General features: G+C 44.5%; 1 protein-coding gene, 1 long non-coding RNA gene and 2 other non-coding genes across 12 annotated transcripts; 2 read left to right on the top strand and 2 right to left on the bottom strand.

Moving 5' to 3' along the window:
* Positions 1–27920: 27920 nt before the first annotated feature.
* LOC141575029 (uncharacterized) lies at positions 27921–33939 on the bottom strand. The gene is made up of 2 exons (XR_012502252.1): positions 32830–33939; positions 27921–32721 (listed from the first exon to the last, which is right to left on the bottom strand). It is a non-coding gene; the product is annotated as an uncharacterized LOC141575029 (long non-coding RNA).
* Positions 33940–42417: 8478 nt separating this feature from the next.
* B3GALT5 (beta-1,3-galactosyltransferase 5) lies at positions 42418–129219 on the top strand. Of its 9 annotated transcripts, XM_074352639.1 has the most exons (6): positions 42635–43194; positions 44526–44581; positions 56479–56570; positions 61762–61964; positions 70601–70771; positions 71429–83065. In XM_074352639.1, the coding sequence occupies exon 6, from the start codon at positions 71429–71431 to the stop codon at positions 72362–72364; it is 936 nt and encodes a 311-aa protein (XP_074208740.1). In that variant the 5' UTR covers positions 42635–43194; positions 44526–44581; positions 56479–56570; positions 61762–61964; positions 70601–70771; the 3' UTR covers positions 72365–83065. The 9 variants fall into 9 exon arrangements, 7 of the variants coding, with proteins under 7 accessions (XP_074209099.1, XP_074209051.1, XP_074208740.1 ...); XR_012502210.1 differs by lacking the exons at positions 56479–56570; positions 70601–70771; positions 71429–83065 and adding exons at positions 108321–108420; positions 121901–129219 and having other exon boundaries at positions 42418–43194; XR_006720147.2 differs by lacking the exons at positions 44526–44581; positions 56479–56570 and having other exon boundaries at positions 71429–73539; positions 73667–83065.
* On the top strand, positions 46654–46727 carry TRNAV-AAC (transfer RNA valine (anticodon AAC)). The gene has a single exon. It is a non-coding gene; the product is annotated as a tRNA-Val (tRNA).
* TRNAA-CGC (transfer RNA alanine (anticodon CGC)) lies at positions 99086–99158 on the bottom strand. The gene has a single exon. It is a non-coding gene; the product is annotated as a tRNA-Ala (tRNA).
* Positions 129220–131356: the final 2137 nt, after the last annotated feature.

Below are 131356 nucleotides of genomic sequence, written 5' to 3'. Positions count from 1 at the left end.
AGAAGTTACAGTGGTAAATCCTAGGCTTTGTGGTTTGATCTTGTTTTTTTTTTTTATTTTAGATGTTTTTTTTTTATTTTTCAGGTGTAAGATTTTGGGTGAATTACTTAATCTCTTTTTAGGTGAGTCTTTTTTTTTTTTTTAATTGAGGCAAACTTGGTATATAATATTATACGTTTCAGGCGTACAACATCATAATGTGACAGAGTGGTCACCAACAAGTCTAGTTACCACCCATTCCCACACAATTTACCCCCTTCACCCATTTTGCCCACCTCAACCTCCTTTCCCTCTGGTAACCACCAATCCATTCTCTGTATCTATGAGCTTGTTTTTGTTTTTCTTGTTCATTTGTTTTGTTTTAGATTCCACATATGAGTGAAATCATATGGTATTTGTCCTCTGCCTGACTTATTTCACTTCACGTAATATCCTCAAGGTTCCTGTATGCCGTCACAAACAGCAAGATTTCATTCTTTTTCATGGCTGAGTAGTTTTCCATTGTGTGTATGGAACCACAAATTCTTTATCCACTCATTCATTAATGGACCATCAGATTGTTTCCATATCTTGGCTATTGTAAATGATACTGCAATGAACATAGACGGTGTGTATATCTTTTCAAATTAGTGTTTTCATTTTCTTTGGATAAACACTCAGAAGTGGAATAGCTGGATTGTGTGGTAGCTCTATTTTTAATTTTTTGAGGAGTCTCCATACTCCAACTTACATTCTTACCATCAGTGCACAAAACTTTCCTTTCTTCTGCATCCTCACCAACACTTGTTATTTGTTGTCTTTTTGATAATAGCTGTTCTGACAGGTGATATCTCATTGTGGTTTTGATTAACATCTCCTTGATGATGAATGATGTTGAGCATCTTTTCATGTGCCTGTTGGCCATCTGTATGTCTTCTTTGGAAAAATGTCTATTCAAATCCTCTGCCTACTTTTTAATGTTTTTTTTTTTTTGCTGTTATTGAGTTGTATGAGCTTTTTATATATTTTGGATTCTTTTAAAGGGGAAATAAAAATAATGTCACCCTTCAGAATGTTGTGAGCATTTAAATGACATAATCCACATGATGTGCTTAGCTCTGTGACAGGGTTCAGCACTGCTCTATAACATCAGTATACGTTAATGGAGCAATTATGGCTAAGTTAATCAGATCACGTGTGTGTATCTTTGGAAACTATTATGCAGTATAGAATGTGTTGATGGAATGGTATAGTAAAAGTTAGCCTAACTCTCGGCTTGGGTTTGAAGATATTCAAGATGGTAGCTTCAATTTCTGGACTTGACAGCTCACCATAGGATTCACTATGGGATGGGAAAACCATTCTGCTTCATACTCAGCATCTTGCCCTGGAAATGGGAAGAAATTTTTTTTCCAACAGAGGAGAATTAGAAATGCACGTCTTAGTGAGTGGTATTCCTTGGGCAGCTGCCAGCCTGGGGTCTAGAACAGGGAAAAGGGGACACTAAGGGGAATTCCAAGGACAGGGAATCATAGACTATGGTCCAGGCCCATCTCCAACCTCTGGAAGCTTGAATTATGGCTAAGAGCCCAGCCCCATCCTCCCGTATCTTAGAGCCATGTCATCCTGTGTTTCACCTTCCCTTTATTTAGAGCCCCAAATTAGTCATCATTATTCTTGTTATTTTATACAGTCTGTGCTTTTCACTGACAGTAGAGTATTCTGTGAGTCTTAAACTTAAGAATGAAAACTGTTGGAAGTCTGACTGTGTCTTCCAGTAGATGGCTTGGGTGTTGGTTCCTCAAGTCATAAGGTCATAAGAACAAGATCTGCCACTCTTGTGTGAGGCGATAAGTCTAGGGCTCTGGGGGAGAAAGGACAGGCCTCCTGGCTCTTCTGCTTTTTGGTTGCATGGCCTGGAGTAGCCTTGGTTCATTAGGAAAGCCACGAAGAATACTAGCACCTAACCCACTGGGGTGACAGGAAGATTATATTAAAATATACCCCAAGTGCCCAGCATAACTCATGGTGCCTCCAATGTCCTCAGCTCAAATTAGCAAAAGTGCTTCCTAATACAGTGAGGGGGCTTCTAACTGTCCCGTAGCATCAAATTAGGTGAATGAATGAATGAACGAGCAAATGAATGAATGAGTGTAGGATGGGCTGAGATCCAGAGCAGAAAGTGTTAAAAAAAAATAGGTAAAATTTTATTGAAATCTTTTATTACTAACTAACGTCATATGAAGATTAACCATGGTGTGTAGAGTTAAAACCCAAAGGAGTATGTGTTTTTCTGGCAGGAAGGCAGTGAGGTCTCCACAGCCCTGAGAGTGGGGTCAATGCGGGGGTGGAAGGCGCCCCTTAGGGTGCAGGGCACTGAGGTCTTCGAGGGTCTTGGGTGGAAAGCCAAGTTCAAGGATTCCCACATATTGGGTAAGAGGACTGCTTGCTTTTTTTTTTTTTTTTCATTATATAAAACATATATCCTTGTTCCCTCCACCTGATGACATCTGTTGCCTGAGAAGGTAAACACTGTTGAAAGGGCCTCATAAATTTTAAATAATGTTAAATGATTTTTGTACCTTCTGTTTCACGACAGCCTCTATGCATATTGGAATGACAGAGTGCACGGAAGAACAAGACTCTTTTTCTGGGATGTGCACAACGTGGGGGGTGGGGGGCACACGGGGCAAAAACGCCTTTATAAAGCTCTCCACCCCTCAGCAGTTTGGAAACCCTGGGGAACTGAACATATCCTGGCTTCTGAGTCAGAGTTTCATATTTAAAGTTACATCCTGCCTCACAAAAGCTGTGTGATCGTGAGCAGGTCACGAGGAAAACTCTCTGAGGGAGCCTTGCTTTCTGGATCTGTAAATGGGGGGTAATGCTCATTCCCTTGTATGCTTCCTGTGAAGATGAACGCAGACAATGCAAGCCAAACAGCTGGCATACAGCAGGTGCTCAATAAAGGTAAGTGTCCTCTCTCTCGGCATGGGAGTTCCATTAAAATTCATATCCAATCATCAAAAGGCAAAAATCCTCCTTTGAGAAGAGGATCAATATGATTTTGAATATTTGATATCGAAATAGTTACTAGATAAATCAAGCTTTCTCTGCATGAGTTTGGAAGTGATGGTTTCTTTTTCTATTCTTTGGGTGGCTGTCCTTAAAACTGGACGAGGCACTCGTGACGGGAGCCCGAGGGTAATCCACCCTCTCACCTGCTGTGCGATGCAGACCTCACAGCGCGGAGCCCAGCCCCGTCCTCCCGCGTCGTAGGGCCATGCCACCCCGTGTTTCTCCTTCCCTTTATTTACAGCCCCAAGTTAGTCATCATTATTCTTGTTATTTTATACAGTCTGTGCTTTTCTTTTTCTTTCTTTCTTTTTTTAAGCTGTCCTTTTCCGTGAAAGTCTACTACTTTCTCTGTGGGGCGGGCATGGGATGGGCAGGGAGCTGTGGGATTCAGGGCTGTAGACACAAGGGTGCTCCCGCCCCCGCCCCGGTGGGCCACGAAAGTTGGTGGAGCCTCCCTGAACAACACATCTGGGAGAAGAAGGCAGCTTGCTAAGGGTTGTTACGCTCTTAGTGCTTCCAGAGGCCCCTGGGAAAGAACCGAGCCCTCCGCACTGGCTTAGAAGAGAGGGCTGGTAGCAGTTCTCTCCGTGTCCACCTGTCTCTTCCCCTGGGCCTCTCTTCCCCTCCTGCTGTTTCTGTCTGTGCCTCTCTCAGTAATGCAGCAATAGAAGCCGCAGGGCCGGGGCAGATCCTACCACACTCCACCCAACTCCGTATGTGTGTGTAATGACGACCCAAAGAAGGTCAAGAACATTCTCGAAGGGGTAAAGGCTCCAAAGTGTGGGTATGAACCATGTTGAGCATCAAAATGCATGCGTCTGCACCAAGTGCCCTTGACCTACACAGCGAGCCCGCCGCCATTCCCATCCCCCAACATCTGCATCATTTAAAAAAATTATGAATATAATACACGTTCATGATAAAAAAAAATTCCAACAGAAGGGAAAGTCAAAATTCACTTTCTCTTGCTGATCCTTTTCCTGGTCTTTAGAAGTAATAATAGTTTTTAATAATGGTTAATATTAGTAATGTATTCATAATTAATAAATACTAGTAACAGTTTTTGTGTATTTTTTTGAAATTCAAATATAAAGTTTTTGTAAGTGAAAAACCAAGTTGTAGAGTGGCAAGAAGACCACATGTAGTATAGGGTGGGATTATACATTCTGTTCTGACTTTTTTTCCTAATTGAAGTATCCAGGCAATCTTTCCAAATCAGCACATACAGATTTTTCTCTGTCTTTTAAAAAACCACGTAGTATTACTGTACTGACCTCCCCAGGCTTACCCTGTAGACTTTGGGGACAGTTTCTACTCATTTGCTGTAGTGAATAATGCTTCCACAAACACTTCTGTGCAGTCATTATTGTATATTTATGCAAATATCCATAGGCTAAACTCTTAAGCAGCATTTCAATAATTTAAACTGCGTGAGTTTGTACATTTTAAATACATGTTGCCAAATTCCTCCCCAGATATTGTACTGACGCTCCAGCCCACGCTGTATGGGAATGCTTGCTTCCCAAACTGAAACTTCAAACTTTTGCCAACATCGAGGGTAAATCATTTTCACTATTTTTGTCTTAGTTTCTGTAATCATGGCCAGTCTGGGACTGTTTTTCTGTGCTTTCATGTGAACTACCTATTCAAATCCTGGTTTTTTTTTTTCTCCTCTCTATTGGGTGGCTCCTTACTGATTTGTAAGAGCTCTTTGTACAATGAAGAAATGGTTTCTTGTGCTCACAGACCATGTTTATTGAGACTAGTTTAATCATTTGTCATTTGTCTTCTGACTTCAGCTATGCTGTGTTTTTTTTCCCTCACGTAAAAACTGGGAAGGACTGTGGAGTTGAACTCCCAGCCTCTTTTATGGCTGCTGGGTCGGTAGTCTTTCGCCAGGGAGGACCTTTGCATGAGGTTGACCTTGTGCGTGAGTGGTGGGAGGAGAAGCAGCTGTGTCTTGCAGAGCAATAGCTGCCGTCCTCACTTTACAGCCCCGAGGAAGTTGCTGGAAACCTAACCAAAACACCTCCGCCCTGCTGCTCCCAGGAGGGCTTCTGGCTCTGTGGTTATCCCCTCATGACAGGGGCACGCCTCTGCAGGTGTCTCCTTCGGGAATGACAGCTTGCTCTGCCTGATTTATTGAACGTCTTGGGATGTGGGCCTTTGGGGAAGCTCTGCTTGATCTGTGTGTTCCGCTGAGACAATTATTTGGGTGAAAACCCCAAAGAATTGGTGCAGAGGGAGTAGCATCTAAAATGCCTTCCTTTTCCCCTGTAAGCTCTGGGGAAACTCAAGGGATGCCAGTTAAGTCAGATCCAGAGCCGTTGGGCCTGTTAGTGACTCGGTCATACTGTCTCTTGTCAGACATGGAATGACAGCTTAACAAACCATAATTATCAAAGTTTTCCAGTTTGGTGTTGTTTTATATGATTCTTTCAGATTATTTGCTTAGGAAGTATTTCCATGATGGTTCAAATAAGGTTCAGTTCTCCATGTTTAATTTAAATACATTAGTTTCCTAAGTAACAAATTACCATCAGCTTGGTGATTTAAAACAGCAGGAATCTATTGTCTCACAGACCTGGGGAAAAGAAGTCCAAAATCTAGGCGCCAGCAGGGCTGTGCTCCCTCTGAAGGCTCCAGGAAAGATCCTTTTTTGCTTCCGGTGACTCCAGGAATTCGCTGGTTTGTGGCTGCGTCATCCCAATCTCTGTGTCCCTATTCACGTGGCCTTTCCCTCTACATCTCTGTGTGTCCTCTCCTCTAATAAGGACACACTGGATTTAGGGTCCACTCTAAATCTAGAATGATCTCATCTTAAGATCTTCAACTTAATTGTATCTGCAAAGACTCAATTTCCATATAAAACAACATTCTGAGGCTGTGGCGGACATGAATTTTGGGGATTTGGTCCATTTAGTCCATCACATCACTATTCAGTTCATCACATCACTATTCAGTTCATTACATCAACTGAGGCAAACAATCTGAACACTTTGGGTGAATGCAGACTTATTTGCAATACTCTGATAACCTGAAAGCTGCAAATAGCTGTTGCAGAATTGACATTGTTGAGAGTGAAATTTAAACTAGTGCAACAAGCTCCTGGAACCATTTTGAGAAGAAACTTATTGTCAACAAATTTCCCCCCCAAATGATAATGCCAAAGCAATAAAAGTCTTGAAGAGTCTTGGTAACTTCCCACAGGCAGGCACAATCTTTATCATGATCTTGGCAAGAGCCTTAGAGCCCCCATCTATAAAATGAGGGTAGCAGCGTGCTTTATTTACTGGAGTTGTCTGAGTTAAATAAGAAAAATGCGTTTGAAGTGTTTTGGTGCATATCTTGGAATATTGTAAATGTCCGGCAGAAGACAGCGTTCAAACTCTTAAGAACTGAGAAAAGACCCCCAGCACAGCATACACAATGAAAACGACGGGGATATAGGCGTTTCTTAAAAGCAAGTCATAAAATAAACACACCTAAGGGCCCAGGCATAGAGTTATAGATAGTTGGGTCTTATCAGTCAAGGTCCCCACAGAAAGTAAATCGCACAAGGGAAAGCCAAGAAGGGCTTGATAACAGTACTGGGTACAGAGGTGCACAGGCAGGTATAGGGAAACCATCAGGGTGAGTGCACTGATGAGGGCGGGTGGGAGGGAGTTGTACTGACTGTCACCATCCTAGGAGCAAGGAATGAGAAAGACGAAGTGGTCCAAGGGTTCTGGAAGGAGAAAACCTCTCTGTAGAAGGATTCGTTCTACCTTAATGAGAGCAGTGACTAAGTCACTCTGCAGGAGGCAGTTGAGGGAATAAACGCCGTGAACGTACTGTTCTTCCTCCTTCCAGTCTCCTGCCAGGGATCCCCTTTGCTGAATCAATTTTGAAGCCAGAGAGCAAGGGGTGGGGGTGGGGGGCTTGGGGATCACCAGGGTGATGTGTGTGCTCAACCCAGCTCCCATAAAAGCCAACTCCCTGGGGCTGGGGACAGGGTGGAGAAGGCTGGGGACTAGGTCTTGGGGAGGCACACTGAAAGGCATCTGTCTGACTCACTCTCTTTATTGCTTGAGTTCTTGGTCAGATTGTGGCACGTCCTTTTTGTAGAATAATATTCGAGAATATTCTCTTGAATAACAGTCAGTTGGTGACTCAGCATTCTCTGCAATGACCGCATGCTGGCGTAGCTTCTGGTGACACCACTGGACAGGCTTCCCCGACAGGCTTATGGCATCAGCTAGCTTTGGCAAATGATGGAAGACTGTTGTGGGCAACATCGTGGTCTATGGCACCTTCAGGGATGGCTGTAGACACGTCCGTACCCCGAGGCAGCTCCTCCTGAGTCCTCTGGGAAGATACAATTCTGGGCTTACTCTCATGTGAATAATCAAAATTGCCTGGAGTACAGCAATTCACAGACTAAAGGGTTGGATCCTGGCTCCTGGAGAAGCACCCATCTCACTGGGTGGCACCTGGGTCGTACTGCTTCATTTCGGCTCCCTGCATCCCATCCCCTGCCCCACCCCTATGTACTTACAGCATGGGCTGACCTGGGACTGGATTCAACATCACTTGATTGTTTTCTGTGTAAGTTTAGTGCCCATATTCCCACCCATTTGTATACCCAAGGCTTTCCAAAAGATAGGTTCCAGGTGTGGTGGCTCAGCAGAAACTCTCTCCAAAGCAGGGTAGCTAGTGAGCGATTCGAATTCCACTTTCCAAGTCTGGGAAGTTTGGGGTGTCACCACTCAGCACACCTCAACCCAAGTGTCCCAAGTTGCTTCTAGGGCCAGAGTGAGCTCTTCCTGGGTCCATCTGCTTGAAGGTAAACCTCATCACCAATGTGTCCACCTCAGACTCGAGGGGGAGCTGGAAGGCTGCTTGGATCTGGGGTTCGGTAAGGGACAGAGCATCAGGGAGAAAAGAAGGGTTCAGGCTGTGATTCTGGTGTCTCACCGGCTCCCTTGATCTGGTCCACAATGTTAGGGGCCATCTGCCTTGATGGAATCTTGTTTCCTCCAGCCCCCTCTACACACTTCTGCCAACATCCTATCCTAGGGTGTTGTTCTAAAACCTTACTGACCTGGCATTCAGAGATCAAGTTCAAGCTCTCAGTCTGGCCCCAACCTGTGTCCCCTGATTTACCTCCCACTGTGGCCCAACATAGACTCTCTACTTAAGCCTGGATGTTCAAGTAACACACCTCCTGTCACACCTGCACCCCACACACTTATTCACCATCATCTATCTCCCCAAGTGAAACCCTGTACCCACTGAACACTCATTCCCCATCCCTCCCCCCAGCCCCCGGCAGCCATCAGTCTCCTTCCTGCCGTGATGAGTCTGACCACTGCAGGCATCACATATAAGTGGGACCATGCAGTGTTTAGCCTTTTGTCATCTGTTTATTGCGGTAAATATTTTAAAACACGTCTCCACCATGAACTGTGTAAGAATTTCTACACCTGGGGTCAGAGTTGCTGGGTCATAAGGGTCATAAGGCTTAATTTCGCTAAGCTGGGCCAGACTGTGCTCCAGAAAGCACCCCCTGAGCCTTGACTCCCAGCAGCAGAGCCAGCAGAGCGGTCCCAGTATCCTTACATCCCTGCCAGTTCTTGGCATGAGCCAGCTTTTGAATTTGTGCCGGGCTAATGGGTGTAAAGTCAGTTTCCATAGGATAAATCTGCATTTCTCTGACTACAAATGCTTTTGAGCGCGCCTTCCCATGCAGGCCCCCATTCCCCGTCCCTCCTCTGTAAATGGCTTTTAACCATTCTTCTCTCACGGTTGTTGAAATGTTTGTGTTGCTTGCAGACATTTCTTGTTCCACACGTTTTGATAGCTTGTTGGTTTTCTTTGTCACAACATCTTCTCCCCCTCTGTCATCCATCATCTTAGTCTGTGGTGATCTTTTCTGGAGCAAAAGTCCTTCATTTTCATGTAATCAAGCTTACTAGCTTTTCTGTGCACCTGAAGTTCTGTCCAAGAAGCCCTCCCCCACTTGTTAATCATAAAGACATTCTCTTCTGTCTCTTTCTATCATCTTCATAGTTTTACCTCTCTCGGGGGTCTTAAGTCCATCTAGAGCACACCATTATTTAGGTACAGACTCAATTCTGTGTTGTTTGATTTACTTACAATTTCCTCAGTACCATCTGTGGAACAATTTACTCCTTGCTGACTAGTTTTTGCTACCACCATTACCATACATGAGATTTCCATGTAGACCCAGGTTTTACTCTGCCCTCTCTATTCTGTCCTCTGAACACACTGTCTACTTTCCTGCCTTTTTTTTTTATTACTATAACTTTGAGGTATGTCTTGGTACCCAGGTGGAGAAGCCCACTCCTTCACTTGGCTTTTGAAAAGCTGACTCAGCATTTACAGACCTTTCTTCCTCAGTGGTTCTTGATTTCCTCAAAACACCCACGTGAAATTTCCATTGTGATTGCACTGCATTCATGGGTTAATGTGGGAAGAATGATGTCTTTGTCTAGGGTTTTCCACCTAGGAGTTATACTTCATGGCCCTTGGCTCCTTCACACCCAGTGACGAGGGTCAAGAGCGACACCTGAGGGCTTGAAATGGGGCACTCCCGCCCCGGAAGGGGCGCATGTCTCTCCTGGTCCCTGCAATCCACCAGAATGGGTTTCAACAAGCCCAAGAGAGGGCCGCGAATGCTGTCTTCTCCCCAGGCCCCTCCTCCATCTGCGGGGGGCAGAGGGAGGGAACCGGATCATCTAATTCTTTCACCTCCAACACCCACAGACTCAGCACGCCCATGTGCCCGGTGACTCGTCTCCATGTGCCTTTTAGTCCATTTGTGTAGGTCACTGCCAGGCCCCCCAGAGTCCCAGGTCCTTCCTGCTCCCCTCACTCCGAGCACCCTGCGATGACAAGTAAGATTCTGGACCAAGACACAAACGCAAACAACCAAAAACACTTCCAGGCTCAGGAGAATGAAGAGAAGCAAGTGATTTAGGGTTGACCCTTGAAGGATGAGAAGGGAAGGGGACAAGTCACCCATTTTCATGGGGTTCAGCCTGGCAGCGTGGAGAAGACAAAAACTCCAATAAAAATCCCTGTTCGTTCTGGCCTGAAGAATCAGAGCAGAGTTTGGTGAAGCCACAGGCACTGAAGAGCCAGGGGAAACCCTGGGAAGGAGAGAGTCAGAGAGGGCTGTCCCCAGTTCTGGGCCTGAGTGTCACCTTCCTGTCTGACCCCTGAACCAAGCAGAGATGGGACAGAGCCCAGCTAAGGAAAAAGGAAGTCAACTGAGAAATGAGTTCCTGCTGGAGAGACAGTTTGCAGTTTGAGTCCAGGGAAATTAACTGTTTACTCAATAAACAAACATCCACATCCTTCGTAAGACGTGGTCTCCAAAGCACCAGGCTCATCACGTTCAGGGTTTGATACACAATTCTTCGGCGTATTTTTATTTCCCAGCCTCTGTTCTCACACATTCCTCCTCATAACAGCTGAGTTTTTCAGAGTGTAGTTTAAAATTTGTGATTTCTCAATTTTGACAACTTATCCTTCATAGAAGTGGTTCTCATCATTTGCAGCATGTTAAATTCACTGGGATTCTGATTCAGTTGATCTTGGAGGCAGCCCTGGCATCTCAGAGTATTAGCAGCGGCCCCAGCCCTCCTAATGGGCAGCTAAGGTTGACTGCCAGGGTCTGCCCTTCTCCCTGCTCCTCGGGGGCCCGCCCGCTCCCCACCCAGCTCACACTCACCGCTCCACCCAGCAAGGATCACCACTGGGACTGAGGGCAGGACGGCAGTGGAGTAAGAGGGGTCCAGCTGCCTGGCTGCTCCAAACCCCTGCTCAGGCACCGCCCCCCAGCCCCCCTGGGAAGTAGGCTGGGGCGTGAAGGGCCCTGAGAGCCATGACCCTCTTTGTGGATATCTGGGCGTTCCCAAACCAGCCCTTAACTTTCCGTCTTCCAAGGACCCTCCCCTAGTTTTCGGTCCTCAGATGACCCCTGGTTTTCCTGCTCAGTCCTGGGACCAGGGGCTGGAGGCGGGGCTGTAGCATCATCTTGGGCCAGAAGGTCGTCCACTCTCCCTTTAGTTATGAGTTCTCTTCTACCCGGTCTTTCGCTCTCTCTGGAACTCCTCGTGTTCACATCCCAGGTCTCCTGCACCTGGCTTCCGGACTCTGGCTTTCCCTCCTGGCTTCTGTTTCTTTGTGCTTTGTTTCGTGTTTGAGGTATTTCCTCCGTTTGACCTTCCTGAACCACAGTGTGGACCTCAGCTGTGGCCAGTCTCTCTGCTGCTCATCTTGCAGTTTTCAGTTAGGAAATTTCAGAATGTCTGTTTCTGCTCCGTCTCCCTCTGTGTCTTCCTTTTTCATTTGAAGGCACCTGAACCATCTGTTCAGCCTGGTCTTCCTCCTTCAAGTGGCTGGGAGATGCTGCATTTTAAAAATACTTTTGCCATCTTGCCAAACTGCTTTCAACAGGAGCTCGCTAATCACACCAGAAAATGAGTGTTGAAACATTTGATAAAAAATCCCATTATCCAGACATATTATCTGTGCCTTATTTGCCAGGCTTGGATGTGTCCTAAGGGTGAATTCATCTTCCACAAGAGAATATGACCATGACCCCAGTAGAGGGATTTGGACCCTCTTTTGAGCATTGTCAGTATGACTGTTGGGAATGTTAGAATGTCCTGCAGTGGCTGCCATGAGGACAGTCCTCACTGGGGTGTTCAGACTCGGACACCAAGCAGTCACACCTCAGCAGCATCCTGTAAACGGCACGCTCTGACATTGTGACGACTGTCCCTGTCTCTGCCAGTTACAGGAAAATCTAAGTACATATTCAACCAGATATTTTCCATTAGGATTTTAATAATTCCAAAAACAAAGACATATGAAAAAACACAGCCCCAGCTGTTAACACAGTGTTCACAGCTCCTTAGAGTCCCTTCTCCTGACTGTTACCTCATTATGTAATCACACGAACAGAAGTCAGTTACTTACATTAAAAGTAATCTAATCCAGCCTCCCAAATCATAGCTGAATCCACTTTACAGAATTTTATTTGGCTCAAAAGATTCTCTTTAGAGTAATTTAGACATTTAGAATGTCTCATTTAGACAAATGAGCCACTTGCCAAGATTTCAGAACTAAAAATGAATCTGGGTCACTAAACGTGTCCACCAAGCCAGGCAGCACCCTGCAACAAGGTGAAGTGATACTCCTTTTTTACTAAAACAGGCGTCATTTTGCTTGCCCCATCCCAGCCCTTGCTGAGAGAGTCTTCCGCCCCGCCACTCCCGCCACCACGAAGGAAAGGCGGTGCGCCAACCCGCTGCCTGCCAGCATCCAGTCAGCGCCTCTCTTGAGACTGTTTGAAAAAAGGATGCACTGGGTCAGACAGAGGTGAGGTCAGATCTGTAAGGCCTAGTAGCCCAGGGGCCGGTAGCCACTGGCCATCAGTCTGTGTGTGCTGATGAACCAACACCCAAAGCTGGAAGGTGAGTGAAGCGGACGTGCAGCAAAGAGCGTAGACATCTATGCGGCTGCGAGAAGGGAGTGTCTCCTGATGACTCCCCATTCCTGGGAGGCTCAGTCATACTTACAAGTCACCTTTTCACTGGATGTGATACTCCTGACAACCAAACCGGCCCTGCCCGGGATGAGAAAAAAAATTTAAAAGCAGTAATGCTGCTTAGAATCATATTACAAATATAAATTTTCTGTTCCTTTTAAAAATGGACTTCTTTTAGGTTAAATAAATATTTTTAAACATCTAAGTTCCTGCTGATTAAAAGAATTATATCTTTTTTGAGTTTTTCCCTTAGTGGTTGAGCTAGGTGTTACAATCTGACTGCAATTTCTTATAACGCACTTCAGACTAACACTCACTTAATTCTGGTAAAATACAGACTTTGCTCTAATATAGTTCTATTCCCTCCTCCAATTGTCCTGTTGCTATTATATATATTAAATCTATAAATGTTAGAAAACCAACAATACAGTGTTAGAGTTACTGCTTTGTAGCATCCAGTCTACTGAAGAAGTTAAGAGAGTAAGAGAGAAAAAATATATTTAGAGACATCAGCCTCCATGTTTACCATTTCCGGTGTTATTAATTTCTTTCTCTGGTTTTGTTACCAGCTGGGGTCATTTTCTTTCAGCCGGAAGGGCTTCTTTATTGTTTCTTGTAAGGCAGCTCTGCTGGCAACGAGTTCTTTCACTCTTTGTCCGGGAATATCTTTATTTTGCTTTCATTTTCGAAGAACAGATTTGCTGGATGTGGAATTCTTTCTACCCCCCCAACAGTTTTATTGAAGTATAGTTGACATCTAACATTGTGTTAGTTTTAGGTGTACATGGTGATTTGATATATGTGTATATTGCAAAATGGTTACCACAACAAGTAGAATTCTTGATTGATAGTTTTTTTTTAAAAAATTTTAAGCATATTGAATATGTCATTCTCCTACTTTCTGGCTTTCACTTGTCAGATAAAAAGACACCTATTAATCATTCATACTGATGCTCTTTGTGCCTGAATTGTTTTTCCCCAGATCTTTTCAATATTTCCTTAGTCTTTGTCATTCTACAATTTGCTATGCAGTGTATAGGTCTGGCTAGCTTTGAATTTATCCTATTCAATGTTCATTGGGCTTCTTGGATATGTAGATGTTAATGATTGAATATTTGGGTTCCTCCCCAGATTTATATAATGAAATCTAATTTCCATTGTGGTGGTATTGGAGGTGGGCTTTTGGGAGGTAATTAGGTGACTAGTGTCCGTATAAGGAGAGGCCAGAGAGCAAGCTTGCTCTTTTTCTGCCCTGTGCGGCCACAACAGGAAGTTGTATCTCATCGGAACCCAGCCGTGCTGGCACCCTGATTTGGATGCCACGTGAGAAGTAAATGCTTGATATTTACATTACCCGGCCTATGGTGATTGCTTTAGCAGACTGAATTAAGATGGTAGAGCAATGCCTTTTTGTAAATTTTGGAAAAACTTGGCCATTATTCCTTCAGTTTTTTTTCTGCTTCTTTTTCTCTCTTCACCCTTTCTGGAATTTTCACTGCATGTAGATGTTACGTTTAATGATTTCTCACAGGTCTCTGAGGCCCTGTTTACTATTATTCAATCTTTCTTCTCTCTTATCTTCAGATTAGCAATTTCTATTGATCTGTCTTCAAGTCCATAGAAACGTTCTTCTGTCGTCTTAAATGTGTTGCTGGGCCCTTCTGGTGAAAGCTTCATTTCAGTTACTGGACTTTTCACCTCCAGAATTTCTGTGTTCCTTTTTATTTAGAATTTCTATCTCCTTATTGAAAGTCTCCATTTATTGATTCATTGTTGTATAATTTCTTTTAAATTTTGTACATGTGGTTTTCTTTAGTTCCTTGAATGTATTTATAATAACTGCTTTGGAGCTTTTGTCAGCTAAACCCAACCTTTGGGGACACTCAGTGACAGTGTTTATTGAATTTTTTCCCCTGGTGTTATGGGTCATTGTTTTATTTACATGTCTTGTAACTTTTTTTAAAACTTGGTATCTTAGACTGTATTTTGCATCAACTCTGAGTTCTGATTTTCCCCTAGATGTTTTTATTGGTCTTTTTTCCTTTGTTCCTTTGTTTAATGACTTATTTAGGCTAAATCTGTGAATTGGCTTTTTTTCCCTGTGGTATATAGCTGCTGTTGAATATGCTTTCTATAACTTTTGTTGTTGTTGTTTTGTTTAAAAGCCTGGTTTCTTAGGGTTCACTTCCCTATCTGTGCAGCTTAGCAGTCAGCCAGTGAGGCTGCACAAATATTGAACTCTGTTCATGGTAGAGTGGGTCTTGTCTAAGTACACAGATTCTGTCTCTGAAACTCTGTGTTGAAATTCAAAGTTGAGGAAAAAAAAGCGTTAGTGAGGGTCAAACTAGGAAATGGACTGATGAAAGCACACACTTAAAAAATTATTGATATATAATATATATTCAAAAAAGGGCATGTATCCTAAATATTCAGCTCAATGAATTTTCATAGGCAGAGCACACTTGTGAACTGGAACTCGGATTAAGACTCAGAACATAACCAGAACTCCAGATGTTCCCCTCAAACACACTTCTGCTCACTCTCATGCCACCAGGGTTGGCTGCTTTTCTGACTTCTAAAACTGGAGGTTAATATTGCCTGTTTTTGAATTGTGTCAATGGAAACTTACAGTAGGTCAGCTTTGCTGTCTGGCTTTTCTCCATGTTACGTCTGTGAGATTTCATCTACATTTCTGCGTGTTGTTGTAGATGGTGCATTCCTCTTTCTGTACGGACTTTCACTGCTTGAATCTGTGGTCTGCAAAGTACCCAATTTCCTAAGCACTCCCAGGTTTTACAACAGCAGAATATACAAATTTGCTCTTTGGGACCAAATGATATGCAGACTTTGATATCAGGCACATGAAAATATGCTCATCATTACTAATCGTCAGGGAAATGCAAATCAAAACCACAGTGAGGTCTCACCACACACCTGTCAGCATGGCTTTTATCAAAAAGACAAGAAATAACAAATGGTGGCAAGGATGTGGGGAAAAGGGAATCCTTGTACGCGGTGGCAGGAATGTAAATTGGTGCAACCACTATGGAAAACAGTATGGAAGTTCTTCAAAAAATTGAAAATAAAACTACCATATGGTCCAGCAATTCCACTCTTGGGTATTTATCCAGAAAGACAAAAATGAAAACATGAATTCAAAAAGGTATATGCAGTCCTATATTCATTGCAGCATTATTCACAATAGGCAAGATATGGAAGCAACCTAAGGGCCCATCAGTAAATGAATGGATAGAGATGTACTATATGTGATATATGATATATAAATATATATGTGTTTATATACATAAGACATAAAAAGAATGAAATCTTACCATTTACAACAACACGAATGGATTTAGAGGACATTATGCTAAGTGAAATAAGTCAGACAGAGGAGGACAAATATTGTATGATTTTACTTACATGTGGAATCTGAAAGACAAAACAAATAAACAAACACAACAAAACAGAAACAGAGTCATAGAAACAGAGGACAAATGGGTGGTTGCTAGAGATGGGGGAGGAGAGAAATAGGTAAGGGAGATTACGAGGTACAAGTGTGAAATTTACAATGTGGGGACTATAGTTAATTATGTAATATCTTCATATGGAAATGTCAAATCACTATGTTTTGTTACAGGAACTAACACAGTGTTGTAGGTCAATTATACTTTGAAAACAAACAACAGATGCATAGAAAAAGAGATCAGATTTGTGATGATCAGAGGCTGAGGGGGAGGACTGGATGAAGGTGAAAGGTACTAGCTTTCAGTTATAAGATCAGTAAGTATTAGGGATGTGATGTCCAACACGATAAATATAAGTAATGCTGCTGTCCATTATACATGCAAGTTGTTGAGAGTAAATCCTAAGTGTTCTCACTCAAGGAAAAAAAAATTTTTTCTGTTTCTTTTATTTTGTATGTATGTGAGTTGATGGATGTTTACCAAAGTTAGTGTGGTGATCATTTCATGATGTGTATAAGTCAAATCATTACACTGTCCACCTCAAACTTATTCCGTGCTGCATGTCAATTACATCTCCTAAAAATGGGAAGAGAGAAAAGAACTAAGGAAGCCCCAGAAAAGAATGAATGTGTTCTCCTTACAGAAAGCATCTCACAGCTCCAATCAGGGATTCAGAGAAGAAGAGGGCACTTGAAATTTACAGGAGATGAAGATGAGTTGGGGAAGCGGCTCTCTCAGCACATGGCTCTCATTTCCCTTTCAAACAATTTAGTTCCTTCAAAGTCCCTTGCAAGCTGACTGTTGTAGGTGCACGTCTTGTGGAGAGAGGAGGGAAAGCGGGTAACTCATTTCTCTTTCAGCATCAGTTCTTTGCTCTCCATTTCTCTCCCAGAAATGCTACAGACCAGGAGGAGAGGACACAGTGTTGTGGGGTGGAGTGAGGGAGAAGGAGATGGGAAAAGAAATATAAATACTGGTGAGAAATGAAAGAATGATGATTTTGACTAAATTTAGAATTTTTTGAAATATGGTTTATTTATTGTTTATAAATACATCCTGAAAAAAAATAGGGACAGACTTTAAAACCAGTGGATGGCTGTGTTTATTTTAATTTTGGGTGAAAGGTCAGAAGAAGTCTCCAGGGAATAGCTGGAAACAGATAGAAGCCAGTCCTTGGGTGAGTGGTTGGCCTGTCTGCAGAGAGAGCATCTGAGCACTAACAAAGAAAACCTTGAGTTGAGATGATAGGAAATTGAATTATGAACTCTTCTGGACCCCAATAAATGGATTATAAAATGACTGCTTTATGCCCTGAGCCAAACTTCTGTGTTTGGGCAGCTCCACTGATCTGCTGCCTGAGGATAGGTGGGTGTCTGTCACACTCAGGTAGGTTTCCACAAATGCATGGGAACACCTGCATTTTGCACATTGATATAATTCACATGGCAAGTTTTATACAAATAATAACAGAAGCTTTTATACACTGGCGGAAGAAAGACAGCCATAAACTGCTGCTTGAGAAATTACATTTTAGGAAATAGCGTTTTCCTTGGAGAAAACATCAAAATTAATGGCTTAGTAACTTTATCAAAATAATGCACTGAAGACAATATGGTGTCCTTAAGCCTAAAAAACCCATGCAGGTTGCAAACCCAGAGTCGATCATGGCTATTTAAATGGTATAGAAGTGGATTTTTAAAATGTGGAGAGGCAAATTTTACAATGTTACTGTGAATATTCATACCAAGCCAAGAATTTAATATGCTTTCTTTTATAATGTTGCAGCTCCTTCCTAAAGGGATGTGATTTTATGCTCTCAAAAGGCATTGTTGAAAAACTCCCCCAGGGGCCAGACGCGACCCGGACACACTTCTCTTGTGATGGCTACCTAAGTAATTTACAAATTGATGTGATTCAATCATTCACAATGTATTCAATCAAAACATTTGCAGTTATTGACGAATCTCAAAACTTTGTTATCAGAAACAAAATAATTTGGGGCTATGAAAGAAAAGCTGGTTCAGGAAAAAACCTGCAAAATAAATTGGCCCAAGTCTGGGAAAGTTGGTAAATAAGATCCTAAGGGAAGGGCAAGGCTGCTCTGCTGACCTTCATAGGCCCCCACCAGAGTGGGGGGGGATAGCTCCGTAATAGAGCCTGTGCTCAGCATGCACAAGGTCCTGGGTTCAATCCCCAGTACCTCCATCAAAACAAACAAACAAACAAACAAACAAACAAACACAAAACCTTTAGGCACAGATCCCTTTTGGATACAGCTACATGGTCCACACAGGAATGGGGAGAAACTCGTCTCTGAGCCCCCAAATTACAAAGTCTTGATCAAAACCCATTCCGTTTGCTTTTTAAAAAAAATTTTTTTTATTGAATTGTAGTTGATTTACAGTATTAGTTTCAGGTGTATAGCAAAGTGATTCAGTTATACATATACATACATATATATTTTTTCAGATTCTTTTCCATTATAGGTTAATACAAGATACTGAATGTTGTTCCTTGTGCTATATAGTAGGTCTTTGTTGTTTATCTATTTTGAATATAGTAATGTGTGTCTGTTAATCCCCAACCCCTAATTTGCCCCCTCCCTACCCTTTCCACTCTGGTAACCACTGTTTGTTTTCTATGTCCATGAGTGTTTTTGGTTTGTAAATTGAATCTGTATCTTTTTTTTTTTTTTGGTTCCACATATAAGTGATATCATGACATTTGTCTTTGTCTGACTTACTTCACTCAATATGATAATCTCTAGGTCCATCCATATTGCTGCAAATGGCATTACTTCATTCTTTTTTATGGCTGAATAATATTCCAGTGTGTATATATACATATACACACATCTTCTTTATCCAGTCATCTTGTTGATGGACACTAAGTTTGCTTCCATGTCTAGGCTATTGTAAATAGTGCTGCCATGAACACTGGGGTGTATGTGCCTTTTCAAATTAGTTTTCTCTGAAAATGTCCCTTTTGCTTTTGACTTAGAACTCTACTTTCTGAAGGAGACCTCAGGGAGGGGCTGGGCTCCCCACATCCTCCCAGACTGTTCTCCTGGTTCCTTCCAAGCTTCTTCCCCAGGCCCCAAGCACCATCTCTTCCTTTCTCCTTTAACTCCAATGCCACCCTTTACAACTGTCTTATGAAAATGAATGCCTGGGTGGGGTGGAAGGAACCCCAGTCCCCCACCTCATCTGCACATGAGCTCCATTTGGACTCCAAGCTACAGTGAAGTGAAATATTTAGCACAATTCTTGGTATGGAGTAGCAGCTCAAAAAATAAATGAGGGCACACAGTGGACCAACGCTTGGGTTCCTTGCAAATTCACTCCCATGCCCTGCAATGCCTCACCCACATCTACAGCATAGGAGAGAACACGGCCCTCAGCGACAGGGAATGGTCTACATAACAATCTAGTTGGTAGGCTATGTCTGTCACCCTGCAGGTGTGAAATATGGCAGCTAAGACCCTGGGGTGCCTGTACAGGTCTGGATGGCCCGTGTGCGGAGTTCCTCTTGTCTGCTGTCAGGGTGCCTGGGCTCCCAGCCACGGGCACTGCTGACTCCTTCCCCAGAGTGGAGCTGCCTGGATGGGCTGAACGGACAGACCCTCAGCTGCTCCCTCTGCAGCTTTCCCCCTGCCGGGGAGACTTCTCCCTGTGCTTTTCTTTTCTTTTCTACTTTCTTCCTCCTTATACCTTCTGTGTTTCTTACTCTCCTGAGAAGGGCTGGTTTTCCACAGGTACTCAACCAGCTAGACCACAGATTTCTACAAGAACTGAGCGTAATCTTTGGAGCCTTGGTTCTTCTCTGATTTTGTCTTTTGATGCTGAAGACCTGCTTCTTCCAGATTAAAATGACTTTTGGGGTGGAAGCTGGAGGTGGGGGTGTGTTATAGGTTGAATTATGTAACCCCAATTCATAGACTGGAGTCCCGACCCCCTAGTACCTCAGAGAGAGGCTGTTTTGGAGACAGGTTTTTACCAAGTTAAAATGAGGTCATTATGGCAGCCCTTCATTCAATATGACGAGTCCTTATAAAAAGGGGAAATTCGGAGACAGACTTGCTGATGGGGAGACATCCCGTGACCATGAAAAGAGCCATAGACAAGCCAAGGAGAGAGGCTGGACCAGATCTTTTCCTCGCAGCCCTCACAGGGAATCAACCCTGCCAACACCCTGATTTCAGATCGTAGTCTCCAGAAAGATGAGACAACGCGTTTCTGCTAGTTAAGCTGCCCAGTCTGGGCTACTCTGTTATGGCAGCCCAAGAACAATAAAACGGGGTGACTAACAGACTCAGAGCTATTTAGGAAACCTCGTGTTCAAGGTACGTGTGATGGCAAGAAAGAGGGATGTCTATGTATATATGTATACATACGTATGTATATTTGCAGATACATACATTTGTATAGTCTCATTTTATTTATGTATTATGAATGGGGTATCCTTTAAAACAGGAAAATATGCAAACCCCTCAGTAGGTGTATTTGGCTGGGGGCTCACCCACCAGCATCTGTCCTTCAGGAAGGGTGGGTTCGACAGCAACATTCTGAGCAACTTCTTCAGAATTTCAGCTTGGATAGCTGCCCAGAAGACCGAATAACTCATTAAAAATGATTTTTGTAAATTTTGATTGAGAACATCCTGTTTGCCAAACATGACTACGTCTGAGGCTTCTGATACTTCTGCCATAAAAGCTCATTTGACCCTTCAGATTCAGTAAAGACTGTCTCAAAGAAATCCTCACATCTTAAGAAGATACATACAGAATTGTTCACCGTGGTTGTCTCTGGGTAGCGATCATGGCATTTGGGGAACTTGGCGCAGCTCCAGAATCTTTGGATTATTCCACAGCGAGCGTGTGTACTTTTGATGTTTTTAGTGCAAGTGTGGGAAAAACCCTGTGCCGTTTTGCTTTCATTCCCAAATACCCCTTTTACATTCCAATGAAAATAGAAGTGGCTTCCTGCTTTTGATGTGCTTGTATTAGAAATTCTGAATATGCTCGCTCTTCGTGGCCACAAACTTCTCAACTTATTTTCTTGGCATCCCCTCGACTTGATCTCTTGCTAGTATACAACTTTCCCTCCTTCCTGGATTTTTTCCTTCTCTTTATTTTAAAGAAATGTTAACATTCAGCAATCTAACTCCAGACTCTGAAAAGGGATATTTACCTATAAGGAATAGAAACTTTGAAAAAATAAAATGATGAATTAGAACTCACGAGTAATACTAAAGGGAAAGGCACCTAGAGAAGACAGAAGGCTGCACAGGACGGTCTTTGAGCTCAGCTTTATGAAATAATGTACGAAGGATGAGGGGAGGTGCTCTGTATAAATGGAATAAAACTCTTTGGCAGGGACCTGTAAGGAGAAGGTCAGGTGACTGAGAAGTGTAAGACCTCGGTGAGGAAGATGTTCTCGTGCCCTAGGTAGAGGAAAGCCAATGGAATCACTCAATCTGTGGTCTTCCAAAGAAGGTCTTCTGGCTGGAAAGAGTGGGACAATATATAAAGGGAGGGAGACACAGGAGAGATGAAAAGATAGTCAGAAAATTAATCCAGCATTTCAATGACAAGTGGACGCTTCAGCTCCAGACCAGTCACATCCCAGAGTATTTCTCAGAGCTCCTACTGGGCACCTGTGAGAAGCCGCAGTCGTGGGCAGTGACGGGGTCCAGACGAGGGGAAAAACAGAGAGTCTCTGTGCTGTTGAACTTAAAGTCAGTTCCTGGGAAACAGGTGGCATCTGAACATTTACAAGAGGAAATAGCGACCACCCTGGATAAAGAGTTTTGCTCCTCCCTGTCTTCTGTTGTTCAAATATGCATAAAAGCTGCCATGAAACAGAAGGTGCAGAATCATTTAACATTTATGAGGCCCTTTCAACAGTGTTTATCTTCTCAGGCAACAGATGCCATCAGGTGGGGGGAACAGAGGATATTTGTTTTATTTAAAAAAAAAAAAAGCAAACATTTCTCTTACCTACTATGTGGGAATCCTTGAACTTGGCTTTCCACGTAAGACCCTGGAAGACCTCAGCACCTTCACCTCAAGGGGTGCCTTCCACCCTCACGTTGACCCTGCTCTCAGGTGTGGAGACCTCACTGCCTTCCTGCCAGAAAGACACATGCTCCTTTTGTCAGAGCGGGCAGACAGCTAGATATGAGCAGAGAAAGGGGGACACAGACCAAATGGCAGGAATTGGGCAGAAAGGAGGGGCACAAGCCAAATGCAGGAAACCATACATCATGTAAGCACCTGGGGTCCCTGGGCAGAGAAAGAAGAGCGGGAGCCTTTGGGCTGATAAGTGGTCACCACTTTTGGGATGATGAATGGCCTGGAGATCGATAAAGAAAGGTGAGAAAAGGTAGGAATTCCCAGTGTCCGAATGTAACCTTTTGCTCATTATGCCCGCATTTCAATAAAATTAGCCTTGCGGATTAGAATTACCCATCATGCACCGTTGTCATGACACTTCCAATTGAGACTAAATAAGGACAGAAATCCCTCCTCCCTTTGGGAAGGTGGAGTTGGGATGATAATCTGGGAATGTGACCCCAAAACCTCCCCTCCCCAGTGAATATTCCACCCATTCATTTTTATACCATATGTAACTAACTTGCCAAAGAAACACAGGGCGGCCACTTACCTGAGCCTGCCCACTCTCCCCTTGAGCGTGTACTGTCCATCCCTTAATAAATCCTCACTTTACTTTTTTTGATCACTATGTCTTGCCCCTGAATTCTTTCTGGGATGGGTCAAGAACCTGGAACACCTGTTACATCCACCGGCAACACTTTGGGTTTTAACTCTACACGCCATGGTTAATCTTCGTATGATGTTAGCTAGCAATAAAACATTTCAATAAAATTTTACCTTTTTTTTTTTTTTTTTTAATACTTTTTGCTCTGGATCTCAGCCCATCCTACACTCATTCATTCATTCACTGGCTCACTTGCTCACCTAGCACTTGCTGAAGGCCACTGTGGGCCAGGCCCCGTTCTGATTGAGTCCACAGACAGCCCTGAGGTCTGACACCATCACAGTGGCTTGCCCAAGGTTAGGAGCTGGTACACGGAAGGGCCTTGCCTTAGATTCCTGGCATAAGGCTCTCTCATTTTATTGTACATATTTCTATTTAACTTCCTTTCTTTACTTGACAAATCTTTATCTAAATGGTTACTTGTTCCATATTTCCTGTACTTTATCAAAGGAGTTTTGCCTTTCTGTAACTCTTTTTTTGCTGGAGGCAATCTGGTCTGCTGTGAAGTCAGTCCAGGGACGAGGCAGATGGTGTCCCTGACAGTGTGGGGGACAGAAAGCTCAGGGTGGCTTCTAGCCCTGCCAGGGACACAGCTTAGGGTTGTCTCCAAGGACAGGGGCTCGAGTCTGAGCTGGAAGGATAAGTAGGCTTGGCCGCTGGGCAGCCTGGGTCTGTGTCTGAGAGAAGCGATTGGCTGAACACACTTGAAGCAGAATAGAGCTTCTGGCCCTCAGACCTGAGGGCCGTCCAGGGGGAGATGAGATTTGAGGGAAAATGGGTTCCAGAGGCTTTGCCAGCTCAGTCCAAGTTTATGCCTGGGGTCTCAGTGTCCTGCCCAATGAGCATTTGTGCTCTCTGTAAAGCAGCAGAATCTGAAAGATGACAGGTCAGTCTTCCTGACCTTTCTTGCCAATAAACGCAACCAGGCAGCTGGGCTGAGGGGCTGGGACTCACCTCCTGGGAGGTGCTGGCCGAGCTGTTGGCTGCTGCTGTCCCTGCTGGCCACTTCATGTACTAGCCAGTTGGCCAAGGTCCAGGCCAAGACCCGTGAACAGATGAACGGGACCCCTGCGCAAAAGCTGGAGAGACTCCGGGAATGTGGGATGTTTGTAAGTCAGATCCGAATGAGGGTGACAGTTTCTCTTGTCTACAGTTTTTATGAGAGTTAAATGGGAAAATGTACAAATTAGAGAATAAATAAATACCTAAACAAATAAACCACCAAAAACAGAGTTTATTATTTGCAGGTGGGAAAAGTGAGGGTTTTTTAGCTGCCAGAAAGGAGGCGTTCAGGTGGTTGGGTGATTAGGCACTGAGAGCTGCCCTCTAGGTAGAGTGGGTCAAAAGAAGACCCATCGTTCATGGGGTAGGAAATAACAGTCAGTTTTGATAACTCCTAGACAAGCGAGGCTGTAAGTAGGTTGGATTCTTTATAATTTCTCCTCTTGGGCCCACTTCCTGAGTCGATGGGGTGACCACATAAAAGGAAGGCAAATGGTCACACTTTCAAATCTCCTCTGTCATCTTGGTTTTGGTCTGTCATAGATTTAGGATGGTCAGAAAAGTTGGAAATAGAAACTTCATAACTAAACAATAGTGAACAAGTTAGATGTAAGTCTTATCTATTTGGAGTTATAATAATAATATCAGAATGAAAGAAAATTGTTTTCTTTAAGGCATAATGTATATAAATTTATAAGAATATTGTCAGTAATTACCTTAAAGTAGGAACATTATTATAGACAGCAAGGGTATTGACAGATTCCCAGCACTTTATCTTAAAATATAAAATGTGTTATAATTGTCCTTAACTGAAAGGTACTTAAATGTAGAAACAAAATCTTTCTTAAAAAAAAAAAAAAAAGCAGTGGGTAGGCGGTTAACATGTCAGCTTTTCTACATGAACATGACTATCCTTCTCAGCCTGAAAATTATGTAATCACTGACATAGCTTAATTAGCAACAAATTAATCCTATAAAATTAAGCTCAGGAAAATTAAATTTCTCTTTTAATTCGTTAGGTTTTTCTTATACACCAGGTTTGATAAACGAAAGAGCTCTCATGATAGTTTTGAATTAATTAAAGTCTGGAGAACACCAAACAAACTCAATTATTTTTGTTATTTCTTGTTTTATAAAGTGAAGGAGCCAATATTTATGTTTACTTAGAGGCTGTCCAGGAAACCCCAAAGATATTTTAGGTGTCAGAGACATCTTAACAGCTTCACGATTCTAAAATTGGTCTGAATTTGGGAGAATAATATTAAAATGACATGTTAGAAGAGATTGGTCACAGAACAAGAAACAGTCGTTGTCTTGGCATCCTCAGGAAGAGTGAAAAGACAGCATTTAAAATGAATACGACGGAAGCTAACATGACAGTAATTAAGAAGTAATATTAATATTAACCCTTACTAAGGAAGAATCTGTACCTGCTTCATCTAAAATGGCCTGACACCACCTTCTGGGGCTGGACCATGGGGTAAGCTTTTCTCCACCGCAGATTGCAGCGGTGAACTCCTGACAAAAGGCAAAGCAGTTACCTAACGCCTCTGGAAAGTGAAACCAGCCAGCGGGTTCAGCAGAGGGGTCAAAGCTTGAAGAAGTGACCCACATGGGGTGAATTTTCTGTTCTGTTTAGTTTTTTTAGTTTGTGTGTGTGCTGGGGGGGAGTAATGGGGTTTATTTATTTACATTTTTTTAGAGGAGGGACTGGGGGGTGAGCCCAGGACCTCGCACGTGCTAACTAAGCATGTGCTCTACCACTTTGCATTATACCATCCCCACTGTTTTTTTGTTTTTCTTTTATCTCTTCACCATTCAGCTCTGGCCTGTGGGTTGTCCTAGGTGTGGAACCGTGCACTGAGTGTCGGCAGCAAAAACTTGAAGAAAAGCCCCCCCCCCTTTTTTTCCTGGCCAGAGTGCTGGGAAAAGAGGCCTCTGTAAACCTGACAGTGTGGTTGCAGAGACCTCCCCATATGGTTTCCCCTTTGACCATGTCCCACGTGGTGGTCCTAGTGTAGAGCTGTCTGAAGGTAACGCTGGTAGCTAACACTGTGGAAGAAACCCCATCTTCCTGGCAGACAGGAAAAGTTGGAGAAAGGGGCTCCTGTGTTCCAGAAAGTTATTTTTTCTCTCTCCTTTCTCTCACTGCTTTGCCCTAATAGAACTCCAGTTGCATAGAACTGCATGACAGCAATGCAGGCATCTAAAACTCTTATAGAAATGTATTTTTTTTTTGAACAAAAAAACCAGGAAAGGGTTCACTGGAAGCTGGAGAATGTAGAGATAATTCTGACTTTGAAAACTGAACCAACATTGAGACCATTGCCATAGGTTGTGAGACAAAACTTGTAGTCTGAAATTAACCAGGCTGATTGACTGCTAAAATGATAGCAGCAGCAGCAACAACAACAACAACAACAACAACAACAACAACAACAACAACAACGTCAATCTTCTCCAGAAGATTTTAACATAACCCAGAGTCTCCACATAATATTCAAACTGTCTGGGAAGTAATGCATGTTTACTTAACATATAAAGAACCAGGAAAATGTGACCAATTCTCAAGGGAAAACGCAATCAACAGATGCCAGCCCCACGATGACCCAAATGTTGGAATTACTGGCAAAGATGTGAAAGCAGCTGTTGTAATCATACTCCATGAAGTAAAGGTAAACAATCTTGAAATGAATGAGAAGTTAGAAATTCTCGTCAGAGAAATAGAAAGTATAAAAAGTAATCTGAAAAGTTCAGAACTGAAAAATGTGACTATCTGAAATTAAAAAAAAATTACTGATGAACTCAATAAAGATGACATAAAAAAAGAGTGAGGGAACTTGAAGAAGGATATAAATAGTGGCCAAAAACTCATCAAATTTGGTAAGACATAACTGAATAGACTCAAAACACTCAGCAAACTTCAAATAGGATAAAATGAACAAAAAACATATCCAGACATGGAATAACAAAATTGCTAAGAACCAAAGAAAAAGAAAAAAAAATTTAAAGCAGACACAGAACAATGAAAATTTACATATAGGGGAGTAACTGTTCAAATGACTTTAGATTTCTTATTTGAAACCTTGGAGGCCAGAAGACAGTGGAATAACATCTTTAACGTGTTGAAAGAAAAGAACTGTCAACTCAGACCTTCCCCCCATCCAAGTACTACCCAGGCCCAACCCTGCTTAGCTCTGGAGATCAGATGAGCTCAGGCACATTCAGGGTGGTTAGATTCCTACACCCAGTGAAAACATTCTTCAAGATTGATGGCAAACAGAAGATATTCTCAAATGACTGGAAACTGAGAGAGTTTGTCATCATCAGACCTGCTCTAGAAGAATTGCTAAAGGAAGTTCTTCAGGCCAAGGGAAAATGATACCAGAGGGATACTTAGAACAGGAGCAAAGGAAGGGTAATAAAAAAGGTAAATATCTGGGTAAATGCAGTAGACTTTTCTTCTCTTCTTAGGTATTTAAAAATATGCATTGCTATTGAAATACAAGGTAATAAGATTGATTATACTGAGTAAGATTGAAGAGATAATCCATATGACAACTACAAAATAAAGTAAGTTTATAATATAGACCATTTATAACTGTACGGTTATAAATAATATACATTTTACTTAAAGCAGTAAAATATTAACTCTAGGTAGACTGTGAAATCTTTATATACATATATATATAAATTTATATTATAATACCTAGAGAAATCACTAAAACATACTATGCATATAAAATATAGCCCAAAAGCCTACAGATAAGTAAAATGGAAATGAAAAACCACTGGAATAATCCAAGAGAAGACTGAAAGGAGGAAAATTGGATCAATAAACAAAAGGATAAAAATAGTCAATAAAATGGCACTTAGCCATATTAATAATTATGTGAGATGTAAATGATCTAAAAAATCAATTAAAAGTCAGAGATTGTCAGATTGGCTAATAAAACAAAACCTAACTGTATGATGACTGCAAGAAACCAATTGTTAAATATAATGACATAGTTAGGTTAAAGAGATGTAAAAGATATATCATGAAAATCCGAATCAATAGAAATGCAGAGTGGCTTTATTAATATCACACAAAGTAGACTGCAGAGCAAAGAAACTTACTGACATTTTGCATTGATAATGGCCAATCACCAAGAAGAATAACAATCCCAATACGTATACACTTAAACTTGAAAATACATGAAGCAAAACTGGACAGAATTAAAAGTAGAAGTAGTTAAATCCATACACTTGGGCACTTCAATACTCCTTTCTCAGCAGTTGAGAGAACAAATGACTCAGCAAGGACACAGAGGTTCTGAATAGCACTATGAACCAATTTGACATAAGTGACATTTATAGAACACTCCACGCACATATACATTGATTGCAAATGCACACAGAACACTGACCACGATAGACCATATTTTGGGTCACAGAACAAACATGAGCACGTTTAAAAGAATTAAAACCATTGGAAGTGTATTCTCTAATCATAATCGAATTATACTAGAAATCAATAGCAGAAAGTTACCTAGAAAACCCCCAAATACTTGGGAATTGCAAGTAATTACTTGAAGTTACTGACGTGACAAGGGAAATTAGAGTGTATTTTGAACTGAGTGAAAAGGAAAATATGGCTCATCAAAATTGGTGGAATTCAGCCAAAGCTCTGCATAGAAGGGATTTTTCTGGAATGAAATAGTCTAGTACTAAGTGCTTTTGATAGGAAGAAAGAGCTCTTATATCAACATTTTAAGCTTCCACCTTAAAAAACTAAACAAAGCTAAAAGTACATATAAAGGAAAAATAGATTATTCTAAAATTTATATAAAAAGGCAAAAGAACTAGAATAGCTATGACAATTCTGAAAAAGAATAAAATGGGAAGAGACAGTCTACTTGATTTCAAGATTTATTATATAGCCACAGTAATCAAAACAGTGTGGTACTGGCAGAGGGATGGACCCACAGATCAATAAAACAGAAGAGAAATCTAGAAATAGACCTGCGTAAGTAGGCTCAACTGGTTTTTGACAAAAGTGGAGCAATTCAGTGAGGAAAGGCAGACTTTTCAGGAAACGGTTCTGGAACAATTGGACATTCATAGGAAATTAAGCATAAATTAAGCACAAAAGTAAGCCTTGACATAAGTCTCACACTTTGTACAAAAATTAAGTCCAAATGGATCCTGAATGTAAATGTAAAACTACAAAAAATTTAAGAAAGAAATACAGAAGAAAAGCTTTGGGATCTAGGACTAGGCAAAGGGTTCTTAGACTTTGCATCAAAAGCAGAATCCATAAAAGGAAAGGCTGACAGACTGGACTTCACTGAAATGCAAAACTTTTGCTCCTTGAAAGACCCCATTAAGAGGATAAAACTACAGACAGAGAGAAAATATTTTCAAACCACACATCTGACAAAGGACTAATGTATATAAAGTAAAAATACTAGCAAATTATACACATATACATAGATGTACACATGTATAAAGAACTCTCAAAACTCAACTGTAATGTGAATGTTTTTAGACGTGATTAACATTTAAATCAGAAGGCTGTGAGTAAAGCAGATTTCCCTCAATACGTGGGTGGGCTTCGTCTAATCAGTTAGTGGACTGCCAGCCTACCTTGCAGATTTTGGATTTCCAGCCTTCACAATTGCATGAACCAATTCCTTAAAATCTCTGTCTCTTTCTTTTTCTGTTCACATCCTACTGGTCCTGTTTCTCTAGAAAACCCTGGCCAATACAAGTAGCTGCTTGAGGGGAAAATTCAGGGAGTTTTAAATTCCAGAAAGGGGAAGTTCATGAAAATCACGCTAATGAAGCACTGAATCTTGTCTTCTGGATAGGATGAGATGTTAGGTCTGTACACAGTTGGTCAAAAGAAGTCCCATTGTTCCTTGTTCAGGGAAGTGTCTTCAATTAAGTCCAGTGGGTTCTGACCCCCAGGTCCCTTCAGCTGGTCGAAGCCACTTGAGATGAAACATAACGTCTATTTTGATAAGTACTTGACAAGTGCTGCTGTGAAGTGGGGAGATTTTCTTTCTGTATGTTTGAAGCCCAGTGTCCAGCACACATTAGTTCTCAATAAAAGTTACGTTCAACTTTTCCCTTAAGATTCAAGCCATAAAATTGCCACATCAGGAAAAGAAGACTAGATCAAAAGGAAGGTAAGAAATAAACATGAAAGAAATTGAATAGGACCTTCCACTCTTTCCTCTTGATATGCTGATGTTAACCTTGGTCAGAAACCCTCGGAGTAGGAAGAGTTCAGATGACCTTTGGGCTTCATACTGTCGGAACCCTCAGCTCAGAAACCTGCGTGTTATGGTCTGAATTATGCCCCCCGCCCATTCTTATGTTGAAGCCCTACCCCGCAATGTGACTGTATTTGGGCCCACCAGGAGGTAATAAAGGTTAAATGAGTCCATAAGGGTGGGGCCCTAATCTAATGGGATTGATGTCCTTATCAGGAGAGGAAGAGAAACCAGAGAGCGCTCTCTCCAAGCATCCACGAGAAAAGGCCACGTGAGGACTTAGCAAGAAGGTGGCCTGGCTACAAGCTAGGAAGAGAGGCCTCTCCAGGAACTGACCCTGCTGGCACCTTGATCATGGACTTCTAACCTCCAGTTCCATCAGAAAATGAAGACCTGTTGTTAAGCCACCATTCTGTAGTACTCTGTATGGCAGCCCTAGCAGATGAGTATACTGAGATGACTTCCCCTTTGGACCAAGATCAGGGGAGCTAGACCTCTCCGGCCGGCCCACTAGTTAGGCTCCCGTGCACACAAGGCCAAAGATACATCTAATCCATCCTTCCACCATGTTTTACTTGAAAAATTCAAAGGTCCACCACTCCCTTGATTTAAGTCTTTCAGTGCTTTCTCAAAGGCTGCAAGATCACATGTTAAAAAAAGTTTCCTTAGTAAAAGATGTCATTTGCAGCAACATGGATGGCCCTGGAGATCGTCATACTAAGTGAAGTCAGCCAGAAAGAGAAAGAAAAATACCATATGATATAACTTATGTGTGGAATCTTAAAAAAACAAAAAGACACAAATGAACTTATTTACAAAACAGAAACAGACTCACAGACATAGAAAACAAACTTACAGTTACCAGGGGAAGCGGGTGGGAAGGGATAAATTGGGAGTTCGAGATTTGCAGACACTACTATATCTAAAACAAATGAACAAGTGTCTTCTGTACAGCACAGGGAACTATATTCAACACCTGGTAGGAACCTATAAGGAAAAGGCATATGAGAAGGAATATATGTCTGTACATGCATGACTGAAACATGAAGCTGTGCACCAGAAACTGACACCACATTGTAAACTGTCTATACTTCAATAATAATAAAAAATTTCCTTAGAAATCCTTTCAAAGGCCTCCACATGGTACCAGGTGCAGACCTTGGCCTGCACCCCTTCCACTCCATATACTCAGTCCCCCTGTGGGCGGATGCTGGGTGTGGTCAGCAGAGTCATGGTCCCCAAAGATGCCCACGCCCTCATCCCCCACACCAGTCGATACGCCACCTTTCATGGCAAGAGGGGCTTTGCAGGTACAATTCAGTCCACAGACCTTACGGTAGGGAGATTATTCTGGATCCTCAGGGTGGGAGCAGTCTAATCACACGGGCCCTTAAACGTGAAGGAGGAGGCAGAAAGGCCAGAGGGATGCTGAGAGAAGAGGCAGGAGAGGCTCAGAGAGGGACGGAGGCCTGACTGACTGATGCTGGCTGTGAAGACGAGGTGGGCCGCGAGCCGGGGAGGGAGGCAGCCTTCAGAAGCTGGGAACGTCCCTGGCCCCCAGCCAGCAAGCAAACAAGGCCTTCATTCCTATCACTCGATTCTGCCCACAGCCTGAGTGAGCCTGAGACTGGATTCTCCCCTAGAGCTCAGTCATGGCCACACCTTGATTTTTGCCTTGAGAGACTCCAACCAGCAGAGCCCACTGGCCTTCTCCCCTCCAGAGCTGCAGGGAAAGAAATCTGTGTTATTCGAAACCACTAGGTTTGTGGGGGTTTGTTTCAGCCGCAGTAGAAAACCGCACCCTGTACATTTGGGTATCTGTGGGCCTTTGCTCTTGTTACATGACTGCCAGGAACACCTTTTATGTTTCTCCACTTCCTGTGACGTTCCACCTGCCCTGCAAGGTCCCCTGAGCAGCCCTTCCCTCGTCCCAGGGCCGGGCAGAATCAGTCACGCCCTGCTTTTTATGTCAGAAGTGCTCCTAGGTCTGCACGCGATCACTCATTTGCACAATGGCCGCTCCTTGCCCTCTCTGACCTTCAGTGGCTGGTGTCCTTACCCCCAGCCTAGTGCCTGACAATCTGTCAATCAAGTATTTATCGAGGGACTGTGTTGTGCAGGGCAGATGCATCTTGGGGGGCGGGGGGGGGCGTGACACAGTGACCCTGGAATCAGACCTGAGTCCCGTCCCCGTGGACCTTACAGGCTACACAAGGCCAGTGCCCAGAAACATTTGCTGAGTTAATGGGAGCAGTATGTTCCGGGTCAGCAGGAAGCAGGCTGGCCAGGTGTGCCTGTCGGGCAGCCTTCCCCCGGGCGGCGCAGCGTCTGCGGGCTGTGGGACCGGGTGCTGACTGGCGGGCTTTGTAGAAGCTGCCCACCACGATTTGCCTGGCGCGTAGTGATCGGCGCGCTGCTTTCTTTCTTTTTTTGTTAAACTTCCTTTTTCATATGATGGCTGAAATGAGAATATTTAGTTTCCAAACGGCTTTTCCACATTAACCTTACCATTGAATTTTCACAGGGTTATACACATACAGCTGAGAAATCTGATCCTGGAGGAGAATTTCTGAATAGACCTGAAGGGTATTGTGCTACGGGAAATAAGTCAGAGAAAGACAGATATGGCATGTTATTACTTGTATGTGGAATCTAAAAAATAAAACAAACAAATGAACATAACAAAACAGAAACAGACTCACCAATGCAGAGAACACGCTAGGCTGCTTCCATGTCTTGGCTATTGTACATAGTGCTGCTGTGAACACGGGAGTGCATGTGTCTTTTCGAACTAGAGTTTGTCTTTTCCAGATATATGGCCAGAAGTGGGATTGCTGGATCATACGGTGAGTCTGTTTTTAGTTTTTTAAGGAATCTCCATAATGTTCCCCATAGTGGCTGTGCCAAATTACATTCCCAGTTGTCTTTACTTCTTCACTTGCGTTTGTTTTTGTTATTTTAATGGGCAACGGGAAGTTCTGACTTGAGTCCCGAGAAGTTCTGCCTCAGACATGGAGTCTGGCGGCCTTGCTGGGCACACGGCCTCTCCATCCCAGAAGCTCTGCTCCTTTCTGTTCGCGGTGAAGCCGGGGGAAGGGTTGAACACGCCATATCCAAGATAACAGCTTCTGACAACGTGGGAGCGTAGCTGGGAAAGTGTTTCCCTTCAGAGAGCAGCAAGCCAGCCCCACAGACAGTTCAGGAGGGTGAGGCCAGGGCCTCTCGTCTTTGTAGGGGTACACAGTTAGCCCTAGAGAGGCCGTGCCTCTCCTCAGCCATTGGTAACCTCCCAGGAGGAAAGATGTGGAAATCTGTACCCGAGGAAGGGCGTTCTGAGGTTATATTACATGGCTCTGTTTGTGGGAGCTGAGGGGGATTGCAGAGGATGCTCAACAAAGCCACGCTTGGCTCCAATGCTTTCAGGCCCTCTTGAGGCAGCTCCGGTGCAAAGACGGTGAGAACGTGGTTCCGCCCTTGCTTGTTCGGAGGAGCCCCATGGGGAGGAACCAGGCTGTGTAAGTAATTGAACAGCAACTTCTCTCACCGATGGGGAGCTCTGACCAATTTCAGAACGGCAATTATCATCACTAAAAACACAGAGGCAGTGAAATTTATAGTGCTTCCTTTAGAGACTGGATCATTTAGGCGTTAAGCACTGACGCCATTTTCTGACACTATAAATGAGATTAATGATGTATCCTTTTTATGATCTTTTTTCTAAGATCAAAACCTTTGATGTGTCCCTGTTTTAAGACTGGCTGAATTACTTTAACCTCTCTGTCCACCACAGACGCCCACGTCCACTGTGAACTCTACCCTTCTTTTGTTTAAGTAAATAAAACTGATTATTCAGTTTTTGAGGTTTTCTAACTTATTAACTCCAGTGGTTCGATTCATTCCAGAATTTTATTCACTAACAGCATGACACTGCACTTTCTTGCTTGAGGAAGTTCTTTCATTGTTGGCAATGATTCTATCACCAGGAATACATGAAAATATCTTATTTATAGTTTTATAGGTGGAACTTGGTTAACCTAAGGCGTCCTGATTTGTTTGTCTGTGGCTTCCCATAAGGTACACAGCTAAAATAAAAAGGTACACAATTTTACTGCTTTTGAGCAGATAAATAAAAACTGATAGTTCACAGGGTCAAATAACTGCACTATGACCAAGGCTTGAAGTACGTGGCAACATGAACAAAAGCATCATTCCTCAAATATTGACCATGATGAAGCAAGACATCCCTCCCAGGCCCCTGTCACTGGCATTCCCTCCCCTCCTGCTGTCCCAGCCAGCAGCCCCTGGCACCGCAGGGGCTTCACCAAGGCCAAGGCTGCCGTCTCTGGTGCAGCTCGGCACGGCCCAAGCCACCGCTTCCCACTGAAATGTACCTGCCTTGAGTCTCAACACACACCCTAATGTGCCACTCCTTCTGCAAATAACACTCTATTTTTCAACATAGCTCTTCCACATTTTAGCCTAAATGACTGACAGCTGGCTGTGTCCAGTGATGAAGGTGAGAAACCCAGAACACAAAGAAACGTTGCTGCCTCTTCCTCCTCTTCCGTCTGCATGATGCAGCGGCTGGGCTTCTGGGGGGTCACAGCAAGGCAGGCAGCCATTTCCACGTGACAACACCATGCGTGGTTCGGGGGCATGAAAACAAAGGACATGAGGTCTCTGTTCCCAAGTGATGAAGTGACGAACGTGTGAGCCAGCAGCCAGCAGCCCCAGCAGGGCAATGTGGGGAGTGCTGCCGCACAGGCAGCGACCGATGTGGCAGGAGGCTGAAATCACTAACTCTGAGCTGGGGAGAGAAGGGGGGCATTTGATGTGGGTTCTGATGGCTGAATAGGAGTTTTCTAGGGACCTAAGGAAGGAAAGACTGGGCATGAGAGCAATAAATAATGCCAGAGTGTTATGTCATCAACATGGTTGGGAAGAGGGGCTGGGCAGGGCCTGGTTGGTACTGAGGCTGAGTGAGCAACTGAGGCCAAATCATGGTCTGTCAGTGTGGGCATGCATCTGGTTAGAAGCAACCACGGTTTTCAAGCAAGGGCCTGATTTAATTAGGTCAGCTTCTTCTAACAGTGGAGCTCAGGGGGAGGCCAATCATGGGTCACTTGCAAAGCACCAGCTACAGATGGTGAGGCCTGGACTGGGGTGGAATCAAAACATATGTTTAGAGAGAACTGACTGGATTTTGTGAGCGAGAGAGAGGAGGGACCCCAGGCTTCCGACCCGAGTGTCAGGATGGACGATAACATTGTCGGTCCAGGAAGGGGGTCGTAGGTCCATCTGGCTGGTGGAGAAGCTTGTGAGCCCAGTGATGGCGGCCGCTCCACTGGGGTCTCCCTCTGGGGCGGGAAGGCTCGCTAATGCATCTGTCAGCCCTCTCTGTCTCTCACCCCTTGCCCTGCCTACTTCACAGCCCTGTGCGCCTTGGCAATGTTAAAGAACAAAGAGATGATGGAAACTTGTGCAGAGGCAGAGCTGGGGTCCAAGCCCTCCCCAGCATGCCCGGGCTCCAAAGAGATGCAGCGGGAGGAGGTGTGACATGGCCGGGAGAAGCCCACCCACAGACGTCTGTTCTGGCATGGATTTGGGCTTGGGCTGGCGTTTCCATGCCTGGGCATTCTATAACGGGAGCCAGTCCATTGGCTAGGACTGAGGCTCTTCCAAACAAATAGATCTGGCGTGTCCTGGTTTTCCACTTGCTTTTTCTAGGACAAAGCACATAAGAGCGCTATCCTTGCTTGGCTGAGTTAGAGGCGTGGAAAGGCAGAAAAGGCCGAGAAAACATGTGCTCCTGGTTGCAGGAAGAGAAGAATCCAGTACTGTGCACAATGTGCATAACCACTTGGCTTTTATAATATTTAACTTTGTTTCCAAGTGTGGCCATTATTTTCTGCCCTGTGGACTTTGGTGACAGTGTCGTCCACCTGTGAATGTCAAAAACCAGGTTCACATCTCCGAGAGCCTCAACAAGTTTCCTTTTGTCTGTGCTTATGAACTTAAATGTCATGCTGTCAGACACAGTGGAAATGACAGGCATATCACACTATGATTCATTTCCCTTTGAGTGATTTTGCTTTAGAACACCATTCCCCAAAGCGAGGGCTTCAGAACATCCATCCTGCAACTGGTTCTTTGAACAATGAGTTGCATTATTAGATAGGTCTGGAAAAGCTGCATTCCTTATGCCCCACTTGAACATTCACAACTTACAATAAAGGCTCTGAGAAGTCCTGCACTGAAAAACTGCATAGACCGGCTCTCCCAGAGTTGTCAGTACACAAGACCTTAGACCTTGTTTTTAAATTTTTTTAAATACAATTTTAATGCCGAGGGGACAGACTTTTGTAAATGCTGCCCTTACACACAAACCAGACAAACCTTAAGAGTCGTGTTCTTAAGTCCATCAAAGAGGAAGACAAGAGGCAAAACCATGGGCAAGGGACACCAGGGCTGTCCCCAGACTTCTAGAGAGCACCTTACCCTTTTCTGCATGGCTCTTCTTTTCCTATTTTTACCCTGACTCTAATCAGCTGTTCTTACTGCTCTTCCACCTATTCCTCAATATTCCTTTCCTGAATGTTTTGTCTCAGAGGAAAATAGGGTAACTGGTTTCTTATCTCTTTGTCAAAGGCATCTTAGCCAGCCTCCAGCCCGGAGGCCAACTATGGCGCTAGGGATTTCTTCCTGGAACAAATCTCAGCTAACTTCTGCCAGCTTCCCATTCACTTCAGGCTAAAATGTGAGAAGTCATGTACATACATTACGACTTTAGGTTCTTTCTGGTTGGCCAGAGACTGCTTTCCAGGGGCCGACTGTTTGATTTCTCTGTAGCTTAGTTTCCTCAGCTGTAAAATGGGAATGGAACAGCATCTGCCTCACACAACTGTAGTGAACAGAAACGAGTTAAGGCTTGTAAAACATTTAGAGTCATGACTGACCCAGAGATGTAATAATAATAAATAATAATTTTACTCCTAGAAAAGAAAAGTGAGTGATGAGTTAGCCAGTCAATACCTACATTGACAATGAGTAATTCTTTGCCCAGGATTTACTCAATAAAACCAATAATGCAAAGTCCTGGATCATAGAGCCTTCCCATTACAGTGTCCTTCAATTACCCGGCAATAAAGGAATGTTAGCAGTTTTCACTTGATTTTGAAGATCAGAAGCGCTTCTCTGGGGACTCAAACAACCACACAAAGGACCCTGGAATAGCAGAGCTAGGGAAGGGGCACAAGGGGGGACTCAGAGGTCTGGGTCCCAGTCCTCAGCCCCCCACTTCCTAGAGACGTGCTGCCGGGTCAGGTACCCAGCCATCGGAGCAGCCGTGTGCGGAGGGCTCACGAGGTGCCGGGCAGAGTTCAGAACACGTCTCCTGCATCTCCTTTATGGGCACAGGACACGGAGGTGACAAGAGGCCACGGGGCTGGAAAGCGGCCTTGGGGCCCGTGACCTCAGCCACCACCGGGTCTCAGCTGCACCTGAAAAGCAGAAACATGTCCCGTGCACTCCAGCGGGTGGGATTATCCGCGGCCCGAACAAGACGCCTCACAGGCACGGCGCGTAGGAGGCGGGAGGGGCGCGGGAGCGTGAGAGACCCTCCCAGCCGAACGGAGCTGTTGGTTTTAGTGCGATTCCACCCCGCGGAAGGGAGCTGACAAGAGGTGCCCTGCCGATTAGTATTCCATTTCCTTGCCTTGCCCCGGCAGCCTCACCCAGGCGCTAAAGGGAAGGAATTGTCTAAAAAGTCGAAAACGGAGGGGAACTGGAGGGCCCCGCATATATTTTCGGAAGCAGCCGGTGCTCCGATTTCCCTTAGCCTCCTCCTCGTTCCGTACTTCGGTCCCTTAACCAGCGTGATAGAACCGGAAGGAGACGCCCTTGTCCTCGGATCTAGAGGTGCTGAGGCTCGTAGGCCGTAGTCCCAGGGGCATTAACCTGGTGTCTCTGGCATGATGGAAGGAAGAGGGGTGTTGAGTGGGCTGGGGTCACCCCCAACCCTCCAGCAGAACAACTCTGACCTAGCTTGTTTTGGGAAATTTGAAAAAGGAGTTTCTTTTTAAAAAAATTTTTTAATTGAAGTAGTCAGTCACACTGTGTCAATTTCTGGTGTACAGCACAGTGTCTCAGTCATGTATGTACATACTTGTATTTGTTTTCATGTTCTTTTTCATTAAAGGTTGTTACAGGGTATTGAACATAGTTCCCTGCACTATACAGAAGAAAATTTTAAAAAATCTATTTTTATATATAGTGGCTAACATTTGCAAATCTCAAACTCCCAAATTTATCCCTTCCCAACCCTTTTCCCCGGTAGCCATAAGATTGTTTACTATGTCTGTGAGTTTGTTCCTGTTTGAAAAAGGAGTTTCTAATGCTTAAAAAAAAAAAAAAAAAAAAAGGGAAAACACCTACTGTATAGTACAGAGAATTATATTCAATTTCTTATAATAACATATGATGGAAAAGAATCTGAAAAGAAAAATATATGTGTGTATGTTTATGCATCGCTGAATCACTTTGCTATACTCCTGAAACTAACATTGTAAATCTACTACACTTCAATAAAAATTTTTTTAAAGATGGAAAACAACGATGAAGTCCAACCCCCATTTATAACCAAATGGCTCTTCCTCGTTCTCCCACCCCATTTTGTTAAGCTTCTGTTAACATTCACGTCCAGATCCAGCTCCTAAAATCATCAGTTATTGATAAGTTGATCTCTCTTCTGCCACTGGGTGTCCCTGAAGGAGAAAGATGCTCACTTTTATCTTTTACTATGTCCTCCTCAAAGGACGATCGATGTATCAAGCCAATATTCCAGAATTTATACGCTTGGAATGAGTGTCCTCTCTTGCAAAGGGTCCCTGAGACTTGACCCTTTCTTCGGTGCCTCTCTGGTAGCTGTGAGCAGAGCGCAGGGTACGTGAAACTCTCCTCAATCGTAAAAGAATCTTTGAGTGTGAAGTCGATTTCGACACCTCAGAAAAATCATTTCGTACTAGGTAGTTAGCTTTTCTGACCAGGATGGTGGGTACCTCTAAAGATGGGGGCGGTAAATGCTTCTGAGGACAATGTTGAGGTAAGTGTCGGTTGTACTATCTTATGTAACCCTTGTGACGACTGTTCAGATGCCCACTGTTCAGATGAGGAAGCTGCAGGAGCCACCTTCCAGAGCCAGAAGCTAGGAGGACCAGGACAGCTACGTGCTTTGTGGCCCCACCTCTCTGTCGCCTCCCTGGCCTGGAACCTCTGTCCTTAAGATACAGGATAAACACAATTTTTTTAGACTTTAGAATCTGGCGAGGTTTAGATGCTCCGGCCGTAACTGGAGGTGTCCATGAAAGCATATCCCCGCATGAATGATGGTGCACTATGCTAAGAATTTCGCACAAATAACCATCCCAACAGCTGAAAATCGTGGTCATTCTCTAAGAGTCCTTGGGTTTTCCATGTGTCATACAATTGCTTTATTCTGGAATAATCCTGAAATGAAATAAAATACTTATATTAAAGTACGAAATACAGAACTTCCTGATGCAAGCTTATATGCTGTTTACTACACTTGGGTGGTGGCCTGACGGCTGAAGGGCTCTGTTTTTTCAGAGGTGGCTGGGGTCATCTGAACTCAGCCTTCCTCCCTAACCTGACCCTCTTTAAATCAGTGTAGACCACCCTTTCTGGTCCCACTGAGTGTGATCCTTTCATGGCCTGGGAAGGTGTGGTCCCATTGACTTATAGGAATGAGGGACCACGCTCATCCTAACCTGCGGGCGTGACTGGCCACAGTCTTGTGTTATGACCATCCTGGCTCCGGCCAGTATTCTCTCCATGGGGCACATATTCTGGACCCTGAGCCACTTCTCTGAGCTCGGAATCTCAGTTTTCACAGTCCTTCATCTTGGACCGTGAGAGCTTTGTTTAATGCTTTAGAAAGCTGCTGTGGGCCCAAAAAACCTCTCTGGCACAGCGATTCTAATTAGGAGAGTGGCTACCCTGGGAGCACCATTTCCCAGGCCTGGAACCTCTGATGGGTTTTCTAAATTTGCGTGAGGGTCCCTGGGGCTGTCTCAGCCACGGATGATGGTTCCACCAGGTTCTTTAATCAGAAGCGCAGGATTTCTGCTGGCCGCAGCTCTAAGCTCTCTGAGATGAGTGCGAAGTATGGAAACCTCCACCTCCTGTGATCATCAGATGAGACAAGGAGGGAAAAGTTCTTCCCCCACCCCCCACAATACCCGAGACACAACCCAACAGCATAAATGGGGCTGGCTCCACTCCTTCCGGCTCCTACACGCATCCCTGCCGTTTGTCCATCCTCCCACTGCTCTATCCAACAAGTACTGTTCAAGCATGCACTCTGTGCCAGGCTGAGCTTCTGCCGAGTCCCTCACTCGGCGGCGTCAGGGGGCAGAGCAGGGTCAAGTAGGGGGACACAATAGGGGTGGTGAGAGTAGGAGGATGTGGGCATCAGACTCGGTTCAGGGAAGGCCTGTCTGGGAGGCAGCATCTGAGCAGAGATCTGAGTGAAGCCGGGGAGAGCCCAGTGGTTATCTGGGAGAATAACATTCCAGACAGAGAGGAGGTGCATAGCCTGATGAGCTCAACCAGTTTAAGGAGCACAGGAGGCAAGTGTGACTGGAAGGAGTGGACTTCAGCCAGGGGCCCTGTTATGGAGGGAAGCCTTCCAATCTGAGAAACAGCCCTTTTTCATGGGGCCATCACTGTAGCTATTGGCAGGCTGCTGGGGCCCAATCCTCCCTTTTAGAGCAGTGCTTCTCAATTGGGGGCAACTTTGCTCCCTGTGGGACATGTGGCCACGTCAGGAGACAGTCACTTGTGTGTGTGCGCTCCTGACGTCTAGTGGGAAGAGGCCAGGATCCTGCTAAACATCCTACAACACACGGGAGTCCCCACAACAAAGAGTTTGCTGATCCGAAACGTCAATTGTGTCTGGGCTGGGAACCCCTGGTCTGGGTCTCAGCAGCCTGGGAAGCCTGTCTGTTTAGACTGGCAGTCACGTGTGCCCTGCTCCAGAAAGGGAATGGGTGGGGGTGGGGGATGTATGGGCAGAGGTGCCTCTGCTTGTGCAAAAACCCTTTGCTCAGGGGGAGCAGTTTGCAAGATTCCCGGGTGAGACCCACCCTGAGCTGGAGGGGCGACAGCAGCCACTGCCTGGGCTTTTCCGGAAACTTAGCAGCACCAGCCAGCGGCCGAGCCTTAGACGGAGAGCTCTGGGTTGGGAGACTGTGCTTGCATTTTCCTACCTAACAGTGGTGCCCACGCTACACGATTTGTGCACACTGACCTCAGGGTCACCACCCAGTAATACTGAGTCCCGGGCAGGCAAATTGCAGCCTCAGGCTTCACTCTGCCAAGACGGCTTTTCATCTTTCCAGTCTCAGGGGACACTGGCTCCCCCACCCCTTGGTCCCCTTGTCCCCGGGTCCTCTTCTCTAGAACCTGCACCTTCCTTACTCCTCTCATAGCGATTAAAAGACACCTGGCCTGTGTCCCAGTCCCTGGGGAAGCCAGAAGCAGGCCGGTGAGCCCTCTGTGCTAAGGTGCCTGTGGCTGACAGAGGCTCGGCTCCGTACCACCGCGGAACAGAGGCGGCGCTAGGAAAAAAAGGCGGGATTGGGAGGGGCTTGAGGAGGGCTAGGGCTGGGGTGGGAGGCGAGGCTGGGCTTCAGCTCCCTCACCCTCTGGACACGGCCAGCCCCACCTAAGGGCTGCGGTGGCTGCATGCATCTGGCTATGCTGGCTAAAAAACGCTCAGCTGGGAGGCCCTTTCGGTGACTCCAGGAAACGTGCTGTACAAACCGAGTGCAGTGCAGAAGCGCGGGGGAGGCCGATCACCCCAGGCTCGGGATGGTGCTGCCCTGCCATTAGTGCTGATGACGTTCTGATCAGCCTCTTCCCGGGGCGGGTGCCCACCCTGCCACCCACAGCTCCGCACACTTGATCTCCTACCCGGCCTCTTCCTTCCTCTCCAACGCTGCAATGGTTCTGCACCTTTCAGGCGCTGGTGCGGCGGTGCACTAAATCTTTGGGGGGTCTCCTTCCTCCCTCTCCCCCACAATAGCTCACTTCATCTTCGCGCAGGAAGGATCACATGTTTTCCCAGGCAATTTTACTGTGCAGCCAGGATTGACAACCATTGAATTAGATAATTAACGCTATGTCAACTCCTAAAAAAATACATGTACATATTTGTACACGAATCTCCCTCCCTCCCTCTTTCCCCCTTTTTCCCTGCCAGACAGAGCTGAGGTCTCATTGGCACTTTCTCGTCCGACTCACTGCTCATCCTCCACCCCTTTAAAGCTCCTTAACTTCCCTGTGCCTCAGTTTGCTCATCTGTGAAGTAGGGAGAGGAATAGTGCATACGTCATCAGGCGGTCCTAAGGATTAAACAGCCCCTATAACTCCTCATTCCGTTATCTGACCTTGACTTTGCTCAGAACCAAACTGTTTGCTATGAAAACAGCATCTCTCAGCTGACAGGGGGAAGGGCCTTCATTCTAGGGGCATCTGGGGTTTGGGAAGCTCGGGACCGCGCGCCTTCCTGCACCGAGAGCGTTTTCAATGTTAACTTTGGGACCGTTTCCCAGGAGGGCAGGACGGTCAACTCAAAGCCTCGGCCTAAGGGGACCTGAGCAGACTCCACCATCGTGAACGTCTGGTGCTCCGTGAAAGATGCTCTTCCCTCGCGGGCGATGAAAGCGGAACACGGCAGACAGCGTCTGTCGCCTTCCCCCACCACCCGCGCGCGCTCCCGGCGATCGGCGCGTGGGTCCTGCCACTTTCCCGAGCCCTGCGTGGGGCGCTGACGCGGATTCGGGGCGCCCCGCCACCCCCAGCCGCTGCGCCCCGCGTCCCCGCCCGCCCGCCGCCTCGTCACCTATCAGATTTCCTGTGCGCACCGCGCACCGCTCCTCCCACCTCCTAAATGCTGTGCGGAGGGGACCGCAGTGCTCCGCCGGGACCCAGCTCCTCCGGGGACGGCGGGGATGCGGCTCTGAGGTCGCCGGAGTGCCGGGCTCACGGTGAGGGCCGGCGGGGCCGGGGGGTGCGAGGGCGCGGGAGGCGCGGCCCGGGGGACCCGGACCCGGACCCGGACCCGGGCGCGGGGGCCCGCCAGCGCACGCCGGAGGACCGCGGACTGCGGGCTTGACGTCTTTTCTTTCTGTTTTAAATTAAGGAAAAGGAAATGGTTACAGACAAAATTACAGGTCTAACGGTGTATATTCGTATTTAAAATGTATCTTTTGTCATTGTTGTTGAGAACATTTAAGTTAGACTCTCTTTGGCAAGTTTCAGTTACACAACAGTGTTACCAACTCTAGTCACCTTGTTATATGTTAGATTCAGAACCTCCCCCTACTTCCCCCACCCCTCTAGCCTCTGGCAACCATTTTTTCTACTCTGTTTCTATGATTTCCACTTTTTAGAAAAGACTCCAGGTATGATTGATGCCGTTCAGTACTTGTTTTTCTCCCTATGGCTTATTTCACTAGGCGTAATGCCCCCGAGGGTTTGCATTTCCCAGACGGTTGGTGATGTTGAGCACATTTTTCATGTACCTGTTGGCCATTTTATGCCTTCTTCGGGAAAAAAAAAAAGTCTGTTCAAGTTTCTTGCCCGTTTTTGAATTGGTTGATTTGCTTATTTCTTGCTATTGATAACAGTGTGTTTGTTTTGGAAGTGTTATCCCTAGCGACACTGCGCACCCAGGACGTTGTGTTCCTGGGTGGGCACGGTGTGCTCGTAAGACTAGGGAATTAACTTGGATAGGGACGTCTCACAGTTAAAATGAATAACCCAATCTGAAAAAAAAAAACAAAACACCCCAAAACCCACTCCTTAGCACTCTGCACAGACAGCTCCCGGCAGCGTGGGCGTTTTGGAGGGTCTGACAGGCAATATGGTGAAAAGAGGCCTTTACACTGAATGTCTGTGGAGCTTTGACTTTGCGGAGGGGGCAAGGGACTCTCTTTGGGTCATTCCTAAATGCAGGGAGGTGCCTTACAATTTTATAACTGACATTTTTGCAATATCTCTGCCAGCTGTGTATGTGTGTGTGTGAGAGAGAGAGATATGAATGGAAAATAGTGCATCTAAAATTTAAAAAAAAATCCTGTTTCTGTTTCACTTTGTTTGTTTAGTTTTCTGACTTGTTAGGGATAAATACAGCTTCCAAGAATAGAAGACCCTTTCCAAATCAGCAGCAATCAGATATGGTGAAGTTACTTTCCATTCTTCCTTTATATTAGTATGACAAACTTCAAAATAATTTTATGTATTTACCTTGTGTAAATATTAACATCACCTCTTATCTCCGTGTCTCTGTCGTTTACTGTTTCTGCTTTTGATGCAGGAGATGGAGGAGTAGAATTTAATGAAGATGAAGATCTGAGAAAGTGTCACATTCCAGTGAGCGCTGGGTTGGGGGTGGGGAGGGGTGGGGAATGGCTGCTGTGGATTTAATAGACAGGAAGTTCCTAGAGTCACATTTGTGGGTACAATGCATGCTGATTCTGCCCATCCTTACATGTCATAAAATGTTTCAGTTTAAGTTATACAGTCTTGTAGCTGCCTCATCTTTTATGGCGTTGCCTTTTAAACCCCTACATGTAATAGGCAGTTTGTTTCAATTTAGAGACAGCATTGAATATCTTCCTTTGAGAGAAAGAAATCAGAGAAAAATACTGTATGATCTCACTTATATGTGGAATCTAAAACAAACAAAAAACCAAAAAAAATCAACTCATAGAGAACAGACTGGTGGTTGGCAGAGGCTTGGGGTGGGGGTGGGGAGTGGGGGTGGGGCAGAGTCAGGGTGGGCAAAATGGGTGAAAGGGCTCAAAAGGTATAGATTTCCAGTTACGAGAAGTAAATCCTGGGGATGTAATGTACAACATGGTTAAAAAAAAATCTATCTACCTCTCTCTCTTCTTTTAAAGGAATAGCTGCATATCTATTAAAGTCCTATTTTCTCCATCCTTTCATTTTTTTCCTTCTCAAATCAGTTCATCTTATATAGTTCCTTTGTTAGGTAAATTTAAAAATAATTAAGCTCTGATATGTGCAGAGAGGGTTTCAGTGTGAGGTCCACTGCTGTTTACCTTCTGGAAATGCAACTCAGAGTGTAAAGATATTTCACAACCTGTTACCTCAAAAAATTGACAGGGACAGGGCCATCTTTGCAAAGTTTCTTCCAGACACGGGCACGCTTTCTTTTGTAGGGTTTCTAAGTAGGTGTTATGAATAAACAAAGACCACAATTCATGTCTGGTTTCATGACCAGGTACATGCCTGGCCAGGCGTCCTTGCATGGGTGACAGTCTCCATCCTTTCACTGGGGACACCAGTGCACAGCCCTCCTTCCTCAGACTCAGACTCAGGTCAGTTCAGACCAGTCCTGGAAGAGGGTCAGGGGCTCCATCGCGTCCTACCTGGGCAGCCAGGCACTGGTGTCCCAGGGACCCCCCTCCTCCCCTACCATGCTTGTCCCTTTGATCAGGCTTCTGATCACATTTTTACTTGGTTCTCTGCCAGAACTAGATCCTCATCCAGGAACCTGGTTCCGGTGGTCAAAAATGCTGCTTGGCCCTGGTCAGCCTCTCCCCAGCTGCCTGGGATGCTAAGATGAACCTGGCAGTCTTTGAACCACCACAGCCCTCTCCCCCTGAATATAACTGTCAACAGTTCGTTGCTCACAGCTTTATTCCTGTCCACCCTCTCACTGGTGGTCTTGGGTGACCCAAGTTTGTAACTTCCTGTGGTGTCCTGTTGACCTTTCTCCTCTGCTGCCCCTCCCTGCCCCCCAGGAAAGTCCCTTGAATGGGCGAGGACTCCTTCCAACCCTCTCAATTCCAGACTTTTCTCCTTTGCCCTTGGCCTGAGGCTCCTTCCAGCTTGGTGGCTGGCCTCCTGTGGGTTTTGACAAGACTTCTCCTTGCTTACAGAGGGAGTGAGGGTTAACCTGAACCTGGGTTGGAAAAGGTGAGGTGAAGCAGTGGGTGAGGTGATGCATAGAGATTTTGACAACTAACGTGGCCTTCACTGAAAACCAGAATTAAGAGATAGGGGTATCATGGAGTGAGACTCATTCAATTAGAATTTTCATATCTAGTTTTGAACATTTTCCCTGGAGCCTCAATAGAAGAAAAAGAGCCATAAATCGTTTGAAATCAAGTTGTGCAAAGGAAGTAGCTGATGGTCTGTTCATGCGTTCATGGAGAGAGAGAGTTTGGGCTCTGAAGCCAGACATCTGGGTTCCCATCCCAGCTCCGTCGGGTACTTTTATGTGACCTTGGGCAAGTTACTTAATTTCTCTATGCCCCAATTTCCTCAATTGAAATCAAAGATAGTAATAGTATTTATTTCATCAGGGGTGTTACGAGGATTAAATGGTTACATTTATATTTCATTTGCTTATTATATGTCAAGCACTTAACCCTGTGGTATAAAATTGTTTTGGATCAAGAAAGAGGTGTGGGAGGGGAGGGTGTAGCTCAATTGGTAGAGTGCATGTTTAACATGCATGAGGTCCTGGGTTCAATTCCCAGTACCTCCATTAAGTAAGTAAATAAATAAATCAAATTACCTCCCTTCTCAAAAAAAAAAAATAAATAAAAAAGAATGAGGTGTGAAAATAAAGTAACAAAACTAGTTTTCTTTCACTGAATTAAAAACCAAACCAAACCAAAAAAAACCCTTGTTTTAAAAGCAATTGCAAAAAAAAAAAAAAAAAAAAGAAAAAAAAAAGTGCCCAAACTGTTTGAGCAACAGCAGAATTCCTGGAATAAAATTATTAATGTCAGGGGGCACCATGTTTAATTTGTTGTCTCAGTTTTGGTCCCTTTTATTTAACTTCTGACTGGGTAACTATTTGAAGCCATTCCTGAGTGTTACTGTTTAAGTTTTCAGCCCTGTCTTTTCTGTTTCTTCCTATTTCTAGTTCATCTATGGGTTTTGTGGAGGTGTTCCGCTCTCAGAGTGTTTCCTGAACTCTGGAGGTTACTTTTTAATCTCATTCCTTCCCCTTATCATCTCATGTTTCCTTACTTGTTTTGCTGATTTTATGTTTTTAGTTTCTTGGAGCAGCAGATCATTTACCATAAAAAAAAATTTTTTTTGTAGCTTAAGGTGTGGTCAATATTTTTAAAGCCTTAAGTGCGTGGTATTCCACAGACAGCTTTAAAAGTCATTGTTTTGAAGTAGTAATCCAGCTTCTAATGAAATATTCCAAGTTCATCTCAAAGCAAAAAATGATCCATCTAGAAGTGGGAGCAGGGATGATGAAATATCCATCCAGAGATACTTCTCTTGTGTTCGCTGAGCATCGCCAGGACCTGGGTGAGAACTCCCCACCCACTGCTGGGAGTGTATTTCCTTCCGCCCTGGCTCCTGCACTCTGCTTTCCCCTTTTCTTCTGTTGTTAGTACGTGTATACTCTCTACCAGCTCTTTTTATGCCAAGTATACTTAACAAGGGCAGGTTCACCTGCGCCTTCAGACATAATTTGAGTGGTGTGTCCTTGATTGCTTCTGTCCTTCTGTGAAATGTGCTTTCTTCCCAGGGCTTCCATTTGTGGGTATCAGGTTTTTCGCTGCCTTTTCGTTGCCTGATGAGTTGAAGGAGGAGCTGGAGATGGAATTGTGGATAATTACGATTTTATGGCTGGTGGACTTAGTCTCTTTGTTTTTCCTGTAATTTTATTCAAAGTTGCTCGGAAAGTTCTTGGAAATTCACAACATGACAGCAGCATTCTTGTATGCTTGTGTCACTTTTTGCACACATGTGTGAGTTTCCTTTAGAGTGCATTTCTAGAAAAGAATACTTGGGTGAAAGGCCGTGTTATTTCCATTCCTGGATACCAAAGAATGCTTTCCAAGGTGGTTGTAATACTTTAAACCCCCACCTACTGTATAACTCATAGCTTAGTTTCTGTTTCTCATCAAAACTTAGAATTATTGGGCTTTGAATTTTTTGTTCATTTGACGGGTTTGAAATAGTATCTGTTTTAATGTGCACTTGCCTGATTCTAGTAAAGCATCTGTTCATACATATGTATATATAATAATAAAAATACACATATTTATATCAAATAATCATTCTTCTGTAAACTGTCTATTTCCCCCCTTTAAGGTTTTAATTTTTTACTTTATTTATTGAGGTACAGTCAGTTTACAATGTTGTGTCAATTTCTGGTGTATAGCTCAATACTTCGGTCATTCATGAATATACATATATCCTCATTTTCATATTCTTTTTCACCATAAGCTACTACAAGATATTGAATATATTTCCCTGTGCTATAGGGTATAAACTTGTTTATATATTTTATATATACCAGTCAGTATCTGCAAATCTTGAACTCCCAGTTTATCCCTTCCCACTCGCCTCCCCTCGACAAGCACAAGTCTGAATTCTCTGTCTGTGAGTCTGTTTCTGTTTTATATATAAATTCATCCTTTCAAATTTTAAAGATAGTCTTGTCTATTTTGTTCTAAAAGCTTTCAAGTCCTGCTATTTATGTTTAGATTTTTGATCCTCCTTGGATTTATTTTTGATATGTAGTGAGCTAGGGATTCAAATTTAGTTTTTCCTTATGAATAGTCAGCAGTCCCAGCTCATTCATTCACAGGCAGTCCTTTCCCTGGTGACGTGTGATACCATTTCTGTGCACAGACGTGTGGATTTCTGGGCTATCTATTCTGTTTTATTGGTTGTCTTGACCTGCTCAGGCTGCCTTAGCAAAATGCTATGGACTGGGTGGTTTAAACCACAGAAATTAATTTTCTTACAGCTTCTGGAGGCTGGAAGTGGGAGAGCAGGGTGTCAGCAGGGCTGGGTTCTCATGAGATTTCTCTTGCTGGCTTGCGGATGGCAGCCTTCTGGCTGTGTCCTCATGTGAAAGAGTGAGGTCCTTCTCTCTTCCTATTCTTATAAGGCCATCATGTTGGGTTAGAACCCCATCCTTGATCTCACTTATCTTTAATTACCTCCCAAAAGCCCTGTGTTCAAATACAGTCACACTGGGCTTAGAGCTTTTTTGGGGGGGGAAATGCCATCCATAACTTTGGTCTATTTCTCTATAGCTCACAAATACCTCACTAACTTCATTAGGTTAGACTTACACTAAGTCACAATATATTAAGCAAAATTTCCCACTTGGTTTATCTTTATAGCGTATTTAGTTATTTTAGGTCTTTTATTCCACATATGGATTTTAGGTTCATTTGTCCTAAGTTTAAAAATTTGTGGGTCAGTTTCTGAGACTTCTATTCTGTTTGTCATGGTTTTGTGGTTTGCCTTGTCTCTGCGCCAGTACCACAGTGCTTTCTTTGTATGTCTTGCTCAGATAGGGTAAGTTTCCCCTGCTTGTTCTGGATTCTTTAGCTGTGGGGAGAAGTGACAGCATAGTTATGACGTTGCATCTTCCATCTATACCTATGGTATGCCTACACATACTTCAAGTCTTTTTGTTATGTTTGTTATTTATTGTATCGCTACTTGTTACATTGTTCATTGAGTGTCCCTTAATAACATTTTATAAGAGAGCAGTCTTGCACATCTTTAGTTAGATTTAGTCCTTGATACCTTTCTTATAGTTTCTGATGCCCTTGTGAGTGAGATTTTTGTTGATAATGTATGCTGCTTTGAAAACTCTTTATTTTGAAATAATTCTGGACTTACAGGAAAGTTGCAAAACTTGCACAGAGAGTTCCTATGTATCTTTTGTCCAGCTTCCCCCTTACATGGTTATGCAAGATATTAACATTAATAGTTCAGTTATTGAGATCTGGAAATTAACATTGACACTGTACTCTTAATTAATCTTCCGACATTTCAATTTTGCCATTTTCCTTGCTAATGTCATTTTTCTGTTCTGGGATCCCAGCCAAAATCCCGTATTGCATTTGGTTGGCATGCCTTCTTAACCATCTTCAATCTGTAATAGTCCCTTAGTCCTTTTTCATCTTTCATAAACTTGACATTTTGGAAGAGTTCAGGGCAGTGACTTTGTAGCATGTTCCTCAGTTTGGATTTGCCTGACATTTTCTTAGGATTAGATTGAAGTTTCGTGTTTTTAATAATAATAACATAGAGGTTTGATAAATTTGATAAATTTTCTTATTGGTTATAATAATTTATATGTAGTCTTTATACCTGAGATTTTGGGGTGGTTTGTTAATGCGGCATAACCTAGACTATTGGGTTTGATACAGTATTTTCTGTAAATAATAGCTTAGTGTCTTTTCTTCTGATTCTTGTATCTCATTTCTTTTTCTGGTCTTATTGCATTGGCTAGGACCTTGAGTACAATATTTAATAAAAGCAGTGATAGTAGACATTCTTGTCTTGATCTTGACCTTAATGTGAATTCTCTCAAGTTTCACTACTAAGTATGACGTTCATGTTAGGAGTTTGATAAATACCCTTTTGTCAAATTAAGAAATTTCCCTCCTTTACTATGAATTAGTGTTGAATTTTATTGATTGTATGTATTTTTGGTTGCATCCTTAAAGACAATCATGTATTTTTTCCTTCTTTTAATTTACTTATATAGTATATTAATAAAAATCTAATATATTATTTAGGAACTTTCCTAATTATCTTTGAAGGAGATATTGATCATAATTTTCGTTTCCTTTACTTTCCCTATCTGAAGTTGAGATTTTTTCCCCCCTATTTCTCTGATGGAGCTTATACAAAAGAAGGATTTTTTTTGGGTTCCATTAAAATTTAGTAAAGTTTACCTCTGAGTCTTTTTGGATTTTGTCTTTCTTTTTGTCTAAGTCTTTCAGGGTGGGGTGAGGTAGAATTTTGATTACAGGTACAATATCTTTAATTGTTATTTATTGATTCAGGTTCTATTTCTTCTTCGAGTGAAAGTGCTGAAATTTATTACGTAAAGCTGTTCATAACATTCCATTATGATTTTTTAAATGTTTCTTTCTTTGTGGTTGTGACTTTTCCCATTTTCAGTCTGATTTATTTGTGCCCCCTTTCTCTTTTCTGGTTAAATATTTCTAGAACTTTACTTATTAGTGTTTCTAATAAACAGTTTTTGAATATGTAGATATCTTCTCTGTTTGTTTTATTCTGTATTTCATTCCTTGCTACTTATTTCCTCATTTCCCCTAGTTTTTGCCTTTTTTATGTTTATTGTCTTTTCTCTACCTTCTGGAATTATATGCTTAATTTATTTTATTTTTTATTTTTAAAATTTATTTTAAATCTTTCTTTTTCAACCTATAAATTTATTCCTAAGTGATTTTTAGTTGCATTCCATGGATTTTCATACTTTATTCTTTCATTGTTATTTGGTTTAAAATATCCATTGTGAAGTCCTCTTTAAGCCATAAATTATTTCATGTATACACTGAAAGGTTTCAAAACATACATTTTTTTCCATTATGCTTTTGTGTAGATTTTTAGTTCCTATAAATGGTACAAGTACAATTAAAAAGAATGTTTATTGTTTATTTCTCTATATAACTATTAAATGAAGTTTGTTTTCTTCATTAAATCATTATTATTACTGTCTGGTTTGCCTGTCATACTTTCTAAGAGGAATGTGTACAAATACAATTTATCCTTGTAATAGTGTCAGTTTTGGAGTTATATATTTTGAGGCTATGTTGTGAAAGGCTTACAGGTTTAGCCAGGATCCGTCTTATAAGATTAAATGGCGTACTGCTGTGTTGAGTTGCTGCTTTTGACTTGAATTCTCTACTGTGTCAAATAGCTTCGCTGGGCATCTCCCCCATCCCATCTCGCTGCCTGGTACTGCAGCTATCTGCCCCATCTCTTTTTGTACCTTTACTTTGGATGTGTTGTTTAGACCTACATATAGATGTGTTTCCCCCCAATCTAATAAATTCTGTTTTTGGATAAGTGCGTTTAATCCATTTATAATATGTATGATTTGTGAGGTTCTGGAATTTAATTCTATTATCTCATGTGTTTTTTCTTTACCAGCTTTTTTCCTTAGTTCTCTTTTCTTCATTTTTATACCTCCCATTGAATTGATAAAGTTGCCTATGTTTCCGTTTTTCTCCCTTTGCTGGTTTGCAAGCCACAGACTGTACTTGCATTATTTTAGTGATTAGCTATAATTTTGAGTCATGCTTTTTTAACCATATGTAGTTTAAAGTTTTTCAGTCTTTCTATCATTTTCCCTTTCATGACAAGGACCTTAGTACACTTTTAATTATCAAACAACCTCTTTCTTTTATTTTGTAACTGTTTCTGGAGTTTGGCTTTAACTTTCTGAACACGAAAAATTTGTTCTTTATATGGGACATAAATTGATTCAATCACATATTTGGTTAATTTCTATGCCATTGTGTTCTGTATCCCGTGACATAGGTCTGAGTTTGTACATCTTGCTGAAGCGTATCCATTAATAACTATTTTAGTGATGCTACATGGGTCATAAATTTTCTTACTATTTGTGTGTTTGAAAAATGCCTGCATGTTAGTTTAAGTATAAAACTCTAGATTGGCAATTATTTCCTTCCAGCATTTTGAAATTAAGACTCTGTTATTATATTATCAGTCATGAGAAATTTCTGTCAATCTAATCATCAGGATTTTGTGGACACTTTGCCTTTCTCTCTGATAGCTTTTGAGACTTTCTCCCTATCCTCCTTGTTCTGCAGTTCCCCGTGATGTGCTGTGGTGCAGATTTATCTTTATTTATCATGCGGGGTACTTAGGGTGCAGTTTTGATTTGAGGACTTGTATCTTCAATTCTGGAAAAGTTTCAGCTCATGTTTCTTCTCTGCTATTCCCTCAGTTCTTTCCTTCTGGAACTCTTGCAAGATTGCGCCGACCCTCTCAGCTTCTCTGGAACATCTCCTCTGGTTTTCTGAGAAGTTCTGATTGTTGCTAGAGGTATCCCTGGGGGAAGATGCTGCTTCTCCTTGCAGTGGGGATCTCCCTTTCCCTGTGGAAAGCGAGAAGGCAAGTCTGGAGGCTTAATCTCATTTTACTCTAGAGGACCGTTTCCCGCAGGTTTCCCACTTCCACCTCTGTTCACTGTTCTACAGCCTGGCGAGGGAGGCAAGTAAGACTTTGATGAATTTCAGTTCCTGACCTTTTCTCATGTTCACCTCCCCGTTAAAGGTACACATAAAATTCTGGTGTTTTCAGCATTTTTCCCTGACCACTGCTTTCGAAGGTTATGCTGAGGGTTGTGTTCCTTCATTTGAGTGTTGCTTATATATTTTAGGCCCATTTGAACTTACTGTTTGCTTCATTTCAGTAGGTATAAAGTGCGGAAAGAAGTATCTCGCTGCCCTATCACGCAGTTAAGCAATAAGAGTTGCTAATATTATTCCACCCATCAGCAGTGGGTCAGAGTGGGTGTTCAAAGCCTGCTTTGTATGCAGTCTGGCACCATACCAAGGTGATTGGAATCTTTGGAAAGACACAATGACCCATTATAATTGGACGTGAATTAAGGAATTGAGAAATTCGAATGAGGCAAATAAATCGTAGAGAGATGGCTTTACTAAGGGGGAGGTGAGTACGGAAGGATGGTGTTTGACATTCCGTAGATACAGCCTGCCACAAATGCTCCACAGCTAACTCTCAGAGTTTTCTGGAGAACCCATACATAACTGAAACTGGATTTTTTGATACCCTTATTTGGCTTTCTCAAGAACAAAATGCCCAGATGCCCTCTTCACTAGTTAGTAACTAAGCAAGTTATCCCCTGAAAAAGTACAAGGAAGATTCATTATTCCAAGACTGAAGTTTTTTCTCTCTATCCTCACTCTCTTATAGATATTGTTCTTGCTCCTGCTCTAAAAGTCAGTTTACCAGCTGACTCCTGTGTGAGAAAATCATTTATAAGAAAGATAACTAAACTGCAAGGAAAATACGCAGTGTTCTCTGAGCTGCTCTTTGACAGACCTACACCTGCCATTTTAGACACGGTGTTGCACTTAGGTCCATCATCGCACACGCACTTTTTCAGTGTCTTGTTTTGCTGACTTCTAATGTACTCTTACCACTTGCCTTCAACTGAAGCTCCGTCTTGGATCATCTGTACAGTGGCCGAGCATTCTGCACTTGCTGTTCCATCAGGTTAAGCAGAGGAGCTTTTTCAGGCCGGCAAAAATCTACAGCGCCCAACACCATGTGGGAGATTTGAATAGTTAGAGAAGAAGACTGCTGAGGTTGGAAAGGCATTTTTCACGTGGTTGGCTACTCAGATTCATAGGGCCTGGCGGCTCTCACTCTCGCTGACCCCGGTCAGTCAGTCTTTTCTTTATCTGTTTGATTTCTTCATTAGTCTGTGGGATATGTTTCTCACACACTGTTTGAAGATCAAAGAAACTTGGGCAACCCTGCCTCTGAATCCTCTTTTGAGATTCACTCTGCATGTGAATTTTGTTAAGTTTCCAAGAAGTTTTGCAGTAAAGAAACCTGTTTAATTTTGTTCAATCTAGTGGTTCCCCAACTTGAAGTTCCACCTCCCTCCCACCCCCCACCCCACTGCCCTCAAACACACCCAGGTTGGCATGATGTCTAGGGGTGCCCAGTGTGGGAAAACCTGCCTTACTCTGTCAGAAAGGACTCTGTATTCCTTCTTACTCTAATTTTGGGCTTCTTTTCAATCTTTGATTCTTTCCTTTCTTTTTTATGAATAGTTTTATTGGAGTATAATATCCATAGCGTATATTTTATCCATGGAGTTTACAATTCCACAACAGTTGGTACATTCACAGTGTTTTGCAACCATCCCCACTGTCCAGTTGCAGAACATTTTCATCACCCCAAAGGAAACACTGGAACCACTGTCAGTCACTTCTTCACATAGTCCCCACCTTCTGGCAACCACCATTCTGCCTTCTGTCTTTATGGATTTGACCATTCCAGGGACCTCATATAAGTGGAATCACACAGTATTTGTCCTTCTGTGACTGGCTTATTTCACTCAGCATAATGTCTTCAAGTTTCATCCATGTTGTAGCGTGTGTCAGAATTTCTTTCCTTTTCAAGGCTGAATACTATTCCATTGTATGTATATGTTGTTTATCCATTCATCCATCAATGGAGACCTAGATTTCTTTCATGTTTTGGTTATTGTGAATAACCCTGTTATGAACGTGGGTGTTCAAATATTTGTTTCAGTCTCTGCTTTCATTTATTTTGGGTATATACTCAGAATTGGAATTACTGGATCATATGGTAATTTTATGTTTTGTTTTGTTTTGTTTTAGAAATTGCTACCCTGTTTTTTACAGTGCTGCACCATTTTACATTCCCACCAGCAGTGCACAGGGTGGGGTCCAGTTTCTTTACATATTTGCCAAAACTTGTTAATTTTAAAGAAGATGTATTTGTTTTTGTAATAACCATCCTGGTGAGTGCAAAGTAGTATCTCACTGCGGCTTTGATTTGCATTTCCCTAATGATTAGTGATGTTAAGCACTTTTTCATCAGTTTATTGGACGCCTGATATCTTCTGTGGAGAAATGTCTATTCAAGTCTTTTGCCCATTTTTTTAACACTTTTTATTGATTTATAATCATTTTACAATGTTGTGTCAAATTCCAGTGTAGAGCACAATTTTTCAGTTATACATGAACATATATATATTCATTGTCACATTTTTTTTCTCTGTGAGCTACCATAAGATCTTGTATCTATTTCCCTGTGCTATACAGTATAATCTTGTTTATCTATTCAACAATTTTGAAATCCCAGTCTATCTCTTCCCACCCCCTGCCCCCTTTTGCCCATTTTTAGATCAAGTTGTTTGTTTTTTTGTTGTTGTGGATGAGCCCCTGCTATTAACAGGTAAGATACTCTTACTGTCATGAATTTTATTTCTGGGAAAGATGTTTATTGGCATTTATTTCTTTTCTGCTTTTATCTCTCCATCATAGTTCCCCATCAGTTATCATGTTTTACTGTCCTAGTTTGTCCTGTCCTTAGGCTTGACCAGCAGATCTGTTCCTTCTCTCCCTTTTCCACACCCCATGTTTTGAATCTTTGTCTTTTAAACTGTTGGTTCTTTGTGTGGAAAGTTTTATTTAAGCCAACTTCTCCCTACCACCTTCTTTTTCTTCCTTAGGATTGTCATCTGCTGTCTGATTTTAGCCACAGTTCCTCCACTGAAGCTGCAATAGCTCTGGCTCCACAATTTTTTGTGCATTGATGATGACTCCTTCCTTCTTTAGTCTCCTTTGGTCCCTGGAACACTTCTCAGTGATGCCGAGGTGGGGAGTGAGCAGTGGGGTTTAGGACTGTGGACCTCTGCCTGGCTGTAGATGCTAATTTTGACCATTAATTCACTCTAGGACCCCGGCTGGTGACTTCACTCTGTGGAATTCCCCTTGGTGAAGGAGGACATTAGTGCCCACCTTGTAGGTGTGTGGCGAAGACTGAATGAGTAAGCACATGAAATGTGCTTAGCACAGTAGCTTGTACACGGGAAGTGTTATGGTCAGACTTACAGTTACAGTTACGTTACAGCTTGCCCTCTGTATCTGTGGGTTTTGCATCCTTGAATTCAACTGACCATGGAGAGAAGACATTTGGGGGGAGAAGTTACAGAAAATATCAAAAAGCAAAACTTGGAGTTTACATAGCATTTACATTGTATTTACAACTATTGACATAGCACTTAAAGTGTGTTAAGTATTATAAGTTATCTAGAGATGATTTAAAGTAAACCAGAGGATGTGCCCAGGTTATGTGCAAATACTATGCCATTTTATATAAGAGACTTGAGCATCCTTGGATTCTGGTAGTCACGGGGATCCTGGACCCAATCCCTGGGGGACACCAAGGGACAACTCTAATCTGGCTTTTCTCATATGTGTCCAGTTGATCCCTTTCCACCTCCATTTGTCTTCCCACCCGACTCTTGTTCTAAATTCTGTTCTTTGCTCTTCATTATTTTCTTCCTAGATATTATCTTACTCTTGACATTTCAATGTCTGCCTTTATGCCTGCAGATTTTAACCAGGTCAGCTCTCTACATTTTAGTCGGAAGCTTCTTGTAGCATGAAACCGTGCTGTATGGACATAGTTTTTGGAGGACATTTTGACTTTAGTCAGATCAGTCCATGTTGGCTGCACCCTCACCAGCTTATGCACAGCCATGTCAGTTCCATTTCAGACTTGGAAGAATCTGACCTTTCACTAATTTCTATGAATTGCATTATCTTGAAGATGAAATTACAAGTGTCACCCTGCACAGTGGACCTAGCAGGGCCACACTAAGTGAGTATATCCTGAGCAGACGCAAGAAGGGATGGTAGGGCTTTACAGATCAAATGAACTAACGTCATGGGAGTCTTAGAATGATCTAGAATAATGCCTGAGAGCTTACTGGTTCCTGGATACTGTGAAGTACTGATCTGACTTTCACAAAAACCTTAGGAGGTAATCAGTATTATTTTCCATTTTACAAGTTTTCCATTTCTCATTTATAGAGAAACCTGAGTCTTAAGAAAGTAAATATGCTCAAGTCTCATAACCAGCAGGTGGCCGACTTAAGATTTGACTCAGTTCCCTTGGGTCCCAAACACAGAACTCTTAACATCTAGATTGTCTTCTCTATGTTATCATTTCCCATTTTTCCATTTCTCATTTTGTTTTTTCCTGTCCCTTCTTCTATACTGGATACGCTAGAGCTTAGTCCATTTCAAAGAGAGACTATATATGTACTTATCAATAATATCTTGTTTTAATGTTTAGATTAATTCAATCCTGCTTTTAGTTTTCTTATTCTTGCTCTTTTCTGTAATTTTTGTCTATTTTCTAAATTCTTTGAGAGCTTAGTCCTCTTCTTTCTTTTCTTTAATAATGGAAATACTTAAGGCTATGCATTGGCCTCTGAAAGCAACTTTGAACACATTCTAAAGAATCTTATCTAGTGTTCTTTTTTGTTTTGTTTTATTTTATAAGTGATCTGTTATTGTGCGTTTAATTTCCCCCCTTCCCTTATTTGTAAGTGGATGGGATTTTTGATGATCTTGTTAAACTTAATGTTAATCCGTGGCTTTCTTGCTCTATTGCCAGGACGATGGCCTGTTGTTTTCCTCTTGAGTCTACATACAGCGACCATATACAGTTGCTATTCAGGAGTACATGTAGTTATAATAATGGAAATGCAGGTTTAAAGTGAAAATGACTCAGATTTGAAAATGATGCTTATAACTCACTTATTTTAGTATACATTTGAGTTCTTGTTTCTCCAACTGGTATGTTTTGCTTCTTTTATTATTGAAATAAAAATACATATTCTCTGTAAAATCCTTAGGGCACATTTCCAGCTTTGGTTTTTATAGGAAAATGGTCCCAGCCTGTTCTGTAACAACCAGCACTCAGTGCCAGAGACCAGTGAAAAAATGAAGGGGTGTCATTAAGTGGAACAGTAGGTCTTGCTAACAAACCCATCAATGTTCAACAATTTTAATGAGCTTTTAAAAAGTGTCATATTTTCACTGTGAATCATTTCACATTAAAATCTGTGGCTTTCCTGCCAAAGTTATCTTTAATGAAATCTGTGTGCTTTCACGCAGATTTGGAGTGAAGTGAATGTGAGTGAGCAGGAAGCAGAATCCATAAGAAACCCACGTGTCTGAGGGGAAATTTCCTGAGCATCTGGGCCTTAGTTCTGTTCACTCCCTCTGGCAACCTCAGCCCCATTCTCCCGACACCCCATGTCAGGAACTCATTCAGGACTTCTTGAGAATTGGTGACTTAGGTCAGTGAACTGTCTCTCTCACACATTTCTGGCTCCTTCTGCTGCAGGAAAATGAGGGGCACGAGAGGACAGTCATGTCCCAGGTCTTGGGAGAGTCCCTGGGATGTGCCTTGTCAAGTGAGGGTCCTTGGCTTCTCATAGGAAAGAATTCGAGAGTAAGTCATAGTAAAGTGAAAGCAAGTTTGTTTAGAGAGATACACATTCCAAAGACAGAGTGCGGGCTGTCTCAGGAGACAAGAGAGGCGGCCTCAGGGCATGGGGTCATCTCAGGAAGTGAGAACAGCTTAGAAGATACACGTTCCATGGGCAGAATGCAGGCCATCTCAAGTGGCAATAGGCCTTGGGGTGCAGGGGTGATTAGTTTTATGAGCTTAGTACAGGTGGGAGGATTTTTCCAACTATTTCGGGCGTGGGACAGGGATTTCCCAGAACTGGTCCACTGCCCACATTTTGATCTTTTATAGTCAGCCTCAGAACCGTCATGGAACCTGTGGGTGTGTCATTTAGCAGCTAATGTGTTACAGTGGGCATATAAGGAGACTCAAGGTCCACTGGAAGTCAAATCCTCCGCCATCTTGGGCTGAGTTGGTTTTAACCAGTTTATGTTGCATCCTCAATTGCTGAGTCATTCCTTCCATGCTTGTGACCTACCTCCTCCCCTCCTGTCTCACAACCATCAGTGGATTCTGTGCTGGGTTTTCTGTGCAGTGAAAGGCACAGGAGGTGACTGGCATCTGACTAGGAGATGATGTTTGTAGGTTAGTACTCTTTTTTTTTTTTTTCCATTTCAGGAAAAGTGGTTTCTGTAGATTCACTGAAAAGCTGTGGTTACCTAGAGGTGGCCAGAGGAGACAGGGCAGTCCCTGGGAGGTAAGAGGAGGCAGAAAAAAACAGAGGAAGGATGGGACACAGAGGAATGAAAATAACCCCCAGCTGTTTTCGAGTCTTGAATGTTGTAACCCTTTGTCTACTTTTTGGAAACAGTTCCTCCCTATAGAGCTTTCTTTAAACAGAAATAAGAATCTAGTGGGGAAAATGTTTGGAAAACTTTGGAAAAACACTTTTCCTGTCAAAATATGCACAGAGAGAGGAGGAAGCATGTTCTGACAGATCTAAATGCAACGTTGCTTGTGGGCGGAATTCTGCCTAATACTGCTATTGTGTTTGCTGCTTAGCAAAGCTCGCACAAAGCCCGATGCAGATACTCAGATAATAACCACTTGAATAACTTTATTCATCTATTTACTTAGTAAGTGTATAGGTGTTCTAGGACTCACAGAACAAAGCACCACAGCGTGAATGGCTTGTCTCGCAGCTTTGGAGGCTGCAAGTCTGAGATCAAGGTGTCAGCAAGTTCTGAGGCTTTGAGGGAGAATCTGCTCCAGGCCCCTCCTCTAGCTGCATGATTTGATGACAAATTTTGATGTTCCTTGACTTGTAGAAGCACCACCCCGTCTTCATCTTCATGTGGTGTTCTCCCTGTGTCCGTGGCGTGTCCAGATTTCCCCCTTTTATAAGGACACCAGTCATACTGGATTAAGGGCCCATGCTATTCTGGTATGACCTCATCTTAACTAATTACATATGCAATGTCCCTATTTCTAAATAAGGTCACATTGAGGTCCTGAGGGTTAGGACTTCAGCATTTGGATTTGAGGGGAACACAATTCCACCCATAACAGGAAATATTTACTTATGCACCCAGTAAATGTTTAATGAGCATCTCTTATGTGAAAAGTACTTTATGAGGTATTGAGATTTAAGTAAATATGGATAAAATATTTCCTGTCCCAAGCCGCTTACAGCAGAGTAGGAGAGAGGCATATAAACATATAACTATAATTGGTGGTGGCATGGTAAAGGTACGTACAAGGGATTGTGGTGGATGGAAGGGGATGATTAAACCTACTTGTTGGAGGAGATGTCAGGGAAGCTTCACTGACGGGGCAAAGTTTGAGCTGGATCCAAAAGGATTAAAAGATCAGTCGGTAGACCATGGGCATTCTGGCCAGGGAGAGCAGCATGATGATCTGAAAGAAAATGATGCACTCTGGGACTTTAAACCGTCTTGTGGCAGGAGTGTCTGGGCACTGTGGAAGTGATGGGCTGTCACTGGAAAGCTTTAAGTGTTGGAATGACACTCGTGGACTCGTGGTTTTGAAAAATTCTGATTGACAGCACAGAGGCTGGAGTGGAGGTGGTTAAGTCTAAATTTGGGAGATAGAACAGTGGAAATGGGCACGAATCTGGTACTTGTGTCACTGAGTGGATCCTAATTTCCTTCAGCCTGAAGGGGGGAGTGAGGATGGTCCCTATTGCCTAACTCCAGATCCGAATGCCAAACCCTCCCTCATCAGTGCGTTCCTTGGCCAGGGGTCACGGTGTCTACATTTTGTCCAGAGCTTGGAGACAGGGATCTACTTCTGGCCAGGCCAAGAGATCTAGAACCCAATGGGCAGAAGTAATGAGATTTTCTCTATTTCTACTAGAAAAAAAAAAACTCATTTCCTAGTCATGTGTCATCAGTAGCATCCTCCCACTTTCTTAAAGACAATCAACAAGTAGTGACAAGCTGGAGGAAGCTATGTGATTACTGTATAGGAAAAAATGAGAGGCATAAGGAAATAGTCCACCACCTCGAGGTAGAAATCACCCACTCGTTACAAGATCATCCGCCGTGAAGTCAGAATGTTTCACCACACCTCCTGCAAGGGGACTGAGGGCCTGAAATAACCCACGGGCCAAAGGACATTCCAGCAGAAGAGAAACGATAGTGATTGCAGCGACCGCCGACAGCCTCAAGAGTAAGCCTGCCAGGGTGAGCGAGGGTGACGATGTGTGATTCAGCTTTTTTGCTTGTTTGTAGGTTTTTGTGGCTGCCTCCTGTCGGGCTTCAGAGGTAGCTGTGGGTGATGAACGCCATGGAGAGGAAGTGCTCCCACAGCTAGAGGAAGTGGCAGCTGCAGGGCGGTCTACGTGCGCCCCGGAGGATGCAGGTCTGCGCGCCGGGAGGCGGCTCTGCCGAGGCTGCACTGCTTCTGGGCCACTCCTGCTGTGCTGACAAATCAGGTAGGCTTTTGAATTTTGTGTTTGGACAGCCATGGTTTATTATTGGATGTGCACTATTTTCTGAACCAAGATTATCTTCCATCCTCTTAATCATCGTAAGCCTACCTCCTGGAGCCAGAGGGCAGAGGCTGCAACTTGTACCGTGGGGACCGTTAGCCCCCCATCTTTCTTCTCTGCACGGCTTTTTGTTCCCCTTCATGCTAAAGCATCCTGACAGGGGTTTCTGAGCGTTACCCAAACACCCCACGCTTTGCCTCTAGTAGCCCATCAGCCTCCCCCGTGTGAACGGTGGCGGGTGAAAGCCTTAATGTCACTTCTTCCTCTTCCATTGAAATAAGCCAGGTTCTACTTCTTCTGAGCAGTAAATGAAGTTGTTTGAAAGGCACATAAAGCCGAAATACCTAACGTGCTGAAAAATTTTGCAAACCTGTTTCATCCTCAGGAGAGGCCGCAGAAACCAAGCGCTCGTTTTCAGGTCAGGAACTGTATCCCAGTTACAAAGAAGCACCGTTTAGCTTTTGGAGACCTGGGCAACTTCTCTGTTGGTTCATTCACATCTTTCCTTTGGGCTTCTTTGTGTCAAATACTACGAGTCAGCAGCTGCGACAACGGTGGAAAACACAGAAAGTGGCCCCTGCTGTGTCTTTTTGGAGTTACTGACCAGTGGGAAGGGTGGGCGGTCGCCCAAGGTTTGCACAAAGAAATGATAAAATCCCATGGATAAAACTGATAACATAGCATCCGGTGAGTGGCACGGGGAGTGAAGGATCCCGGCTGCAAGGGGGACGCAGCAGGAGTGGGGTGCGGGGGGAGGGGGAGGGGAAACGCGCACAAAGCAGGACATTTGTACAGGAGGGAAGGAGAGAGTCTATTTAAGGATCTGAAAGGGAACAAGTGTGGCCTGAGAGCAGAAGCAGAAGGGAAGTCAGCCAGAACAGAGACTACACGACGTGGGCTGATGGATGAGGAACTCGTGGACGGGTGGATGGTCCTGTTGAAGATCGGCTGAGCTCGTTTGTCAAGAAATGAAAGTTCAAGCCATAGGGAGTTAGGGTGCGTTACAGACAGCACTGCCCCACCTGAATGCTCCCTGCTGTTCCCACGGCCTCTCGTTCAGGGCAGGTCCTAGAAACTGAAGGCTGGACAGGCCATGTTTCCGGAGTGATCACCCTCCTTTATTTTAATTATTTTTCTTCCCTGCTGGTGGTTTGCATGCTGAATTCCTGTCACTCTCAGATTCTGTCTTGAGACCTGACTCAAGCACCCAAGCTTCTGTGGCCCTGTCACTTAGACCGCCAGCGCCCAGAATAATCAGGGAGAAGGGGTTCTTAGGGAGGAACCGCTTGTGCTTGTTTTCAAAGTGACTTCTATGGGGCTAAAAAACGTTATCTTTCCTTTATGTCACCAGGCCCAGACAATCAAAGAGTTTTCCCCAAACTTTCAGGTTTTTCTAACCTGGTTTTTACACAGAATAATCAGCAACCATGTTTGTGACAATCTGCTCTATGCTTTTCTGGTCTATTATTAATTTGTTTTGTTCCATTTTTGGCTAGAAAAAAAGCCCCAATTCTTGGCTTATTGAAGTAGTCAGAAGCTTATTATTTTTAAGCCCATGGTAGACTGGCCTTCTTAAGTCTATGAGCACAAGTTTTTGTTCCTTTTGACACTGTGGATGAAACTGTTTAGTAAAGTTGAAATTGTTCAGTGCTATTTGGGCTATTCAGGAAAGAATGCTTCAGAGGTTTAAAAGAATCCGGTTTCAAAATACTTTGAGTTGTGCTCTTGGTTTCTTAAGAATTGGGAGCTGCACGTAAAGACACTTTTTTGGGTTTTTGTTTGTGTTTTTGTAAACAAGGCTTCAGCAGAGGGTAGATTGCAGAGCAAGGGTCCGGAAGCTGAACAGAGCACAGACCCCCCCCCCCCCCACTCCCATCTCTGTCTTACTGTCGGAGTTCGAATCTTGAGGTCCGGTGGGGCGCTCTTCTCCATCTCTGGGACAGAAGAAGAGACAGACGGCCCAGAAATAGAGCTTCGCAGGGAGAAGCACACCGATGGCCTGGAAAAGGGCGGTGCTTCCCTCTGCGCAGCAGTTTACGTGACTGAGGGAAATCCAAGGAGACCCCGGGAACATTCACAGTGACCAGTACTGCCTATCAGAGAGTCGGTGCCCTGGCAATGTTGGGAGGTGGTCCCTGCTGTGGACTGAATTTTGTCCCCCCCCCAACCCATATGTATTTGATAGTGTGTGGAGTTGGGCCTTTTGTGGGGTAATTGGATTTAGATTTAATGCACTCGCCCTGCCTCTGTCTCTCTGTCTCTCTCTCCCCCTCTCTCCCCCCATCTCTTCACCCCTGCCGGACGAGGGCTCTCGCCAGAACCCTGGCAGCCTGGTTTCTGACTCCCAGCCTCCAGCACTGTGAGAAAGTAAATGTCGGTGGTTTAAGCCTCTTTGTCTATGGCATTTTGTTATGACAGCCTGACGTGCTTCAATGTCAACCCCTAGAATGCCTTCCTAAAGCTCAGAAGTCATTGATTCTGAGATTGATGGTCACTGGTATGAATCTCTGGGCTCTGCTTCCCCAGTGCTTGGTTTAATGGGAGCTACCATACTCAAAGTCAGCAGGAGGCTTCTCTGTTGTATTAGGGATGGAGGAGAGAGGCCCCCTTGGGCCCCAGACTTAGCAGTCCCTAAAGCCTAGACCCCTGCGGACCGACCACTGATGTCCTCATAAAAGCCAGGCTCCTCCCATGCTCCTCCAGGCCACGCCGAGCTGCCCTGCCGGCCTCCAGCCTCACTTCCAAGCTTCCCCCCAACGCCTGCTGCCTGTTTCTGGAACCCACCAGGCTTTTCTAGATTCCTGCCTCTGCCCGTGTGCCTCCCCAGGGCAGCCACCCTGAACATCCTCAGGGGGACCTCTGTTCTCTCTTCCACCCTGTCTGAGTAAAGCCAGAGCTGGACCACAGCTACAGTGGCAGAAGCAGATTTTACTCCAGTACTATCAGGGGAAATGAGACCTCGGTGTAGAGCTGGGCTCAGCTCTGAATACAGCCCAGACACGGGGGATTTGTAGCCAAGGGCCAGGTTGGGGGATCAGCGGATGGGAAATCACTGGGAAGAGACATCAGGGGTTGGGGGATTCTGGCTAAACTGAACTTGACGAGATTCTGGCTGAAGGCAGCCCAGGGTGATCAGACACCAAGCCTGGGGGGATGAGGCGTTTGATCAGATATCATGGGTGGGGGGTTCTGGCGAGACCCACTTTGCAGGGTTCTTGCTGAAATTGGCTGATGCATAGATGACATGGGAGCCCAAGGCTGAGGCTTCGCCGAGAAGGGGGTTCAGAGGAGCCTGACTGCGGTTTGCTCAGGGAGGGTCTGCCAGGATCACACACCTCCTTGCTGGGTTGTGCCACAGCTCGTCCTGCAGGCTGCAAACCCCTCCAAAGTTTGTCTCCTTCATCCTTGGACTGCGGGCACCTGGACCCCGGCCTGCCACAGAGGAGGTGCCCAGAAGAGGTTTTCCGGGGCCGGAAAAGGGTCTGGGATGAGGGCGCAGTGCTCTCTCCCCCCTGACAGCCAGGGCCTGTTACGAAAGCTCTCCCAGTGCGACGTGCTCCTGTCTTAGCTGGTCAGCCTCCAAAGACGGGCGCAGGCTGCCCCCGAGACCATGCCAGTGGGGACACTTCCCCAGCATAATTTCCTCCGGCCTTCGGCAGCATGAAAGGTACATGATGAATGGGATTTTTGTCCACGGTTCTGGCCTGAGCTGATGAGGTGATGGGAGAGGCAGTGAAAGCCACTATTCCTCATGTGGCTGGGAATTTCAAATTCCCTCCTGACGAAAGAGGAGGTCGCAGGCGCCCCCTAAACGCCTCTGTGTGCAGACCTCGGCCACTGGCTCGGTGACGACCCACAGTGTCAAAGGCAGGTGGTGTGAATGGTCACAGCCCAAGGATACCACCTGGGGGGCTCAGCTGAGCGGCCACAGGAGCCGGGCTAGACGGCTTAGAACATGTTTTAAACAGGAGAGGGGTTGACAGAGTGGACGGTTTATTTCGGTAAGTAGGAATATTAAAAAAAAAAGAAAAAACACCTGTCAGCTACCATCACCACTTTTTTTCCCATAAAATTGAAAAACATATTTTAGAAAAAAAATGTGGTGAAAATGTGCAGCTCACAAAGGTTCCAGTCCACCTCAGCCCTGACTCCCAGGTCCCAGAGGGGAAGTCGGATAAAAGCAACAGCAAAAACCTTAAAGCGACTGCAAATGGGACGGTGATCTCACCCATGGCCTCAAACATCCACGATGCCATCTTCCCTCTCCTGGAGTCACTGTCGCTAGTTTTGAGGTGTGACCATCCCTCGGCTCAGGTGTATGAGCCCGTCTGCAGGTAAGCAGGTGACCCCGAGCACCAGAGCAGGACTAGTACTGTGAGGGCTGGCATCTCGGATGGGAAAAGAATTACGTTATTGTTTACATGAGCCTTTAATTGAAATGCAGTGCTTTCTTCCATCATGAATATGGGCGCTGTGTTAATTTCCTGGGGCTGTGGTAGCAGAGGACCACAGGCTGAGGCCTTCCGACCAGACGCGACCCAGATCCGGCGGTGTGGCCATAGACAGACAACAGATGTTTATTCCCTCACAGTCTAGAGGCCAGAAGTTGGAGGTCACGGTGTGCGCAGGGCCGGTTCCTTCTGAGGCTGCGAGGGAGAGTCTGTCCCAGGCTCTCCCCCAGCTTCTGGGGGCTGCTGGCATCCTTGAGGCTCCTCGGCCTGTGGAAGCATCACCCCGACCTCTGCCTCCGTCTCCACGTGGCGTTCTCCCTGTGTGCTCACTTGTGTCCAAATGCCCTCTTTTAATGAGAACACCAGTCACAACTCGATTAGGGCCCCCTCTAAGTGACCTCCTTGTAACTTAGTAAAGACACTCTCTCCAAATAAGGTCATATTCCTCGGTACTGGGGGTCAGGACTCCAACGTTTGAATTTGGAGGGTGGGGGCACAATTTACCCCCTAAAAGGCACTGACCCGCTCGGGAGAAGAGCCTGTGATCTTGTCTCCAAGAAGATTCATTGGTATTTTCACAACATAATAGTCATTGTGGACACTCTCAAATATGGGCGAAACTCATGCTGCCTTCAAAATTAAGATAATTATTCAACATGAAGCTAGAAATTATTATCAGATACAGAGCTGAAAAAGGGCATTCTGGCACAGAATATTGCTCGGGCACACTATAAAAAATATTTTGATGAATTTATGTCAGCATAGTTGATTTCCCCTGGACTCCCATATGTTTGGGTTTATGAACTGTGTTGGAAGGAGTCGTGGTCTAAAAATGTTTGTGGAGGGTTTGTAGCTCTTCCCCAGCTTCCACAGAGAACTGCAGCATCTTAAGCTGATTCGTGTTGGAAACTGGAGCAGGTCCTGATTTAACAATCAGTGAAATACTGAAGCACCCTTACAGCAACCTCACCCTGTGACCAAGGAGCCTGCCTTCCGTATCTGGCCAGCTGATGTTTTAAATAAGCCGATACTGTTTCAGAGTTTACGGAATAAGCCAACCCTGGACTTTACTTCCTGGGGTGATACTAATCCTATTTTTAATTTTCTGTATATTATGATGTTTTGACATCTTAAAAAACCTTTCTGGCTGGGGAGAAGAGCTAGCCAGTTCTTAGAGGTAACAAAGTGCCCAGCCGGAAGCAGGGCTTTACGCGCATGGGAACCCATCTGAAGCCACCCTTCCTCTCTGTGGCCCTGGGGCCCCAGGAGAATATTCCTCTGTCTCAATCTTCCCAGGGCCAGGTGCCAGGCAACTAAGGGCACCTCTTTAGTTCAAGGCCCGCCAAAATTATTCAGATTAGCCAGTCCTAAAGAGTTCACTCCGCCTTATCTGGAAGGGCCCCAGGCCTTTGTCCCTGTGAGATCTGGGATCTGCTGGCCCCCACAGCACAGGTCACCATCCTCAAAGAGAATGACCCCAGCGTGTCCTGTTTCAAAGGCAGGTCTCCTTGTGGTCACTTACTTTGCTGTTGTCCTCCATCCCACCCTTGGAGACCTGTGACTCAATACTTAGTAAGAAATAAACAAGGAGCAGTTGATCCCACCCGCTAAAGCCCCAGGGAGGTTTCTCAGCTCAGTTTTGACCACACGTCTCCCAGCTCACATCCTCAGGCACTTTTAGGTGTGGTGACCTACCAGCCCGCTCAATCTCCTCCTTAAACCAAATAGCCACAAGATCAGGATCCTGCCCACCGCAGGGACCACTTAGGACTGTGAAGAGCTTATCAGGTCAACATGCAAAAGGAGAAAAAAACAGACAAACGATGGCTGGGGATGGACAGGAGATGCAAAAGGAAAAGAAAATGAAAAAAGAAAAGTTAAGTGGCCTAGAAATACCAGCCAACCCGCCATTCTGAAAGATTTTGGGGGAAAAATAAAGGGGGAAGGGCTCATCCTAGGGCAAGGTCCCTGCAGACACAGGGCCTCCCTGCTGTCTTCTGACCCGCCTGAGAGAGGAACGGAAGACACGACTTCAGGTGGCTAAAACCTGAAACAGAAGACAAACCAGCCCGCCTCAAATACAGCTTTAGGAGGCTACAAGCCCAAGAGAGAGAAAAGAGAGAACTTGAAACTTCATTTACTGAACAAATGCCTGGTCTGACCAACATTACTCAAGCCCTAGGTTACTTAATGATTTCAAAACATACTGCTAGATGCAGAGGGAGAAATCAAGAGGCAATCAAATAAATTATAGATACACAGAATACTTTAATATAAATGTATGTTATGTAACCATGAAAGCAAGTTTATGATTAAAATGTTTACTATATTAATGAATGTTGACATTGAACAGATTTTTTATTATTTATAATATTAAATATTTAATTAGTAATATAATAAAAGTGATTATCTATCATTATATTATTAAATTAAATCAAAGCTTTTATATAAATAGGTACTAAGTTATAAAGAATTATGCAATGAAACAATGTTTCATAAACTGATCCAATTAAAAACCCAACATTTATATAATTAAAAAAATTGTATGACAAAAAAAAAGACACTGGTTCTCTTTTGTGACTGGCTTTTTGTGCTCTCTCTGGCCTCAGAGTGGATCATTGCTGTCCGCTCCAGATCTTTCCCTTCAGATCTGGGAAGCCACCCCCACCAACCCTCTTGAACTTAACTTTCCAGACCTTCCCCCTCTGGCTTTCCAGCCCTCGGGGATGTGGACTTCGGGATGCCTTTGTCTCCAGGCCTTGTAACCGTAGGTCCTTTAGCAGAAGCTGGAGTCCCTGGTCCTGTGTCACAGCATATAGACTCAGTCAAAGATGCAAATGCTTTGTAGTGGGGATTCCCAGGTACCAGCTGCGGAGAGTGTTTCTTGGTCACTGCACGGTAGGTAGGAAATTTGTTCCAACCGCACATGAAAGCGAGCGGCCCCAGGGAGCTCTGGCCAGTCTGGCCGCGGGGCGTGGTGTTTGCTCGGCCTCCTGCATGCCGTTTGGCGCCCGGCTAGAGACCAGAGCCGTGGCTGAGCCGAGCATCCCCTCCTGGGGACTGAGATTCATTCATGCGAAGGATCCCAGGAAGAGGCACAGGAGAGGGGATGAGAGCCAAGCTTTACTGCTGAGCCAGCTGCTGAGGGAAAGCCAACTCATCCAGGGAAGGAAGCAAAATAGAACAGAGAAATAATTGCATCTTTTTTCTGCGTTGGCTCTTAAGTTTCTCTCGCAAATGTATTGTGGGAAAAAATGCAGTTTGGTTCCCTTTACCCCTGCCCCCTGCCCCTGCTTCCCCTCCTCCCCACCGCCAAGATACACCACGCATCTGAGCCCTTCAGTAAACAAGCTCGCAAAGAAAGGGGTAGAATTCTTGGCACCCTGCAGGCTAAGACGCACCCTCAAAGTCCCTTTGCTTATGGCGGTGATTCCTCTGAAGTTGGTGGGGGCTCCAGCTGGTCAGGCATCCCACGGGGCGCCCAGAACAGGAGCTGGCCTGAGTCAGCCTCCAGAGAGTCGGCTAGTTCTGCAAAGCTCCATCCTTGTTCCATTTCTCTTGTGGGGAATGAATTTGGAACAGTTTTCCACTTGGTGAAATTTCGAGGTCCTCTTTTGCCATCAAAGTAACCAACCCTTTCTTCATTTCACTTGGCCACTTTCTTTTCGTGCTGGCCCCTCTGTCCTCTCGCTCAGGGTAACATTCTGAAAACGGACACTGAGTTGAGAATTGATGGGTTTCTTTCCTGTGTTAGGTTCTTTAAGCATCAGCTACAGACTCTGTTATGTAGAGAAGCTAAGTTATCAATATGAGAAGTTGGACTGTGATTGACTTATGATTACAGGTCTCCTTAAAAAGCTCTGGGTGTTGTCCTAACCCATTAGGCCAAAGAGATTCTCAGATATTCTCATGCTGTTATTATTATTGTTGACAGGTGAACCATGTGGTGGGGTTTGTCTTGATCATACCCATTTTACAGATAAGAAAAGTGAGGCTGAGATTCAACTTCTCATAGGTACGTAGGGCATTGGTCCTACAGCAAATGCTTCAGCCCAACAAATGGTGAAGAGCTGCTGGTGAGGCATGAGTGACTGGAGCAACACTATTCTTTTTTGTTTTTCCTTATAGGGTTTCCTGAGGAAGAGAATCATCTTTTTTTTTTTTTTTGGTAAACAAACCAAGCCCAGAAGCTGATAGTGCCGGACATCGTACGCTGACAGCTCTTTGGAAGGAATTTCCTCTTGGAATCTACCCTTTGGCTTAGTTTTCAAAACAGAGGTTCATCTCACCCAAGAAAGAGTGAGTTATTTGCTTTCTTAATGTTATAAGGCTGATGTGGATGATCCTGGATTTGTCGAGAATAAAAGAGATGGGTGAGCAGAAGATGAAAGAATCAGGAGATTATAAAAAGAAACCTAAAAACCAAACCAAAACAAAAAACAGCTACTGCCAGCAGGAATGGAATTCAAAGGCAGTTGTGGCGCATCTGAAAACTGGTCTTGCATCTCTCTGGGAGTGATGAAATGGTGCTTAAATCAATTAGAGAAGATTGCCAATGGCCCATCCTTTAGAGCTAGAAAGCCTGGTTTCCAGCCTTGCAGGCTCTCCAGCTGGATGCCATTGTGGAGTCAGTCCAGGCAGCACTGGCAGAACTTAGTGATGTGCTTCCGTATCCTTCTAGATTAGGAATCTGACGCTCCCATGGGTGAAGGCTGGCCAGCTCTGGAACCAGGACCAGTGCCCAGTTCCCTGTAGTCCTGATCTCCCACCGTGGAGGGAAAGATGCTGCCTCAGTGTGGGACCACAGCACTCCACTTCTGGGTGCAGTGAGATTCCAGAGTTTTCAAAACATGAGCCGTGAAACATGGATCTCTTTCCCCATCTCAGCCTCCCCGGGGAAAGCTAAACTTGCCCTCCTGCTTTCGAGGTCTGACTGTTTGACTTTGTTCCTTTCAGATGGCTTGTGTGAAGATGAGGTGGATTTATGTTTCCCTGGTGGTCCTGGGAGTCCTTTGTCTGTATCTTAGCCCGTACACTCTGAATCCTTTTGAAGAAGATTCATTTGTTTTCAAGAAAGAAAGTGGGAACTTCCTTCAGCTCCCAGATACAGACTGCAGGCAGGATCCCCCCTTCCTTGTCCTGCTGGTGACTTCGTCCCCCGAACAGGCATACGCTCGCATGATCATCCGGGACACATGGGGAAGAGAACAGACCGTGATGGGAAAACAAATAAAAACATTCTTCCTCTTGGGAACCACGCCCGATAAGGACATCTCGAAAAAAGTGGCCCAGGAGATCCAGCAGCACCGCGATGTTGTCCAGAAGGACTTCTTGGACGTTTATTTCAATCTGACTCTGAAGACCATGATGGGCTTAGAGTGGGTCCATCGCCTCTGTCCCCAGGCCGCTTTCGTGATGAAAACAGACACCGACATGTTTATTAACGTCTACTATCTGACCGAGCTGCTTCTCAAGAGAAACAGGACAAGTCGGTTTTTCACTGGCTACTTAAAACTGAACGAATTTCCCATTAGGAGTAGGTACAGTAAGTGGTTTGTGAGTAAACAGGAATATCCGTGGGACAAGTACCCACCCTTTTGCTCCGGCACCGGCTACGTCTTCTCCAGCGATGTGGCGAGTCAGGTGTACAATGTGGCTGAGAGCGTCCCGTTCATTAAGCTCGAAGATGTCTTTGTGGGGCTCTGCCTGGAAAAACTGAAAATCAAACTGGAGGAACTTCATTCTGAGCAGACTTTCTTCCCCAATGGGTTACCCTTCACCACGTGCCGTTATAAGAGGATCGTGGCCTGTCATCATATCAAGCCTCAAGATATCCTGAAGTATTGGCAGGCTCTGGAAAGTTCCTGGGAAGAAGAATGTCCACATAGCTGAGGGGAGCCCCAGGCACATCTGGACACGCTTCGGACAACTCCTGGTGATGGTTTTTGAAAGATCTTGGGTGGTGTTGCTAAGACTCCTCAGGGGGCAGGGAGGGAGTGAGGAAGGAGGAGGCAGAAGAAGAGGGGGCCGGAGCGGACGCCTGAACCACACGGCTGAGGAACCCCCACTTGGCGCCCTGAGCGATAACAGACAGCACCTCTTGAGTACCTACCTGTTGCACTGTGTCTGGTGGACACCTGCGTGGTCTCCTTTCAGGGGTCAGCATCCTCCAGAGGTGGCAGGTGGTACCATCCCCATATTACCCAGAAGGAAACAGCAGCTTCGAGAGGAACCGGAACCTGTGCCAAGGCGTAGGACCGACAGACACTGGAGCAGGGACGAGAATCCAGTGCTGTCAGCATCCAGGCAGCAGCCGCCAACTCAGCCCTCTCTGCCCCGGTGCTGCCTCCCTGGGAGAGGATGGTGGTGAGGAAGGCTGAGGGCAGTCTAGTTGCTGGCATCCATCAGGCCCTTTCTAGGGTCCCCTCCGCCTCAACTCCCATCCCTGTGCTTTTAGTATGGACACTGGGGTGGACAGATGCACCGCCAACTGCCTTCATTCACTTCGATGGGTCCAGTTAACCTGAGAGCCTGTTGGCAGCCTGGCACTCCACTCCTTGCAAAGCGCATCCTGGAAGATACCCCTACAGTGGCTGCAGCTCATCCCCGAAGAAACACCCAGCTCTAGACAGAAATCAGTTTTTATAGTTTTGGCTCAGAAATTACTATGAGGCTTGGCCCATGGTACAGACTTCTTGGTCCCTCTGCTGAGACCCCAAGAGTGTGGCATCTTCCCCCAGCCATCTTGGCAGCCCCGCCTGTTTGCCTGTTCACTCCACATGCCCTTGGTCTGCACTCCAGGTCTCCAAGTGTGGACTGAGGGGCAGTTGTCACCATATGTGAAGGATTCTGGGAGCTTTTTTGGGAATTCAGGTGGATTCAAATCAAGATACGCTCAAGAACCCCCTGGGACACTGAAAACTGAATGAGGTCTGGTCCCGGAGGGAGTCTCCCTGTGTCCATACCCCAAACCTCATCCCAGCTCAGCTTCTTTGAATTTCTCAGATGGCCAGGAAACAGCTGAGTTTTGTGGTGTGGAGTTTACCCTTTGATACTCGTCTCCAGAGGTTTGTACTAGCTTGTTCTACAGGGTGGTGTAGAAAGGAGGCACCTCTGCCCGTCACTGTCATGTGATGTGCAAAGCCATCTTGCTCCCGGTCATTGGATGACCGGTTCTTACTTTTCACTTTACAGGACTGGACTTTACCAGCACTCCAAGCCAGGACCTCATGTGGCTTGTAAGTGCTGGACGAAGCCCTTACCCAAACTCAGGAAGAGATGTTTGCTGCAAAATGTTCATGGCGATGTTGAACTGCAAAACGAGGTCTGGCACCCTAGTTTTCAGGGTATTTCTTGAGTCTGGATGGAGCTGCTTCTTGGGAGATGTGTTTCCTTATCCTGGCTGCTGTGAACATGCTCGGGTCATGTTCAGAAAAGCCACCTTCTCAGGTGGGAAAATCAGGGCGTAAGTTTCTCTTTTGAAGCCAGATATTGCCAGTGCCACACCCCTCGTAGGACTGGCTGCCTCGGATTTTGGAAACAATGATGGGTCTTGAGAGTGAAAGGTTTGTCTGGCAGTAGGGCTGGGTCGTGCGTTTATGTCCACCTTGTCTGGTATGCTTGTCCATGTGGCCACTGGGATGGGTAGTTGAGATGTGGCTAGCTCAGGGTCCGTCTTTTCAGCATCCGTCCAAACCCCACAGCCATAGGGAGCCCTGAGCACAGGCTCAGTTTCCCCCACAACCTCTATATGTTCTTAAAGGGTTTTCTGCAAAACACGTTTTTTCCCCGTCTAGTCTCTTTATGTAATGAAGTTTTTTTTTTCCCTTTAGGGAAAAATTACCTTGTGACTACAGAACTTGAAGGGGTCTTTGAGCTCCTGCCATCCTGCCTTTACATAGGGTGAAAAAAAAGCTCAAAGAGACCCAGAGACTTGCCCAGGACCTCACTAGTTATTTGTCATGGACTGCAGGTTCCAGAGGGAGTCGTCTTCCAGGACACAGTCTTGCCTGTGTGTGGGAGCAAGAAACTGGGGAGGCGTGAATTAGGAGGCAAAGCTTTTCCGGTAACACCCAACGTGAGTTTCGGAGTGGGAGAGGAGAGGAGTTGGCTGGTGGCACAGTGGCTTGTCTCATAGGCCTCCAGGGAGGAGTGCTGCTGAGAGATGGTGCTGTTGGCCAGGCCCTGAGATAGGGCTTTCCCAGCGTTACCTCCTTCAGTACTCACGACGGCTCCACCGGGGAGGTGACGACCACTTTCCCTGCTTTACAGGCGAGGAACCCGAGGTAGAGGAAGCGAGCAAGAACGGCTGGCCCAGCGTTATGTAGCTGAAAAGTAGCAGGAATAGGATGTGAAGACAAGCTGGGGGGCACCGTGCGCGGTGGGCGCACACAGGGCTGCGGCCCCTGGCCCTGAGCTGGCTCGAGGGGCGCAGGGAGCATCCCAGGGATGCAAGCGCCCACTGCCTTGGCACGTAGGCTGCACATCTGGCCCTTCCTCAGTCTCCCACCGCCACGCTTGCCCACCCTCCAGCATCTGAACCTCCCCCTCCTGTAGGAAGGAACCACTGGGGCTCCTATGGCACCAGCCCCTCCGCTTTGGGGCTTCGTCCCCAGCTCATCTTACCTCTGCGAGAGCAAGACTCCTGCCCGGGCCTCGCTCTCGCCCTCGCCGTCCATCTCCCCTCGGCTGGACACCCCGCGTGCGCATAGGCGGGCCGTCGCTTTCCACCTTCCAAACCGTCTTAAGAATCCTTTCCCGCACTGCCCTGCTTCTGCTCCCTTTGCTTTGTTTGCCCCACAAGAGGATTTTCCATATTTGTCGGCCCAAATTTGTCTCCTGGTCTGTCTGCAACCCCCCCTCATCAGTTTCTGGTGCTTGAGTCCCCCAGACGGGTCTCACTGAGGGCACTGAGGACCCGCGACGCCCCGCCCCCATCTTAGCGCTCTGGTCCCCGGTTCCAGGACACCTGGTGCTCTTGGTCCTTCCACTTGCAGGCCGCTCCTTTGCTTGTTCCACCGCCTCGCTCTGCATCCAAGAACGGGGCGCCCAGCGCTTGGCCTTGACCGCCTGCTTCCCTGGTTTACTCTGGTGGTCTCATCCAGCCCCAAGGTTTAAAATACCCTCTGTCCTGCTGATGGTGCCTGGCTATCTCCAGCCCAGAGCTCTCTCTTGCTCTTCAATCTCGTGTACTCCACAGCCTGCCTGACACCACGCAGTGAGCAAACTCAAACCTGAACTTGGGATGACCCTCTCCCCGACTCTTCCTGGGACACCCCAGGCATGCTCTGCCCGCCTCAGGGCCTTTGCATGGACTGTTCCCTCTGCTAGGGTCGCCCTATTTCTCAGTCTCATGGCCCACTCCTTTGCCTCTTCAAGTCTTTGGTCAGCTCTCTCCTTCTTGATGAGACCAACCCTGATCACCTTCTGTGGAATCGCATCGCCCAACCCTGTGTCCTCTTGCCCTGTGATCATTGCACTCATCACTTTCCAACAGAGTATACAATGTCTATTTATTGTAATGTGTCTGTTTCATTGACTGTTTATAGTTCATCTCACTTGAACAAAAGCTTGTGCAGGAATGGGGCTCTATTGTCTTCTTGATTTACTCAAATTCTTAGCACAGTTCCTGGCACACGATAGACGCTCAGTAAAGATCTGTTGAATGCAACTGAAGTGACCTTTATGGAAGGTGGTTTTAGAGGGGAAGAGGTGAACTGTGGCAGAAAGGGGAAGGATATTTAAAACGCAGCCAACACTGTGGTTACAACATACAGTTCCTCTACAAATCAGTAAGTGGGATCCTGAAATCCCCCTTCTGCTGAAAACTGGGACCTGAAACCCTAGCACTGCTGTATGGCAGGGCTTCTTGACCCACCCCCCCTTTTTCTAGAATGGAAAACCTCACGCACTGAGAAATGGATAGACCCCTATAATGTGCCTGTCCTCCAACCCCCGCACGGCTGACCTCCTCCCACCCACCACGTCCGTCTGTTTTCATGATTCTTGACACCTGCCTCTTTTCCTCAACCATATCCGGCTTTTAGTCCCAGGAGAATGACAGCAATAAACCATGTTGTCCAGAAGTAGATCAGGATCATGAGAATGACTTCAGTCCAGTTGTCTTCTGGGTAGAAGTAACTCCATACGTATGCATCCTTGGGACGTGAAAAACCACGCCATGCCAATATTCGAGGTTATTTTTTAAAACTGGAGCTACGGAGCAATGCCAGCTTTCTTGAGCTGTGCAAGTGAATTCTGGACTTGGGGGCCACTGCTTGGTGTCCCGGGATCTGGGCAGCCTGAGTGTCAGGAGTGTGGATGGTCCATGGTTACCCAGGAAGGGTGTCACCTTATGGGTCTATTTTGACCTCACTGAAGGGATTTAGCAGCTGAAAGCTGGGCCCTGGTTTAGGAGGCAATTTCCCTGATAAACAAGCCTTCAAGGACTATGTTTAATAATAGAAAAGTAAAGTTTAGTTGAACATGTCCTTGTTGACCTAAGAAACTGTATATACAGTGGCATGGAATAAACTGCTTGAATGTGGCAGCAAATTGCCCAACATTTTAACTTTACAAACTGCAGTCCTTCCCTTTTGTTTAATAACTGGACAGTGTTACCCTGCCGTCCAGTCTCAAAGACACCTAAGAGGAGTCACATCAGTCGTTTGGGTGGAGACCCTAGTGTCACAGCGCCTCTTTGGAGGTTGCATTTTGCACACAGGTCTGATGGAATTATCCTAAAACTCCGGCCCCTTTCCTGCAAGCCCAGTCATTGAACTCTTTTGCAGAAGCCTTAGGTGCCCTGAAACGTCCTGCACACATTATATTCTTAAAAACATCTCTTCACATAGAATGCAAAGTCAGTCTGCCCTTACTTCCTGTTATGCTCTGAGGTTAACCACTTTCTCTGATACGGGTTCTTACCTTGACCCCAGGACTGGGGTTCTCCTTCTGACCCCACAGACCAGAGTTCTCAGCCTCATCCCATGTCCCAAGGTTCTCAGCCTGACCTCATGGACTGAGGGTCTCACCCCAAAAATGACGGGCCCTGGAAACCCCAAGACCCTCTCACTCTTCTTTTCCTGCTGCCAAGGTGTGTCTGGCCCGGGGTCACGGTCCTCATTTCTGTAGATGAGGACAGCTGGAATGAAAGGTGAGAAAACAGGTTCAGATGAAGGGAGAATTGCTGTGTTTCTGAACGTACAGGGGTTTTAGGGCTCTGGTCCCACCCCTTTCGTTTCGGCATGAAAACCAGAACTGGCAGAGTTCAAGCTTCAGCCCAGCACTCGGAGCGGCTCCTGGCCCTTGGCCTGATGCTACATCCATGGGGCAGAACTGCCTTTTCCTTAGTCTTGTTTTGAGCTAAATGTACTTACTTCCTATTTGTCTTCAAACACACCGTTGTGACCATGTAGCGCTCTGTAAAAAGGCAGGAAGGAAACACACAAACCAGCAAAACCTGTCAGGCCCCCTTTCCTACACTTGAGCTCCGTGTCTCGAGCCAGCAGCCCGAGTAGCCTCTGTTCCTGGAACCCCAACAGGTGCGTGTCTGAAATGCGCAGCTGGAACCAGACTCAGCTCCTCCTGCCCCCAAGCCCGGTCTCCCCTGGGGCTTCCGGTCTCAGGAAGCACTGTCACTGTCAGTCCCTTCAGCTCTGTGACTTCCCTCTGCCTTGCTTCGGTGCTGCCTTGCCTGACGGTTGCTGATTCCTGTGGGTTTGGCCCCTTTCCTCCGTGGCCAGCATTGTCACCTCGGTCCAGGCCACCACCTAGGCTCAGCTGGCCTCAGGCCACATACTCCTAATTGGCCTCACAGATCGGGTCATGTCACCTTCCAACCTGTCCTCCACTTTACCTCCGGAGTAATTTTTTTTTTTTTAAAGCAGACCTGATTAGGAAACTCAGAGACCCAGAGAAGCTGGGTGATCGCCCCAGGGGACTCTGTCCTCCTGTCCATAAGCTGTGGGCTGTTTCAGAGGTCAGACCAGGGATCCCAGCTTCTGCTGGGCACCCCAGCACAGCTCCAATTACCCCTAAAGGCTAGCATCATATACTTTTAAAACACAGTGAATGAATTTTTATGAGAGTTCTTTGATCCTACTGAGTGTGGTTACTCTGTTGTTGGGCTGCCAGGGTTTGAATTCTACCTTCCTCCCTCCCTCTATAAGCAAATTACCTTTCCCCCAGTTGTTTCATCTGAAAAATGGGACCATAGTCATTCCCACCTCACAGGGTTATTGTGTGGTTTGAGACAATGTGTGTAAATTGCTTGATAATGTGAGTGCGTCCTGATGATTGGCGAGGTTTGGTCTGTGAATTGTGGTGCTCACTGTAGTGGCATGTTTATAGTGATCTGCAGGCAAATCAAGAGATCTTTGGGGTGAGTCTTTAAGACTTCATTTCAGCTCCTGCTCCGTTATCTTCTTGTAATCTTCCCTGGCACTCTAGCAGAAGTTATTACCTTCATGGCCTTCAAAATCTCAGATCCCAGTGTTTCTAGACTCGGTTAATTCAGTAAGTGTGACGAACTGAACAGGTTAAAAAAACAAATGGAGCTGGAGGTGCCTTAGAGATTTTCTGCACTTTAAAAAGCAGCCTCCTTTCTCCAGGTGAGAAAACCCAGGCTCAGGCTCAGGAAAATGGAGTCACTTTGCCAAGTCCTTCCATTAGCGGCTTCTCCAGGATTGGAAACCAGCATCAGAAAGCTCGTGTCAGCCATTCATTCTCTTATTTATTCATTCACTGGGCAAATATGCTCAATCCGTTTTATAGGACGTCAGGAATGAGGGTCAAGCTGAGGTTCACGGCCATTGAGTTCTGCAGACACACCTTGTCAAGAAGACGATGTGTTGACAACTGAAAGAAGTGTTTGTTCAGAGCCTTCTCTGTTGACAAACACCGTAGACCATTTCCACACCTGATGTGCCCTTGAGTCCTCAAAATAGCTCCTCTCATTATAATTAACCTCCTAGTTTTGAGTTGAGAAATCTGACGTTCAGAGTGACTCACTGTCTGACCAGGGAGGCTCAGATGTGGCAGAGACCACCCCCAACCCTGGACCTTCAATGCCTTGCCCTTCACCAGGGTGTGGTTGGTGAGTCCTCCCATGGCGCTTAGGGACTCCAAAGCCTCCTGGGTTCCCCACCGGAAGCTCAGGGCTGGCCCTGCCCAGCCGCCCACGGGGTCTGCCATCTTGTCTTTCTCCCACTTGCCATCACTTGTTTCCCAAGTGTTGACTGCATCTCTATCTGCTCCTTCCCTGTCCTCTTTGACCCTCTGAGACTTGACCCTTTGTCATCTGTGAAGTCCCCCAGAACCTCCTGTTTAGCTGGGTCCTCCAACTTGTCCTGACCAGCCCCATCTTGAGTTCATTCAAGTTCTCCATCTGACAGCTCCAACAAGTTCCTGGCTTCAGAATGCCAACTGAAATAAAATGTACAACCTGAAAGTTGAGAGTTATGTTTTATTTGGCCGACATTTCTCAGGACTTAAGACTTAAGCCCAGGATGACAGCCTCTCAGATTGCTTTGAGGGACTGTTCCGAAAGAGGTAGGGGAGGAGCCAGGATATATAGGCATTTTTATAACAAAGACCAGGCAGTCAGAACATCAAAAGATTCCTGTTAATTAAACCAGACATCTCAAGTTAAATAGTTTAGCGCTTTTCTATGTATGAGAAGGTGCAAAGTTCTGAGCTCATTGAAATCACCCCTTTGATGTGCACCTTAGCTGCCCAGGGCCCGTGTCCTGTTCGTCCACACCCTGCGTCCCCTCAGGGGGCACCGCTGGGGGTGGCAGCAGAGGCGGGGCTGCCTGCTTGTCTGCATCCTGAGTTCCTTCTGCTCACTGCTGAGGGGGGATGGTAGTGGCTGATGACTTGATGGCCGCGGCATCTTTTGTTTACTGATACGTCTGGCAACATTTTCTGTTCACAGGAACATGAGCCCCTCCCGTCCAGTCCAGCCCACTTTCCACCTCTCTCTACCTAAAGCCCTTGCAAGACAAGCCATTTCTCGAAAGACTGTGGGTTTAACACTCCAGGCATTGGCTTCTATCAGTGTGTGTGTGTGTGTGTGTGTGTGTGTGTTTGTGTGTGTGTGTGAAGGTGTGATCCACGGCTCTACACAGAGGCACCACACTCGGGGAGAGCTGGTTTCTCTATGTTACCTGCCCTCCCCCGGAGTCCAGGAAGGGCAGTGAGGAGATCAAGGTGACTTTGCTCACGTGGGTTGTGAAGAGCAGGTGCCCTGGGGCTCTCAGCCTTCGGGGCAGCAGGGTGGAGCCTGAGAGGTCTCACCTGCCGCCTGTTACACAGCAAGCATGGGCCGTGCACTGTGCCTGGTGAGGCGGGAACACGGGTTGCGGGAATGGACCGCCGTCTCCTTGTTCCGAGATGTTCCTGAACTCCAACTTTCAGGCAGGAAGTTTAGAAAGAGTGAAATAAAGTGAAAGAGATCGGACAGCTTACTGGATATGGATGTACTTCTCAGAAACCAGGCCGTGCTCACGCTGCTGTTGAGAGCGGTCTGCACCGCGCCCGCGTCGCGCCCCGGCTGACCGGGGAAAGGCCAGCGTGGTGGCGCCCGGCCGCTCTCCCCGTGGACAGCGGGTGGCTCTGTAACAGGGCCAATAATTAACAAGCCTGCTTGACTGTAACGGCTGCCGTGCGCCTCGTTTTCAACATGGATGAGATGTTTACCTTTTCTGTGTGCGTCCCATTTGAAAGTATTTGTTTTCTCATTATTTTTTTAAGAAGAATTTTAGCATTTGTCTTATCAGGACTGACATTTCAGCAATTTCCTGATTGTTAACTTCTCCCGGGCGTCTCCGCCCTCCGCCCAGGCGCCTGGCGTGTGTCTGGCGGGGAGCGGGTGCTTGGTGATCAGCTGCCAGGTTAGGTATTCGGGCCTAGTGCTGGGCTGTCTGACTAAGCAGAGGATTAAGTGAACTGCGGGTCCCTTCAAACATTAGTTCCTGAAGTCTCTCTTATCGATTATTATTACCACTTATTTTTGTTTCTGTTGATTCTACCTGATCCAAAAATCTCTATGTGAACTTGATCTGAGGTGTCTTGGAAACAAACTCTCAATTCTGTGTCTGGGGATAGGAAACGTGCTCACATTTCTCTGTTTTGAATTTGATGGAAGGATTTGTAGCTTGTGGGAACTTAGGGGTTCCTCGATCTTCCTGGTTTGAAAGTATGACCATCAGGAAAAGAGGCTTTGTTCCCAGATTTGCCCTGAAACTGAGCCGTGAAGCTGCCTGCCCTCTCCCCCTCCCTCCCCCTCCCCCCTCCCCCAACCACCCTTTTGGGGCAAAGAGCCATGAAGGCTGGGCGGGCACAGGGGATGGGGGAGAAGCCTTGTGTCTTCGTGCCTGCCAATTGGAAAACGGACAGACAAAAAATTTTTTTTAATTAATTAAAAAAAATGAATTCCTTTCTTACCAGGCACAGTCAACCTTAAATACAAGCAGAAACAAGAGCCAAAGGTAGTGCTTGCTGCACCAGTACTCTGCTTCGTCTGTCCACTCTGCTACCTCCACCCTCTGGTTTAAGAAGCCCGTGCCCACGCGGGCAGGTCCAGGTGGCCAGGGTGACGGCCCCCCAGCCTGGCCGTGGGCTCGTGCCTCGCACGCTAGCGGGAAGTCAGCGCAAGGTCTTCAAGGGCCCAGTGCTTTAGTTCCCAGACAAAGAGACAAACCAAAGAAGTAGTGATACTCTTAGTTAATTTGGGACTATATCAGATGGGGAGAATTGATTTATTTTCCACCTGGTCAAATGAGACAACAAGACAAATCTGGCTGTCTGGATTTCCATCTTCATGACTGGAAACTACTTAATGCCAACCGAGGACACTCTGTTTTCCTAAAAGAAAAGAAATAAACTACAGAATGACATTTGAAAACATTGTGTCCTTGTGTTTTAGGGGAATTTACTAGATTCTAATGTCATATTTTGGGAGTAGGCATATGTTTTTATTTATAATTTATTAATAATGGTATTTATCTTTAATCAAAATTAAATTATTACCGTAGCATAATGCACTTAATTACGTTTAATTCTAAGTTGTAGATAGAGCTGGTAAATGGGCTCTTCTTGAAAAGTCGGCAATGTAAGGTGGTAAACTGGACAATCTTTTTTTTTTTTTTTATCCCACATTGATGTTTTCTGTATTTATTTTGAGTTTGGGAAAATATTTTTTAAATTTGACTTTGATTGTATATGCTTAGAAAAATATGCTGACATGCTTATCTTTGTAAGAGATGGAGAGCTCCTGTTTCCTTTGAGTTTCAGAAGCACAGAAATGCTGACCCTGGCAGGGTGTTTGGTGGGGAGAGCCCGGGTGAGTGGGGCCGGTGAGGCCTCCCGTCAGGCACCAAGCTCAGGTGTTAGGAGGCAGGTGCCCTGTGGAATTGTCTTTCTCTCAGGTATATTTATATTTTTCAAAAGCTCTCATTTAAGTTTAAGAAATCAAGCCCCATGAATTGATGTAATTGTACCTTTAGAATCTTTGTGGTAACTCATCTCAAAGGCTTGGATTCGTGATCTTTCAAAGTGTCATTTCAATGGAAATAAAGCGATTGAAATGGATGTGTCTTTCTCTGACTTGAGTGTGTGGCTGCCACAATTCCTGTGCTGTTACGGGCCTGAAGTCACCGTTCACCCCTGGTCCCTGTGGGCTGCATCCTGGCCCGTCTCAGACCCAGAACAGAGGTGGGAGGGTCAGGGAGGGGCTGCAGGGCTGTGTGTCGGGGGCGTGGATGCCTGGCGGTGGGCAGAGCAGGGGACATCTTCAAAGAGTGGATGACCCTCCAGCCAGGCCTTGCCTTCCCTGCAATGACAACGTGGGGCTTTCCCTGGTTCCCTCAAAGGCCGGTCCTGTCCCACCTGCCACTCCCCTCCCAGACCCCACTCCCAGCATCGTCCCTTCCCCTACATCTGCAGCTCCAGTCACCCCCTCCTTTCTAGAACATTCTCACTGCACACAAACATGTTTTCATCTCCCACTCAAAGACGACTTTCTGGACCTCCCTCCTTTTCCAGTCCTGTCCCTTTTCTCTACTTTCCCTTAGTATGAAAACGTCTCCAAAGAACAGCTTTCCTCGCCTCACCCATCCTCACCTGGCCTCCACATCGACAGTTCTGGTGGAGGCCCGCGTCCTCCATCCGGCAGGCACCTGCGATTGGCTGGAGCCCTCAGGGCCATCTGACATCGCTGAGCCCGCTGTCCTCCCTCGGGCTCCCCTCCCGAGGCTTCCAGGACAGCACACTCGGCTGCATTCCCTCTCCTCACCTCACCTCTTGGCCTCTCCATCCTAGACTCCTTTGCTGATTTCACTTCTTCTTCCCAACCTTGCCAGCCAGCGTTTGGAGCATCCCCGGGCCCAGACCTCAGACCTCAGACCTCTGCTCCATTGCTGCTTGCTCTGTCTGAGTCAAATGACCTCTTTCCATGTGTCCTAGTCTGCTCGGCTGTAGGAACCAAACACCACAGACTAGACAACTTAAACCACGGAAATGTATTTGCTCTCCATTCTGGATGCTTAAAGTTCTAGATCAAGGTGTTGGCAACCTTGGTTCCTTCTCAGGCCTCTTGGCTTGTAGATGGTCATCTTCTCCCTGTGTCCTAATCTTTGTAAGGACACCTGCCATACTGGATTAGGGCTCATGCTGACAAACTCATTTTACCTTAAAGACCCAGTCTCCAGCTAGCAGATAACCTTGTTGGGTCCTGCTGAATCATGCCCTCTGCCCGTGACAGGCATGGACGCTGGGGGCCACAGCCCACAGAAGGAGGGAACGTCTTTCCTAGCTTTGGTGGTTCAGTCCCTGCAGAGCCCTCTGACTGTCTTCTTTGGCCACAGGCCACGCCTGGGGCCAATCCGTGTTGCTGGGGAGGGGGGCGGAGGAGTTAGGAGGGGCCATGCCTGACCTGCGGCCCGTCCTTGTGGCCTTGAGGGGTTATAGACAGTGGCTGATACTGTCTCATCAGAACCACAGGGACTAGAGAGTGGGCTGCCTTGCCCTAAGGAAAGACCGCTACCTAGGCCAAGTAGGAGAGGCTGTCCACCACGGAGACCGTCAGGCAAAGGGCAGAAGCCAAAGGGGTAACGTTGTAGTAGAGAAACGGCAGAGCGCCTGGTGTGGGTCTGTCTTTGGGAGGAGATTGTCTCTTGCTCTTACCTCTTAAAAATTACTTCTTAAGTAGCCTCTACCTCTTCTGCCCATGAGTCCATGTCCTGAACAGCTTAAACGGTCCACTAATCACAAGCATTCTCTACATGTTAGTAATTGACTTAACACATACTGTTTCATTTAATGCCTATTTGAAACGCTACTAGAATTACCCCACTTTACAACAGACAAAGTGACCTGCATTAGATTATTAAGAAGCCAAAGGAGAAGTGGACTGTGACAGCAGTAATTCCCTTCACACTGGCCTGAGTTTCTCTGTCCACATAGAGCAGTGACTGAACTCAGGAATGTCCCTGGCTGTGACGAAGGCCTCACACAGCTGTACTGTTCCATGACGCAGAGCTGTGAGGTAGGTGCAGGGAGTCGGCTAGGCAGAAAACCACAGAGGCGACACACCCAGTGCGGCCCTTAAGGTTCTAGGTGGTGCCAGTCTGCATGTTCGTGCCTCAGGGCTGATGTCCATGAACCACAACAAAACACTCTTCTCATTAGGAGCCTGCGGCCACTCCCAGCTCTGGGGGGACAGATGTTTCTATTTGTTCTCTTGTTGTTTGAACAGCATCGTGGCCTTGAAGATTTTGGGGGAGGGTGCTGTCCTTTGTCAGTAGAGATGAAGATCGGAACTTAACAATTAGATTCCTGTTCAGGGATGAGAACCAGGCTGCATCTACATTAAGACAGTCTTTTAATTGGTGCTTTTAGCAGTAATGCCTTTAGTAATGCTGCTCATCTCGGGTAAGAAGTCAAGAGTATCAGACAGGAGAGGGACCTTGGCGCTCCACAGGTCCAGCTTCCTTATTGTAGAGATGATGAAACTGAGTCAGGATCTGATGTCTACAGGAGACAACACCAGAACAAGGATTTCCTACTCATTTCACATTAAACCATAGCATGTAAGATCAAATATCAGATCCTGTAATGTGTAAGCAAAGACCACAAAGTTAAAACCATCCAACTCAGAGGCTCAGAAACTTTAAATAATTTGCCCAAAGCTGTCCTTGCTCAGGTTTCTGTAGCAAAAATACCATAGACTGGGTGACTTAAACAAGAGAAATTTATAGCTCACAGCTCTGGTGGCTGGGATGTCCAAGATCAAGGTGCTGGCAGATTGAGCTCCTGGTGAGGCATGCTTCCTGGTTCTATCTTCACATGGTGGAGAGAGACAGAGAGGGCTTCAAAAGAAGAATCCGGGGGAAGGGGGCACAAACATTCAGTCCATAGCAAAGCTGGAAACTGATCCTGGAGTTCTAACTCCAACTGTAAAGCCTAGAATTCAAATTAGAGCCAGAGGTACACATTTTTAAAGCAAGTATATGCTTTGATTTCCAGCAGTTTACGACTGACAGTTGCTCCACATTAATTCATCAGATTTTTGTCTAATACTTACTGTGGGCCAGGGTTCCTGCCCTCTTGGAACTCACTTTTTATTAAAGAAAATGGTTTGGAGACAGGCATTCCCAGTGCAGAGTGATAAGGGCTTTGGTGAGCTTCATGCTGGGTGCAGTGGGTGCACGGAGATGGGGTACCTAACATATTCTTGAGGGACCAGGAACGCTCTCCAGGGAAAGTGAAATCTAACCTGAGACTTGTGTAAGACCCAGCCTCATGGGAGGAGCAGGAGGGCTTCAGAGAGAAAAGCTATTGTGTGGAAAGGCTGGATGTGAGCAGGAGCGTGATGAATTGGGGAAAGAAATATTGTTCAACCCAGTAGAAGCAGAGTCCAAAGGGGTAAGACTGGCTGTGGACTGAATGGTTGTCCCCCCCAACCTCCTGCCCAAATTCACAAGTCAAATCCCTAGTCCCCAACATGATGACATTTCGAGTTGGGACCTTTGGGAGGTGACTAGGTTGTGAGGGTGGAGCCCTCCTGATGCGATTAGTGCCTTTATCTGAAGAGACATAAGAGAGATCATCTCTCTCCACCATGTGAGGATACAGCAAGAAGCCCAAGAAGGCATTTGTCTGAAAAGCAAGAAAGAGAATCTCTCACCAGGAACCGAATCTGCTGCTGCTTTGATTTTGGACTTCAGCCCCCAAAACCGTGAGAAACACATCTGTTCTTTAAGCCACCCAGGCTGTGGTATGGTTATGGGAGCTCAAGCTGACGAAGACAAGGCTAGGTCATTTGGAGCCAGATGATGAATAACTTCACAAGATGTGGTGCGACACAATCCACAATGGTCCTCCAGGACCTCCCACCCAAATCTCCAGGACTGTGAATATGATGAGACAGTACAGCCATGATTATGTTACATTACATGGAAAAAGGGGTTTTGCAGACACAGTTAAGGTTACTAATCATTGGCTTTGAGTTAATGAAAAGGGAGATTATCTGGGTGAGTCCAGTCTAATCAGACGAGCCCTTTAAAAGCAGAGAGTTTTTCCTGGCTGGTGGCAGAAGGAGATGTCAGAATGATGCCAAGATTGAGGGCAATACAACGTGCTGCTACTGGCTTAAGGATGGAGGCAGCCACTGTCAGGGAAGGTGGGCATCTTCAGCAAATGGCCAGAGTGGAAGTGGGACTTCAGTCCTACAGCTCTGAGGAACAGGACATGCCAACAACCTGGATGAACCTGGAAGTGGATTCTTTCCCAAAACTTTTAGATAAGGGCCCAGCCTGGCTGGCACCTTCACAATGATGTGAGGTCCTTAGCAGACCCCTGTCCAGCACATTCAGACTTCTTGCCTGCAGAGCTGTGAGATAATAAGTAGTGTGAGGTGATTTGTTACACAGCAACAGAGAACTCCTATTCAAGCCAAGTTAAAAACAGTTAGACATTATCTGAAAAAGATGAAGACAGTATCTTTTAAAAGTCCAGAGAGGGGGCCAGGATGGAGTGGCAGACTGGATAATAAAGCAAGAACCTTCAATAGGCTGCATACAAGAGACCCACTTTAGGGAGAAGGACACATATAGACTGAGAGGGAAAGGATGGAAAAGGATACTCCATGCAATTGAAAAGCCAAAAAAGCAGGTGTTGCAGTACTGATTTCAGACAAAATAGACTTTATAACAAAGGCCATAAAGAAAGGTAAAGAAGGACATTTTATAATGATTAAAGGAGTAATACAAGATGAGGATATTGCACTCGTTAACATACATGCACCCAATATAGGAGCACCTAAATACATAAAACAATTACTAACAGAGATAAAGGGGGATATTGATGGGAATACAATCATAGCTGGAGATTTTAACACCACATTAACATCACTACACAGATCTTCCAGATAGAAGATAAATGAGGCAACAGAGAATCTAAATAATACAATAGAAAAATTAGATTTGGTGGGTATTTTCAGAGCATTACACCCCCCAAAAATAGGATATACATTCTTTTCAAGTGCACATGGAACATTTTCTAGGGTTGATCATGTACTTGGGCACAAAAGAAACCTCAACAATTTTAAGAAGATAGAAATGATCTCAAGCATCTTTACTGACCACAATGCCATAAAACTAGAAGTCAACTACAGAGATACAAAAGATAAAAAAAGGAAAGCATGGAGATTAAACAACATGTTATTAAAAAAAAAAACCCAATGGGTCAATGATGAAATCAAAGTCAAAATTAAAAAATACCTTGAGACAAATGAAAATGAAAACACAACCACAAAAAGTTTATGGGATGCAGCAAAGGCAGTGCTACGAGGGAAGTTTATAGCGATACAGGCCTTCCTCAAAAAAGAAGAGCAATCTCAAATCAGCAATCTAACCCACCAGCTAAAAGATTTAGAAAAAGAAGAGCAAAAACCCCAAAAAGCAGCAGAAGGAAGAAAATAATAAAGATCAAGGAGGAAATAAATAAAATAGAGATTTAAAAAACAATAGAAAAAATCAATCAAACCAAAAGACAGTTTTTTGAAAGAGTAAATAAAATCGACAAACCTCTGGCCAAACTCACAAGGAAGAAAAAAGAGAGAGAGCACAAGTAAGCAAAATAAGAAAGAAAAATGGAGAAAGTACAACAAATAACATAGAAATACAAAATTTCATATGAGAATATTACAAAAAACTTTATGGAACCAAAATGGATAACCTAGAGGAGATGGACAAGTTTTTGGAAACATACAGTCCACCAAGACTGAACCAAGAAGAAACTGACCACTTAAACAAACCAATCACTAGAAATCAAATCAAATTAGCAATAAAAAAACCTCCATACAAATAAAAGTCCAGGACCGGACGGCTTCACGGGGGAATTCTACCAAACTTACAAAGAACAACCCATAACAGTCCTTCTCAAACTCTTCCAGAAGATTGAAAAGGAGGGAATACTCCCAAACTCATTCTATGAAGCCACCATCACCCTGATACCAAAACCAGGCAAAGACACTACAAAAAAAGAGAATTATAGGTCAATTATCACTGATGAACATAGATGCAAAAATCCTCACCAAAATATTAGCAAATAGAGTCCAACAGCACATAAAGAGATTATACATCATGATCAAGTGGGGTTCATCCCAGGGACACAAGGGTGGTTAAACATACAGAAATCAGTCAGTGTAATACATCACATCAACAAGAGGGAGGATAAAACCACATGATCATCTCAATAGATGCAGAAAAAGCATTAGATAAAATTCAACACCCATTTATGATAAAAACTCTCACCAAAGTGGGTATAGAGGGACCACATCTCAACCTAATAAAAGCTATATATGACAAACCTAAAGCCAGCATAGTACTCAATGGTGAAAAACTCAAAAGCTTCCCACTAAAATCTGGGACAAGACAAGGCTGCCCTCTATCACCACTCTTATTCAACATAGTCTTGGAAGTCCTAGCCATAGCAATCAGGCAAGAGAGAGAAATAAAAGGGATTCAAACTGGAAAAGAAGAGGTAAAAGTGTCACTATATGCCGATGACATGTTACTGTATATAGAAAACCCTAAAAGGTCCACACAAAAGCTACTAGAGCTGATTGAAGAATTCAGCAAGGTAGCAGGTTACAAGATTAATGTTCAAAAATGAGTTGCATTTCTTTACACTAATGATGAATCAACAGAAAAAGAAAGTAAAGAAACAATCCCCTTTAAAATAGCACCTGAAGTAATAAGATACCTAGGAATAAATCTCACCAAGTAGGTGAAAGAATTACATACAGAAAACTATAAACCATTGATGAAGGAAATTAAAGAAGACTTTAAAAAATGGAAAGCTATCCCATGCTCCTGGATTGGAAGAATCAATATTGTTAAAATGGTCACACTGCCCAAGGCAATCTACAAATTTAATGCAATCCCTATCAAATTACCCAGGACATATTTCACAGAACTAGAACAAAGCATTATAAAATTTATATGGAACCACAAAAGACTTAAAATTGCCAAAGCATTACTGAAGGAAAAGAAAGAGGCTGGAGGAATAACTCTCCCAGACTTCAGACAATACTATAGAGCTACAGTCATCAAGACAGCATGGTATTGGTACAAAAACAGACATATAGACCAACGGAACAGAATAGAGAGTCCAGAAATGAACCCACAAACTTCTGGTCAACTAATCTTCAACAAAAGAGGCAAGAATATACAATGGAATAAAGACAATCTCTTCAGCAAATGCTGTTGGGAAAACTGGGCAGGAGAATGTAAATCAGTGAAGCTAGTACACTGCCTTACACCATACACAAAAATAAACTCAAAATGGATCAAAGGCTTAAACATAAGACAAGATACAATAAACCTCTTAGAAGAAAATATAGGCAAAACATTATCTGACATACATCTCAAAAATGCTCTTCTGGGACAGTCTACCCAAGCAATAGAAATAAAGGCAAGAATAAACAAATAGGACCTAATTAAACTTACAAGCTTCTGCACAGCAAAGAAAACCATAAGTAAAATAAAACGACAACCTACGGAATGGGAGGACATTTTTGCAAATGAAACCGACAAATTCTTGATCTCCAGAATATACAAGCAGCTCATACGACTTAATAAGAAAAAACAAACAACCCAATCCAAAAACGGGCAGAAGATCTAAACAAGCAATTCTCCCAGGAATAAATACAAATGATCAATAGGAACATGAAAAAAAGCTCAATATCACTAATTATCAGAGAAATGCAAATCAAAACTACAATGAGGTATCACCTCACACCAGTCAGAATGGCCATCATTCAAAAATCCACAAATGACAAATGCTGGAGAGGCTGTGGAGAAAGGGGAACCCTCCTACACTATTGGTGGGAATTCAGTTTGGTGCAGCCACTGTGGAAAACAGTAGGGAGATACCTCAAAAGACTAGGAATAGACTTACCATGTGACCCAGGAATCCCGCTCCTGGGCATATATCCAGAAGGAACCCTACTTCAAAATGACACCTGCACCCCAATGTTCACAGCAGCACTATTTACAATAGTCAAGACATGGAAACAGCCTAGATGTCCATCAACAGATGACTGGATAAAGAAGAAGTGGTATATTTATACAATGGAATACGATTCAGCCATAAAAACTGACAACATAACGCCATTTGCAGCAGCATGGATGTTCCAGGAGAATGTCATTCTAAGTGAAGTAAGCCAGAAAGAGAAAGAAAAATACCTTATGGGATCGCTCATATGTGGAATCTAAAAAACAAAACAAAACAAAACATAAATACAAAACAGAAACAGACTCATAGACATAGAATACGAACTTGTGGTTGCCAAGGGGCGGAGGGTTGGAAGGGATAGACTGGGATTTCAAAATGTAGAATAGATAAACAAGATGATACTGTATAGCACAGGGAAATACATACAAGATCTTATGGTAGCTCACGGAGGAAAAAAATGTGACAGTGAATATATGTATGTTCGTGTATAACTGAAAAATTGTGCTCTACACTGGAATTTGACACAACATTGTAAAATGACTAAACTCAATTAAAAAAGTTAAAAAAAAGTCCAAATGTATCCAACAAGAATTTCAGGAGGACTGAGAGAATGGAGGCGGGGCAGTATGAGTATTCTCAGAGAGAGGAAGAAACAAAAGAAGGAGATGATTATTTTGCTAAAACAAGGCCTCTGTACCCCACTTACTGAGTTGAGACTAAAGGACAGGGTTTTGGATGAGGCAGAAAAGGCAGCTTTGTTTCTCTGCCATGCAAAAGAGGTCACAGTGGGCTAATGCTTCTAAGACTGTGAGCCTGCTGGGGAGAGAAGGCAGGGATTTTTACAGTAAAAGTGAAGAGTTCAAGGGTGGAGCTGGTTTCCATAGAGACCGCATACAGGGTAACAAATTACTGCAAAGTTGTTTCTGTTTTTGCAGATGCCAACTTTCCCTTCCCTCTGCTGGGTATTAAGTTCAGTTCTGGCTTTAGGAGTCTCTTAATAGCCTTGTTTCTAGAACAAAGGATTCATAGGAAGGGACTCTGTGGAAAAGAGCTCTAGAGAGAAACTTGTGCAATTTAAAGTCAGGCTGATAAATGCTTTCAGCCTTTTAAGCAGGCTGAGGCCTGTAACCTCCTGCGGCAGGCTGAGGCCTACAGCTCCAACAATAGGATATAAGGAAACCACAAGGGGTTAGGAGCAGGGCACTGGAGTCAGAAGCAGGGCACTGAGCATGATCCTTGCACACAGCACCACAAGAGGGTTGGGTCGATGACAGAAACCCTTTAAACCAGTACACAGTTAAGCAGTTACAAAACCAGATTCTACAGGCCCTGCAAGCACTCAGCACACAGGGTGACGATCGAGCCCCACCAGCCACTGGGAGACACCAGCCACCAGGGTGTGTTTGAACACTCGGACAAAGAGAAGATCTCCAAAGCTCTGGAGAGAAAAAGAACACGTGTCAGAATTGTGCTGAATTTCTCAGTTTTACTCTCAGGGATTATTTCCAACCTAGACATTTTTACTTAGCCAAACTATCCATGGGGCGTAAAAGTAGAACGAACACATTTTTGAACATATATGGGTGAAAGAAAGGACTTTTTGTGTTAAAAATTGAGATTTTACTACTAATAGAGGTAAAGAATCACTGCATGATGGACTTCAGGAAGAAGCCTAGAAAAGCACACACAATTAATAACTCATGCTGGTTGACATCTCTCAATCCCTACACAGATAAAGGGAGAAATAAGTGTCTCTTCTCCCTCTCGCACAGGAAGAACACTGATAAATACCGCCCTGCCTCAGGCTATGGGGTAAATCTTAACAAATGCCTGAAGAGTGACTATCATGGGGACTGTATTTTCTGACCCCGGTGCAATATAAAAAAATGCCAAAAAGCCAGCCCCAAACCCCTCTTCCTTCCTCGCCATCACGTGTTTAGAAGCTGAAAAACATATCTCTAAAGAATTCATGTGCCAAAGGGGCCAAAACAGACATCACAAATGTAGAGGACTAAACACAAACTTACTTACCTACCACACTTTCGGGGCATGACTTGGGCTGCAGTTAGAGGGTTGTGCAGCTCATTCAGAGCATGAGGGCGCCGGAGAGGGGGTCGGGACACTAAAAATCTGTGGAGCTGAGTGGCATACTCCCAGAGGAAGGGCTTTTTTTTCTGTTACAAATAAGAGCGCCAGCCACTTGCCAAGCTGTGCCCCCAGGAAGCAGAGAGGCACCTTTAAAAGTCTGCACAAAGGGGCCCTAAGGGCTAGTGGAGCCCTGAATGAGGCTGGCATGGTACAGGGAAGCCAAGTTGTAACCCTGGAAGTGTTTGCTTAAAAAGAGAGTTTGGAAAGGCTCTAAACAGTCAGTACAAAAAAAATGCAATGAAATAATTGCAAAAAAAAAAAAAAAGTAATGATAAGAAAATAATAAGAGCAGAAACCTATAAAACGGAAATTAAACAATCAAATATGAAACAGAGATTTAAAAGCCTCAAACTGGTTCTTTGAAAGTACTTTCAAAAAGCGGTATTTTTTTTTTGTTGTGTTTTTTTTTTGGGGGGGGGGTAATTAGGCTTATTTATTATTGTTATTTTTTAATGGAGGTCCTGGGGATTGAACCAGGACCTAATGCCAAGTAACACTCTACCACTGAGCTATACTATTCCAGCCAAAGAGGTATATTTTTGGTATGAGGAATTAAGAAAAAAGGAGAGAAGCAACAGACAATATTAGGAGTTTTAAAGAGGAAATCCAATTATAGATTGAGTAGAAAGTGGAAAATTATAAGGGAGAGTATGAGCCAAAATATTGGAAAACATCTAAGAGCTGAGACAATTTTCTAGAAAAACAATGACCAAAACTGGCCTAAGAAGAAACAGAACTACATCCACATGTAAGCACAACTTCATTATAAACACTGGATCGGTGGTCAATAAAAAGCTCAGGCATTTACAGGACATATTTTATCTTCCAAGATTCAATAACACCCATTGTATGCAAATTGTCCTAGAAAATAGAAAAAAGGACATCATTTTTCAATGAATATTATGAGGCTTGTGTGACATCAATACTAAAACCAGGCAGGCCCAGTACAAGAGAGGGAAATTTTGGACCAATCTCACCTACAAAAATAGATGTAAAGATCACGAATAATCTACTACTGAAATGAATGTTGCAGTATCTTAAAAAATATGATAGTATTGTTTAAGATGAGAAATGGTAGGTGTAATTTACAGTAACAGGATGTATTAGGGTGTAAGTTTGGCTCCTGGAACAGAGAGATCTAAAATAATAGCAACTTTAATAAGATAGAATTTCATGTCTTGAACAAAACTCTGGACAGGTGGTCTAGAGGCAGGGTGGTGACTCGTGATCAACAGTGACATAGACTCTGTCATTGCCTTGCCACCTTGAACATGTGGCTGCCATCGTGTGGTCCATATGGCCACTCCAGCCCCTGCCTTCGTGATATACTCTACGTAGAAAGAAGGGAGAATGGGCAAGCAGAGATCGTGCCTGCCTATCCCCTGGCCGCCCCCGCAACCCTGAAGGGCAAGAAGTGGAAATCACCCACACTTCTTCAAATCACAGCTCATAAGCCAGAACTAATTCATGTGGCCATGTCTACCTGCAAGGGATTTGGGGAAAGCATTGAGTAGGCATGTGTCCCCCTGAAATTTTACCACTGTGGAAGAAAAAAAGAACAGATAATAAGGGAAATCTAGCTGTCTCTGCCCCAAAGAGAGGAAAAAAAAGATTCTCTTATTGAATGCAGAGAAAACATTTAACAAAATTAAATCCCTTTTGTTATCAGTCAGTGTTCTCCAGATACGCAGAAAAAGTATATATTTCTACTCAAGTTTATATATTAACAGAGTGCATGTGTGTGTATGTGTGTATATACATACACACACAAACAGATTTATTTCAAGCAGTTGGCTTAGGTGATTGTGGAGGCTGGCAAGTCTGAAATCTGTAGGCAGGTCAGCAGACTGGAAACTCTCAGACAAGAGCTGACGTTGCAGTCTTGAGGCAGAAATTCTTTTCTAGGAAACTTCAGTATGCTCTTAAAGTCTTCAACTGATTAGATGAGGCCCACCCTCATCCAATTGGCGAGTACTTCATTGCGGTGTAATCTGCTTTACTTAAAGTCAACTGATTGTAGAGGCTGACCACATCTACAAAATATCTCCACTGCCACATCTCAATTAGTGTTTGACTGGATAACTGGGGACTCCAGCCTAGCTGAGTTGACTTTTACCAAACTAACCATCATACCACTCATGCAAAAAAAAAAAAAAAAAGGAAAAAGCAAGTAAATTAGGCTTTGAAAGTATTTCCTTAACCTGATAAAGGCAAATGCAGCCCATATTGGTTATGTTTTACATCTCAATATTTGTGCATATTTTTAGGCTGCCCAGCACCTGCATCTCCTTGGTACATTTGGGAATCCACCTTTCCGTGAATGTCAGTGAGAGTCTAGCCCCATTTACTACTCTAGAAACCCAAAAGGCCAGATCCCACCCCAACTCCTCCCCAGCCACTCTGTCTTTAAGTCTTGCTGATTGGATGGTCTACCAGTGACCTTGATCTGGAATGGGTTCCACAAAGAAGCAGCGCTAGCTAGGGACTGTCTCTGGTGGCAGCGGCAGAAGCATCTGGCCAGTGTCCTCACCAGGCTGCTCTTGGAAATTTCCCTGGGCCCTGGGTTTCCACCTGGCTTCTTTGGTTCATGCTTGTTCCCTAAGTCTGCTTTTTTCCTGCCTTCTTATTGATTCTGTCAGAAGCATGATACCTCTTTGTTGCTGTGGCTTTTGTGATCAGTTTAGCCTGAGTCAGTTTCTGCTGTTTGTAACCATAGACTCTAATTGGTATACACAGAAAGCTTACGGCGGAAATCAAACTTAATGGTGAAATGTTAGAACATCTTTTAGAGTGGTGTTTCTGGACTGGAACAGAGGCAATATTGCTTCCTGGGGGACACTTGGCAATGGCTGGAGGTTTTTCTTGTCCCAGCCTGGAGGAGCAGTGTGCAGGTGGCGGGGAGGGCTCTGTCCCAGGGCATCCAGCATCCGGTGGGTGGAGGCCAGGGGTGGTGCTGCACGTCCTGCAGAGTCAACAGTGCTGAGAGGGAGAAACTCTGCTTTACAGTAAGAACCAAGACAGGGAGCTTTGCTTTCAGTGTTTCTATTCAGTGTCATATTGGAGAATGTAGAAAGCAAAGTAAAATAAGTGAAAAAGAGATAGAAGGACTGCAAAGGGAAAAATGTTTATCTGCTGATGATATGATCTAATACCTGAAGATAACATCAGAAACTAGCAAAACCATAAACAGCTCATCACTGCTGCTGGATATAAGATCGACACGTGTAAGTCAATAACATGCCAACAACAACCACTTAAAAAGGAATAATAGTACTTCTCTGGGCTAGTTTGCAACTTCTTGTGAATATACAGTTATATCAAAATAAAAAGTTTTGAAAGCTAATTTCAAAAATTCCTTTAGTAACAGCAACAAGAAGTATATGATATTTCAGATTAATTTAGCAAAAGTATGTAAGAAGTTTATGAAGAAAATTACATATCTTAAATGAGGAACAAAATAAGAATTAAATAAGAGACATATCATATTCATATTTGGAAAAATCCAATGGGGGAGGATGTCATTTCTTTAAAAATTCCTCTATACATTCAATGCAGTGCCAACAAAAACCCCAGCAAGGTTTTTTTTTCTATAGAACTTGACACACTGACCATATGGAAGAGCAAAGGGCCAAATATGTAAACTCTGGGTTGTGTGTGCCTAGGTGTGTGCCAATTTAAAAAAGTTACAAGCAGAATCTTGCTCTGGCTTTCTCACATGGGTTGGGTTAAAAGCAGGTAGAACTGGAAGCAAGGAAATCCATGCTGCTAATCCAGGCAAGAGGAAATGACCAAAGCCAGGTGGGAATTGCATGGAAATATTTACGGAGTGAGATGTACAGATTGTGGCGATTAATTAAATATGCGGAACAAGAGAAGGAGGAGAATAGGATGATACCAAGGGTTTCAGATTTGCCAACTTGGTAGACAGTGATTCCATTTCCTGGCTTAGAAAACACAAAAGGAGGACTGGTTTTTGGGAGAGAAAATATTGACTGAGTGTAGGTTCTGTCGACGAAAATTCAATTAACTATCAAGTTAAGAGAAAAAAAGCAGGTGCATAACATAAATATATTTTTAAAACGTGGAATTAATATCAAAGAGCATAAAAATGATCCAACTGCATTAACATCTTTTAAAATACAGTCCCTTTCTAATAATAGTTAAGCAGTTTTGTAGCTTTAACACACGACCCAAAGCACAGGAAAGACTATGATGGCTCAGCACCACCCAATTTATCATTTCACTTACCAAGTAAAACTTCTTGTGTTATTCCTTAATTATTATTATTATTTACAAAATTCTTTAGCGAGTGCTGCTTTCAATTCATGTAGTTTCAAAGTGGGGAACCAAAGAGATTAAGTAATGTACTTTAAAAAGAAAAAAAAGAAAGCGAATTTTATTTGAGCCAAACTGAGGATTATAAGCCAGGAAGCAGATTCCCGGAAAGCTCTCAGAACAGTTCCTCCTTAAGAAGTCGAAAGTGTATCCATTTTCAAGACAAAAGATCGTACATCAAAATGACATAATTGATACTAATATTTTACAGAAAGTTCACAAAGGATGTGTAATCCAGGTAAGAGCATACAAAGCAAGAGCAGGTCACCAAGACCCCCTACAGAGGTGGGAAAGAACATTATTCTTTCAAGAAGTTACATTGCCAGTATCAGAAGAAAGGGAAAAATAATTGATCTTTATGCCCGAGCAGGCACTGCCATCTTTGAGGAGCTCTGGTTAATGTGTACTGAATATGCTCACTGCGTGCTAGGGAGGGAGAAGCCCCAGACAAACACACAGAGAGGATTTTATGTTTAATTTTTTCTTGTCCTGCCTTAAAATATAAGTTTTATTTTATCAGTTTGGGCAGAGAGAATTTGCACCGGGTGTGGCCATCCAAGTGGACGTGTCTGGGAGGTAGCTGACTGTACAGGCCTGAGAGCCCCAGAGAAAAATCTGGACTGGAGACCTAAGTCTAGGACACCAGGTCATAATAGAAGCAGTAAAAATGAATGAAGATCACCAAAAACAGTCATTAGATAAGAAGAGGGTGTGATTAAGAACCCCGAGGAACAGGCAGAACAAGAAGGAAAAGAGAGTGAGGAGCACTCAGGGGGAGGAGGAAAGCAGAGGGCCCTCTGTCGCCGCGGCCAGGAGGAGACGTGGCGTGCGGGTGAGGCCAGCAGAGGCCCGTGGCCCAGGTTCACGGAGAAGAGGGCCTGCGATTGGGCACCTGGGTCCAGCAGCCGGGGCGTCATGGGAAACTTGGCAAGAGCCCTTTCAGAAGCACGGGAGGAGAGGAAGCCCGGATGGAGTGGATGGTGTGCACCAAAGGCGAGGAAGTGGGGACAGTGGCGTTTTTTTTCTCTCTTAACCAGTTTGGGTAACTGTGTGTGTGGAGTGGAGGTCAAGGACTGGCTGGTTATGAATGAGAGGCTTGGGAGCTAGGCCGAAGCTGAGGGCGCTGCAGTTCAGTCTCATTCTAGGTGCTGAAGAGGTGCGGAGACAGGGAATTTCAGCTTTCTTTATCCTGGGTCTGTCTGATGAGAATCAGTGATGAATTACAGAAGGCGGAAGCCATCTAGTTGTCCATCAGAAGACTCCCTTGCATAAAGCTGGACGCGTCCACACAGTGGATCACGCTGGAGAAGTGCAAAGGAACGGAGAAGGTTTCTCTATACAGATACGGGCTGATCTCCAGGCCATACTCGGTGAAACATGCAAGGTGCAGAGCCGTGTTCATGGTGTGCTGTTCCTCGTGTGAATGCATGTATTTGCTTATATTTTCAAGAAGAAAGCCTGGAAGGATACATAAAACTAATAGTGATGGTTATCCAAAGACAGGTGTGGAGGGAAGACGTCCATGAGTATATTTATTATATAGTCTTTCAAAAAAATACCTTTTGGGGGTGAGATAATTAGGTTTACCCATTTATATATTACTTTTGGTGGAGGTACTGGGGATTGAACCCGGGACCTCATGCCTGCGAGGCATGCACTCTACCACTGAGCTAGACCCTCCCCACTTTACATTTTAATATAGAGTGCCATCTTGGAACCATGCATATGTTTTATGTAGTTTAATACATTAAATCAAAGTAAGATAAAAAGCAATTTCTAAAAACTGGAAACAGTTGATCCTACCCCTATCAAGTTGTCACAGAACCGCACAGAAAAGAGATTTCCTTGGTGACTTTAAACACATTGTTTTGAATCTACATATCTAGGAAAAGGTGTTCTAAGGCTCAAAAGAAGAGTAAATACATCTTAAACTCCGTCAGTACTCTTACTGACAGTAGTAATAGTAATTCTGTTAATATGAGACTATTACATGTTATTAATATAAAGCAAATATGTAATTGTTGGACTGTCATTAGAAACCAAGATTTCTAGTATAAAAGAGATACAAGCATAAAGTCAAAGAATTTAAATAAAAACCTTCTAATACTAAATTTGAATGGGATATATCAAAATGGTCTTATGATTTTTTTTCCTCTTAGAAAATATTTCCAAGCTCTGTCCATCAAAAAGTCCAAGAAGCAATGACACCCAGACTGTGGTTTCTAATACAATTTCCCCGTGAAAGAAATCAGTTTTTTTTGTGGGGGGGGAAGAAAAGGACTGACTCGTGGTCTGAGAAAGAAAATGGACAAGGTGAGGCTCATCTTGTGTCAGAAAGCAAGGATGCTGTTCAAGGGGTACCACAGTGAGGACAATCAGGTGTCACAGGGCAGAGGAAGGACATACACCTAGGAATTTAGGTGGCAAATGGCTTATTAAAAAAATCCAGACTGGAACCTGGCTTCTGGCTCCCTAGCTCTGGATTTTGCCATCCCGTAAGACTTTTGTATAAAATAGAAAACTGCCCTGTCCTCCTGGCCGCTTAGCTAGGTGACCTTGGGAAGATCATCTCCTGCATAAACTTAGGTGATGGCTGTATTAGTTAGCTAACACTATGTAACAAATTTCCACCACAGCAGCTTAAACCAACAACATCTGTTATCTCACAGTTTCTCTAAGAATCCAGGTATAGCTTAGCTGAGTGTCTCTGGCTCAGGGTCTCTTATAAGGCTGCAATCAAGGTGGCGGCTTATGTCTCATCCGAAGGCTTGACTGGGTGTGGACCCATGTCCAAACTCACTCAGCGGTTGTTGGCTGGATTCAGATCTGTATAATTTAGGAATCTACCAGAAAACAGAACCAGTAGGATATGTCTATGCCTATGTCCACATGCACATCTATGTCCAAATCCACACCAGCACCCACATCCACTTCAGCATCTGGACCCGCACCCACACCCACACCCACATCTACATCTCATCTCATCTCTGTCTATCTAGATCTATAAGTTGCAAGGAATTGGCTTAGTAATTGTGGTGGCTGGCTAGGTAAATCCGAAATCCAGAGGGTAGGCTGTCAGGAAGGCAGGTGAAATCTTTGGGCAGGAGCTGATGCTACAATCCACATCCTCAGGGAAACCTCAGTTCTGTGTTTAAGGGGTTTCAATTCATTGAATCAGACTCAGGCTATCCAGGAAAATCTCCTTTGCATAAAGTCAGCTGATTCTAGATGTTAATCACATCTATGAAATACCTTCACAACAACACCTGGATTAGTGTGTAATTGAATAGTTGGGTACTGCAGCCTGGCCAGGTTGACACATAAAACTGACCATCACAAATCCCACCCAGCCGGTGGGTGCTCTCAGTTCCCTGCCATGAGAGCTTCTCTATGGGGCAGCTCACAACACAGCAGCTGGCTTCCTCGGAGCAAGGGAGTGAGGAAGTCCAAGCTGGACAGAAGCTGTAGTTCTTTGTAACCTGATCTCTGGAGTGATGCCTCATCACTTTCATTGTGTTCTTTTCATCAGAAGCAAATCTGTGGGTTCGGCCCACCCTCAAGGGGAGGAGATTACCCAAGGGCATGAGTAGGAGTCTGCAACCTCAGGGGCCCTACTCAGTAAATCCTGGAAGAGTGAGATAACGCGTGTGAAATATTTGAGTAAACCAGTAAGTAAATATTAGCTAGAATCACACAAAATTGCTGATATTAGATTGCTCATTTTTGAACTTACAGACATGTAAATGATTTCAGTAAAATAGGAAATAATAGGGCGTGAAACAACTTCAAAGGTTTTTTGAGGGGCCAGGTGTGAATGGAACCTTGGATAAATGGCAGAAGTGAGAGCGAGAAAAACATAGTGTCAATCGCATTAGGTTTGCGTTTGGCTTGTCTTCCTATCTAACTACCTACCTACCTACCTACCTACCTACCTACCTACCATCTATCTACGTATCATCTATCAATCAATCATTTACCCATACCTGTCATTTACCTGTCTATCAGTCATTTATCTATTTCTGTCTATCAATAATCCTTATCTATTGACAGATCTATCTATCTATCTATCACCTATTTATTGTGTATTTTGACTGGTCAGCTACTGGGAGTTGGGCATATTTAAAATGCAACCCAAGGCCAGTGCTTTGCAAATGTTTTGTCTGCACCTAGAGAAATGAGTTTCTTGTAAACTACAGAAGGACCCCCTTTTGCGGCATCTGTCCACGCTGGGAACAGTTTACCAGGGCACTTCCCTTTTCTGACTTCTGCTTCTTCTGAAGACAGACTCTGGACAGATCAGGGTGATCTATCACGGGACCCAGCCCTCTTGAATTTTCATTGTATTAATCCATTGTATTATCACTGTATCCCCCAGCAACCTGCAAACAGGGCTCTAACTAGTGTCCCCTTCATTTTGCAGGTGAGAATTAAGAGGTTTAAACTCAGCTGAGGGCACCCAGTCAGCAGGTGGCAGAGGTGGGAACTGAATACAGGCTATCTCAGTCCAGAAACTCCATAAACCACAATGACCATCTATAGCAACACACTTCTCCTTTCTCTAGGTGGGAAATGGGGTGCTTGGCCATGTGCATCTGAGCAAACAGTCAAAGGGAGGAGCTTGACAGGAAGCTGAGGGGGCCCAGAGCAAGCTGGAACCCACCAGCACATCTGTGTCTGTCACTGTACCTGGCCACGATGCTGCTCCGTCGTACCCTTCCAAACTTTGTTCAAACACCAATTCTGCCAACTCCACCCAGAACCCTACTATTAATGGGGATAATGGGAAACAAGAGTGTAATTTCACCAAGTTGGCCCCAGGAAACTACCGCAGGTTCTTTTGTGAAAGCTCCCGCTTTAGAGAAGGCCTGTGAGGGGCAGTTTGGCAGTCTCTACCGAAACCACAAATGCATCTGTCCTTTGACCAAGACATTCCAGTTCTGGGGATCTCTCCCAAAGCTACCTGGGCAAAAATACAAAGTGACTAATTCCTGGAGCACTGTTTGTTGCTCGGTGAAGAAAGTTTTGTTGGGGCACAACCACTCCTGCCTGTTTCGGGGTTGCTGGGGTGGCTTTCCTGCTGCAGCAGCAGAGCTGAGCAGCTCAGCAGAGACGTGTGGACCCCAGAGCTGACAGTGCTTACCACCTGGCCCCAGGGGAGGCTGACTGCATGTTCGCTGAGCGAAAGTTTCTTTTAACCGCTGTACTGAAGATCGTAAATAAAGGGAACATAGAACGGGAATGTTGCCATTTTGCAGCCCATAATTTACAAATGATAGAACCAAGCAATAATTATAAATGACTACTTATTGCAGAGAAAAGAAAGATAACTCAACATTATGGACCTTCTGATAGAATTGAACAATACTATCCATGAAGTATTCTTAAAACAAAACAAAACAAAACAAAACACAACAAAACAAAACACAACTACCAGTGGGCAGGAAACACAGGGGACAGAAGAACCTGTGTGACAACACAGCACACAGCCAGTAAAGTCCCAGATGGTGGGAAACTCTATGGGACACACAACCCAGTCTCTGCCCGAAATACATTGTAAAGAGGAGAAAAGATGGTGATGTGGGGAGGATGCAATGAATTAAGAGAGAATGAAGCAGCATTTTGAACAACTGCAATTTATGGCCTGTTTTGGAGGGGAGTTCTTCTGATTCAAACACATAAAGTCTAATAAAACATTTCCAAGATAACCGCGGAAATAGGAATCCATACTGGCTATTCGATGATGTTACAGGATTACTATTAAATTAGAGCTGCGACAGTCGTGCCACGATTGTCTTTAAGAGTGGTTGTCTTTCACAGACATTTACTGGAACATTTAAGAATTGAAGGATAATGTCTGAGATTTGCTTCAAAATTATTTGGTGTGATTGAGAGGAAGTCGATGGGTGTGTCAATGAAGCAAGACGAGTGGGTAATTATTGAAGTTGGCCAATGGGTACAAGGGTTCTTATGCTGTTCTCTCTACTTTCATTTATGTGTTAGTTTTCTGAGTATTGTAAGAAATAACCAGAAAATTAATGACTTAAAACAACTTAAATTTATGATCTTACAGTTCAGCAGAACTCTGAGGTCTGGCATGGGCCTCTCTGGGGTAAGATCACGGTGCCAACAGGGCAGAGCTGCCTTCTTCCCCGGAGGCTGGAGGCGGGAGTCTGTTTCTTGCCCTTTCATCCTCTAGGTGTGTATTCCTAGGCTGCGACTCTCCTTCCTTCATCTTCAAATCCTCCAAGGCAGGTTGAGTCCTTCTCACACTGCCATCACTCTGGTTCTCAGCAGCCAGGAAAGGCTTTCTGCTTTTAAGGACCCTTGTGATTCCATTGGGCCCCCCAGGTTTATCCAGGATAATCTCCCATCTCAAGGACAGCTGATGAGCAGCCTCGATTCCATCTGCAGCCTTAATCCCCCTGTGCTGCCTAACCTAACATATTCAGAGGTTCCAGGCATTCAGACGTAGACATCTTGGCAGGGGCATTCATTTGCCTACCCCCGTGTATATCAGGCATTTTCCAAAATAAAAAGTAAAAACAGACAAAAAAAAAAAACATGCCAAAAAACATTTGTGAAAAACTACCCTCCTTGTATCCTTTAGACTGTTATTTGTAAGTCAATGGCACAACCATCTAGGCTTGGAGCAAAAACAAAACTCCCAGTTGAGTGTGGCCCATGCATGTGAGGATTCTATTTTTGCCCAATACATTGCACCAAGGAGGGAAAATGTGGGTGTTGTAATCTCATCACTACGTTCACTGCCTCTAAAGCATGAAACAGAAAGAGGAACCAACATAAGGTGATGTCACTGGTAAAATTTGGTTTGCCTAGTTTATTTCTTATTTTCAAAGCAAACTGTAACATGGTGCATTATATAAAAAGAAGCTAAAATTGGTAAAAACAACAACAACAAAAAAACCCCAACAACAACAACAAAACCCCCCATCAATTAAAAGGAGCACTTTACCACCACAAAACACTTTCACGTACAATCTCATTTGACTTCACGACAGCCTTTGATTTGGGCAGAACGAGTGTATTTTCTCCTTTTTTTTGCAGCTGAAGAACTTATTTGAGACGCAGCAGGACCCTGACTGTCTTTAACTTTTGCTAGTTAATTGGCAGGATGGGGAACGGGACCACCCTTGTTTTACTCTGATGCCCTAAGCTGCCTTTGTAACCCCCAGAAAAAAAGCTAAATAGTGCCCAGAATACAGACACGCCCCGTGTTACGGTGCTTCACTTGATTGTGCGTTGTAGATATTGTGGTTTCTACAGACTGAAGACTTGTGACAACTCTGTGATGTCAAACGATGGGTAACATTTTTTAGCAATGAGGTATTCTTCAGTAGGTATGTGCCTTTTTAAAGACAATGCCATTGCACACCGAACAGCCTGCAGCGCAGCGTAAACAGCACTTCGATGTGCACCGCGAAGCCAAAGGTCTGTGCGCCTCGCTTCATTGTGACACTTGCTTTGTTGTGGCCTGGAGGTGAGTGGCCAGGTATTTCCGGCTTGCCTGCACTCTGTTTATTAAGGCAAAGACAAGTGGAAATCCACCTTGTTTCCAGAGACACTTGATACAGCAGGTGTGAAAGTCAAGGTGTCTCCTTACAGTCGTTTGCTTTGAAGCCCTTCCTGCTGAGTTCCTGCGTCAGCCGATGAGCTCTGTGAGTTCCCAGTGAGCCTTTGTGTTTGTCTGTTAAGAGAGCCACAGTGTCACCAAATTCCATTTGTTTCCTCTTCCTGGTATGACAGAAGATGGCGTGACCTCTGCTGCCAGGTCGAGGTCAAATGACCAGTTCTAACCAGTAGCCTGCCAGGTGTGGCTTCTGGACTGAAGCATAAAAGAGCAGGTGTGATTTCTTCAGCCTTCTCCTTTGCCTTTGGTAGTGAGTTTGGGGGCCACTGCTGAGACGGTAGCACTCCAGTTGGGAAGTGGCTCACATCTCAGTGAACCACGAAAGTCTATTTGATGGTAGTATTGAGGGGCACATTTAAGGAAACTGAGTAGGAAACAGTGTGTGTCTTTCTTCCACAAAATCTTGGATGATCACAGTGAGCCAGGGTGTATATCCAATTGAATATTTTTTCTACAGTCTGTCATCAATATATCTTACTTTCTTATTAGAGATTCTTACCGCCATTAAAGAAAAAAAAGACTCGGCAAAGACTAAAATATATAGAGGTTAAGCAGTATTTGTAACTTTTGAGAATTACGAAGATGGGACAGAAAAATAATATAACTGGATTAGGAAGATAAGTATGCTAGAGATTTAAGTTAGTGGTGTAATTGACAATCATATTTAAAAGAAACCTGGTGGTTGGAGGCATAGCTCAGTGGTAGAGCATGTGCTTAGCATGCGTGAGGTCCTAGGTTCAATCCCCAGTGCCTCCACTAAAAAAAAATTAAGGAAGCCTTGCTCACGGATGAGAATGAGGACTTGTGGGCTTACTTTACTGAGGACGGCAGCGTGCCTTCTGACCCCAACAGGCGACCCACAACCGTTTTTTTTTTTTTTCCAGTCAGCTATTCAATTCACAAACCTTAGTTAAGACCTTTAAAAACAAAATGAATGATAAGGAAAACTTCTCCCAGCAATAACACGATAAAGAGATAGTAAACATGTTTATAGACTGATTTGGCAAAGAGCACACATGTCCACCTACCGATAATTTAAGAGCCTGCGTTTGTGTGCTGTTAATCATTTACAAAACCCATTTTCCTAGCACGTCTCAGGCCGACCCCGGGAAGCGGGCAGAGGGGCTAGAACCCCATTTCCTGAGGGCGCAGGTAAAATTCCAACACCTGACCCCTCCTCACTTTCCTTAGCCGTCACCTTGCCTCTCCTGTCTGTTCCTTTGCAGACCCTGCTCTTCGGGGCTGTGCTGCCAGCTGAGCGTGTAAGTGCTTGCCTAGTAGTCTGTGAGCTCTTGTCAGCTTCCCAGCCTCCCTTGCAATGAGTTTGGGGACAACACCCCTGGCCAACGACCCAAGATGGAAGCCAGTTAAGAGATGATGTGCCTTATTCATTCTACTCTTCTCGGCAGAGGTGACCTTGGTGGTGACGTGTTCCAGTTGACAGCGCCGTCCACAGCCTCCATCACACGTCCCACGAGTGAGCAGTAAGCCTTGACTGTGTGAGGTCTCTGACTCTCAGAGTTTATTTTGTTGTTTCCCCAGAATGTGTCCTGTCCCGGTTCACAGAAGTACCCCCCTGCCCTTCCAAGTGTGTGATTAAGACCTGTGCCCTGAAGAATCCAGAGAAGTCGGTCGCTCTGCGGTTGGGGTGCTGAACCACTTTAGAAGATTAGTAGTGTCGTTTCTACTTTTAAATTTATATGAATTTTCTGTAGGCACAATTTAAAAAAGTAATAGTGTTTATCAAGACAATACAGGTACATAGTGTAAAAGGCCACTGGTGCGGTAAGGCTTCAAGTAGTGAAAACCGCAGTCCTCTGCTTTCCACTCCCTTCCTCAGCCGGACCCCTCTGCTGTTTCTTCCAGCATTTATCCTGTATTTCTAGGTAACATGCTTACCGCTATGTATTGTCACGTCACTTCAGACATTTTCTATTGACTTCCTATGACTGCAGATGAAGATTCAGCCACCTCATACCTCCCACCCCTCCTTTACCTCCCTCGTTTTCTCATTATAGCCCCATCTTTGCTTCCTATTTATTGTTTATGACCATGTAAATATCATTAACTGCTAGGAAAAGCAGTGCGTTGTGGTTATACCTTTTGTTCTGTGAAAGTTCCTCCCACCCTGCTGGAATGAATGTTTACCTCATTTTCTTTTGCTTAGTTTACATACATAACCATCAACAATTCCTCCCTCTTCAACCAACTGCTTGTCAAGTCTATCTTCCACATGCCCGAAGGCAGTGGGAGTCTCCCTGTTGTAACTTGCCCTGCAGCCCTCTCTCTCAGAGCCCTTCTCACCCTGGTTGGATCTGGCTTGGTGGCTCTGTTACCAAAACGTGGGTCCAGCTGCTTGCTGCTTGAAAGCCAATACTCGAGAGGCACATATTTGTGGCAAGGAAAGTTTGCTGTATTCCGGAGGCCAGAAACCAGTGACGGGGCGGGAAGGGGTGGGAAGAGGGAGGGGAGGGGGGACAGGAAGGTGGACTCATGTCTAGAGGCCAACACCCCCCTTGGATAAGAGCTTTTAAAGGAGAATTTCAGGGGGTGTACAGGTGGAGGGAGGGGGCTACATGCAGAACATCGTATTCAGCTCTGACAGTCACCTTGAAGTTAGTCATGCCGTGGTCTGATCAGCGTCATCCTGATTTTTTAGGTACAGTTAATCTTCCGTTCCAGAGTCAGTTTGTTTCCATTCATTTGAGGCCAGTTCTTGGAATTGTGGCAGCTTATGTCATGACTACAGTCTGGTCATTGTATAGTTAACATCTTCCATGTGGTGGGGGTTTCAGTAGCTAGAAGACTGCTCAAAGGACGTGGCTCAGAATATTATCTGTAGCCCTTGGGGAGGAACTAAAGGTCCCTGACTTTGTTTAATGACTCAGTGATTATTTTTTGTTTTGCTTGACCATTTCCCTTTGTTTCTGTATTTTTAAAATTTCTCCAATTAGATTTATTCTTTGACTAACCTTTTTTTCAGATGTACAATTTGATGAATTTTGATAGATGTATATGCCTATGAAACCACCATCACAATCAAGATACCTAACATTTCCATCACTCCCCAAGAGGTGCAAATTTCAAACTCCCAATTTATCCCCCATCCCCATAACCATAAGTTTGTTCTCTATGTCTGTGAGCCTGTTTCTCTTTTGTAAATAAGTTCATTTTTGTCTTTTTTTTTTTTTTTAGATTCCACATATAAGCAATATCATATGGCATTTTTCTTTCTCTGTCTGGCTTACTTCACTTAGAATGATGATCTCCAGATCCATCCATGTTGCTGCAAATGGTATTATTTTATTCTTTTTATGGCTGAGTAGTACTCCATTGTATGTTTGTACCACAACTTCTTTCTCCATTCATTTGTTGATGGACATTTAGATTGTTTCTATGTCCTGGCTATTGTAAATAATGCTGCTATGAACATTGGGGTGCATGTGTCTTTTCAAATTAGATTTTTCTCCAGATATATGCCCAGGAGTGCAATTGCTAGATCGTATGGTAAGTTTATCTTTAGATTTTTAAGGAACCTTTATACTGTCCTCCATAGTGGCTGCACCGATTTACATTCCCACCAACAGTGTAGGAGTCCTTTCTCTCCACATCCTCTCCAGTATTTATTGTTTGTGGAATTTTTAGTGATGGCCAATCTGACTGGTGTGAAGCGGTACCTTGTTGTAGTTTTGATTTGCATTTCTCTGACAATTAGCGATGCTGAGCATCTTTTCATGTGTCTGTTAGCCATTTGGATGTCTTCTTTAGAGAAATGTCTGTTTAGGTCTTCTGCCCATGTTTTGATTGGGTTGGGTTGCTTGTTTTTTTCTGTTTGTTTGTTTTGTTTTTTGTTTTTGTTTTTTGATATTAAGCTGTATAAGCTGTTTGTACATTTTGGAAATTAGTTCCTTGTTGATTGCATCATTTGCAAATATTTTCTCCCATTCTGTAAGTTGTCTTTTCGTTTTGTTATGGTATCCTTAGCTGTGCAAAAGCTTTTAAGTTTAATTTTGTCTCATTTGTTAATTTTTATTTTTATTTCCATTGCTCTAGGAGCTGGTTTGAGAAAAGATGCTGTGATTTAGGTCAAAGAGTGTTCTGCCTGTGTTTTCCTTTAGGAGTTTTATATTATCCAGTCTTACATTTAGAGGTAGCTGTCCGGTTTTCCCAGCATCATTTATTGAAGAGATTGTCTTTTCACCATTGTGTATTCTTACCCACTTTGTTGTAGATTAATTGGCCATAAGTATGTAGGTTTATTTCTGGACTTTCTGTCCTGTTCCATTGATCTATGTATCTGCTTTTGTGCCAATACCATACTGTTTTGATTACTGTAGCTTTGTAGTATAGTCTGAAGTCAGGGAGTGTGATTCCCTTAGCTTCGTTCTCCCTTTTCAGCATCGTTTGGCTATTCAGAATCTTTTATGTTTCCATACAAATTTTAATATTTTTTTTCCAACTCTGTGAAAAATGTCATTGGTAATTTCATAGGGATCACATTAAATCTGTATAATGCCTTGGCCATTTTAACAATATTGATTCTTCCAAACCAAGAACACAGCATATCTTTCCATCCGTTTATGTCATCTTTAATTTCTTTCATCAGTGTCTTATAGTTTTCAGAGTACAGGTCCTTTGCCTCCTTGGGTATGTTTATTCCTAGGTATTTTATTCTTTTTGGTGTGATGGTAAATGGGATTGTTTCCTTAATTTCTTTTTCTACTATTCCATTGTTAGTGTATAGAAATGCAACTGATTTCTGTATATTAATTTTGTATCCTGCAACTTTACTATGTTTATTGATGAGCCCTAGTAGTTTTCTGGCTGTGTCTTTAGGATTTTGTATGTATAGTACCATGTCATCTGCAAACAGTGACAGTTTTACTTCTTTTCCAACTTGAATTGCATTTATTTCTTTTTCTGCTCTGATTGCTATGGCTAGGACTTCCAAAACTATGTTGAATAAAAGTGGTGAGAGGGGACATCTTTGTCGTGCTCCTAATCTTAGAGCAAATGCTTTCAGCTTTTCACCATTAAGTATGATGTTAGCTGTGGGTTTGTGATAGATGGCCTTTGTTATGTTGAGGTATGTTCCTTCTGTGCCCACTTCCTAGAGAGTTTTTATCATAAATGGATATAAATGAAACTGGTAATTGTTTTCTTTCAACACACTGAAGATTTCATTCCAACCACTTTTGATTTTCACTGTTGCTCCTGAGAAAGCAGCTACCAGTCTGTTAATTTTTTGCTTTAAGATTTTTTTTGTCTGGTATTGTGCAGTTTCCTGTAGATGTGGATTTACTTTTCTCTCTCCTTTTTGGAATCATTGGACTTCCTGAGTTTGTGAATTGGTGTCTTTCATAAATTTCTGGATCATTATTAGCCAATATCCTTTAATATATCATTTCTGCTGGTTTTTCTCTCTGCTCTCCTTCTTAAACAACTGTTACATGGTCTCACACTACTCTTCTTTTTAATGTGTTTTTCATCTTTTTGTCTTTGTATAGAATTCCAAATAATTTCTTATATAATACAGCTTCTAGATCATGAATTCTCTCTTCTGATAGCTTACTATGCTGTCAAATTCATCTGTTTAGTTTAAATTTGGTTACTGTAGTTAAATTTGGTTCTTGTTATATAATGTATTAGTTCTTTTTGGCCACCGTTTTTTGGTTTTCTGTTTGCTAATGATATTTCTAAGGTTGTCTTTCATTATTTGAACTTAGGAAACATGGATGTTTTATAATCTGATAATGCCAATATCTAAAGCCTATGCATGTCTGTTCAGCTGTTATGTTTGATATATCATTATGTCTGTTATATTGTGCTCTTGTGTGGTTGACTTTCTTTGATTACATGCTGCTCATTGTCTTTAAAATTATCTGTGAGATTCCTTGAGGTTTAGGATTAATATGTCTTCCTCTAGTGGGAGTTTGGCACGTAGGTTCACTACCAGTTTGGTGTATGTCAGCTTCACAACCCAAGGTTCCTTGTCTACTCCAGTGTGGTAAATTTGGGATTCAAATCTGCCAAACACCCACACATTTTGTGACAGATTTTTTTTATTTTCTTGTCTTTTCCTTTCTTTCCTTTCATCCCCTTTTCTTCTTTTATGTTTCCTTTTTTCTGACCCATGAAGCACCAACGGTTATAGTCTTCCCAGCCCTTTGTGGATGAAAGAAAAAGAGCAAGTCCATTCCAATGCTAAGGGTGTAACTTTTCATATGATAAACTACAGTTTGCTTGTCATCTTGAGTGATGACCCCTCAACAGCACACAAGCCCTGTCCTTAGCCTTATCAAGAGAAACATATATATATTATTTCTCTATTTTTACACTATTCTACAGATGGAAATATTTAGCTAAAGAAATTAAAAAAAAAATAAGCAAAGAAACAAAAATGCGCATGGAGTAACTTTCCACTTGGCAGGTGCTCCCCCCGCATCCAGCGCAGGCCGGGGGGTGTGCGTAGGAGGAGGACCATGTGCTTGGCGTGAGCATCCCCCCCACTACTAGTCCTCTCCGGGATCACATTCCTGCAGTGATAGGAAAACACCTTGAGGACAGGGCTCTTATTTCACATGTGTTTGTGCCGTTCTTCAGAATTAAGCTTTGGGCCGATAAGCCACAGGTGCACAGTGAGTATTTTTCTGGCTAAAATAATTCTGGTGCCATGGTCTCATAATTATTAAAAACTGGAAGTGTCAGAGTGATCACTTCCTTCCTGTTCCAGAGGATTACGTGCTTGCCAGTACAGCACTGTCTTTGGCTGCCAGCACAAGTCTCCCTCCCTGTTTCTCTGCAAACACTCCCCTCTGCTGACAGATGGGGGTGGGGGGGCACATGACCCAGTACTGGCCAATCAGAGAGCGTCCTCTGCCCAGAATGGTTCATGGATGGGAATATCAGGCAAGCTGGACTCCCCCGAGTCCTTTGAGAATGTTCTTGCTGGAATTTTGACAGCCTTCTGATGCTTTTGTCTGGGAGCTGGAAGGATGGGTTCCAGGCTGTTTTCTTCCATATTTCTTGGCATCTGGAGGAGAGGACACCAAGCAAACAAAAGACATGAGAGACAGAAAAGGGTCCTGTGGTACCAGCTCCCCTTTCCCTGTCTCTGGGTTCCCTGGAGATGTCCTGGCTCCTAAGCCTTTCCTTTAATTCTTTGACCTACCCAAGGCTCCTTTGAACAAATTACTCTTCCATTATCAATTCTCTTGAATTGTTTTTCTGCCATTCATAGCTGACACTTTTTTCCTAAGTTGTATTTTAAAAAAAAGAAAGGAGTGGGCATAGTCAGAGGAAAGAAAGTTCACACCAGCTTTGATATAAGGTAGGGCAGGTAAACACACTTTTACCCATTTTCTTTGAGTGCAATTCTCTTGTCCCTCTGTTTCTTCTGTAGTTTTTCTTGGTCATTATCCTCAGATTCACATACCAACCATGCTTTCTTACCATCCAAGAAGGGCTGTGTTACTAATGGAAGAGAATGTTACCAGCAATGTGGGCTTTTTAAAACAACTTTGAGGGAACAGAAAATAACGCCACATGGTATCCAGAAATCCCAAATGTTATGCCCTGCCCACACCAAGAAAAAATCAATTTCATGGCACCAAATCCCTCTGGCTTACAGGATGACACTGAGGTTACACACCTGCTGTCCCCAACTCCTTCCCACTCAACCCCACCCCAATGCGGCCCGAGGGGGAGAAGCGTGAAGTTAAGTGAAGAGAAGGTATGTGTAGGAAACTGAGGTTTTCCTTTTCTTTTTTCTCCTTTAGTTGTTCTCATTCCCCCAAGACTTGCTCCTCCCCTTAATCCTTCTGTCTTCAAATAAAATATTGTCTTCTAAACCTGAATACAAGAAATATGATTAAGATTCAGGAATCGACTTCACCTATAGCAGGCACAGGTAAGTGCAGGGCAGCACTGTTCATTCTAGCCCCAGATGGGAAACAATCCAAATGGTATGATGGATCATACTGATGTGTTCATGTGGTGGAATACTATACAGCAAAGAAAACGAATGAACCAGCTCTACAGGCAACAATGTGGGTGAATCTCACAAACATGATATTGAGTGAAAATTACACAAAGGCAAAAGAAGAAAATGCATTTACAAAAATTCCCCAAACAGGCAAGACTAATCAGTGCTGTTGGAAGTCTGGACAGCGGTAACCTCTGAGAAGAAGGAGGAGGAGAGCAGCTGGGTAGGGGGTCTGAGAGGGGCCTCTGGGTGCTGACAACATTCTTTTGCTTTTATGACTTGGGTGTTCACACAGGTGTGGTCACTTTGTAAGAATTTATTGATTTGTGTACATACAGCTGGTGAACTTTTCTACATGTGACTTATACAGATAAAAAAGTTTAAAATAAAACCAGTACACTAATGGGAGAAAAACGTCATAAAGGAAGTAGCACACTTTGGAAAAGCTCCCCACAAATGCTCAGAAGTTGGCTGAGGGGAAAGCCAAGGAAAATTGGGTGGGATCAGGGTTGAGCAGATGTGATAGGAGAGAAATTGAATTCAGAGAATGAGTTCTTTCCCTGGACTCCCTTGGAGCTCTGATATAAGTGGAATTTGGGCAGAAAGATTGCTTTGCAATCCAAACTGAAGTCCTTGAAAGATTTCCAAATAACTCAGCCTATTGCCAGACTTAAAAAGAGAACAATTAATCAGCTCATCAACTTTTAGAGAGTGTGAAATCCAAAATCTGTACATAGTTCCAAAATGGTTCAGTGAAACTAAGCAAATCAGAGCCAAGGGCACATCATAACACTCAAAGAACACGGCCATCAGTCTAGCAGCTGGGCCTCAGGCCAGAGCAGGAACACAGGGCTGGGTTTGTCATTGTTCTGACACCAAATGCAAAATAGTGGTATCTGTTGAGACCTGAGCCACCACGAAAGTACTTCCAAAAAGGTCTTCACCTCATTAAAGTGCAAACCCAGTGGGTCCTGCAGGACTGAGGCTGGAAGGGATATTTTCTTGCCTTCCTTGTCCTTCAGGGTCTCCTTTGTCTGTCCTTGATGGAGACTAGACCAACAGGAGAGGAGCTTCTCAGCCCCTTCCCCGCCCGGCCCTCCGCCCTGACCCGCACTGCCTTCCCTCCAGCAGCCGCTCCTCTTCTTCGTCAGGACCCCCATCGGAGGGCGTCGCCTCCTCAACACTCATGGAATCGACCCGGAGCTCACTTTCAGCCCCTCCCTCTCCCATCCAACGGGTCAGCAAACTCAGTGGCTTGCCCCTTCCCCCATCTCTGGAGCCGTGGTTTTCAACCTGAGCACACGCTGCAGTCACCTGCAGAGCTCGCTTTCAAGCACAGAGCCCTGGCCCTCACCCCCGGGGATTCTGATTCAGTTGGTCTGCAGGCCGAGCAGGGGCATCTGTACTTGGGAAGCCCCCTGAGTCTAACCTGCAGCCCAGGCTGAGAGCCTCGGCTCCAGGCCGGCCTCTTCCTCTCCGTCGTGGCACCGCCTTCCCTTGTTCTCAGCCTCAGTCTCTCTTCTTCCACTATTGCAACAGCCTCCTAACTGCTTTGCCAATGTCTGGTCTTCTTAATCATTTACCGTGTTCCGTTGGTGTCCTAGCCCAACATTCAAAGTCTGCCAAAAGTCACTCTTATCTATTTTTTAACCTTCTGTTACCCCACCCACCCGTCCCTGCCTCTCTAAGTACACAGGTGCGCTCCCTACCTGTCAGTGTACCCGTACTTTCCTGGTACCTGCTGAAGCTGGGTTGCCCATGCCTGCCCCTGAGAGATAAAGGGTCCTTGCCTTGCTTTATCTTGTGTTTATTTCAAAACACCAGTATTTGTCAGAGATGTTTTATAGCTGTGCTTCAAGAGATATGCAGTGGTTAACACTGTGAACCAGCTCTGACTGGGCCACAGATGCACAGATGAGATCTGGAGACGTCCGAAAGTTATGCTTTCTGCCTGAGGAGTGGGAGGGGAGACTGGCACTCTGCTAGGCACAAATCGTGCAGAGTGCAAAGATGCCCGGAAGACTGAGCATGGCCCAGCTGCCCACAGGAATGTCCCCTCTTTCCTAGAGCCCTGATGACATGCCTGCATCCTACCCCTTAAAATTCCTTTACTTCTCTCTCCTCCAGGAGAAGGTGTTTTTAGAGCGCAAGCCCTCACTTCTCCATTCCTTGATCAATGAATAAAGTTTCTGCTTTGTTGTATAGAACCTGGTTTTGTTTGGTTGGCATTTACAACTCTGGACAAAGTACCCATTGCGGGGTCTTTGGGGATCACAACACCCAGCTGGATCTCCATTCCTCTTGAAACCTTCCTAGGTCTTTCCATCGTTTAATGGCTCTCTTTCTTTTCCATTTTCTCCCAGTACATTGTTTATACCCAGGAGATACTCAGAGTCTGCCCAGTGTCCCCATGTATGAGTGGATTTTCTATTCCAATGAGATTGAGAGATTCTAGTAGACAAGGCCCCTCCATTGCAGGTGATGAGTGACCTGATCTCCTCTGCATCTCGGATGATGTGAGTAGAATTCCATCCAAGGGAGGGTTGAGCAATAGCCACTCAAATCATTCTCTGTGCTCTGTGGTTGGTCCCCAGCTGAGAAAGACCTTAAAAGTGGACGTTCTGTAAACTCGAAATACATGAGATTCTGCATCTGAATTCCAGAGACAATGGGATTGGAATCTGTGTTGGATCAATCATTCCACACCCTTTCCCCTCTTTCTTGCTCTACTCTCTACTCTAGAGGCCACCAAATAAAAATATTTAATTTTACAGGCTCCTTTGCAGCGAGGGTGGCTTTTTACAGAATTCTAGCTCAGGCAGAAGTCCCTGGGAGAGGCCTCTCTTGTGCTTACCCTCTTCTGTCTGCCTGGAATACAGATGTAATAGCTGGAGCAACAGCAGCCATTTTTTAACCCCTAGAGTCATGTGGTAGTAATGATGAAGCCAGAAGACACAGGATGATGTTGTTTGTGTCGGCCTTAGCCTATTGATAATGATGCTGTTGGCTAGGAATGCCTGGAGGCACCCACCTGAGCTCCTGCGGGAGTCCCCACAGACATTTCCCTGACCTGAGCCTATGCTGAGGCTGGGACTGGCCCTTGTGGTTCTTATTATGATTGCAAGATGCACCTCAGCATTAACCACTGAAAAAGCCAGGTTTATTACTTGTGGGTTCCGGAGGGCACACACCACACCTGAGGCTGCACAGTCGCAGGTGAGTGAGTGAGTGTGCACTCTCTTTGCTGGAGTTGAGGATGGGGTGCGTAGGGTGTGGCAGGCTCACTCTTTATTGGCAAATTTACATGAGTCAGGAATTCAAGTGCAGGAAGGGACACACAAGGTCACTCCAGTGGTCAGTTCTCTAGGTCACCCAGGGCTTTCTGAAAGGAGAACTTCATGGGTGCGACAGCCTGGTTCTTTACTTAGTTGTGTAGCTGGTAACGCATTTATTTGAGATGGAGTTCTTGGCAATCAAAAGCTCCATGTCAGCACTTAGAGTGCCCTCAGAAAGGCTAGTGGTCAGGCGTCCTCACTGCAAGTATCCTCGAGCGCTGGCATTGGCCTCGGACTGTTCACCACGAAACTTCACGTTACATGAGAAAAGTAAATCTCTTTACTTGTTTAAGCTATTCTGTGTCAAGTTTTCTGGTTTTGCCACACGCACACACACATACACAAGTGCCTGACATCTTTAACAGAGGAGTGAGAAAATTCTCTTCTTCCCTTCTAAGTTCCTTGGCTGGTTTAATAATTAAATCTACACAATACAGAGTACAGAGAAAATTTAATTACATACACATGTACGGGAATCCCATAAAAAGGTAAGACTCGAGAAGTGATCAGAGCAGGAAGCTTTTATATCTTTTGTACAAAGAAAATAAATTTGTGAAGAATTGACAAGCCAAAGGGGTTTAGGGGCTTGTGGTAGTAGATTGTGAAATAATAAGGTTTGTTTATACGATTTTCTCTGCCCTAAATTCCCAGGCGCTGGTGATAAGGGTGACTTCTACCCTCCTGGTACAGGGAGGGCACCTTCACATGGGAGATTTCTCTCTTGCTTTCAGGGAGACAGAGGATCAGAGTGTTCTTGTGACAGCTGTTTCTCATATATCTTTAATTCAAAATAATCAATACACCAAAGCGGCATATTTTGGGGTGGCGTGTTCTGCTCTCCTTTGCTGGTCTTCGCAAAATCCTTCCCCCACGCTTCTGGTTAATTAAAGGAGAAGGTTCTTAAACTCGCCTGCTTTAAGCTAACGCCTTAAGAGCAAGGTAGGCACATCCAACAGCAATAAGGTACTTGGCAAGTATTTTCTGCAGCACGTTTTCCTTTAGCCTCTGATAAGCCTCCTACACTTACTGAGAGATTTCTGAGCACTTGCTCTCAGCCGCGCTCTGGCTATGGAGTGGTCAGAAAGCCACATAGCGTCGCTGGCTGTGCTGTGCTGGTAAGTGGGCATGGGGGGACCTCTTCTGCGCATTTCCCGTTTCTGTGGTGTAAATACTGCCATCAGGTGGTTTCCAGCTTCCAACTGAGAAGCACACAACTGGCCCCGCGGGTCTGAATGCCGTCTGCAGCATGCCCCTGGGACTCAGTGCTCCCAAAGGTAGCACCATGGCTTTGCAAAAATTTCCTTAAGGGTGAGTCTTAAAACACACTTCTTCAGATAAAAGGCTCCCCATGACGAGATCCAAGCCCAGGGGGCTGAATGGCTTTGGCCTTGGCCAGTGGCTTTCCCAAAAGTCTTGTCAAGAGCTTCACAAACTTCCCACTCCCTTTCTTTCGTGTCATGCAGGTTATGAAACACCCCATCCTCACTCTCACTTCTTTTGGGGGAGGAATTTAATAGACCTATTTTTCTTTTAAAAAAATTTTTTATTTTTAAAATTTATTTTTTTATTGAAGCATAGTCAATTTACAATGTTGAGTCAATTTCTGGTGTACAGCATGTTTCAGTCATACAAATACATACATCTATTCATTTTCACATTCTTTTTCATTATAGGTTACTACCAGATATTGAATATAGCTCCCTGTGCTGTGCAGTAGAAAATTGTTGCTCATCTATTATATATATAGTAGTAAATATCTGCAAATCTTGAACTCCCAATTTATCCCTTCCTGCTCCCTTCCCCTCTGGTAACCATAAGTTTATTTTCTATGTCTGTGAGTCTGTTTCTGTTTTGTAAATAAGTTTATTTGTGTCTTTTTTTTTTCTTTTTAGAATCCACATATAAGTGATACCATATGGTGTTTTTCTTTCTCTTTCTGGCTGACTTCACTTAGAATGATGATCTCCAGGTCCATCCATGTTGCTGCAAATGGCATTGTTTTATTATTTTTTATGGCTGAGTAGCATTCCATTGTATAAATATACCACAGCTTCTTTATCCAGTCATCTGTCGATGGACTTTTAGGCTGCTTCCATGTCTTATTTCTTTCCTTTTTTTTTTTTTTTTAACTTTTTTTTATTGAGTTATAGTCATTTTACAATGTTGTGTCAAATTCCAGCGTAGAGCACAATTTTTCAGTTATACATGAACATACGTATATTCATTGTCACTTTTTTTTTTGCTGTGAGTGACCGCAAGATCTTGTATATACTTCCCTGTGCTGTACAGTATAATCTTGCTTATCTATTCTGCATATGCCTGTCAGTATCTACAAATTTTGTCTTAATAGGCCCATTTTTCTGACAGTTACGTTTGCTCATCTGTTCCAGGCTGATCTGATGTGTTCAAAATTGCTATGAATTATTTCTGTCTTTGGTTATTAAACATACTATTTCTTTATGCTGAAGTTTGTGGAAGGAATTCTCCCACGAGGAAGCATATGCACCAAACGAGGCTGGCCCCACAGTGTTGCCGCCTGACTGTCGGTGAAGTGGGGAGGCCGCCTCCCCTCCATGTAGCCTCAGCTGCCCCAGTACCACCTGATCGCTTGGACTTAGGAACTTGCCCTTCCTCTTGGGCTGAGCTGGTGAGATCCTGATTATGTCACCTGAAGTTGTACGATTTCATTAATTGGACCTCATGACCTAGGGATTTGTGATAAGTCTCTGGGTTTAGCTCCTGTTTCCTGTTGTACTCTCGCACCGCACATCTGTTAGAATAGCTGTCATCCAAAACAGTAACAAACAAGGTAACAAATGCTGATAAGGATGCGGAGAAAAGGCTACGACCCTGCCCTGTAGGTGGGAAGTGTTTGCTAAGCAAATTAACAGTGTAATTGGGATCCCAGGGGGACTGTTTAAGTGACTGTCAAAGGCACATTACAATGGAGGATAATTACTGTTTAAATAAATACCTCAGAGTCTTTTCCTAGAAACATCTTGTGAGGCAAATGATCTTTGTTACCTTATACACCAAGAAACCATAAAAGCAGGCTTTTTTTTAAAAAAAACATTCTTCTGTAAATGCAGATTGATGTGACTTTACTCTAAATTGTCAAATGAGAACTTCTAGTACACTCCGAAGAAGGTTTACAGAAACACTAATTATATTCTACAAGGATTGTATTATTTTTAGCTCTAAACAAGATGTACAATGTTTCCATGTGACTCCAACTTCAGTGCAGAAAACTTGCTAGTCAATTCACTTCTATTGCTCGGTTTTCTCAGATATAAAAATAGCATTTATCTGCCCACACTGACCAGGACGTGAATGTTCGTGGCAGTTTTTATTTAGAGCAGCCCAAACTAGCAACAACCCAAATGGCCACCAACAGAAAAATGGATAAATAGGTTTTGATACATTCACACAATATAAATACTACTCAACCGTAAAAAGGAAATACTCACTATTTAGCCGACCGCAGTCTGCCCTCAGGCTCCCAAACAGTTGTGCCCATCCCACGTGCAAATTAGCCACCCCATGCCAGAGTCCCCGAGATTCTCAAATCTTTACAGCATCAACTCAAGTCCGTAATCTCATCTGTCTTATCGGCTCAGAAGTCCCAGATCTCATTATCTAAATCATGAAGTCAGGTATGGGTGAGACTCTGGGTATGACCCACATCCTGGGGCGAAATTCCTCTCCAACTGTGGGCGTGTAAAATTAGAAGACAAGCTGTCGGCTCCCAAAGTACCACAGTGGGGCAGGCATAGGATGATGTTATAGACGTGCCTACGCAAAGGAGAAAATTAATAGGAAGAGGGACTAACCGGTCCCAAGCAATTAGAAATCCAGCAGGAGAAACTCCACTAGGTTACAGGGCTGAAGGATAAGCCTTTGGGGAAATCATAAAACTCCTAGAAGAAAACGTAAGCAGGAAGCTCCTTGACATCGGTCTTGGCCATGATGTTTTTGGATCTGGCGTCCAAAGCAAAGGCAACAGAGGCAAAAATAAGCAAACGGGACTATCTCAAATTTTAAAAGCTCTTCACCGCAAAAAACCATCAACAGAATGAAAAGGCAACGTACTGAATGGGAGAAAGTATCTGCCAATCACATATCTGTCAAGGGGTTCATATCCAAAATATGTAAAGAGCTCATACAACTCAATAGCAAAACCCCAAACAATCCACTTAAAAAATAGGCAGAATATCTGTATAGATATTCATACAAAGAAGACACACAGATGGCCAACAGGTACATGAAAAGATGCTCAACATCACTCATCAGCAAATCAAAGCCACAATGAGCTATCATCTCGCACCTACCAGAATGGCTATCATCCAAAACAGAACAAATAAGAAAGCAAATGCTGATAAGGATGTGGAGAAAAGGCCATGACCCTGCGCTGTTGGTGGGAATGTAAATTGGTGCAGTCACTGTGGAAAACAGTATGGAGGTTCTTCAAAAAATTAAAAATAGGACTACCACATGATCCAGCAGTCCCACTTCTGGGCATTTATCTGAAGAAAATGAAAACACTGACTAGAAAAGACGTATGTACGAGCCTCTGTGTTCATGGCAGCGCTGTTACAACAGCCAAGATACGGAAGCAACCTAAATGCCCATTGACAGATAAATGGATAAAGAAAATTTGGCATATATATGTGTGTGTATATAACATTATTCAGCAAATGAAAAAGAATAAAATCCTACCATTTGCAGCAACATGGATGAAACTTGCTGACATTATGCTAAGTGAAGTAAGACAGAGAAAACAAATACTATGATCTCACTTACATGTGGAATTGGAAACAAACGAACAAAAAACCATGTTCAAAGATACAGAAAACAGATTGGTGGTTGCCAGAGGCTGGGGGTGGAAGGTGGGTCAAATGGATGAAGAGGGTCGAAAGGTACAAACCTCCAGTTATATCATAAGGAAGTCACGGAGCTGTAAGTTACCACGTGGTGACTATGGTTAATAATGCTGTACTGCATGTTTGAAAGCTGCTAAGAGAGTAGATCTTAAAAGTTCTCATCACAAGAAAAAAATCTAACTACGTATGAAGGATATTAACCAGACTCACTGTGGTGATCGTTTTGTAATATATACAAATATCAAACCATCGCGTTGCACGTTAGACCTCCATTAAAATAAGTTCAAAGGAAAAAGAATGTTTGGGGACTTGAGGCTCCACTCTCTGAGTCCACAGCTCCACCTCTGGGGACGGCCATCTGTTGTAGCCTGAGTCAGGATGTCTCCCATATAACGTAACAGACCGCCAGGTTCTAGGGACTAGGACACACACACACACACGTGGGGGCGTTATTATTCAGTTTATCACAGGTGGTTATACAAGTAAATCTGTTAAAATGCATCAGAATAGGTGCATTTTATCATATGTAAATTATACCTCAATAACATTGCTTTTTTTTTTTTTTTTTTTAAATAGGGTTGATTCTCCCTTGCCGTATTGTCACTAAGGATGTTTTTAGAGGTAAATGGCTTCAACACCACAAAGAAAGCTGCCATGGAATACGCAGGCCCCGTGTGTAATCATTATCGTAACTTACTGTAATTGTAAGACCGTACCTCTTATTTCAAAGTGGACTTCAGGTAGCAAGAGGCTCCTTAAAATGGGCGAACATTTTGGAAGGATTCTTTCCTGCGACCTAAGATGCCAAACGCGGTAAGGTTAGGAGAGCGTTTGAACTTTGGCGCTTAGACCTGTCTGGGCAGCTCAGCCTCGAGACTGAACTGGGAGGGGTCGCGAGCAGGGTGTTGGGCTTTGCTCAAGGTTCCGTTATCCTTGCACGTGTGGTTCACCCGGCTCTCTGAAGGGAGTGAAGCCCTTGCTCACGGTGCTGTGTTTCTGGAGGCTCAGTCACCAAAGAGCGTGGGACTTGGAGCTGAGAACAGGTGTTGTTAACCCCAGTGAGCCACATGTCATTTTCATCCTGGAGTTCGCAGCTCCACAAGCGGCTTCTCTGCGGGGTCACCTGCCCCGGAATCCCCTCGGGGTGCACCAGAACTCCCCTGAACTGGTTGAAATGCACACTCCCCAGCCCCATGAAGATCTGTGAAACTGCAGTTTCCACGCGGTGGAGGCCTGGATTCTGCCTTTCCTAAGCTGCCCAGGTGAGCCTCTGCTCACCAAAGCCTGAGAACCACTAGACAGAAGAGGCTGAGAAAAAGTCGTCAGAGAGAGGAAGGACAAAGGCAGAAACATCCTAGAAACTAACAGCAGAGCTTTAGGAGGGGAATTGTGACACGATACTGTCCTGTGATGCTGGGAGGTGGAGTCAAATGTCACTGATGACCAGGAGGTCACGGGGGACTTCACTGGCGTGAGAGAGGCAGGCGAGGGTCAGCGGGGAGCGAGGAGAATGGCTCTATTAAATGAAAGTGGACAAACTTTCTGGGTCCTGCCACCCCAGCTCTTGGTGGCTGCCCTGGCATTACATAACATACTTGCTCATGTGCACAGATGGATGTGCAGCGATGTTCCACTGAAAAATCATTTTTTGAAGAAAAATTTTAAAAAACTTTATTGTGGTACAATTACTGTACAGTAAATTACACATACTTCAGATGTACAGTTTGATGAATTTTGATAGATGTGTACAGCCATGAAACCACCACCACAGTCAAGATAGCTAACATTTCCATCGCTCCCCAAGAAGTGCAAATCTCAGGCTCCCAATTTATCCCTTCCCACCCCTGTCCCCTGCTGGTAACCGAAAGTTTGTTCTCAATGTCTGTGAGTCTGTTTCTGTTTTGTAAATAAGTTCATTTGTGTCTTTTTTAAAAATTCCACCTATAAGCCATATCATGTGGCATTTTTCATTCTCTTTGTGGCTCAGAATGATGATCTCCAGGTCCATTCATGTTTTGCAAATAACATTATTTCACTCTTTTTTATGGCCGAGTAGTATTCCACTGTATGTATGTATATGTGTGTGTGTGTGTGTGTGTGTGTGTGTGTATATATATATATATATATATATATACCACAACTTCTGTACCTCTCCATTTACTGTCAAAACTGGACAGAGGAGCACTAACAGACACCTGAGTGGTGATGGGAATGGTGGAAACATTCTTCCTTCTATGTCACAGCATCCTCTTTGTGCTTAGGGTCAATTACTCCTGCCATAATGGTGATACTTTTCCTTGCCTGTGGGTCATACAACACCAAAAGCCTAAAATACCCAGGAGGCAGTTGTAGCTTAAAGTTCAATGAGACTCTTATTGTGTCTTTGAATGGAAAGAGTCCCCCTTTGGGAAGCAGGACCTCTTCCTGCAGGGTCCAGAGTTTCAGTGATGGGAAGAAAAATTCCCCAAGTGTGTCCTTGGAAGACGGTAAGTAGGACCACTGTTCCTTCCACACTTGATTCCCATGCTTGGATGTAATACTGACTGGGGACACAGTATCATGTTTGCTTGTTGATTTAGAGGGGGTACTACATCCTGGAGGGTGACAGCCACCCTCGTGGGGTACCACCTCCAAGCTGATGCTTTACCTGTGCCTTCCAAGGATTATTCCACTGTGCTATCAGGTCAGAGCCTCAGCGTGGTGCAGCAGGTGACTGGACCCGTGAATCTGTGGTCGTTTGCCCACTGTTAAACTTTTTTGCTCTAATGTGAGTCTTTAAGCCCAGTGAGATGTGTGGGATTTATATTGGTGCGTCAAATATTCTGTAAACCTCCTGAAGCCCTGTAGACGGGAAAGGCAAACTCACACAGGAATATGAGGTAATGCCTGTCACGTTGCCTCACTCCCTTCCAGGGTGGCTGGTTGGTCTCTGAATGATGGTACCATATTGAAAGTTCAGGGTGAGACCCCGTTGCTTGCAGCTGGACATTCGGCTGGACGTAGTAGCAGCTGGATCAGTCTTGGTGAGTCGGAGCCCACGCTCTCGAGCTCTTGAATAGCCTCCTTCCTGTCACCATGGCTGCTCTGTTCTTGTATCCATTTTGCAAACACTGGTGTGGTCAATGGATGAGGAGGGCTGCCCTCAGTTGGCTGGGGCATTTTATCTGCTTGGTTGTGTAATGTCTCTTCCATGGTGAACGCTCTCTGGTGGATGCTGGCATAGAACGCAAAGATTTTTACACTTACTGCCCACTCCTGCAGGATCATCACAGGCCTCCTTGTCCTTAATCCTCAGATCTTCCTTCCCCCAGGCCACTGAAGCCAAGCCCACCGCCCATGAGTCCATACGCGTTCTAGCTTCAGGCCCCTTTTTCTGCTCCAAATGGATGACAGACGTCTGACGCTCTTCCCTCTGGGAGGATTCCATCCCCGTGACTTTCAGGGCCATCCATTCAGCGGCTGCAGTGCATCAGTAGCCCATTTTCAGGGAGTGCAGTGCAGCAAGCTGACTCATCGAGGAGCTAAAACTTAGCCTGTTACCTCCTCTTTCCCAGGTAATAAATGCACCCTCACCCATGTGGCCACAGGTGTGAGCTGCAGGAGAAACGCTGGTGCAACAGCAGTCAGTGACACGGGACTCTAGGCCACCTGCTGGTGCAACTTGCATTTCCCTTCCGGCCCTGCTGGTGCCTCGTGTCTGTAGGTTCCACTTTCATTGTAAGAATTATTTGCCTGTTGCTTGCCTGACCTCATGAGTGTGTGGGTCCTGACAGACCCCGAGTCATGATAGGCAGTTATGGCTTCATTGGCCACTTGGTGTCTATAGCTAGGAACTCGGTCTCAGTTGAGACCCAGTAGCAGGACAAACGCTTTTTTTTTTTTTTTTTTCAAATAGTGTCTGTTTCTCTGCTGCAGTTGGCATGGTCTTGCTCTGGGATCCTAGAGGTCTACTCTGTGATTCTCCTGCTGGGGTTTGTCGTAAGTGACACTTAGCGTAGTACCTTCCCACCCTAGATATACAGGGTCTCCCAGGCTGCAGGCGCCGAGCTGCGGGCACACTGGCACCGCAGCCTGCAGCGCCCTGTCCCCCGCTGGGCATCCCTGAGAGCCGGCACCTCCATGTCACGTGGTAAATGTGTTAAGCAATATTCCCGCGTTAGAAACACGCTACTTCCAGAGCTGGGCTTCCTCCTCAGAGATGAGAGGTACAAGATGCAGTAATTCACCCTTTACTTTAGAGGGAAAGTCCCAGCAAGCCATTGACCCCTTAAAGTTTCCTAAATACCCCGCCCCCCCGAATCTTTATGGCATTTTCTCCCACGTCCTGGAGCACTTGTATCTTTCAGAAACTTCCAGCATCCTTGCCCCTTTTGTTTATTCAGTCTACTTAACATGTCATCTGGATGGTGGACCAATGTGATGCTCTGAGGAAGGTCCAGATGGTCCAGGTCTTTTCGGATTAAATTGTGATGCAGGGCAGGAGAATTAACACAGCCCTGAGGCAGAGCTATAAATAAATACTGATCTCCATCTCACGTGACTGTAAACTGCTTCTAATCTGCCTTCCTGAGAGAGGTGGAAATAATGCACTCATCAAATCAATGGCTGCGCATCAAATCCATGCTAATTGGCTCTAGAAAAGAGACCGCATCTGGCGCAGCAGTGCTCAGGCTACTGCACAGTCGGGTTGGCAGGAGCTCACATTTACCTTCCAAAATCTCTGCGATTTGGAAGGGGCCCAATGAGTAAATAAAATGGAGTCGTTTCTCTGGGAAATATAGTTTTTGATTTAGTTTCTTGGCCTGGAGGCAATTTTTTAAGTTTCTGCTGGACCTTGCCACTGTGGTAGCTCTTACCTCACGGGACAAGGAATCCAACGTGGTAGAGCAGAGTCCCGGGGCGTCTCAGACGAAGTGCCACAAGCCAAGCAGTTGAAACAAGTCATTCTCTCCCAGCTCTGGAGGCCAGAAGTCCACGGTCACGGTGTGGGCAGGGCCGTTTCCTTCCGAGGCTGCAAGGGAGAGTCTGTCCCAGGCTCTCCCCCAGCTTCTGGGGGCTGCTGGCATCCTTGACGTTCCTCGGCCTGTGGAAGCATCACCCCGACCTCTGCCTCCGTCTCCACATGGCGTTCTCCCTGTGTGTGTCTCTGGGTCCAATTTCTCTCTTTTACAAGGACACCAGTTAGAGCAGATCAGGGCCCTTCCTAATGGCCTTAACTGATTACATTTGCAACAGTCATTTCTAAATCAGGCCACGTTCTGAGGCACTGGGGATTAGAACTTCAGAATATGAATTCTGGGGGAAACACAATTCAACCTATCACATGTGGGTTCTGCCAGCTCCCAAGTCTGTCCATCCCAGTCATACGCGGAGGAAGGGGTCCGACCCTGGGTAAGCCTGTGCACCTGCTGGTCCTGGGCCAAGTCTGTCTTTATTTTCTAGCCCCAACGTGCCCCCAGCTCCAACTGGGGTGGCCTGCTGATGCTGCGAATCCCTGAGTATCAACAATCATAAACAGCAGTCCTCGACCGCGACCGTCCCCTTTCCTCCATGTGCAGTCACCCACGTTGGTGGCTGGAGGTCCCTTTAGGGGGATGCCTGGGGAATTGTGACCAGATGCTTCCGCTGTGATGTTGAGGGTCTCTCCTCCCGAGAACCCAGCTTCTCCTTTAACGGGCTTCAGCCCTGAGGACTGGCTGAGGTACAGAAAGTGGGCAGGGGGCTGGTACCGGTCCTTGGCGGCTGCCCTCAGGGTCCCCATCACCCGTCCTGGATTTTGGTTGATTGTAGAGATAGGGCACTGCCCCACCGGCTGCTCGTCTGTGTTGCTCCTTGGAACACAGTCCTGGTACCACCACCTCCACCGCTCTCCTCGAGCTGCATCCCCAATCTTGTACCTGTGACGATAATTGCATTTGAGTGGCTGCTGACTGAGAAATGCTGCCCCCAGGCCTCTGAAGTTTGTGGGTTCCCTCCCACTGCTATCAGGGAGCCCCGACCTGCTGCAGCATCCTGATGTCAGCCACCCCTCAGCTGCCCAACAGTGCCAATGGCCTCTCACCTGAGGACTCCTCACCACTGTCCTCCAGACGGTCCCCAAGAACACAGCGGATGCTCGGCTGGGCTGGCGTGATCAGTGTGTTTGGCGTGCCCACGTCTCTGAGCCGTTTGAGCCTCCTCCGTCTTCTGCATCCTCAATTCTGGCATTTCTACTTCACTTAATATGGACTGTCCTCTCCACGTTTCCAAGGGCTTCTCCCAGGGGCACATCTGGAGGTCTTGGCAGGGCGCTGAACTCTGTGAATATCCCTGTGATGTAGGAGCATTTCCTTATGATCGTGAATTTATTCTGGACTAACAATACACATAGCTGGTTACCAAGTGGAATTTTCTTTTTGTTAAATTTCAAAAGGCCCACAGGACCCAATGTTCGAAAATGCTTCTCTTCTTCTGTTTTGCAGATGCACATTTTTGTAAGGTGCTTTTTCTGTGTGTGTCATTTATTAACAGAATTGTAAAAGGAATGATTTACTGTTTTCCCGGGTGCACTGGCCTGGAAAAATATTGTTCTCTTGGACCAGTTTTTGCTTAGTGTCTGCTGGTTCCTGAACACTGGGGTCTTCAAATCCCCCTTGAACGTGCTTTTCTCTCCTTTCCAATAAAGCGAGAAGAAAATCCTTCCTTTTTGTATTGAGCTTAGAATAAGCAAACATCGAGTTGGTGAATATTTTAGATTTTTATTCTAGTTGACCTCTTTTTCCCAAGGAGAGTATTTGATTCTCTCAAGACATAGAACTGATGCCGGATACCTCTCTCTAAATGTAAAGAAATATGTGCTTTTGTTTTCAACTGAGTCGTGTCATTCCCACTTTCAGAAAATTTCAGTCCGAGCTACCGAGGTCCATATATTTATCTTAATAATCAGCCCTGGTATGTGTGTATTCATTCATTCGTTCACTCATTCACTCACTTGTTCATCCATTCATTCACTCACTCGTTCAATCATTCCCTCACTCACTCATTTATCCTTTCATTTTTCATTCATTATCCATTGAGAACTTGTCTATCCCTGGTACTTTTCTAGAAGCTAATGATGTATTGCAAGCAAATGAGAAAATAGATCCTTGCCCTTGTAGAGTACAGAGAATGTTCTGACTAATTTTAGCCTGAATTATGAAAGTGGGAATACAATTTTAGTCTATTTGAGAAGAAAATATGGGTTTTATAATTAGCATTGTTTACAGTCGTCTTTTTTCTGTCCCAAATTTAAGGTGAGCATTCACAGAATTACTGAGTCATCCAGTCTCACTGAATAAAATGAAGAGTGTGTGTGTGTGTGTGTGTGTATAGGTGGGGAGTGACACCTAGATATGTTTATTAAGGTAAAATTTTATGTGCAACTTTCCCCTTCAGTTCATCACCCTGCAGTGCCATCTGGTGGTTGAAATTAAGGAAAACATTTCAACATACATGGAGACAATTACAGTATAAATTGTAATTGACAATTACAGTGTAAATTGTACAGTATAAACATTTGGTCCCTGTCCCTGTCGTGAACATATAAGCTATCATCCAAACTGGGAGAGTTTTCAGTGCAAAAACGGGAAACTATTAATGATTTCCCAGGAGCAACAGGGATAAACCAAGACTGTCAAAGGCAAACCTACACGAGATGGCAAGAGTCTGATGTTAATACATTGGGCATTTCTGATGCACCCATATTCTACATGGATTATTCAATAAAACCCACATAGCAACCTCATGAAGCGTAAGTTCAATTATTATCCTCATTTTGCTGTTGAAGTCATGGGACTTGCAGATTTTCCAGATGAAACAGAGGATGTCCATTTAATTTCAGACAATCCACCAATGAAGTTTTAGTATAAGTATGTCCCTAGCAGTCAGGTAAGCCAAAATCATTTTTAGTATAAGCATACCCTATGCAATGTTTAGGGCATATTTATACCAGAAAATTATCTGGTGTTTATCTGAAATTCAAATTTCACTGGATGGTCTATTTTTGTTGTTGGTGGCGCTGTTTTTTTCCCTAAACCTGGTAACTTGAGCTTGGGGAGGTTAAAGAACAAACTTAAAATCATTCAGACTGGAACTAGAATTTGAAACCAGCTCTTGCTTCAAGTGAAGCTCAGGCTCTCAAGTGCCTGACTTCCGTCTGGCAAACGCGACCCCTCCTGACCAAGGTAGGGAGGCGGCCGGCCGAGCTGCTCAACTGTTCTTCCTTCTCCAGTGAAAATGTAGGGCTGGGCTGTGTAGCATGTGAAGGCCCGGACAGTAATTTTTAGCAGTATAGTTTGTTTTAATTTAGTGACCTTCACAGAATTTGGGGGTAGAAAGTGTCTTTGAGCCGTGGAAGGATGCCGGGAGACTCGACAAAATTCCCACATGGTCAGATGGAGGTGCCAGTTTGGAACTTAGGTGCCATGTGGAGGATGTGAAGGCAGGAGAGTCACACTCAGAGCCCACAGTGTGAACCAGAAATTCTTTAAAAAGATTTTTTGATTAAAAAATGCTAAATTATTATTTCTAATTTTTTAATTAAAAATTTTTATGAACCAGAAATTTTAAAAAAATTTTAGTTAAAATTTTAGTTATTTATTTTTAAATTTTTAATTAAAATTTTTATGAATCAAGAATTCTTTAAAAAATTTTAATTAAAATTATTTATTAATTTCAATTTTTTATTAAAATATTTTTATGAACCACGTGTTCTTTTGTTGTTGTTGTTTTCAGCATCAGAGGATAGTTTCTGATGTGCAGGAATTCTTCCTTTTGAAAACCTTTTTTTTTAAGTACATATTTTTCACATATATATATTTACATATATGTATTTTTTCTTTTCCATTAGAGCTCATCACCAGAAATTGAATATAGTTCCCTGTGCTATACAGTAGGTCCTTGTTGTTTATCTGTTTTATATATAGTAATGTTTATCTGTTAATCCCAAACTCCTAATTTATCCTCCCCCCCCCGCTCCCCCTGACCCCCAGCACATTTTGTTTTCTATGTCTGAGCAGGAATTCGTAAAGGGACTTTCCACACTCACTTCCCAGCAGGAGGGACACAGAGGAGGGGACACACTAAGGTCCCCAGGGATGGAGGCCTCTCTGATCCAGGCTGGAGGCCAGTCTGTGGTTGTGAGTGCTGGGCCTCAGCCTGAGCCACAAGCTTCTAGAATGTGTGTTTAGAGGAACCTCCTTGTCCACAAAGGCTTCTTAAGAAACTTACCCTCCAACCCACAGATAATACCCTGGCAGCTATTTTTGTACTTGGTGGCCCATCCCTGTGCCTACAACAGCAGGTGGCAGTGGGGACATCTGACCCAGGTGGGTGATCAGAGTCCATCCCCCAGGAACTTAGAACAGGGACCAAGACATGGGTTAGTCTCTAATGGGCCCTTGAGGAAGAGATGAAACCTGGGAGCTGGGAGAGGCCTGAGAGGGGGAAGGTGGGATGGAAGAGAAGGAGAAGGGATGGAGGGAGGAAGGGAGGAGAGAGGGAGGAAGGGAGGGAGCAGGGAAGGAGGAAGAGGGGGAACCTGTGGCTTCAGCAGCACCTGAGAGCCAGGCCTGGCTTCCTGTGGCCCCCAGCTCTGGGTCTGGAACCTGCTGCCCAACTGAGCATCATGTTCAGTTCTGGAAGCTCCTGAGACCTCCGTGCGCTCCCAGCAGCAGCTCAGCCTCCCTGTCTGTGTGATGCTCTCAGCACCGACATCCTGGGTGACATCCAGCACATGGCCCAAGAACCACAGCCCCTGCCCACAGGGCTCCCTCTCATGTTAGATGCAGAGGAAAACTGCGTTATCTCAATTTACCCAGAAACAGGCTTCTTTGGAGGCTATTCTCCCGGGACGTCTCCCCCATCAGTGAAATCCTGGATCTTAGCCTGAGAACCATGCCGAGTCTACCTCAATGACGTCAGAGTTCCTCAGAGGAGGCGGCCCTCGGGCCTGGGCTGCAGGGCCCTCACCCCAGGCCTCCGTGTCCGCTCCCCGCGTGAGCCCTGCCCTGCAGC

This window comes from Camelus bactrianus, chromosome 1, assembly GCF_048773025.1.
Source record: "Camelus bactrianus isolate YW-2024 breed Bactrian camel chromosome 1, ASM4877302v1, whole genome shotgun sequence".
Taxonomy (NCBI): Eukaryota; Metazoa; Chordata; class Mammalia; order Artiodactyla; family Camelidae; genus Camelus; species Camelus bactrianus.
This window is presented reverse-complemented; position numbering and strand designations above follow the sequence as displayed.

Coding starts and splice junctions, on each gene's coding strand:
- B3GALT5 (XM_045506818.2), top strand. CDS start 71,429: ATGGCTTGTGTGAAGATGAGGTGGATTTATGTTTCCCTGGTGGTCCTG.